At 39.4% G+C, this 121,896-nt stretch overlaps 3 protein-coding genes and 2 long non-coding RNA genes across 6 annotated transcripts in view; 2 read left to right on the top strand and 3 right to left on the bottom strand.

The window, feature by feature from the left end:
- Positions 1-20,007: 20,007 nt before the first annotated feature.
- On the bottom strand, positions 20,008-22,028 carry LOC129362036 (uncharacterized). The gene is made up of 3 exons (XM_055033343.1): positions 21,901-22,028; positions 21,472-21,764; positions 20,008-21,374 (listed from the first exon to the last, which is right to left on the bottom strand). Exons 2-3 carry the CDS (start codon positions 21,674-21,676, stop codon positions 21,139-21,141), a joined length of 441 nt encoding a protein of 146 aa, XP_054889318.1. The 5' UTR covers positions 21,677-21,764; positions 21,901-22,028; the 3' UTR covers positions 20,008-21,138.
- A 915-nt stretch (positions 22,029-22,943) lies between these two features.
- On the bottom strand, positions 22,944-27,085 carry LOC129362283 (uncharacterized). The gene is made up of 3 exons (XR_008606204.1): positions 26,608-27,085; positions 25,947-26,027; positions 22,944-23,699 (listed from the first exon to the last, which is right to left on the bottom strand). It is a non-coding gene; the product is annotated as an uncharacterized LOC129362283 (long non-coding RNA).
- A 1,414-nt stretch (positions 27,086-28,499) lies between these two features.
- On the top strand, positions 28,500-33,003 carry tm6sf2a (transmembrane 6 superfamily member 2a). Its single transcript, XM_055033882.1, has 11 exons — positions 28,500-28,867; positions 29,025-29,141; positions 29,679-29,782; positions 29,861-29,958; positions 30,041-30,141; positions 30,228-30,310; positions 30,406-30,530; positions 31,121-31,222; positions 31,304-31,396; positions 31,479-31,598; positions 32,143-33,003. Exons 2-11 carry the CDS (start codon positions 29,050-29,052, stop codon positions 32,350-32,352), a joined length of 1,128 nt encoding a protein of 375 aa, XP_054889857.1. The 5' UTR covers positions 28,500-28,867; positions 29,025-29,049; the 3' UTR covers positions 32,353-33,003.
- Positions 33,004-33,917: 914 nt separating this feature from the next.
- Positions 33,918-81,170, bottom strand: LOC129362031 (neurocan core protein-like). Its single transcript, XM_055033338.1, has 20 exons — positions 80,793-81,170; positions 65,052-65,131; positions 62,286-62,489; positions 60,592-60,774; positions 60,004-60,178; positions 58,144-58,271; positions 57,145-57,429; positions 56,517-56,654; positions 56,308-56,400; positions 54,387-54,544; positions 54,153-54,309; positions 49,863-50,990; positions 46,095-46,211; positions 43,111-43,224; positions 40,728-40,779; positions 40,470-40,576; positions 40,094-40,176; positions 37,562-37,706; positions 36,434-36,616; positions 33,918-35,257 (listed from the first exon to the last, which is right to left on the bottom strand). Exons 2-20 carry the CDS (start codon positions 65,122-65,124, stop codon positions 35,139-35,141), a joined length of 3,642 nt encoding a protein of 1,213 aa, XP_054889313.1. The 5' UTR covers positions 65,125-65,131; positions 80,793-81,170; the 3' UTR covers positions 33,918-35,138.
- A 30,160-nt stretch (positions 81,171-111,330) lies between these two features.
- The window catches only part of LOC129362083 (uncharacterized), a 13,506-nt gene continuing 2,940 nt past the window's right edge, over positions 111,331-121,896 (top strand). The window contains exons 1-2 of one of the 2 annotated variants that reach the window (XR_008606189.1): positions 111,331-111,493; positions 116,229-116,323. This is a non-coding gene — a long non-coding RNA (uncharacterized LOC129362083). Of the gene's footprint in view, positions 111,494-112,299; positions 112,472-116,228; positions 116,324-121,896 lie in introns of those variants that run through there. The other variant, XR_008606190.1, reaches the window with a different exon arrangement.

The following is a 121,896-nucleotide window of genomic DNA, read 5'->3' as shown; positions in this document are numbered from 1 at the left end:
CAGCGGCGGAGCACACCATGCGGGAGGAGCGGGGGGGTGAAGCGGCCCGGTGCAGCTCCGCTCCGACCTTCTCTCATAAATTATCACCGCAAATACCGCTTAGAATGGAAACTTAACCAATATCGCACCTTGATACATCGAATCTACATTTCTGAATGAAATAAAATGTGATGGTATTGCTTTGGAGGGAGAGAGGCGCTCCCCCGTCAGGAGTCTGTTTTTCGCTCCTGCCGTGTTGACTAATATCAGTGCGCCTGAGTACACAGGTGAAATGCTCAGCAATGGGAAATCAAGTGACCCGAAGAGCATAGGAGACGAAATCACAACGCTTTAGAGCCAGAAACAGTTTAAAAATAAAGAAACTGTCAGACGATTGTAGGTAGTTTAAATAAAACTGCAATGCAAGCTTGAAATACATAATAATAATGAAAAAATATTTGTAGTACCATCGACGTTTCAACTAAAACCTTATGTAATTATTTCAGCGAATTGATTAAGACGCTTAATGCTGGAAGGAAAAAATAAATTCCCCATCCACTGCAACAGGAACAAGAGTGCCAGCTAGTGTCCAACAAACAATGTCATAAAAAATTTAAAAAAATATATTCAGAATCTAATGTTTTTTTAAAGCATCGCTTAAACTCAATATGTATTCAAATCCTGTATAAATATTATAATATTTTTTATATTCCAAGTGGTATAGTTCATCATAGTAATCATGGCTCAGTGAATGACATTTCTGTCAATGTCATAGGAGGAATATGAAACAGTCACATTTTATAGATAGACAGATAGATAGATAGATAGATAGATAGATAGATAGATAGATAGATAGATAGATAGATAGATAGATAGATAGATAGATAGATAGATAGATAGATAGATAGATAGATAGATAGATAGATAGATAGATAGATAGATAGATAGATAGATAGATAGATAGATAGATAGATAGATAGATAGGTGAAGCTTACAGCACAGTGTCTGATTCTGATTCTCTACATTCCCTGTTTTCATGGCAACAGGAAGTATCATCAAACAAACAACTTGCATGTGATAATCAAACAATCATGGCTTTATTCTCTATGTCAGAGTCCCAGCTTATCCTCACAGTAACTAATTACCTCTAGCACAACATCCATTTACATTTCACCCTTTGTATAGACCCTCTGTGTTAGGTTGTAGAGCCCAAGTGTCTTGATATGTCTATCTTATTATGCTTGAGCGTTGCTTAATGAAGGCCATGACTGAAACTGAGGCACTTCCTCTAATTCAGATCTCTCTAGAAATGACAGCCACATTTGTGATGGATGTAAATGACACATTTTCCAGGTTGTATATGTAAAACTGCTATAATGATAAAAGTGTAGAGTTTTTATTCATTTCAAGCTGCCTTCTTTCTCCTCCCGGCATTCATATCTGTGATGTCTGGAGGGTCAATTAAGAAGAGCTCGCACGGCTGATGTCGGTGTGAGTCAACAACACAACTTGATATCAGTGTCGGGGTCCCTCAGCACTCAAAGGTCAACCTGACCTATCGACAGCCCAGCTGAAACCTGAGCCTTTAAACGGCCAACCAGGGATGTGCCTGCAGCACTCACGCAAATATGAAAGAGAGCACTTCATGGAAACATGGCGTGCGCACACACACACTCACACATGCACACCCAACCCCCCACACACACGCATACACACAGACACCATATGTCAGTGTCTTTCTTTGACAGAAAACCTGAATGCTGTCACTGTCTCTCCGTATGTAGAACAAAATAGGCAGACACAGAAGTGAGCAGTTTCTCACAAAACCATAAAATAGTTTTTATAGAAGCAAATTCTAATAAAAACTCTGTTTTCTACTTTATTTAAACTCTGCTTTACATGTGGGCAAAGTATTTCATTTAGAGGTTTGGGATGAGCTGTTTTCATCATCTGTTAGATTATTCAGAAAATTGTTAGTTTTCTAATGATTTTATAATTTATGATACACTAATATGTATTTGATTAACCCTTGGCCCCCTTTTCTTGTATAAATGTGCTCCTAATTTAATCAATAGCAATAACAAACCTCTGATTTACAAAATTGCTCCGGTTTGCTTTGTTTTCCTCACTACCTGTGTATTTTCTACTTTTACTGACAGAGTACGAACATCTGCAAATTTGACTTTTTCTTTTGACTGTGCGCTTATGTTTTTTTATTGGGCCTGAAATATTGCTTCTCTTTATGTTGTCTTGAAATAAAATTGCAAAATAGAATAGATCAGTTTTTATCAATTTGCCTTTCTGAACATCTTACCAGTTTTTTGGTGAAAAGTTAGCCCAAACATTAAATGTTTAAGAGCTGGCCTGTTGTATTTGCAGTGAGTCAATGAGTCTTTTGGTTTTCATCGAGTCATTCTTCGTAGCTAAGTTCAGTGTATTCCACCCTAAATACCAACCAGCCAGTTGGCACATATCATGTCTCTTTATCATATTTAAACTCTGCACCTTCCTATTTTTCACGTTGCTTACCATAAACCAAAACCTTGTTTATGTTTTCTCCAGGCTCAGAGATGCACATTTTCCTTTCATCTTGTTTGAGATTCAAACTGGAAACCTGTTTTGTGGGTCTATTTGCATCTTTCATTTTAAATCGATTTACAAGTAAAAGTGGATGCAGAGTCAGCCTTTGAATAGAAATCTGTCCGTGAGAGACACACCCAGCAACAAGAGACAAAGACTGGGACATTCAGATCACAACCAAATTCACTCAAGTCTTTATGGTGCCGAGATAAACGCATCTGAGTGGTAGTGATTTTGATTTTATAAGAATAAAGCCGGGTTTCTGTGCTAGGGAAGAGAATAGTGGTCAGGATTCGATTTGGTATGAGGATAGCTGTGCGTCCTTGAAGATGTCATCGCAGGAACGGCTTGTGAGGTAAATTAGATTCTGGCACTTTCTGTGATGAGATGAAGCCTGTGACACAATGCAGCACACACTGCAGGCTACATAAGAGCACACCTCTTTTATGCTTCGACGCTCCTTCCTGTTAGCTTTAGAGGACTGCAGATATTAATCAATAAACAGCAGAGTGGACACAGACAGGCTGCGGTTCAGCTCAGAAACGTTCTGTGGGACGTTTCTCTGTTTCACTCCTGGCGCTACGGACAACCGCTGCTTTCAGCTGCTGTGAAATGATGCCTTCGTATCTGACAATATCCTGCACTTGGAAATAGTTTTTGCATCGATTAATTCATGTTGGTTTTTGGGCAAAATAAGATTTAATTGAGAAAATAGTTCAAATATTGTATTTGTTTAACTTGCACAATTGGAAAAAATGTGTTGCAAAACAAAACAAAAACTAAAAATCAATAAAATAGGTTTATCTATTTTGTCCATGAGGAGGCAGTCTCTCCAAGAAAGTTTTCTTTGTACATGATTTATTTAAAAAGAAATTAGAAAGAAACACAATTTTGTTTTTCTATCCAAAGCTGGTGGAGCTGGGTTATTGCTACGTGGAACAGCTGGCAAAGATGTAAAATGTTTTAAATGAATTTCTGTTTTCTTGTAGCATAATCTCAAAGTAGACATTTAAGATAAATCTAACAGAGGTCACCTGGTTATCCCCTTTTTAACCATAAGGATAGAACTTGCCCTGGTTTTACAACATTTCATAAGTTCAGAGCAAAAAGAAACAGGCAGCTTTGACCACAAATGTCTTTAGTGGTGTTAAAGATTTTTGCCATGAAAGTCAAAAGTAACAGGTTGACAGCCACAAGAATCAAATTTGAGTAAACGTTGCTGAATGTTTATGGTGCTATTTGCTATTAAATTAAAGCAAAAGCAAAAAGTGTGATAAATAAACTAAACATACTCTGTGCTGTATTTAAAGTTTTCCTTTTTGAGAATATTTAAATTTGTTGGCTGGGGGGCTCAATTGGTATAATGTTTCAACCGAGTCAGTAGGCTGCGCAAAAATTATTCCAAGGGTTGAACTTTGGACAACCTCGCTTCAGGCAATCAAGAGTCCCAGATCCTCCGTTTTCTCTTTACTGTCTTGCTGCAAGACTAAATGATGATCTATTTTATGTTTAGCAGCAGAGCCCAGCAGATTATTTATTAAAAATCTGCTAGCTTTTTAAAAAGATGGCATTCACTCTAACAAGGATCCCAAGGCCTTCGGAAGAGAAACATGCAGCATCACAAGTCCTCCACTCTACATAATGATGGGCATAAGTTGCTTTTTCACACATTCATCCTTTGTTTCACACACAACTTTTATACTGTTTTATAGGCAACACTCATATTAATCTTTGCTTATACCAGAAATCAGTTTATGTTTGGAACTGTATGGGAAGAACAATACCAAGGCTAAATGATCCAGTGTTGTGACGAATCCCCAAACAAAACAAAACTAACCTGCATCTCCTGTTCGATGCGAAGCCTCTCTTGACTAAGCTCCTCCTGGTAAAACTGTCGACCAGAGAACAAATCATATTCCAATCCAAAACCTACACGGGTTTCTGATGGTGAGACATGTTTTTGTGAAGGAAAAACTGAATTTACCTCAACATCCTTGTCCTTCTGCAGCAGAGAAGAAGACAGCTCCTGAACTTGTTCCTCCAGCTCTCCAACCCTGTGTGTGAGCATCGTTTTCTCACCACACAGCTCCGTGATGAGAGCCTCCTTGGAGCGAAGTTCTTTAGTCAGTTCTTCTATAAACCTGAGAGACAGCAGAGAGGAGTCGTTAATGGTAAAGAGGGATTCATATGAGTACTTCTTTCTATGTCTTCTTTGGTGTTCTGTACCTGTCTTTGCTGGTGTTGGACGGGAACAGGATGCTTGGAGATCGCTCGTCCTCAGGGATGTCCTCCATGGTGGTGTCCAGGGAACCGAGGGATGCGTGAGAGTGTGATCCAGCCAGCGAGGCCATTCTCTCGGCCTCACTACGTGCTAGCTGGGCCTCCTAAAACACACACACATCTTAGATTCATCAAGAAGACGCTCATGCATGAGCTGTACACCGAGGGACAAGTCAAGCGGACCACACCAACCTCCTGCAGGAGTTGAATTTTCGTCTCAAGCACCTGCTGCATGTGGTCGATTTCCTGCTGTCTCTCTTGACAACGCCTCTGTAGCTCTGCCTCATTGTTGTTGGTCAAGCTCTCCGCTGTTGTGCTGCAAGAGTGAACAAAAAGGGAAATAGAGCCATCAATATACACAGGATTAATTTCTATTATCTTGTTTTCCAAAATGTTCTTCATTTGTCTGATTAAACTTGTTCTGAGTTTCCCTCATTCTGTAACAAAATGATTATAAATGAATGTTTGACAAAGCATCACATTTTGTCCTTTTCAGTGTTGCCAAAATGGTTAAGTTATCCATTTAATAAAATCCTCAGCTAATGTTTAGATGCAGAATCTAAAGAATAACATGGCGATTAAATGTCTTTCATTCTAGTTTCTCTGCACTCCATCCAGTATAGACTCATTCTTCTCAGGAGGCTCAATCACATCTCTTGGAGCTCATTTTCCCCACAGAGCTCTTTGTACTGAAGCTGCATGTTTACTTTTTGCTTCTGGAGTTTTCATGCAGTAAATGGTGGTGTTCAGTTTCTCCGCCCTCAAGCCAAATGTAACCAAAACGTCTAAATGACATGTCCATTTGGTTGAAAAATAAAAGATGAAAGACGCCTCTATTGATGTCTCTGTTTGCTTTACATTATCTGAACAGAATGCACTTAATGATACATTTTATAGGCCTTCATAAAATAAGTAACAGACATAATTGAAATTCCCAATATTAAAGGGTGTCCAGTTTTTGGAAGCAAAACTCTATTTTTATGTTGTTGTTTGTCCAGAAGTTTTACATTTTGAATCTTTAATCTAAAATATGTATAATCAGTGACTTTGCTGATGATGAAAGTATAAGGTCCTCACTGTTGAACAGTGCACACAAATATTGGAAGGGTCAGTTTTAGGACATGATGGAGACATCATGGAGGGCCAAGTGGAGACAATATGTCACCATGTTTCTGTCTGCTGCCGGCTGCTGGTGTATCCTTACAGAAGGCCACTTATAGCAGAGATAAAGTGAGTGTCACGGCCGTCGTGACAGCGGTTATCACTATTCCTGGTGATCGGGTAGTGGTGTGATCGCCATGAATATGAAACACTTTCATTGTTATTCTGAAGGTATTTGGAAATGTGGAATCTACTTCACCTCAAGACCATTTGTTACCATGATGAGTTCATGCTGTAATGCACAAACACTTATAGAACCTGCATCTGACTAAAACTTGACAGTTTTAGGTGGTGTAACATTTCTTGATAACATTACATCACTTTTGTCCCTCACTCCTCCAGTTGTCTGTATGACTTAGTTAACAACTGTATCCCAGAATGGCCCGCGCCTCGCTGTCGCCACGAACCCTGCCCCAGACGCTCTCTACGAACATTTTTAACTCCGTCTGCCACATGCAGCGGCTTCGATAACTGGGATATTTTGAACCCGTGTAAGCAGTTTAAGTGTGTGTGTCTTACAGACGACTGCCCTGGTGTGAAGTGAAGCCTCAGGTATGCTGCTTAAGTCATTTTGGCCCAGTAATTTTGACGGCTATAAATGATGGTGTGGAAATAAGTAGACCAAAAGTCTGGAAAGTGGCTGGATCACTTTAATCCTTTACTATTTGTAAAATGATAGTAATTTATAATATGACATAATTATGGAGGAGCTTGTGCCTGTCTCCAGTGGTCAATGGGCAAGAGGCGGGACACATCCTGGTCAGGAAGGGGCATTTTATTAAGAAACCCTGTGTGCCAAGCAGTCCCATTTCAAGTCTTGGTTGTTACAACAGTTGGGATACAAATATGTTGCAAATCATAGACAATAGTAAGCAGATTCCGGTTTCCAAAACATAATTATACATGAATCCTTATCTTTGGATAAAGTCCATGTTGACCTCAGCAACAACAATTGAATTTAATGAATTAATTCTAAAGCTATAGTTGTTCAGCCAGAACTAATATTGTGGAATATTTGCAAACTCACAGTGCTTTGTCCAGTAGTTCTTGTTTGTCCTGGAGCTCCTTCTTCAAGCTCTCTACTTCCACCTTCAGCTCGATGTTCTGCAACAGAAGAAAAGCAAGAAGCAGTGAAATAAATCTGACCATGTTTGTTCTAATGTCTGGAAATAAAGCTAAAGGCATCTGTACAACATTAATGATGGTAATAAAGTAAAAGTGATTCTATTTACTTTCTTTATGCCTTTACATATATCACCTTAGTATTTATTAGAATTGCCTTTCAGATGGACTAAGCATCTGCTTTCAGCTACTTCAAACCACTGGAGGTAATTTTGCCACTGAAAATCTGTGTTTTTTAGCCGGTGTGTCCCATAAAAGTTTATTTATTGAATCTAAAGTCAAGCTGGGTTGTGTCATTTTATAAACTTCAACAAATTTTCACCTGAATGTAGACATGAACTGATGTAAATATCTTGATGAATCGTCACATTTTACTTTTCAACCAAATTTGAACATCATCTTTTCCTACCTATTTTGCAGAGAGTTGGCAAAAACCTGTGATGAATTACAATTGGTCAAAATACAATTGGTTATCCACAGGGCCAAAACTCCTGTGGATAAAAATGTTTTATGCACAGTTACATAGAACAAAGTTCTCGAAGGTTATGCAGTTACACTCCACACCTCATGCATTTACCCAATTTTGTCTAAAACACACTCTTCATTGCTGAAACGTATACTTCGTTTTGTTCCTCTACAACACTCAACAGGAACTGAATTCTTTTCGTCAATGGCTGTTTTTTTTTTTGTTGTTTTAGTGCTTTGAATAGGTTTTCTCCTTCTTCTGACTGTTTTAGTATTGAATTGTACTGCAAAGTCCTTACTGGAAAACATCTGAATGGGGCATCTTTTTTTTTAAAAAAAACAACCTTTTTGTTTTAATAAGCGTAATATTATGTGTGACCTTATGAAGTTAAATATCATTCGCAATCCAGTTCTGTTTCCTCAGACTCTCCCGCTACGCCGTGACCTCTCTGCTGTGTACATCAGCACCGATGGGTGTTTTGTGTCATCGGTACAGCAGGACATCTGACTGTGCTGTCATGGCGTTTATATTTAGAGCTGGAGAATTCAGAGCAGCTCAGATATTCACTCATAGGGGCCAGAGGCCGAAGTCCGCAGTTTGTTTACCTGCCAGTGCCCAGCGGGGGCATTTAGGTGGTAATTACTTTGCTTACATGGGGATGGGGTAGAGAGGATTTAAAAAGAGGGGCATGGAGAAACTCATTCTTTCCATTCTGTCCACTCCTGCAGCCAAACTCTTAGAAAACTTTTACAGCGTCCCTCCACAACCATGAATATTTATTCTGGAGCCGTAGCCGATGTTGTTTAGAGTTGAGGATCAATGCGAAAGTTACATATCACTCATATCACAATCACTCCTACTGATCATGATTATATTGTTAATTCAATTGTACTCAGATTTTAAATAGCACTCTAGTAGCTTAGAAATACAAAAGTTTTACCATTTTCGGTTTTAGTAAGGTGCCGAAATCTTTATTTTTAATAGAGTTTAAAAAGAAAGACATACTTTCTTTATACACAGGTTCTTCTGTTGCTACAATAAGTAGTTAGACCGCTATTTTGCACTTGTGACATTTCAGAGTTTTGCCATTTTGTTCATTTTTGTGCACAATTTATAATGGTATAAAAATGGAATTCAAAGCAGAAATTTAAATTCATGTCAGTTTTGTGGATATTTAGTCAAACGGACAAAGACATAAAATGATTTATAGCTCAATGAGGCAGATATCTCTGAACATATTACAACAAAGTTTCTCTGTTTTCTCCTTTTGAGCTTCTATCTGTCCCTGAATGTACTGGATTTGGAAATGTTGGCAGTCTTTCAGTGATGTAAGTGAAAAGTTCCTTTGGAAATAAACACAGAGACTCTTGCTAACAATGCTAAACATGGTAAACATGGTAAGTCCTCAATTTAAGATTTTAAATATGATTTTAATCCCTGTTTTCATGGCGTGACATCACTTCTGGTCTTCCTGTGGACTAATGACCACTGACATCAGGAAGAATCAATTTTTATATAAGAAAGAAATATATGAGTTTGAACCCAGAGAAATTTCTGCTTTTGCTTTATTCTATCATGTTACTGTGATAAATGTCACTGTTGATTAGTGACAAAGGAGAAAAACACCCCTCATTCTCACTTCGTTATAACAAGTCATGGGCATGAGTTGTTTTCTTTCTCCCATGTCACTAGGCAGGTTATACTAATTATTTAAAAAAAACTGACCTGTTTGAGTTTGATTCCATAAATCAATTTAGCAATTCAAACAACACTAAATCTTTTGTTTTGAAAATAATTCTGACTTAAACACTCTGATTGGATTTTACCTAAAGATGTCAGTCTGACTAACATTTCTCCACGTTTCTCAGTCATCTTACAGGATGTTTGAATGACTTCATTATGACAGAAATAACAAAACCGCTTAAGCTGCTTCTTAGTCATGAGACCAAAACCAACCGGGACCCAGCAGAGGACTGAAAAACTTTTGACACACTCTTATCCTGTTGCTTGCTTATTTGATTGTACAAATGTTTTTTTTAATTCTCTAGCTAAATATAAAAATATTGTATAATAACATAAATATTGTCTGATCTATCTAAACTTAAAGGTCAATAGAAAACACAACATTTAGAAACTAATCTATTTGTGTCGTTAAATCAATCCACTTCGCTACAATCATCTTGATATTTTTGATTTGACGTTAATACATTTCGGTAAATCTTAGTAATAAATACATTTTAATAGTTGGTTGACATTTAACCAAGAGTCTTTAAATGTTAAGCCTAAATGACCTCTAGATTAAATCTATCCAAATGTAATGGATGCAAAGCGGTTCACTGATTCTATTGGTTGGACCCACAAAGTTTATCAGTGAGCATTAACATTTGGTCTTACAGGTACATGAATGAGCAGTATAACACAGATAAGAGCCGTCTCAGTGTCAATAACATGGTTTACCAGAAGACAGAGATCTTCCTATCATGAAGACAGATCTAAATACAGACACTCATCACTGTGCACCTGCTATTTACACTCTTCCTGACCTCAGGGCAGTCAGCAACAGCTCTGCTTTTAACTACGAGGAGAAAAAATGGCTGATTGCAGGGGTGCAATGAACACATAATATGCTAATGATCATTTATTAATTTGGTTCTATGAAACAGTACGACAGAATCTGATTAATTAAACTGCGATGTCATAACAACATATTTACATGAAAACAGGACACAACAATTTGCAGATTTTTAGCTGACAACATCTATTGTTTTCACAGCAAAGTGGATTTCTAATACATCTCACTCAAATACTAGAAATGTTAAAATACAATGTAATCTGTTTTTGAGTCATTCTGCTTAAGCCACATGTTGACATTCAGAGGTGATAAATGGCCTGATATGGTAGAGGGGGAGCTAATAGCACGTTTGGCTCGTGGACATTCATCAAGATACATGTGATAAATAAATCAGCGCACTGAAGCCTGATCTATAAATAGAGATTCTGGAGCGTGATGTACTCAGGACTCACACACCTCGCATGCACCGTGTTTCGCTGCCAAGTTTCACAGATAAGACAGACTCAGGTTGGGCAAAATCACAGCAAAATAAGATTTAGCTTTAAATAAACTGAATTGTCTCATTGACCTTTAGCCACAGAGATCGAGAGATTGCAAAATCCCATACCAGTGGAGCAGGAGTCCGTTATCTCAATCTACTGGTATGCTGTATCAGTGGAAGATAAGCAGCAGAAGGCTTAGGTCTTGTTTAGATGGATCTCACAGACTTTAAGTTGCTCTTATTGAAGAAGTACAGAGAATCAGGAAGGCTTTGCAATAAAGGAAACAAAAATATCTGAGCTTTAAATGCTGGCTCAATCAGCAAAACAACAGCTGGACCAGGTCACCTTACTGTAAATGCACATTTTACACACCCAGACAAACACGAGGACCAAATGCATTTAGAAACACAGCAACGCGTTCCATAGATGGATTTTTTTCACTGATACAGTCCTTTTTAGGTCAGTAATTGTGCAATCTCAAAAATATCCATTCCAAAGGTCAAAGCAGGAAGCAGGAGATATTCAAATCCACCCAAAAGCTGCATGAAAGCGACAGATTTAAAAAACAAAATAAGCAGAAATAAAAGAGCAAGCTGAGTGGGATTTGAAAGTATAAATGAAGCCGAAGAGCAGATTTTGTGCAATCCTCCAGGTATAGCTCTCACAAACACCCCCTGCTGTATGTCTGGTATTAAATTAAATCAGTCAGGAATAAACTACAGCCTGCAGCCTGAACACATTATGCACTCAGTCAACAATCAACAAACTCAGATTTTTTTAAATACACAGTCTGCCATGAATTGCAGTGAAGGTGGTGAGGAATTAAATTTATCAACGCTGTTGATAAATCTATCAACGCTGTTGATAAATTTAATGAAATCATCAGAAATACAAAGTCCAAAACCCAGGCAGCACAGAATGAGCGGAAGGCTAAAGCTCAAAATTGGTAGCAACTGGTCAACAAGCGACATCTGACAAAAGACGAGATGCAACAAGACAGCTTGACAAGACAAGACGAGGACCAGACAACCAACAAGGTGAGTTTAAATACACAGGCAACCAGGGGAAACAAGGAACAGGTGTAACTAATACTATTTTCAACTGTACCAATGCTAATTTGCAAAAATAGTAAAAGTTTAATCCAGCAGCCATAACATCATAAATTCAAATGACTTAAGTTGAAAAAAATAACAAACAAACAAAAAAAATCCCTAAATCTGAATAAGTGAATACCTAAAATTTTAATTAAAGACAGTCTCACAATCTGCTTTGGTGGCTCATCAATATTCCTCAATCTTTCACAATTGAAGATCATCGTATTGCCCATTCTGTTGGCACCTGACTAGTTATTAGCTTCAATCTCTTGGACCAAGCAATCTCGATTTATACTAAATGAAGACGTCAAATGCGTCAAAGGTACAATCATTTATTGTTTTTAATCCTATAACTCAAACTCTCTGAATTATTCCTTTAATATTGTCTTAATATTACGTAAAATGAAATGACAATTTGGGACATGTAGCAATTGTATAAATCATAGCACATTTTATTTACTTATATCATGATCCAACACCCAGACTTGTTAACACTGAAACTAAGAAACAAAACAAACACATTAATTATTATGTAATTTAAAGCTTGCCAAAGGTAGTTTTAAAAACAGTGGTAGCTAAACATAAGTAATGGATTATACTCCTTTAGCTTCCACTTCTTTGCAGGTCACATTTTCCAAATTAACACCAAACAGCTGAATTTGAAATTTAGTTCATATCCGAAAAGTTTAAGAGCTTTCATTCAACTAGCTGACTGGAGGTGTGCAGCAACAAGTGGAGGAGGGGCAGCACTGTGCTAGTCCACACTTCATACAGTCCAAGAAAACTCAGGTGGATACCAACTTTGATATTTTTACACTGTAACAACCCCATGTCCAAATACATTGAAGTACTATGAGAAATGAAGTGCAATTTGACACATTGACAAATCCTTCAGGATACCGGCAACGAAAAGCAAAACTGGTAAAACTACAAAAATTACATTAAGAAAATGTATGTAAGAATTTATTGCTTGAAAGTAAGTTAGTAAGTATTTCTGAGAAATTAGCCCCAGCTAAGCTACACGTGAATAACTGGTCAATAACTGGTCATTACAGTGGTCAGAAAACTGAAACAGGAACTTATTTTAACAGATGTATCTTACAAATATTAGTTTTCCACAGAGCAGCTTCAAGTCTGATCAACAAACACCAAACCCAAGTACATTAGTGTCACAGCTGTGCAAACAAACAGAGGAAATAAATCAACATCTGATCAGGATCACTAACTATGATTAAGGTGCAACTTCTTGATGATAAATTCCTCCTTAAAGCAAAAAAAAAAAAAAAGAAAAACGCCCTGGCAGCAGCTGTCCTACTCACCGTACGGTAGACATCCTCACTGCTCTCCTCGTACTTCTGCTGAATCCTCTCCTCCAGGAAGTAGATGCGGAGCTTGAGGCTGAAGTTCTCCTTCTTCAGGTCATTCAGGTGCTGCGATAAAGTACGGTAACCGTTAGACATGACCGTCAAAGCGCACCGACACTGTTCAACATGTCCGTTAAAGATCAGAAACAAATGGACGTCTCTGCATCACGGCAGAACAACGAGTCCATGTTAAAGGACAGCAACGGTCCCGGCTTGTCCTTTTGTGAATGTCCCGCCACAGACACATATGCTACCTCAATCTCCATGAGGGCATACTGTCAATAAGAGAAATACTAACAAAGTGGCATCCTGGCTTCTGACAGACCGTAAGGCCTGGCTGCTGTCTCCAAACCAGACACTCACTAAAACTGAAACACAAACACACAAACACTCAAACTCTTGACACCCGGCGGACGTTTTCAGGGCAGAGAGCTACTCTGCAGCACAGCTGTCAGAGATGCAGCCGCAGCAGCTCCATGGTGGGCTGTGGACTGCCTGGGGATGGGACAGGAGCTTATTTTACAGGAGGAGGCATCCCAGGAATCCCAGACTGCCAGGAGAGACGAGTGGAAGAAGGGGAGAGAGAAGAGGGGAGGAGGAAGCAGAGGGCTTACAGGGAGTTGTGACACAGTGAGAAATCTCATCCCTCTGCTAAAAAGGCGAGGTGAAAAATACAAACAGGCTGGATGAGGAAGACGGTCATAACAGAGTCACTGTTAAGCTTACAGTCATGTTTATCACAGCTAAATGAGTCAGAAGAAAATCTCATTGAAGTTATCAGTTTAATGATACTTTAACAGGTTCATCTGTTGTATTGAAATCAATGTAAATGTAATCATATCGACCTGGATGATTAGTTTAAGGTTTCAGTTTTACTTTGCAGAGAGAACATCCCACTTTTAGCAGAAGGTCGTCACTTATTCTTATATCGCTAAATATAATACTCACTGCCCTTCATGTCACATGGTAGCTTTAGAGCCAAATGGTATGACTTTTCTTGCTGCAATAAAAATACCTTGAAAGAGAGGATTTCATTAACAGCTCTATTTTTTAATTCCTCCATTCATAAACACAGCTAGAAAATGCTGATATTCTTCTCCTCAGGTCACTCTGTGGACTATGGGCTGTTTAAAGACCAGCAGGAAAATAAAATCCCTCCAGTAGGTTCTGGGTCTGTCCCAGAATCCCCTCCCGGTGGGAGATGCTCCAAAAACTGATTTCAGTCTGACTATATGTAGTTGGTATCACTCAATTTGACACTCTAACTTTTGATTTTTTCTCTGCCAGCAAGGCGACATTTAATATTCCAGAAATCCAGATGATCTTACTGAAAGTTAGCATCCTAGCAGCTTGGCTAACATCTTTCCCACCCCAGATGTTCTGTCTCTCAGGTGGTGAGCCCACGTAATGCTAAGAATAAAAAAAGGGGAAACAACATAGAAAGGTGCCATTCTAGGGAGGAACTACCATTAAATCATTTTCCACAATCCCCTGCTGATCTAAAACAAAGAAAATGGCTCTGACAAAGATGGATCAGCTAAGAGTTAAAGTTGGTGAAGCTGCTGGGACAGGGATAAACAGGTGAGTATAAAGACGCTGGAGAAGAAACAGGAGAACTGGGAGCTCTGAGCCAGGAGGCTATAAATAGGGAGGTGTCCTGAATCTCACAGAGCAGTGAATCCCGAACTGTCCCGCAGAGACACCAGTAACCCGAAGAGAGTAAAGAGCAAAAACAGAGCATGGATCTTCACGAAATGTGCCCCTTTTTTGTCTTTTACCAAGCGTCAGATCTCTAGAACCAAATAAAAGGGTTGCGATGAAAACAGATTAATTACCTCATTTCTAGTTCTGGCCATTAAAGCGTCACATTTCGTCCTTTTGCTAAATAATTCAGAACAGGCAAAGGCAAGGCGCCAAGATAAGTTCCCAAATGTCAGGAGGGATGACATCACGTGTGTGGGTCTAACTACTCACACATGATAACGTCGTCTTCTCTTCAACAACACACACACACATATGCTTTTTGATTGTGTGTGCTCAATCACTTTAAAGAGCGTGTGTCAGGAGGAAGAGCGACACATCTGTGGACTTCAGCCATGCAGAGACTCTCCTTTTTTAACACGGCTCAGCAGCTCCGTCTGCAGGTTTTTTGTCTTCATGTTCAATGTGTCTGAATCAAAAACCCTTTTTGAAACTAACGCTAAAGCGTATATTTTAAGGAAAGGAGTGAAAATTAAATCAAATCCTTTCTGAGCTTTGATAATTACAGAGCTCAGAAAGAGAACAACACATCAATAATCATACATGCCTGTGGTAGTGTGACGGTCTGGGGTTGTGGTCGATGGAAAGCTAACATTAGGCACCTCTGAGCAGCTCCAAACAGGAGCATAAGATGAACTATAGGGAGTGGCCTAATCAAAGTTTGGACCTAAATCTGATTGAAATGCTTTTAACATACCATAAATGCTTGGAACCTCTCCAGAAAAGAAGAGTGGGCCAAAATACCTTAACAACACTCACTGGCAGTCATTGCAAATGCTGGATGACAGTTGTGGCTCTCCAGGGTCGAACAAGCAGTTGTTAGCTTCAAGAAGCAATTGCTTTTCACACAGAGCAGGGCTAGTTTGGAAAGCATTTACTTTCATCAGATAAAATAGTGATTTGGAAACCTCCTTTTCCCTTTTTATTGTATGTATCCTTTAAGCAATAAACTGCTTAAAGAAGAGCCTTTCTGACAAACATTTGGCAAACTTTTCAAGAGCCACATATTTTCTAGTGTTTAAAATGTAATATGCTAGCCATGCTAGTATGCTCACCAAGGCATTTTATAATCCAAATTGTATTTTGACACCAAGAACTTCTGGGTACATGGAAGACTGAAAAACATCTTTAATATGTTCAGCTCATGGAAAAACTTTGTCATTGTAATGAAGAAATAGTATGAGTGTAGAGCAACTATTAGCCTAAAACAAAACATTCTCTTTCTATGTTTTGAATGTGCATTCTGCAAATTCCTCAAACTTTGCTTTTTTGTAACAGTTCACTCTTCCTGATGATTAGCTTAAGTGTATTTAATTGGCCCCACATGTTGCAAAGGGACTTTTTAATTATTTCACAAGCAACAAGAGAAAAATTTTCACTTTCTGCAATTAATGGAAGGTTTTGTGAAAGAGTGATGACGCAATGTCATTTGTTATTCATCTAGAATTGTATTTATAACATTTTAGAATATTATAAGGACATAAGTTTTATTTTCTTTTATTTTATACCTGAAATTAATGCATTTATCAAATATGACAAAACTAGAACATCTTTGTCCGAGAGCACCACAACCAAAAGTTAACATCATTTTAAATTGCCACATAAAATATTATTTATCTTTTTTTTTTTTTACTCATCTTCAGAACCCAACCGAAACAGCAAAACATACTAAAAGATAAGGTGAATTATAAACAATAGTTGGAGTCACACATTTTTTTAACTACTCAAAACCTGAAAAACACAAAATTAATAATTTTCTATATTTTCAAAATTTTTAATAAGCAAATAAAAAAACTTACATTGCTATTTTTACAATTTAAGAGAAATTGATGACTGTGTAAAATCTAATATTCCATGTATTACTATTTTATCTGCAAACTCCCAAAATGCGATTATCTTCAAAAATAAAGATTCAGAATGTAATGCTTTTAATGTAACAGGTTTGAAAGATGAGTTATAAACTTTAATGTATCTTGGTACTTTTTGGACTTACTGGAAAGTTCAACTCCAGAAAACAACAAAAAAAAGATCACAAACGTAATACAGTCAGTAAGTCTGTGAGTATTTATGAATAAAATGTGCCAGCTCGCTTCTTACTCATAGTAACATTATAATTACAATTACTGAAAACGATGTCCCTCTGAAAATATATTAAAAGGTAGTTGGGCATCGCACAGGCATGTTACAGACGACACTGGATTCTTAACTGAGTCCCCAAAAGAAGATTAAAATTGAGTTCTGGGTGTTTTCCATTCAACACTCAGAGCTTCTGCTGCTTTCTTTGTCTTTTCAGTCTGTCCTCTACTTGAATTTGTATTTGTGTTTTTATTTTTTGTAATAATTTCTGGCTAAACTAGGCCTAACCACACATTGCGTCCTTTTAGTAGCAAAGATGCCGCTCATCATGCTGGTACAACAGAGCACACTGATGTTTTGCAGAGCAATCAAACACAGTAAGGAAAAGAGTCTCACCTGCTCAAACTGCTTGAGTGTGTGAGGCTGAAGAGGAGGAGAGTTGTCTGCTTCATCACTACACAAATCTAAACAAGAGAAAGCAGTCAAATTAGAAAAAAATTACCAAAAAAACAACTAAAAAATAAAGTTATAAAGTTTATCTTTTTTTACATGCGGCTGATTAAATAAAGGTTTACCTGTCATGTGACCTGCGGGCTTAGATGATGAATTCCCCTCCCCAGTACTGTTAGAGGAAGAATGAATAGATAAGCAGAGAATGCACTGAAAAGTCACTCATGCACCTATCTATTAATCCACACTATTTTCTAAATTAAGCAAATTGCACAGGATAATTAACAGCTGACCATTCTGCATCCAGGAAGAATACATTTTGAATTAAAATGCAACAATTACTTTTCACTAAAACAGCAGGATGTCTTTTTTAAACTTAGGGTTGTAAAGCTCATTGGGGAGTCTCAGCGGGGGAGATATGTGGTGTTTGGGGAGGTTGGGGTCAGAGTTCAAATAATCCTAAATACCAACTGCTAAGCAACCAGAACAGAAAGTTCACATCAAGGCTATGTTCTGATCATAACCACAGTTAATAGGAGAAGCAGTGAATGATAAACACAGAGATAATAGTGCCTTGCAAAAGTCTTTTCAATGTATTATATGATATGACATAATTTATAAATTGTATCATTTTATATATATAATAATACTGGAAAGCAGAGAAAGCGATGCATGGTGTTTAAAATACCTTAAAGCAAAAAAAAATCTGAGAAGTGTGGTAAATATTTGCATAAAAGCATTAGCCTGAGTTAATACTTTCAGAAACATATTTTGATGCAGTTTGATGTGGGTTTTTCTAAAATTTTTACATAGCCAGAGATTTGCGTTTTTTCAGCCAGATAAGATGGAGGAACTGTAAATATTGATTCTCAAGCCTTTCCACAGATTCTTGTTTAGATTTAAGTCTGGACTTTGACTAGACCAGACAGACCTGATGAACCACCCCTGCCTCAAATGTTTTGAAGCTTTTTTTTTTTTCCTTTCAAGATGGCTTTGTGATTGCCTGCTTTCATCTTCCCATCAACTCTGGCAAACTTTTTTCTCCCCCTGGATGGAGGAGAGCATCCCAACAGCATGCTGCTGTCACCACCATGTGCACAGCGTCATGTGCAGTGTCGGTTTTTCTCCACCCAATTTGTGTATTTCTAAAAAACAAAACAAAACGAAACAAAAAAACAAAAACAAAAACAAAAAACAATCCTTTGTGTTGGTCTATTTAAAATCCCAATAAAAAGCATTTGTGTTTTTCACTGTGATGTGGTAAAAGTTCCACGGCTGTTAAAGCTTTTGCAAGGCTGTTGATGCACAGTTAATTAAACAGAACTACTAGCCGGACAGACGCATCACAACATGCAGCAGCAGAGGCACTTGTGCACACTAATTTGCAAAGACTTTGCTAAGGTCAGAGCTCCACACCGAGCCAATGCATGGTCAATTCTCCTGGCAGCTGCTGGGCCATAAAACATAAAGACAGCTGCTGCGTGGCAAAGATTTAAAGCTTCACCAAGAAGGAGTAGAAAGGGTCTAAATGTAGCTTAAGTGTTGTGGGCTGGGCACTGCACAACTGTTTTCTGAATAAAAATATCTGCGGGGAAGCCCAGTAGTTAGAGTCCTTATTTCAACATGCTTATACTTACTCATTTGATCCCCATCATTTGTTCTGCTTTACCATTACCTGAATGTACATCACGAAGAAATGTCATCCAACCAGCTGTGTTAAGTGCAGGCCAAAAGGAGAATTGGTCCACTTTCCCTTTTACATCCTAATGTATGTCCAGTATTGCAAACTAGGTCAAATTGTGCTGCATAACATTCAAATGTAGTCCCTGTTAAAGCGTAGGTTTTATTACATCGACTAATTGAGAAACACTAAAGACAATACCGCTGTTAATGTAAAACAGCGGCATCATCAACTGCATCTGATTTATAGAGCATGCAGTGATAGAGTCGGCCACACATTGTCAGCAGAAAAGGCCCTGCTGTGTGATGTTGGGCTGAGCCAAACATGGCTGGTAATGAATAAATAAATCAGCTCCATTCTGTTGCAAAGAGGCGCTCATATTAGCCTGATCCGCGGCGTGTCAGTTGCGTGTTGTATAAAAGGTGAAATAAAATAAATTGGCCAATGAGAACGCCTCCTGTAATGTCCCCCCCTCCAGTCTTTCTCTCTCGCCTCACACATTCCGCCTCACCTCTCTGAATTTCTCCAGATTTGCTCCGGCGACGTTGAGCTCCAATCCATAAAGGCTGCTCCTTCAGTCAGCGGACGTCCATGCCGCAGAGCCGCTACCTTCAAACCGAGTCGCTCATTGCTGCCGGTGGTCGGTCACAGAGGGGCAGGTTATCTGCAGCGGCGGCGCACAGCGCAGGATGGGAGGGGGCGTGGGCGCGCTTGTGCGTATGTGTGCGTGTGAGTGTGTGTGTGTGTGTGTGTGTGTGTGTGTGTGTGTGTGTGTGTGTGTGTGTGTGTGTGTGTGTGTGTGTGTGTGGGTGTGTGTGTGTGTGTGTGTGTGTGCGGGGGTGTGTGTGTGTGTGTGTGTGTGTGAGGATGCGCGTCCCCGACCGTGTGTGAAAAAGGAGGTTAGAAGACCCCCAAAAAGAAACAGAGCACACAGACCCCTGCAAGAAATAGTGGCTTTATTCCCAAATAAAGGGTTTAAATGTCCTTTAAATCCTCGCAAACATGTTGCAGCATGCTGTTCACATCACATGTTCTAATATCAATATGCCTGAATAGACAAAATATTTCTAGAGTTTTATTAAGGTGGCATCATGTAATTTTTAAACATTTTCTTGACAAAAGTCTTTGTGGCAACAGAGAGGGGATTAAGAAGTTAGAGTCAATGAGATTAAGTCAATATCTCCATATTTTAAACCAATTGTTTTTTCTTCATATTAAAAAAAGACATTATGTGAGCTGGTTATTCACAGACAATAAGATTCACTTTTTTGGCAGCACCATCCAAAAAACAAAAAAAAAAAAAAAAAAAACCTAATCTCAGAGAGCTCGTTTTCTTTTTTGTTAAATCTTCCGTACCACAGCGCCCTCTCTTGGACAGTTTCTGGCCAACGATTATTTCTGTTAATGCATTACTCAGACTAAAGTCATCAACACGAGAGCATGAGACGTTGCACTTCTCAAAAAATTACAATTTTATTTTAAGGTCAAATAATATGTTGCCTTCTTCAACCTTACAAAAAAAAAAAAAACAGGCTTTATCGCTTTTAATAACTAATAATTTTTTATCTACAGCAGCATTCATTGCTGCTGAAGTACATTCAATAACAATATTGTCCCACTTCATTAAATGAACGTCACTTAAATGGAAACAGTGATGCAGGACATCCACCCGAATTGATCAGTTCAATTTCCACCAGTACGAAACAGTAACATTAAACATTGAATTAAAATGTTTAATGTTACTGGTTGTTAATTCTTGGTTGTTAACTGATATCATCAATGTTTACACGTTTTTGTGAGAGTCTGATAACTAACGAGATATTTCCAGTTTTCTAGATTTTTTTGAACTTATACTAATTAACCAGTAGATGGCAGCGCTGCACCGAAGAACAACACTTACCAATAAGCCCGTTGATGGGCTTATTGGTTCATTATTCCACCTCTTAAACTACATCAAACCTGAATGTTTTCAGCAGGAAGATATATAGTTTTAGATTTACACATAAATAGCTAATGTCTCATAAATAATTAATGTCCCAACTCACATTTGTCATCATATCATTAACATGACTAAGATCTCTTCCCAAAAACAACACGAGGTCCTTTCTTGGTGCTCCGAGGTTCTGTGGAGATGATCCAAATTGCAGGTGCTTTCATGAAGTCCCTGTCCACCATCTTGTTCTCCTCTGCCCGAGCCATTGCCTCCAGTTCAGGTGAGGTTTCTGGGGACCAGTCCGCCATAAACTTATCTTTGGCCTCACAATAGTTCACCACCACTTCGTCAGGCTGCTTCCCAAACAGGCAGTCTGGAAACACAGAGTGAAATAAGGGGAGACGCAATTAAAAAAAATACAATTATCTATTGTCATCAATAAACTAATAACAGAAAATACAGTAACACACCTGCAAAGTCATGGATGAGGTCTTTGATGAGGTGGCCAATGATGGCATAAAGAACAGACACCACAATGAAGACGGCTATGAGAAGATAGATGACATAGGTGGGGAGATGGACTGCATCCCGAGAAGGAGGAACATAGGACTCATAAAGCACTGTGCCATCTTCGTCCCTGTAACGAATGTTTAGCCTCTGCAATGGTACATCCATTGTTGTGTTGTTGCCTGTTTCTAGTCAGTGAGTTCACTCAGTATCTCAAACCCATTGGTGCTCGAAGCCTCCAGCATGAGGATTCAACCTGCCAGTGTTTTCCATTAAAAAAGAAAGAGAAAAAGAAATCATCACCATCAAACCCTTAAAACACAAATCCTTGTGTGCGGCAGACCTGCATTTTGAAGACACCTGGAAAAAGCAAGCAGCATAAACGTTCTTACCTTAACAAGTTCTTTATTTCTGACGTTGCTACGGACAAACCATATTGCTGTCCATGGAAGCAGCACTCATAACAAGATAAGCTGCAGAGGCTTGAGGTACTTTGCTCCACGTCAGCAGAACGTCTCAGAGCTCATCCATCTATCTATCTATCTATCTATCTATCTATCTATCTATCTATCTATCTATCTATCTATCTATCTATCTATCTATCTATCTATCTATCTATCTATCTATCTATCTATCTATCTATCTATCTATCTATCTATCTATCTATCTATCTATCTATCTATCTATCTATCTATCTATCTATCTATCTATCTATCTATCTATCTATCTATCTATCTATCTATCTATCTATCTATCTATCTATTAATCAATCTATTAATCTATCCATCCATCCATCCATCCATCCATCCATCCATCCATCCATCCATCCATCCATCCATCCATCCATCCATCCATCCATCCATCCGTCTGTCTGTCATGTACAATAACTCCTGGTGTTTATGTATATGGCAACCAATAGCATGTTAGCTAGTTTACTAAATATTTTGTTAGTTTATTTAAAAATAACTTGTCTTTGGATTAATTTTTTTCACTTGTTTGAATGAATGATGGGAAGACATTGTTCATCTAGACTGAAAAGTATATAACATGGATGATATTGGCTGCACAGGGTTCACGGTCTACAGAAACAAGATCACCAGTGTCACAGCGACCTGTCTGTTACAGTTAGCTGTTTGTTTACCGAAAGATAACTTCAGTTCAACTTTCTGCTGTGATTTCAAAGTATTATGAAAGGACATAGTTTATCTGGGCATAATAATGGCCTTATTAATAATGTATTTTATTAATAAGGTTCTTGTAAAGCTAACTAGACAGCTAGCATTTAAAAAAATAAAATGAAATACAGTCGGTGGTCAATATGTAATGTGGACAGTACAGTAATCCCTGACCTTTATAAATAGGGCATCGGCTCTGACACAAGCAGGTATTAGAGGAAGATAAGATGGATTAATGAAAGAAGACAAGACACAACAAGTCATTTATATTACTAGTTTATTTACCGGAACAATGCTTAGTTCACCTGGACAAGGAAAGTGATCCCTTTGGTTTTCAGTAACATGTGATAAACATTTTTTTTTTAAATGCGTAGATTTTCATAATTTTCCTTTCTACTTTGTCAACAATTGCTTTTGAAACATTTGTGACGAACAAAGAACTTACATCTGAAATCAATCGATATTCACATAATAAACTATTATTTTACACTTCTTATATTACATAATGACATGGTGGATCTTGACTGAGCTTATGGATACAGGGTGCGTTAACCTACTTACTCTAATTAAAAATGAAAATAAAAGAGAGCAAGAAAGAGCACAAACTATCACTACACATATCTTATTTGGCTACAGCAAGGAAAGTACTGCAAACACACACTGCATTTGATTAAAAACTGATCTGAGCTGCTGCTGAGATGAACTGATGAAAACTCAGAGAGAGGTGACAGAAGGGGCAACGGGGCAGGCGAAGGTCACACTATGAGTTGACATCCTTTTCTCTCCAGGGTAAGATGAAGTGATGGCACTTCTCAGCGGAGGAGGGGGAGATGGGTAGTGGCAGCCCCCGTCTCCCTGGTAGAAGCCCGGTAGCAGGATCTCTCTTTCTTTCTCCATCCTCAGCTTATCTCCAAACTCCATCAGGTTACTAGAAATGCTGAGTCGCCGTTCCTCCTCTATTTCTGCCTCATCTCTCTCCGGATCCTCCTCCACTGGTTTAGGCCCAAATATCCAATCTGTCAATATAGAGCAATATGAAGTTAAAATTAAATACATTTTCTTATTTCTTATCTCTTTAAATTTTAAGGGGGCACTTAGGTGACATTAATGCTTGCTTTACTTACTCAGTCTGCAAGAAAAAGGTAAGATCACCTTGTTGCAGAAATCTAAAAAAGATGCTAATCTTGTATTTTCTCTTCAAAAATTTTGACATTCATTTGAGCAAATAATTTATATAGTATAGTACTTCAAAAGTGCCTCTTTAAGATCTCATTTCAGCAAATTACACAACTGTTAGGTTGTATCATTCACCTTAAAGGACAAGCAATCACATAGTGGTGGAGGATGGATGACCACTGCACACAAAACACAAGGTACATGTGAAGGAAGAATAACATGTTGAAGCCAAAGCTTGTGGGTGGAAATGATTTAACGTCACCACAAACACATAATTGGTGGGAAGGTAATCGGTTCACAATGTTCCCACAGTCGGGTTACCTGCCAGGTCATGCATGAGGTCTTTAATCAGGTGACCTACTATGGCGTAAGTGGCCACTACAATCAACACCGCCCCAACTAAGACGTAGACTACACTGCGAGGCAGGGTGATTGCGTCTCTTGCTGGGGGGATGTAGTCCACGAAATAGGCGTCTTCTTCCTCTTTCCGTCTGGAGAACTGGAGGAGATGTCGATGCTGGAACACCAGCTGTGTGAGGTTCAAAAGTTGACCTCTTCCTGAGTTCAGGGGCAAATATGGCAACGTGTACATGGCTTTTGACACTTTGCTAACAGGATTGTCAGATGAAAGAAAGTAGTGAGGCTTTAAGGCTGTTCCTTTTGGGGACGATGCGTTTCTTCTCTGCACTGTAAATATTCAGAAAGAGGTTGGAGGAAAACTGGACATCAGTGAAACTAAACATTTTCAGCAGCTGGGGCAAATAAACAATTTAGGAGGAGGGTCGCAGTGCTGAGGAGGCTTGTAAATAAACAAACGTCTTTTCGTGGTGAGAGTTCCCTGGATGTGAACGTTGTACCGGTTCTTATATTTTTCAGAGACATAAAATCTGGCATTGCTCTTCCTACTCACATGAGACTTTCTAGGTGCCCTAGGAGCATGAAACTGAGAAGCAGGGGGAATGTAGGACAGACAGAGTTAATAGGATTGAGTGAGTCATAGACCAATATCAGCTTTCCATCTGCAGGGATTAATGATATCTGCGAGTAGAGGTGGATAGTAATGCGGAAAAGAGGCTTATGGTCATAAGTGACCGGGCTGCACACAGAGATACTTACAGTGTCTTAGAAAAGGATTCATAACTTTTTAACTTTTACACATTTTTTTCACACAACTGTACATAAATTTCGATATATTTTGTTGGAATTTAAAACGAGTAAGTCATTGTAATGTAGGGAGCAAGTTGATTTTCTTATAAATAAAAATCTAAAAAAACTGGAAAAATTAAAAACAAAGACAGCCATAATTTCAGTTTATGACAGTAAACATGAGGAAGAAGGTGAGCTGATTAGATGACTTTAATTATTTGACCTGCATGCCGTGGGTGGTGGAAAAAAAGTAAACACATCAAACACAAAGTGAAACATGGCGGCGGCATCATCATGGTGTGGGATACTTCTCTTCATAGACACTGGAAAAACTGGTCAGGGTTAAAGGAATGATGCTCAGAGCAATATAGAGGACAACCATGAAGGAAAGTCGGTTGGAAGCTGCTAAAGAGTTTCCAGGGTGGAGGTCTGACTTCCAGCAGAGCAACCCTGAACCAAAGGTTTAATTCAAAAATACATTTTTTGTTACAATGACCCGGAGAGAGCAAAATCTAAGAATCTGGTAAAACTTGAAAATCTATTCAACCCTAAAGCTGGTAGAGGTTTCTCAAAAGACCTTCTGTCACATATAATCTTATTTGACAATGAAACACTTTGGATTTTTGTACCACCTAACATCCCAGTGTAATTTTCGTGACTTAAATGTAAAAACAGTTTGAGAAAAAGAAAATTTTCCCACAGCTTTAAATAAATAAATAATTGCCTTGTATTCATCTTGAATTCCTCTTAGACACAACAGGTCTGCCTCTGGTGTGTTGTGATAATTTGACATCATGTCAAATTATTTTAATATCACACAGTGATTCATAACTTCTTACAAAGCCCAATTCTGCCTCATGAAATGTTAGAAAAGAGCAAAAAAAAAGTCACCATGCTGTCCCACATGAAGAAAAATGAAAAAAAGAGATGGATGAACTTACCAGTGGTTAGAAGAAATCACCGCTGCTCATCTTTTTGCTTTGATCAGACTCCAAACTGGCTTAAACTCTATAGTGGTATCTCTGGAAGCAAAGACAGAAAGGACAGAAAACGGTGAAGGTCAGGTAAACAAGAGTTATCGTGGTGAAACTCTGACTATTTCTGCTTTTCCCCACAAGAAAAGCAGTAATTTCTTTTGTCCTCACAGATCTATGTGCCGGATCTCTAAGAAGAGGCTGGCGTCGTCTCGGGTTTAGACTCTCCCTCTTTTGGCAACTGCAAATTCTTGAAAAACTGGCGAGTGAGAAACTGCCACTCAATGACGGTGATGCTAACGTTAACGAAGAGAATGAACCAGGAGATTGGGTGCATGCCATAGTAAAAGACGGGAGCCATGAGCAGAGGTGAGGAGACGACAGGGAGGTCAGGCAGAACCAGCGGCCAGCAGGCTATTAGAGGCTATTAGAAGAGCAACGCTTTGTGAGTGCCTTTATCAAGGTGTTCTTCAGTAATCCTTGACAGGATTTGGTTGGCATAAACTCACAGTCACCAGCTCTTCGTTGAGTCATCAAATGACAGAATAGAGAGGTTCATTTCAGGCCACCCTAACAAACCACTACCAATATGAGAGACGATAAGGGAAGAAGACTTCATTAAAATTACCTGTTAGGAAGCTTTCTGGTGCATTTACTTGAAAAGACAACTTTCCCCAGGTACAAAAAAAAAAAAAAGAAGCTGAAATCAGAACTAATTCTTCTCCACAGAAAGCGCTACAAGCTGAACAGCCCTTACAGACTAGTCTTAAGCAAAAACAGCATCCAGTCACTCAGTCGGGCGCATCCATGCTGCGGCGCTCAGGCCGGGGTCACTATCTTCTTTGGCTTGTCCTCTGGCTCTACCATCCACTTTAGGTAAGCGTCACCCAGGATGAAGACCCAGTAAAAGACGGTCAGAGATGTGTTTACGGTCATGATGCCGATGATCAGAGGATGTATCATGGTGGCAGTCTGGGTAACACCTCCAAAAAAAACTGTGTCAAATCAGATGAAACAAAGTGTGTCTGGTGTGTGGGTACAGAGTTGACTGTGTTTAATCACCTCGCCGCCTGCTTCTACTCTCTTCCTGAACTCTCCACCCCTCTATACTCTCTCTAAGTTTCAGTGGAACAGCAGCCTAATCCTCTTCAGCAGCTTTGTTGCAGAAGATAAGGTTGCTTTGACTGCATCCTTGCAGTGTAAATGACATTCATTTGTCAGAAGGTGTTGCATAATGAATACGTATTCTTCACAATGAGCCCTTAAAGAGGATGGAAGCCAATATTTATTGAAGGAAAAGTGAGTGAATGTGCTTCAGATTACCATGCGACTGACACAAAGGAATAATCTTGGTTCTGGACATTATGTTCTCTGTCCGATATAATCCACAATTTAATCAAGACTGAAAACATCAGACGCAGGAGTTCTTAATCATGCACCAAGCAGGACAGATGGATCCTTGAATGAACCGCAGGGACCACCGGAGATGAGACAACATGTGCAGATCGACCTCCACATGTGCGCCTACAATCCACCAGCTGTGTGGCGTTAGAAAGCAAAACCGAAGAAATGGAGGTCAGCATATTAAAAGGAAAAACACACCAACAGATAGGCAATTCTCACAAACCTCAAAGTTCTGTGTTTAACCCCAATAAGTAACAATCTACTGGTGAGTGCAAAAATGAATTACGTTCCCTAATTGGTGTCTTTGTATTGGTTTTGTGTCTAGTTGGACATTAAATATGTCCCAAGTGTTTGCATGGTGCACCAATTATCCGACTTGTTTTCATTTTCTTCAGGTCACCGTCTTGATTAGTGACCCAGTAGCATCTTGTTGTTGAGACATCTATTTCTCACCTGATCTGAAAGAACTTTCTCACAAGCACCTAACCACGCAAGACTAAAAACCTTGTCTTATTATGAAAAACAATATATTATATGATCAGGATTTTATTCAAATTAACCCCCCAAACCAAACATATTAAATTATTTAATAAAAAAACAACAACAACAAAAAAACTTATCAAATTGGGTCAATTTAATAATTACAGAAGGGAGTCCAATTAAATAAATAAAGAACATTAAATGGAGTGATTTTCTGTACCACTGATTTTGTCTACTTACAAAAATATTGCTCATTTCAGTATGAATAGCACAGAAGAGGATTAGGACCAAATGATAGAAAAAAGTCAAAATTCTGACTTTTTTTTTTCTCAGAATTCTGAGATTAAAGTCAGAAATTTTTTTTCGGTGGCTCTAATCTTCTTATCTAGAATAGTGGTGCCATCTATTATGAGCTGCACTGAAGAGCCACAGCCGATAGGTGAATAGAGATTAACCAACAGGGGGCAGTGTGTGCAAACCTGACCTGCTGTGAAAATGACAATAATCTCTGTATCTGCATCTTCTGATGTCTGTACTAAAAAAAATGCGCTTTTATATAGGAAATTTTAGAGGTAAAAAAAATAATAAGTAGTCACTACAAGAACGAAACTGCATGGTTATTTGACCAAATAGAAAACATGCTGTTCTATTGTCATGCTCAAGGCAGACAATAGAAACGCTCCTCTCTCTGTTTTACATCTCGAGACGGTAAACAAGCCGGAGGATCCAGGCTAAATGATGAAATGCGGTAGCAACAATAAACCACAAGGTAATAGTTGGTTAGTTTCTGTTTAAAGAGGCATTTATATTTATATATATATATATATTCATCCCTGTGCTCTGAGGGAACCTGCGAGAGGCAGCAGCGCGCTGGGAGGCCTTTCTCTCTCTCTCTCCTGTCTGACAGGCGCCAGAGGAAGAGCAGTCCTCCGCTGAACTTTGAAACGTACAATCTGATAGCTGGCGTGTTGGAGCGACGCCGTTGCCTCATCGCAGACCGAAAGGTAACGAGTGACACTCCTTTAAAGCCTCTGCTTCCCATCTGCCGCACTGGAGAGAGCCCCGGGCCTTCGTCATGCCTCTTTATGCCGCCAGTGAGAAGCTTTAGGCTGGGAACGCTTCTGTCTGCAGCGTGTGTTTTGTTTTTTTGAAACACACCAGGAGCTTGAAGAACACGACCACAGAGATGAAGCCACCGGTGGAGGTCAGCGTCTTTCTGCTCTCTCTGTTGGGCCCTGGAGTTTTATTCACAATGAATCAGATCCCAGCGTTTCAGGAGTAAGTTCACCATTATTTATTTATCCCTGTCTCCACTCTACAGGTGGTTCTCTTTAATTTTAATTTTGTTTTTCTGAGCAATTTGGATCCCCCCCAAAAAAGAAGGGGGAAACACACAACAGAGAGATCGACGTATGTCGCTTGTTTATTTCTGATCTGATCATTTTTGATGAATGCGGCTCGCAGATATAATGAAATCCCCCAGAGAAAAGGTCAAGCTGTGACCACCACGAACTGCTGACTTGACAGTATAGCCCAGCAGTCAGGCGTTCAGACCAGCTGCAGTGAGGCTGATAGGAAAAGGGCAATTGAAAATGAAAGCATGACTAATATTAATGGAAAGTTAGGTGGAAGAAAGAAGGCTGAAAGCAACATAGATAACAGCAGATTTAGCATTTTTGGCTGCAGGCAACAACGAGCTAAACAATAAGCTGAGCACAACCCCACATTTTTTTTAATCATCAGACATTCATGCTTATTTGCTTGAACTTGGATAAATTGTGAACTTCATCAGATAAATCATTGTTCCCACCATAGACCTCTTCCTATCCTGGGAATGGGAATGTTTGTCCTGGGATCCGTTCTTCTTTTGCTCATCCTCACAGTGCGACACAAAACAAAAGTGGACCCATTGTTCTACGGTACAGACACATAGCTTAATGTTAATGTGCAGAATAATTAAGTTGTTCTATTATTTCATTGGTTTCCTCTATTTGTAGTATTTGCAGAGTTTACGTTTGGCGGCGTGGTGGGTTTGACCAACGCATTACAGCAGGACGGGTTCATCTCCGGCTTTATGGACTTCTACCTAAAGATGGTAAAGTAACCAAACTCAGATTTATGCAATTAATCTTTTCTTTTAAAAACATGCAAACACAATAAAACGGTATTTTGTGCAGGGTGAGCCTCATCTTAGCACCTCCTATGCTGTGATGATGTCTTATTGGGAGGTTGTTCACCTCGTCCTGTTGCTCGCAGTCATTCACCGCATGTTTTCAGGGTGAGCCGCTGCACCAGAACCATCCCAGGTGTTTCACTGTGTGTTTTCACCGTGGTCCCTGATGGAGTCTGTGGTTTCTTTCACAGGAAGTCCTACCGAAGCCTGGGTCTGTTGTGGGCTGGGTCCTCCATCGCCAATCAGACTGTCCTTATTCCAGGGGTGGTAGTTGGTGAGAAACCTTTAACTCCTCTGATTGGTCTGAATGTCTCTCTTTGCAGATTAAAAACATATTTATTTATTTATTTTGCTTCTTGGTTTTTGCAGGTAAATATGGGTCCAACATCCGGCTGGCCTTTTGGAGGAATGCCCCTTTCTTCTTGATGTCTTTTTGGGCAGCATCGCGGCTCTTCAGCAGACCCAGAGAGATGCCGATTGTCACAGCAGACCAGGTACAGTTCTGTCTCAACTCTAAGGATGGGATTGATTTGTTTTATTGATCTAGACATGCTTTCATTAGTCATAGGAAATATCTATTTTATGATTAAGAAGCTTGTCGTTTTTTTTCTTCCACATTTCAAAATTTTTCCTAAACCTTCAATTTATAAGTTATTCCACATTTTCAAAATGACTAGCCTGAAAATATTTGTGATTAAGTAGCTTAATATCTGTCATATGTAAGAATTTTTAAAAAAATAGAGATATTTTTGAAACAACTAGACAAATTGAGATATTTCAATAATCAAAGCTTTTTTAAACCATGTTGCAAAAAAGAACAAATAAGATTGATTATTAATGCAGAATTTGAGTAGCGGGAAGAACTTCAAATTTATTGTAGATTTATCTTCTTTAATTTTAATTTAATATTACAGAAAGTAAAAGGTTCCCGCTTAACTGATTAGACCTTCAAATAAGGTCATTAACGTTCAATCAAATTTTGATTTAAAAACACAAATTTATTGGAGTTCAATCACAGTGTTGGATTATTGCATGTATTCTATAATCAGTCGCTACATTAAGTTATGTTGTTTCTTCTGATCAGATCGCCGCAGAGCAGAAGAAAGGTCTGCTGTCTCGACCTGCCGACCTGCTCCTGTCGCTCCTCCTACTGGGAGCTGTGGCTTTCTTTGTGTTCAGAGGCTTTGTGAGTAACAGGCCTGACTCCTTCTACAGACTCATTAGGTCACAGGTTTGAATACTTGTCTGCCCTGCTGTTTTGCTCCAGGTGGTGTTGGACTGTCCTCTGGACGCCTGTTTTACCTACATCTACCAGTATGAGCCGTACCTCAAAGACCCAGTGGGCTTCTCCAGGGTTATGGTCAGTCCAGAAACTTAAAAATGATCCCATGGCTGAGATCAGAACATCCTGTTCACAAACTATCTCATCTCATTTATTGCAGATGCTGGTGTATTTTTTCTACGCCGCGCCCCTGGTGAGCGTTCTTCTCTACGGCCTGAACACACCTGGATGCAGCTGGATGTTGGACTGGACCATCTTCTTTGCTGGAGCCATGGCTCAGGTACAGAGCATTGCAAAACAATTTTTACTGGGATTTTATGTGACGGATCAAAGCAAAGCAGCGGACAGCTGTGAAATTAAAATGACAAATCTTGCTATTTGTTATGTAGGGGACACAATAAAATGCAGCTAGACCTCCTGTAACGTGTTGAATAATAGATGTTTATTAGAATGGTCCAGTCAAAGTTGAGACCTTAATCTAGCGGAGAAACTGTGGCAATAATGGTAATATATTTCTTACAGAAACTCTCCAACCTTTTCAATTGAACTAGAGCTTTTGTATAAGAAGAATGGGTTGAAAATTCATAGATAGCTGGTAGACATGTATCCTAGAAGATGTGCAACTGGGATTGTAGCAAAAGGTTTAGATGTCATTTTCCTTCCATGTCTCCATTATCCTTAGTTTAAAGATTCTGTGCCTTGAAAACAAATGGAGGAAATGGATACTTTTACTGTGTGTGGTGTAACTGTGTTTCTATTTTTGTTGTTACTGTTTCTCCGCCCCTTGATGACCTCTTCCTCCTCGCCTGCTGCTTCACCCCCAGACTCAGTGGTGTCATATCGGAGCATCTCTGCACTCCCGTACTCCCTTCACGTACCGAACGCCGGCAGACAAAAGATGGCCGGTTATCGCCCTCAATGTGCTGCTCGCCGTCGTGCCTGCTCTGCTGGCCCTCCGCTGCCGCACCAACCCGGCTTTTTTCATGAAACCTGTTCCCAAGGGACAGAGCAACGACGACAAGAAGAAAAACTAGGACCGCACACCTGCCACTGAATGACGAAGAATACGTCACGTGTTGAAAAGGCGAATGCTTTCAGGCGAGTGCACCAACTGAAAGAAACGGTCCTCTTTTTCTCCTCCTAATCTTAACCCAGAGGAGATTTAGAAACTTTGCTCTCTGGGTCAACTTTTTCAAATCGGCCATCTCACACGACACTCCCTCTGTGGACTGTTGGACCCTGATAAAGACGTGCCGCTGATGGAGGTGAGGGACTGCCATCAGATCAGCTTTCAGGCGGCTCATTCAGATACCTGGTCGCAAAATTTAGATTACGCATCTTGACCTGACAGTTCATTTACACGTGTCTGTGTAACCCAAATAAAATTCTATTTATTTCTGCTTCTTTTTTTTTTTCTTACTGTTGTGAAAATTTTATTTGACCATTTTTTAAAAACAAGTGTGTGAGACATTTATTGATTTTCCATCAAACACAAGTGTGTGTCCTCGTTTTCTCGTCTAAATAGTCCAAAATGATCTCACTGCGGGTCAGAGTTCACATTTTTGACCTTTTGCTTAGTAAGTTAAACAGTTCAAAAACCAGATTTATTACTTTCTGCTGTCCCTGTCGGTGCATCTCAGTGTTTCATGTTGTGGTTTATTTTGTACAAATAAAGAAAAAGTAACACAAAACTGTGAATATTTTTTGCACTGATGAGCAGGAACATTGATATTCTCCCCTTGTGCTCCTTGTTGTTTGTGCCTCTAGAAAATCATATTTAAAAACTTGAAATGACTCAGGCTTTTATAGATTTACCAATGCTGTTTCAGCACCTGTCAATATTGTTCCCAAGCAGAAACGTATTCAGCTGCGCTGCGCAGAGTGCACCTCTTATCAACCTGATAAGAGGTGAACCCTGTAAATGGGTGAGCTGTTGCATGTGGTTGTCACATTCACAAAAAAAAAAAAAAAAAAAAAAAAACACTGGGCAGGAGTCTTATAGGTTACAAGTGTTGAATTCAATGTGAAAATGGATTTAATTAATCAAATATGTGTCAAGCAAAGTGTGATTTTTTTTTTCTTGAAATATCTTGTTTGTAGAAATGCAAAAGGTTGAGGACTGATTTTTGTGGTTGAATCAAAAGTGCAATAGTTGAAACTAGAGACTGTTAAGCTGTTAAAACTATAGGCTGTGTCAAAGGTCATGGCTTCACAACACGACTGCCAGGATTTTTCATTCAACATTTATAGCTTCATTATGAAAGTCACTGGTTGTTTTCAGTTTCAGAGCTGTTTTTATTTTAGCCAACTTATGTGCTTTTTTTAAGACTAAGCACAAAAGAAAATAAACCGCATAAGATGACTGCAGAAGAATTTGATTATTCAATAGCATCAATTACTAGGGATCTTGTTCATCCCTCAACACCATTTTAAACCATTTTAAAACCGGCCTATTATTTTCCTTCTACTTCTTAGTGATGGTCTATTTTGTGTTGATTTATCAGATAAAATTCTAATAAAATTCAAATAAAGTTCGCACGATGCAGAAACTTATCCAACACCTATGTTGTTGGTCTCCATTTAAAGAAAAAGTATAAAGTTTTGCTTTTCCTTTTGTTCACTTTATTAAGAATGAAACACAACAGCAAGACGAAAAGTCATTGGAACACCAAAAAAGTAGATGACTGATCCAATATCAAAGGGACTAAAGAGACAAAATAGTGACATTCTACTCATCAGATACACAGCCGTGCAAATTTTCAAGATGTTTAGCAAATCCGATACAATCAAGTGTTTAGCTCAAGCTTTTTCCTTATCCCACCCACACAATCCGCTGTATGTCTATGGGACACGTCCATTAAATCATTCTGAAGGAGATGATTTGAACAAAGTCCAGCAATGGATCAGCTAATAACACAGAACATATTTACAAACCAGAGATTAGAGAAAAATCAAAGGATTTGCTACCAACTGGTATAGAAAAATGTTGTTACACAGACTTCTTGGAGTGTAAGTACAAAAAAAAAAGCTTCTTCACTAGCAGATCATCCGTAATAAATAGCAACATTACACAAACAGCACGTATTAGAAAAAGCATGTCAGTAAGAATAAAACAGAGCAGCTATTAAAAGAGCTTAATGAAGAGAAAAGAAAAAGCAACAGCTCACAGCAAAAACACAAACAGCTCAGGGTTACAAAAGAACGCACGCTAGCCTGCATCGTAGCCTTCTGGGGGAACAGAACACCAGGACGAGTTCATTTTTGTGTAGACCAGTGGTTTTCAACTCTAGTCCTCAAGAGACGGTGTCCTGCAGCTTTTATGTTGTCCCTCATCCAACACACCTAAAGCAAATGACCGAATCGCTTCCTCCGTATTCAGTCAACTCCTGCTAATTATTTGAAACAGAGACGCATCAAAAAGTTGCAGAACTTTACACGCGCTGAAGACCACTGATGTGGAACAAAAGATTGAGATTTGATTTTTTTAAAATTTGACATTTCTCTAATTTTCCATCTGACATGCATACAACTCACACACATTTACACACTGATGTCTATCTGACAGAAAGGGACAGGGTCATCGTTAATTAGGATGACAAGTTAGAAAGGTATTCGCAGCCCAATTAAAAGAAGCATCAAAACAACCAAACTCAGAGATCGGACAGTGGAGGTTAGCTGTATGTTAGAGACTGTATGTTATTTATCAAAAGTAGTAAAAGCTAAGCTGAGAGCAAGGGGAGAAGCAGGAACATGGGAACTACTCTCTTCCTGTACGGGCCATGGTTAGCACCTAGGCGTTGCGGATGTTGTATTATTTGGTTCAGTAGTAGCTTTGAGCGTCCTCTCTGGGTCTGTGGCCTTCTCCTCCGTGTCTCCTGTTCCTGCGATGTTCATGGTGCTGGTTGTGATGATGGCGTCTGTACCGGTGCGAATGTCGAGCTGGAGAGAAAACCGTCAATGTCAGTTTTCTTTGAACAAAATGTTTCAGTGTTGGACACCAAATGATCACAAGGAGAAATAAAGTTCTTTTTTTTTCATGCTATGAAACCACAAACTCAGACGTCACAGCACAGCAGCTAAGAAAAGAAGAGAAATTGTGTTACTTAACCTAGGATAAATAGCTACTTTATTTAAAACATAAAATAAAGGATAAAATGAAACAAAGAATGTGACAAAAAATAATATTCTGTAATTGTCTTTTAAATTGATCCCATGTGGTAGAGCAGTTCTTCTTCTGAGAGAATCTATGAGCTCTAGTGCGATTTGGGTTAAGAAGCAACACGACAAACAAACCTGACAACATCACATAGTGAATTATTTCCTCATATAAGAGAATATTTTTATCCTTTCATTGAATACCTGCACTGAAAAAAAAATAATTTCTTGTAATTTGATTATTTGGGATGGTTTCTAGCCGTACACAATTGGCTCAATTAGAACTTATTCAATTAATGGCAATTCCCCCAAACTTTTGGGAAAATAGATGATGTTTTAGGACAGGGGTGCATAAGTCCAGTCCTCATGATCTACCATCCTACAACTTTCAGATACATCCCTGCTCCAATTCATCCGCAGGCCCGTTGAGAGTAGGATGACTGCTGTTGAATTCAGCCTATTGAACCCAGTCTGCTGGACTTTCCATCTAAAAGTTGCAGGACGGTAGCTCTCAAGGACTGGACTTGAGTACCCCTGTTTTAGGAAGTACTTGGCTTTGGTTTTGGGATCATTTTATTGGAAGTGGCAGGATTCAGGAACCATATAAGCTCTGAAAAGTTCCAAAAAGCCCCTAGAAAATTTTCTAATATGTACTTGATAAGTTCCAGAAAATACCCAATAATTTCTAGAAAGTGCCATATATACCTTCCTGAAGGCAACTAATAATATCCCCCCAAAAAACAACCTTTCAGATCAAGGAAACAGACCATCCCTTTAGTTTAGGTTCCTGGAAAGTATCTGGGGAAAATAGCTGGTAAGCTGGTAAGGATGCAGGTGATAAGCTGGAGGAAAGTTTCACAGAGATTAATCTTCGAGTTCCTAGAAAGCTTTAGAAAGTTTCAACAATAACACAGTGTTCCCTCTAAGACCACTGGCACTGGACCACAGGGTCAAACTCACACTTTGTGCAGATGATCCTGGGACGCTCCCAGCTGCCGTCGGCCCGGCAGCGAGAAGTCGGGATGTGGCGTTGGTAGAAACCCTCAGAGCATTGGTAACGCACCACAGAGTGGATGTCGTAGTGTGACCTCCGCCGGCCAATCAAATGAGCGTTTTCCACTGCCGGCGGGGTCCCACATAACACTGTCAGAAATATTTCAAATCACATAAATTAACAGGAGACAGCTGAATAGATATTCTGTGTCCACTGTTTCTTTTTTAATGTAGGAGGAAAACATTTTAAAGTCACTCTAATGAGAGACAGTACACACACTGCCGCTAGGTGGCAGCCTTGTTGATGAATCAAGCTCAAGTAGAATCAAAGGGAGGTTTGAGTATGTCTCTGCAGAGGACTAATCTAAGAGATTACAGACAAACAAACACACACCTTGATCTCAAACACCCTGTCCTTGTGTTTCCTCACTCCTTTAGCACTTCATAACATTACTTCATGTCTTAAATGCACTTCCTTTGCTTTCTACAGGCTCTATCTGCATTCACAGTAAGCATGGTTCGGTCCCAAACTGTGAGGATGAACACAAAGGCAACCTGGTGAAAAACTGGCCAGAGGACATTTAGATGATATTTATGAACCTGGCAATAACCGCCAATAACTGCAACATCAGTTCTGGAGCTGGAGTGAGCATAAATGGGACCGAAGGCGCCGATGGGAGGAAGATTGAGATTAATATCACTTTCTCTCAAGAAATCAATATGGGTTTAGGCAGAATTGCAACTTCACTTAAGTGTGTGTTTGTCATCAATTTTTCTGGGTCTTTTAGGGGATGAGATAGTGTCAGTAAGGTGAAGCTTTAGACTTTGGGTCAAGCGAATGAGAATTTTTACCAAAGTAAAAAAGCAGGAACAACATGAACAGAGAACAAAAGCTGGTGATGAGCACTGAGGACTAAAAGGAGGCCAGCTGGTCACACACACAAACACCCATGTGGTGTTTTTCTTATGAATTATGCATTTTAGATAGTGAAAAAACTTTATTGATTTATTTCCTGTGAAATTATGAACATTGCTTTCTGAAGTTACAAAGACAGGGGAGGCTTTCCCAGGTGATGTGAGCAGATTGTTCCCTACCGGTGCCTTTCTTGCAGATGTAGGGCAGATTGTAGTTGCAGGGCACGTCGTTCCACTTGCCATCCTCATGGGCAATAGTCACCACACAGTCCTCACCGCCTGCGAAGAAATTATCTGGCTGGCTTTCCCTCCAGTTCTCATAGACCTGCACAACAACAAACAGCAACTGTCAATATTTGCTTTTATGTAAGTCCTGCAAGAATGGACCATTTAAAGATGTGGTTCGAGTGGGTTCAGTGAAAAGCAAAAAAGCAGTTTTCTTACTTGTAGTACATAAACCCTTCTGGAGACTTCATTTAGCATAAATACCAATTAGCTGGCTCCCCTAGGGCAAAGCTATTTGCTTGTTGGTGAAGGATGAAGGTGAAAGTAGATCTCTACTGCCTTAAAACAACAAAACAATCCCCAAAAGGTCGAGGGGTTTTTATGAGAATATTGTTTGATGAGCTTCTAAATAGCAGCTGCTACAACTAATCTGTATGTGTACAAAATGAAGATGCCAAGAGACTTTTTGATAAAACTAAGAAATAATAATCAACCAGAATCTCACTTCAGATTTCCTGAATTACCACTTTAAGGATGTTAATGATGTGATTTAGAAGAATAATTATGAGGTTTAGCAAACAAATGCGAACAAGTTGGTATTTTAATTCAATGTCAGAGTATGATACTCTGAAAAAGTGTTTCCACCTTTATTGTGCCATAAATCAGCTCTGATCAACCAAGTTGCTGTTTTTTTGAGAGATAAATCACCTAAACAGAGTCATGAAGTAGGCTTACAGTTTTAAAAAACTAAGAGATCGTAGTCTGGAAAGGTTTAGGAAGTCTAATGCTTTGTATGCTTTGAACTGTCCTTTGAGTGGCCAGCATATCTAAACTAAGGTCACAAAAAATGCCTGTGTTCCATAAATTAAATTCTTATTTAGAAAAACTTTTTCACTATTTATCCTGGTTATGTTTGTCTGATTTAAATTTGTAAATGTTTACATGACGGTCTGAAATATTTCACATTCTTTCTCACACTCCACCAGAACGTGCTTGCGTTAAACATTTATAGGTGAGGAAGAATGAGCGTGTGGCTTAATCATAGATGAAGGAAACCGAGAAGACGACGACACGAGGACTCAAAGGATTGTTCAGCCATCTGGTGCCTAGAAAAATTAAATTTAAAAGAAAAAAAAAGTAAAAATGAAACAGTAATACCACACATTTCAGAGGAAATGATTAGGGGAAGCTCTCCAATTAGCTATTTTAGAACATACTAACACAGGGATTAAGACAGGCTTAAAGGGATTTTTTTCCTACTTGTTTCTGAGAGTGTGAGGATCTGGTGTAAAGATCTTCATGAGAGACGGTGTGGGCTTTTTTTTTTTTGGTTGTGCTGATATTCATTCTGCTCATTGAGGACATTACATCTTTTACTTTATGAAATATTCAGCTTTTTGTGATTTTCTTGGACCCCATTAAAATGAAAAGAATTTCCCCTAATTTCTGAAAAATTTTGCAAAACTCTTTGCACTCTTTTACAGCTAACTACTTCCAAATACTTTCAGCTGGAAATGCCCTTCAAACATTCAAATATACTCATATCGTTCAACTACTTCCTTTTATTTCAGCTTTTTGATCATCATATTTTTGCTCACATTATACTCAGTCTTCAGAAAAAAAACATGGGTTGATCTGGTCGATAAAAAGATAAGCGACAATGGCTCACTCGCTCTGAAGGACCTCAAACCTGCTAACCCTACTTCTCATTGGACCTGATCTCCTTATGGGCCCAAATAGAGAGGACTTTGCTAGTTTTGGTCTAAGCCAGGCGAAGCACCAGGAGCCAAAGCTAGATCTTGTTGCTCTTCCTCAGCCTGACATCAGGACATTTCCAAGGTTCATCACATAATGTGGTGTCAGCTCATTGAGGTCCTTGGTCGGAGGCAGGGACAGTTTGATCTCCATCATTCAGAGTTCCGGTTCAAACTTGAGGTTTGAAAATTATTTTTGAAGGGGAGATTAAGGCAGAACCAGAACTTGGTTGAACTATAGCGGTTCTGATCTGGGAATGCCTTGGGAAACTCTCATGGCGTGTTCACACCAACCGCATCTTGAACATCAGGTGCGCCTGGTTTACATTCAAATCTATGTAGAGACTCATTTTGAGCATTTAGTGCGGCACAATTTGTACCGTTTGGAGCTTTTAACGCATCGAGCGTTTCCAACGCTCCACATAGACTTTGAATATAAACCAGATGCGTCTGACGCTCAAAACGCGTTTGGTGCGAACGCACCGAAAGTGCACTTGCATCAAACTTGAAGCGTCAGATGCGTTTTTGATGTGCGTAACGCGTTTGGTGTGAACACTCCATCAGAATGAGCTGGAGTATTTTGTAAGGCCAGTTTTTGTATGACACTAATAGATAGATGACCATATATTATCCAAATTTTCATCTCGGCATTGATATTTCCATCAAGTAGGAATTAGTGCTGCCCGCATCTTTTAAAGTCTGTTATTTGTGTAGTGTGTGTGTCGTAGCTGACCAGATCATTGCCGTCTGTCCACTGAAAGTCCTCCTCCACTGTGCGATCATTCAGACCGATCCAGGCGTTATCATGACCAAGACCTAAAAACAAGCAAGCAGTGAAAGGAAAAGCTTTGTTTAATCACCCCAGCTATCTGATTTTAACAGCTTTTTTTTTCAGTTTTATGGGATTTGCTTAGTTTCACTGCCTTTGTCTTTGTTTTCTCCTGCATTAGACTCTCAGAAAAGAATGTTTTTATATCCTGCTTCAATTTTCAGCACCTATTTGATTTATTTTAAGTTATTGTGGTTCTGACTCAAAAGTGCAGCAGTAATAATTTTTGACTCTCTCTCTCTCTCTCTCTTGTGTTACGTTTTTGTTGTGTCACACATACCGTTAATGAACTCCTGCTCAGCGACAGAAAGGACGCTGCTGAGATGGGCACTGTGTTCTCTGCAGTCCTTCTCTGCATCCTCCCAGGTGTGTCTGTGGCTGAAGTACCTGTGAGAAAATAGCGAATCTACATTTAGTACAAATTCTGGTTAAAATAGTTATTTGTAGGCAAATAATGGACAATGTGTGAACAAGTGAGGAATACAAATGAATGATATCAGCTTTTTCTTCAGCATCGTAACGTAATCTGCTCTCATACCTGTAGCAGTGGCCATGAAACTTCCTCCAGCCATGCTCGCAACCTTCAACATCTGAATAGAGCGAGAGAGAAATGAGAAGTAAAACTAATCTCCCCCTCAAATTACAGTTAAACGTAGAAGGCCAGAAAATCATTAGATGAAAAGCCTGTGGAGGATGCGAGGACGAAGGAGTGTCCTGTCTCATTTGGCAAATAAAGACTAAACTCTATGACTGTAGCATCTGGAGAAGTTAAATACTTGCACCATAATTGTATGTGCCTACTTTCCATTCACAGCACATGTGGCCCTCTATCTGCACTATTGGTATTCATTAATAACACCAAGGCCTGTGCATTCATTTATAACTGCAAAGTTCAAATATTCATTAATTCTCGTTAAGCTGGTGCAGACGCATGCGGAGAGGCTCTCACCTGGGGCTGGATGTGACTGGAACCAGTGAGGTGAGGAGTCATTACACCTGTATGTCAGAGTGTATTGTGATGAGTGTGAATTGTTTTGTTTTCTGCTGATGTCAGTCATTCTGGCTGATAGAACAATTAATCTTTAGCTTATTTTTGTCAACTTGTCAACTGAAACATGTGTCACGTTATCTAGCGTTGGTTTCTAGATTTTAATTCATTCTCCTGATATATACTTTTTAAAAAAATTTTTTACAATCTTTAAAATAAATACAAATATATATAAATTTTACATTTTAACATTTCTTGTTTTGAATTTTTTTAAAAACATTTCGTGTTGCAACCACAAACTTCAATGTATTTTATTTGTATTTTATAAGGTCGTGCTACATAAAATAGTGCACGATTGTAAACCAGGGGTAAATATTAGGTCTGATTTAGGTCTGACTGGTCCGTTCTGATATGTCATTATGTTTTGATCTAAACCATTCCATTTTTTGTTGATTTGGACTTGTCAGTTTCGGATAAACATTCAATCAGCGACTCTAATCTTACTCTTCCAAAGCATAACATTTTGTTGACAGAAACTCCTACCTGAGTTGTGGATTTCTGATTTCTTGGTTGTTTAACTCTTTCCTTTCACAGCCTGTCATTCTGGCTGGACGGCCATGTTTTGGTTGGCTGCTGCCACGCCAACCTCCATTTTCAGATAGTGGGCTGAACAGAGCTCTTAGGATGCCGTTTCATAGCCTCACCTTGCTTCATAAGTTTCCATCATTTTGTCTCTGACCTGTCTGCTGCGATGTTTGGTCTTCATGATGCTGTTTGTTCATTAATATTCTCTAACAAACAGCTGTCTCTACAGTGAGATTAAATTACACTCAGGGCCACTGTGCTGACTAATTGGGTCATACCTGAAGGCAATTGGTTGCACTGGATTTCATTAGGACTAAAATGGTTTGTTGAATACTAATAGATGTCACATTTTCCATGTATGTTGAAATTAAATAAAAGGATTTACTAAATCTTTCCAGTTTACAGTTTTAGGTTAAATTGTGTTGCGTTGTAATATAAAATCTCAGTAATACAGATTAAAGCTGGTTGTTGTTTGGTTTTTCCATCTAACCACACTTGGCTTTAACATATACAAATGATTTATATGCTGTATTTTTACTGGGGGATTGACCAGCTATTTATTTTCTTGTCATTTAGCTAGCTTTGCAGTGTAGCACACATATTACTTATTGCTCTTTCATCTGAAGCAAAATTGTCTCTTTTATGGCTAAGATTCTTTTTGCTCTTTTCATGACAGAAATATCTGCAGTAAAGGGTAAATGTTTAGTTACCTCTGCAATAATAACTCTAAAATATTCATGCAAATATTTTTTCCAACACCTAACACTATAATATATTCAACTACACTGCTGCTGGTGCATTAATCATAATGTATATAGTTGCTTTAAAAAAAAGCCAAACAGACTGGCATGCAGAGCTGCAAAGAAGTGATGAAATGCAGATTCCTGCTGCAAATTTTGCGATCGATTGAAATCTACGCTTGCTCCTTTTTCTGCTGACTGGAAAAAAAAGAGCAAAAAAATGTGCAAATCATACACCAGCCAGGCACAAGCGTTTGATCGCTGTTGAGATTTGAGTCAGTGTGCATCATCCTGCAGCTGTGTGACACGCAGACACCCTGTCAGAAAGGTGAGCTAAGACATGACTGGGCTTTGACACACAGCGACAACAGATGCTGCACATTGATTAGGATTATTTTCCTCCTGCAGAGCAAGCTTCAAGCCTTTCAAAGCCAACAATGGGGTGACTGGAAATCGTTGGAAAGAAAACTCGTCAGCGTGGTCGAAAGCAACAAATTAGTTGCCGCTCTGCTTTCTACCAACATTTCTTTTGAACAAGCAAACAAAAAAAAAAAGGGAAATCATCAGATTTCTCAATGTGTGCATGACTGCTGCACTCCCTCTCTCACCTTTCTCACATGTGTCTCCTCCGTAGCTTGGCAGGCAGAGGCAGAGGAATGAATCAATCTTGTCGACGCAAGTTCCTCCATTTTCACAAGGCTCGGACTGGCAGTCATCGACGTCTGTGTGGAGGGGAGAAAAAGAAAGCAGCAGACCAGATTCAGATTTCATTAGGGTTCAAATTAGACATAATGTATTCAGCTCATGTCTGGTTTACAGAGAGACCTGAAAAAAACAAACAGAAAAAAAAAAAACAACGTTGCAATTCAGATTCCGAAACAAAATGAGCTGGTGATTAGTTCTGCTTTAAATAGTAAAATGTGTCCATGTTGGTGAGTACATTATCATAATTCAAACAGGATGTGAGGGGAATACAAACAGGCTAATCTCCCCCCACTTTTATTGTTTGTGCTCATTCTCTAGTAGAGGCAGGCACTCTGAGAGGCTTTGAAGTGTTATTATGTTTGCAGAGCCTAATGCTGTCTTATGCATATTGTCTTTATCTACGAATAAAGGCATGAGAGCAACACGTCTATAGTTTATGTATGTTAATCAAAGACAATGCTATCATAAATCTTGTTGCATGACTCAGCAGCTCAGACTGTATCCAGCAGAGGGTCTGTGCTGAGCCCCCTTCATCCTGGCAGATGACCCCCTGCAGAGGCGGCTTTCAGAAACTCAAGGCAGCTGCTCTACAGTAGCCTGCACTCTGGGCAAAATCAAGGCCGGGGAAGACAGTATTTCTCCTTAGACATCAATAGAATATCACTTTATGATAGTGAATAGATGTCTTCTCCCTGGCACAGCACACAGTCACCAGGACTAAAGAAATACATTCAAATTCAAAGAAAAATAGAGCCATTTACTGGATCAAATTTACCTTCCTATATTCTAATGGTTTCTTGGTTTGAAGCAAAAAAAAAGGGCTAGGCAGGAAAAAGGTCAGCAGCTGTGAGAAGCTGAATGTGTTCGACAGATCAAACCAGATTGACCTTCAGCCTCATCCAAGACGTCCACATTTCATCATTAGACACTGAGCGCAGGCAGCGACAGGACATCAATATTCACACAGGATACTTTAGGCTCACACAGAGTAGGACGCACTGTTCTAATACAAAGGCAAGTGAAATTATTATGTAAAATAACATTTTAAGCCGTTTGTCTTTGTTGAGGTGTTTTAGTGTGGTGTCTGACTTTTATCTGACAGATTATACATTTGTGATCATTCGTCTGGTCTAGTTAAAGCTTTAACTTCTTAAATTTATATCCATTGGCACAGAAAATATTTGTGTTTCTGCTGTAAATAAAATGCAAATTCATTGGAGATTCTAGATTTATATATTGCTCATACAAGTTGTGGAAATTACAGTGTGATGCTAGTTAGAAACAGTGAATACTTAAGAAATAAAAAAAAGAAATCGCATCTCAATATGAAGGTTCTCTATTTATGCAGCTACTTCTCAAACAAAGAACAAGAAATAATTTTTTTTATGTTTCTAATGCAGCATGCTTCTTGAAAATTACTTCACTACACAGTTTTTATGTGCCATTAATCAATGATAGATGTGTTAATTTAGAGTCCATATATATATGTCAGGTTTCATGTGGATTCCTACATAACTTCAGCTGCATGCTTCTGATCTTTCTGATCTTTGGAAAATAAATGTTCTCCAAAGCTGTAGTTCTCTTGCAGATGGGAACAAATTGTCTTCCAGTATTTCCCCATATTTTGCCTGTAGCATAAAGAGCTGATTGCAGCTCTTAAAACCGCGATCACTCGAGACACGATCACTGAACGTCGGTTCATTTCACTCATTGTGAGTGAAATGGACGGCTGGACGGACCTCTGTTGATTAGGTCAGTCACTTTAAAGACGTGCAATATGTATATAATCACTTATTTTAGATGGAGTATTTTTATCAATTTGTCATTATTTTGTAGAAATCGGTTTCCACTTTCACAGGAGAGTTTTTGTTAACTTTTGTTGCTCATTACTGATATGGAAATGCAACAAAAAGAGTAAATCAAAGGTTGTGAATAGTTTTTATATCTTTGTGGTAACAGAGATTTTGCATAGAGATCCAATAAAAACTGTTGTTTTCTAAGCTGTTGAAACAGCCCTAGTTTTCTCTTTTATGTAGAAGCTCTTTGTCAGAGCGATTCATCGCGAATGTTCCACGACCTAAACAACAACAACAATGTTTTTCTAAGGATGATCATTTGCTGAGCTGAACATTTCTGAAAAGATCCACAACTCCAAAAAAAAAAAACAACTTTGAAAAACCTTCAGAAAAGCTGAAGAACTACAGATGAACACCTCTAATCTTAAAAGATTAGAGGTGAGACTGGCTGCTTTAAGGCTTACAACATAAAAATTAGAACTACTTTAAAGCTATATACATATTTCTCAAGAGACAATGTGTTGTTGACCTAAATGAATAATAAGACAGCAGCAAGTAAACCCTCTGGGTGTGGAATAATTGTCGAGGAATGCATTAGACGCAATTTAAATGTTTTCACAATAGAATCAAAATCGATTCTTTTCCATTTTTAATTATGATCATTAAAGGAGCTATTGTTTATTTCTCAAAGGGCAAAAGATCAATTCAACCTTAAATATTTAAGAAACTCTATTGAATTCTTTTGAGCGTGATGGCAAGTTATGGATTCAGAGAAGGCAGACATTTGAGCCAAACTGGGGCACGAATCAGAAAAAAAAACAACAGAAATCTTTATGTAAACTCTGAAATTTAAGTTTGAGGAATCCAAATGATTGTCCTACTCCGACAGTCTCGTAACCTTGGAGCCTCTCCTCCATTCCGGGAAGAAGCAGCGTGGCCTTTGACCTGCCAATCATCCGTTGGAGAGCCCTGTTTCATTATGTAAGGCCTGACGCGCTGACATCACGTCAAGCTGCGGGTTCGCTTGGAGTGCGCGTGTGTGTGCGTGGGTGCGGAGTGCGCGTGTGTGTGCGTGGGTGCGGCTCACCCACCGATCTCACAGTTCTCCCCAGCGTATCCTTGTGGGCAGTAGCAGCTGTAGCCGGTCCCCTGAGGAAGGCACTTTCCTCCGTGCAGACACGGGTTAGTCACGCAGGGCTCCACCTCGGCTGAACGAGACAGAAGAGCAGGAGAGACGGAGTTAATTAGTGAATCTGTGAATGCATGGGCAAATAGATCCAAGCCGGTCATTATTTCCGTGTTAATCTTGGACGATTAGGAGGATTTTGATGTCAGATCAGTTTATGAGCCTGAAACAACAACACCAAAAAAAAACAAAAAATAACCCCATCCCAAATAGTTTATCATCGGTGCCGTTCATCCCCCAAAAAACACATTCCCTCCCCACGTCTGATCAAACTGATCCAGATCGCATCAACCCCGCCATCCAATCACAGCCTCCGTTGTCATGGGTACCATATGGAAAGCGAGCCTCGGCTCGCTCCGCCAGGCGTAGTGGGCAGCGTGAGAACTTCAGACATTCGCCATCCTCAACAGAAAATGAGCAGACCTCCCGCTGAGTGCTTCATTCATCCCCTAAATGTCTGCGTGTGTGTGGTCGCCCCCTTCTCCCCATCTACAAACACTCATTTCCATATCAATGGGCCAGTCACCACGTGTTTCCCTCCCGATTCGCTCATTATTGCAACTTAGGGTCTTTGGAAAGCTGTGGCTCGTTCAGTCTGGGCATAAAAAGCTCAGCTGTGGGAGTCTTTGTTCTTCCAGCTCCATCTCCGACACTGAAGGCTGCTTTCCGGAGGAGAGGCCGGGGGCTTGCAGGCTTGTCTGTTTGGGTTTGGTGCGGGGTACAAAATACAAATAAAAACATCATTACTTTGGCTACGGTTTGCCCTGAAACAAAACCAAATTTAATGCATGGTACAGGAACTGATGTAATTGATTTAATAGAAGAAGCAAAATCAAATTCTTGTTTTCAAATTTGACTTAAGTTTGGGTAAAAGATGAAAGTATGTAAACTTCTCAGGGGCACTGAATCAAACTACATCATTGCTGCATAATTAATACATCCTACTACTCCTCTCTGCTGCCAGTTTGATTTCTGCTGAAGTCAGGAGCTGAAAAACATCTGTGCATTTCATTTCCTGTACGTCAGCCCTGGCCAACGCATCAGTCAAGGTCGTCTCCCATCCTGACAGACACATCAGCTGTTATAGCAGTAGAAGATTTATGAAAGAACTCGTGTGAGCGCTGGGTAAACCTTGCAGGATTTGGCCGTTCATTAAAGCGAGTGGTGCAGAAAAATCGATATTCTCTGGGAGGAGCTGACAGAGTGACCTGCACACCAGCAGCAGCCCAAGCAACGTCAACAATGAGCTAAAAATCCTGATGATAAGTTAATATATGATCTGCATTTGGAGAGTGATGAAAGTCTGAGCTATTATTTTTTCAGCAGGACAGCACACAGAAAAAGGCTGACAACAAAACGTATAAAAAAACCTTTGATGGAATATAAAGTTACGGAAAGAAGCTCAGGTCAGTGGAAAGTAATGTGAGAGTTGAGGAGCTGCCGAATGTCCTGCAATCCAACCTGAGGTTTCTGCTTTCAGTTCGCTCTCTGCGATTGAACCGACTGAGGAAGTGCTCCATCGTCCATTGAGCCGAACACATGCTGACCGTCCAAACTCTACAATGACAAGGACCTGAACAAGCGCTGAAGTTCGCGAAACAGAAGCAGAAGCTGGGGGTTGTTATTCAAGTCCAATCTGCTGCATCCATTCACTTCTGCTGCTGGTGTGGCAAAGACATCAGCCTGTGCGTGTTTATGGCCCTCTATGGCTCCAGGGTCTTTCAGTCAATCAATCAGCCCTCATACCGAGCCCCAGCAGCCCAGATGGTTGCCCTCGGCTCCCTTTGTCGATACAGTTTACAACTGTTCTCCATCTGCAGAGTCCTCTCTCTCCCCCGAGCGAGGGCTTCAAAACGCCTGCTGCAGACATGAGCCGCTTTCAGAGGCAACAAAAATATATCAGTGCGAAAATGTGAGATGGCATCATGCCCACGGGGGTTCTTTAAAACACCCAGAGATGGGATGTTTTGTGGATCTGCTCTCATTACCAAGCGAGTAATATGTAGTAAACCAGGTGGCCGGTTCGGTGCTTGACTGAGACGTCGTCGTGCCACCAGACTTAATCATGGAGGTTTTTTGTTTGGTGGCGTCGACTTGTAGAGGAAATAAAAGGCTTACACTGAAGAGGTGGGCCGGAGGAGCGGGGAGTATGCTGAATAAATCAGCCAATGGCAAGGTCACAGAAAATGGAAAACACAGACTTAAAGGAAGATTCTCCTTTTTTTAAAAATGATCATACCCTAGATTAATGTCTTTTTTATTTATGTTGTAATGGAGGGCTGTTTTCACTCAAAACAACGTGTCTCGCTGGGACATGTGTTGTCTGTTTCAATGGCATCATCACAATAAGCTAAAAAACAGAGATTATTATCAGACAATGGAGAGAAATTTTTATTTTTCCCATCTGAAATCCATTTGGCTGAGGTTATCCTTCCTCCTACCTTTCCCTGAATGCCTTGGCATTAAATTCATAAAATTCAATTTTATGAATTAAATTTCATAAAACTAAATTTATACATTAAGCACACTTGACCTTTTGCAGGCATGTTTTCTACAATCCTGCTGAGCATATTCTTACACATTATTTAAGCTTATTAAGTTGGAAACTAAATAAAGTCAAATGTAATCTAAAGATACATCTGAGAAATGTGATAGCATGTTGCAAGCGTCTAAAACATTAGACTATATTAAGTCTTCCTGATAAACTAGAATTTATTGATACTTCTGGGAGACTTGTTTCTAGATTTTTAGGTCATTTAAAAAAAAAGAAAGATGAACATGTTTCTGCTGACTAGAAGCAATTTGGGGTTAAGTGCCTTGCCCAGAGGCAAATCGACATGTGGCAGGAGAAAGCTGGAATCGAACCTCCAACCTTCCAATTATGAGACGACTACTCTGCCAGACAGCCACAGTCCAAACTATGGTTTTAGTGCACACTCATGTTGGGATGATTCATTTATGATTCATTTATGAATCAAATCACCTTCTCCTCTAGGGCAAAGGGAAGGGATGCCAGGGAGTCACTGGAGTTGTCCTTGATATTTGCCTGAAGTGAGGGAGCCAATCCTGTGGTGTGAGTCCTGTGGTTTGGGTTGGAAATTTGCAAAGGAAGAAAAAGATGGCGAAAGGTAAACAGACCACCACCTGAAGGGAGAACAGAGTGGATGACTCAGAGGTCAAAGGGCAGATGTTTTATCCAAGTTTTTGAGGACCAAAATCAGAGCTAAGAGACAAAAAACTCCCTCAATGTGTCAGAAAATCAACTTCCAAAAGAAGCCAATACGGCTCCCATGATCTAGATTTTACAAACAAGTTTTCAGAGTCGGGTACATTTATTTGGAAAACAACGTTTTTGTTTCTTTTTGGTTTTTGTTTATGTTTAAACTACTTTAAATAAAGTAAAAAAGAAACCCTATATTATCAAATAGGGACAGGAATTAGCCAAGTTGCCCAACATTGGATTAGTTGTTTGTGGTTTGATCTTTAAACACAAATGAACTTATAAAACTACAGCATCTCTGACTGTCAGCCTTTGTTTGGGAATGCATCGGACACATTCACTGCATGAGGTGAGGTCCACCACCATAATAGTGAAAGAAAAATTTCTTTGACTTGCTTTCAGAAAACTTATACTGCAGCCAAGATTAATGTCTAAAATTAGACTCATGCCTACCTGTTGGACTGACAGTTGTGGTGCTGATGTTGCCTCCTTCTCCCCGGGCACTGTCTTCATCCGACACACCAGGTAAGATGGTCCCTGATCCCACAGCGTGAGACCAAGCAGACTCCTCGTCATCCTGGGGCCCCAACAGAGACAGCGGATACTCCAGAGAGCCATTCACCTTCTCCTCTAGGACAAAGGGAAGGGATGCTAGGGAGTCATTGGAGTTGTCCTTGATATTTGCCTGAAGTGAGGGAGTCAATCCTGTGGTTTGAGTCTCAGTAGCAGAGTGGGAAGAGGTTGGTGGCAGTGATGGAGTCAGGGTCGGGATCTGGGAATAGGATGGAGAGGAGGAACTGCTTGGAGGTGAGAGGAAGGAGGTAGAGGCATGAGATGGGGAGGAGTGGGAAGGTTGAGACTCTAACAGGGTCTCTGGTGATGGAGAGGAGAATATGGATGGTGAGGGTGATGAAGTTGGAGATGGAGAAGATGACAGAGTTTGAATTAGTTCCTGTGGGGTAGACAGAGAGGAGTTTTCTGTGGCCGATAGCGTGGTCTGGTCTCTTGCTGTAGAGGAGTTACCCTCAGTCCCAGTTTTGGTCATCACTGTGGTCACCAGTGGACCGGTGGCTGTGGTTGTGGTGGACTGTCCTTTTCTATGACCCCTCTCTCTGGATCTTTCTCTGGATCTCTCTCTAGGTTTACTGTCAGCCGGTCGCCGGGAGACTTGAATCTCTCCTTTTGCCTCTGCACCGGTGATTTCACCACTCCCCTCCTCGTCTGCTTTCCCTCTCTCCTCTCCTCTCCTTTTGTCTTCTCCTCTGCTCCTATCCTCCCCTCGATGTTTCTTCCCCCTTCCTCTTCCTCCCCTGCCGCTGGCCCTGGAGGTCACGGTCTCCGCTCTCTTGTCTGCCTGCTTGGTCGTGGTCTCCATCTGGACAGTGATCCAGATGCTGGAGACTTCAGGTGAAGAGCTGGAGGGAATGAGGGTGTGGGTCTCCGAGCTTGTGAAGGTCTCTGTTGTCAGAGAGTCTCTGGAGGAAGTCAGAGTGGATGCTGGGTGTGTGGGAGAATCTTCTCTGGACGGTGCAGACGCTGCAGGGGGGCTGCTGAACCATGAGCTCCCCCAGGAAAATAGACCTGTGCAAAATCAGAAAATAATGACGACAGAGAGGCAAAAGACTTTTGTCTGTAAAAATATTCACATCACTCGAATGCTTCCAGATTTTGTCAGCCTACAACCACAAACTTTGTATGTTGGCATTTTATGCGAGGGGCCAATACGAAGCAGTGAAATATTAAGAATTGTGAGGAAAATAGTATGCCAATTACAAAACATTGTATGTAATTAAACACTAAAGGGGACATGTGGCAGCACTGGATAACTGAGATATAAACCCTCAAAAGAGCAGGCATAATTAATTTTAAATCAGGGCTCTTATTGATTTTCAATGTCCAAGAGGAAATTCTAACCTCAATTAATATTTCCAACTTTGAACTTGGAATTTCTGACTTTTAAGGACATATCAAACACACAAAAGACATATTTAAGTTTCCAAAGAGCTAAATCAGCAGTGCAAACCACCTCCATCTGGTGTCAAGAGACAGTAAACACCTCTTTTGGACTCCTGAAAAAATGTGGTAATATCTGTAAAAGGCTGCATTTCACTGCATCTCCAGAAATGACTCTGGAATCAAGCGTGAAGGAAACTTGAATTTGTCAAAGTAAGTCATAATTATAAGTGTTAAAGGACAACTATGTACTTTTCAAACTAATGACTGTGTCTGCCGTTGATGGTAGCTGTTAGGCCTGCCATCAATCACAGCTTGTTAAGACTCCTACAGAAGAGGCAGACTGAGCCGCACAGAAAGGTCAGCGTGACTTCAGTTTGTCGGCCCTCTTCAATCCTACAGCAGTTTGCGCTTTTCTTACACATGTACCTCCTCCGCTGTTCACACTGAACTCCTTTGCTGCTTTATGTACTGCAGTGATGCCTGCAAGCTTTTTGGCTTGCTTCACACCTTGTCTGGCACACACTGCATGCAGCATCTGAAAACGTATCCTTTGGATATTTCAGACCTATTTCGGCTGGAAACCACTCCAACGCCACAGTATCTACCTGCAGGCTCTGAGGTTGGAGAGGCTGCCATTTCTTTGAGGCGTGTTGAGAAACACGACCATGTAGAGTTGTACTCCAACTACACTATTTAATAAAGCAGGGGAGATAAAGAAAATAAAATAAAGATGTGGAAAAGAAGGTGAATAAATCTCCCAATTCTGATCTCACACAGGATGCATGGGACGAATCAGCATCTATTCAAAATCATATCAGTATCTTTTTTATATTTATAAATCTCAAGTTGATCAAAAGTATATTTGTCTGTGTGTCTGAAGACTAATTTATCTTTTTGAAATCAGAAAATACAATTGAAACCAGGAGTTTACATACATCAAATAAAAAGACAATATTTTTCCACACTGTCTGAAGTTAACATAAATCAGACTAAATTTTTCGTTTTAGGTTGACAAACCACAAAATTATTTCTATTTGCTAAGTGCCACAATACTGAGAGAAAGAATATGTCAAAGTATTTCTCAATGACATCAAAATCAGAAGTTTACATGAATTTCCACAGCATTTTGTAACACTGGCTTTAAACTGGATGATATGTATCAAACCTCTTAGGTTTTTTTTCACAAGCTATGAAATCGCCTCACTCTAACATGCCTTTTCAGGCCTGCCCATACATTCTCCGTAGGATCATAGTGGTGTGATGATTGCACTAAAACATGAACTTTGCTGCCCTTAAGCCTCTTTGTAATTACTTATCTTTATGCTTCGGGTTATTGTCCATTTGGGAGACCAATCTGTGTCCAAGCTTTAACTTCCTGGCTGACAACTTTAGATTTTGCTTTAATATTTCTACATAATGGCCTTTCCTCCTGATGCCATCTGTTTTATGAAGTGCACCAGTTCCTCCAGTTAGTTCCACAGCATATTTTGAAATCGGGGTGGTGGTTTTCTTCCAAATGTAACGATGATCGAATAGTTCCACTTTAGTTTCACCAGACCTTAGAACATGTCTCCAGATATGAAGGTCTTTGTCTCTTTGTGTGTGTTAAACTATTATTAATCATCCTGGTATAATTGATAATTAAGTAAGAACTTATAAACAAACTCTGAAAGAGTTGGAGACTGAATGTTATGGTTGTCTTCATTTGATAAGGATTTTATCAAATGGTCTCCCTCTGGAAAGGTAAACCCACTTTATGTACATAATTGGGATTTTTTTTTCAGCATTTAACCTGATCTGGTCGTTTCCACAAGTGTTCAATCTTTTGATGTCAAAGATTAAGGGATGATCCTAAAAATAATGCAACTGAATTGTTGCTTACATTCTAACACAGATAAAAGCCAACAACCTGATTTAGAAGTTAGTGGTTGTAAAGAAGAAATGCAAGTGAAATAAGGGACATAAATCTTTCCACAAGACAATGTATCATTTGTATGTTAGAGTAATCTGTTAAAATCCTCTTCTTCAACCTTATACCTGAAGTCAGAGTCATTCCCTAACCTTGGTGCTTGGGGCCACCCGCCCTGCATGTTTTAGATGTTCCCTCACTTTAACACAAGGTTTAATTGGACAAATTACTCTCTCAGCATGTCGTAAAGTTCAGAGGAAGCCTTTTAATGACTCCATCAAGTCTTGTGAAGCAGAGATGTGCAGAGTAGTGGATCTGAAGGACTATGATAAAAAAAACACACATTAGCTCATTTAAAAAAGAGAAGAGGAAACCAGTTTCTCCTCTCACATTCTAGTCCCTCTCCACAGGGATGCTATGAAGCATTAAGAAGAGATCCCAAGTAAAAATGTTACAGATATGACTAAGTTACATGAGTTAAATCTAAATATTACAATGCAAATTTTATTTTGTAAATGTTTTTTGCATCAGTGGGGAAATGTGTTTAGATCAGAAAAAAAACCTTCTCTGCTGACTTCCAGCTCCTTCTTTAACCTCCTCTGCTTTTGCACCTCCAGGTGCGTTCAGGGACAAAATTATCTTTTAGATTACAAGCAGAACGATGTTGGAAAGAGGGCATGAGGAGGCCCAGTTTAGGAAATGAGATGAGCCTGCTGTGGCCCTGTGAAAAGTAAACCCATTCATCCTTTACACAGCAGAGTCCACTTACAGGTTTCAGAAAAACTTGAACTGATTAAGATGTGCAGACAACCACACTGGTGTTTGTCTCAACAGGCTACAACTAGCTTGTGGTTTTAAAGTGTGACATTTGTATTTACCAGGAGAAACCAGGCTGGGATCTTTTTGCTCGTTGTGTGTCTGTTTCGTTGTAATCTCTTCATCATGTCCGCTTGGGGCTCTGGTTCCTTCCTCATCGTCTGTTCCCATCAAATAGTTCCAAGGTTTCCAAATTGACTTCACAATTTTTGTGATCGCCTGAAGAGGTGATATTGTGGTGAATATGCGTTGAAGCTTTTTCAAATGTTCTAAAATAATTAAAGATGATAACCCACCTTTTTCTCTGTGGGTGTTGGGTGAGCAGGAAGCTGCAGAAACTCCCCAGAATCGGGCCCAGGTTCTGGCAGCTCCCCCCAGTCAAAAGAGCTTTGTCCTGGGCTCAGCTGAAGGGTCACGAATGACTCTGAGGACTCAGAAGACCAGGGATCCAAAGCTACGAATAATCACACATGAAGTTACTCACAACTGGTTTCAATGTCAAAATCACACCTCCACAGCATTTAAGGCCCACATTTTTCATTGTTTCTGGTTTCTGCTGCTGATCTTCACCTGATTTCTATGTTGAATTTTTTTCATATCCTTCTGGAAGTTTGAAAAATTTCCACACTCCATCAAGAATCTGCTGATACCCCATTTATACAGTTTTGGTAAAAAATTAAGAGCTCATTGCACTGAATCCCATTGAAAACCTTCTGGTTATTCCACCAAATATTGATCTCTGAACTCTTCCGGAGTTATGAATTTGTTTTCTTTGCATTATTTGAAGTCTGAAAGCACTGAATCTTTGTTGTTATTTTGACCATTTTTCATTTTTTGCAAATACATTTTTGCTTGGAATTTTGCAGACTTGTTATCAGTAGCTCATAGAATAAAATAAATCAATGTTCATTTTACTCAAACTTATACAAAAAGAGTAAAATCGGAGACACTGATCATTTTAAGTGGTCTCTTAATTTTTTCCAGAGATGTATTTCTGTTCTCACCAGCCAAACATGACAGTTTAATGATAGTTTCTGTGACCATCCTCGTAGAATTTCTTATTTGAAAGTGAGAAAGCCATAGCAGAAGACATCCTGTCCATTTCCTCCTACTGTCGCCATATGCTTGCTCAGGATGAGGGATTGTTGCAAAGTCAAAGACCTGATGCAGTCAGCTGGCCTTATGTAAATCTCTTTTTGCCAACTGCCTTATGAAATGATTTTAAACGCTTTGATTTATATCAGAATCTGTTTATATGATATTTATTCGGCATTAGAGTAATATAATTAAGAACTTGCTGGATATGAATTGGATCTGACATAAAATGTCACATCAACTATGTAGTGTTACCATTATTTAAATAAAATAGATGAAAGACATTTAAGAAGTCCAAAATAGCATGGAAAAGTTAATTTACCAACAATCTGAGTTGTGCTGTTATTTCAATTATTTATTTTGAAATCATTATAATGAAATCATTGGCATGATTTTATTTCCATTAACACTGATGCTTGTAGATGGCAGCTAACAAACACAATACAGATATAGTGTCTTAGAAAAATTTAACAAAATTAAGTGGCATAATAAAAGGACAATAAAAGCTGTTTTCAACACAGGACAACAGGCCTGGACATTGCCTTCCTACTCAAATTCCCTTGAGGCTCATCTCCCTTCATCCTGGCATATCAGTGAAAGAAGGAGGAGTTATGAACAAATTATATTTATTTTTACAAATTATAGCCGTCCTGTATACGGTTGTAGCTTGGCCATGACAGCAGAGGAAGTACACAAATCTGTTCGGTCCATGTTGTTTATTTTATTGTGGGCAAGGATGTAGTGATCCCAGTCAAGCTTACAATTTCTGGTAACCTTCATAATTATACACTTGCTTTGTAAATATATGTACAATTTTAGTGTTTCTTTTATAAAGAAGATGTATATTATCCCCACTAAAACGCTCCAGTGTTTTATTAAAAAACGCTGGTGCATTTTTAAAAATGCACCAGCTCAAGCTCAAGCTGGTGCATTGTATACATCATAGTAAAACATTAATAATTGGGCAAAATCAGGTTAGCTGTAAGCAACATTAATCAGAAATACCATATATGATTGGAAAACATCACACTGCAACAAATTTGATTGATGAGTTTCAGTTTTTGAATTGGATGCAAGAGCAAATGATTGAATTCAAGCAGCAGTAGAAGTTCTCAAACTTACAGGTTTTGTTAGAGGACTCTTCTTCTTCAATGTCTACCAGTCCTGTCCAGTTGGTCAGGACTGGTCCAACTGGGCTGCTGCTTTCAGAGGAATCTATAGAAAAGCAAATGAAATCATCACTCAGTGCCAGTTTGTAGTTTGTTACCGCTGTGTCTGATAAGCTAAGTAATGGACTGATTCCAGACCCAAGTTGTCAATGAATGTGAAACCTGTGAGCGTGGCGGTTTGCTGTCTCGTCACATTGGAGCTTTCAGTCTCTGCAGAGTCAGCATCACCTGTGAAATAGCTCCAGGGCTTCCACGGGGATGTGTAAATCTCAGGGACGGAGCCTGTATCCTTCACTTTACCTGGGAAAGAAGTTAAAGAGCCGTTTCCTTACAACCATCCTCTAAATACCTAAAAGCTCTGCCTGTTTGGATTTAGCTAAAAGAGAAAAAAAAAAAAAGGCAGCATAATTCAAGGCAGATCGTCTCGACATCTTGGTATTTAAAACTTCCTATCCTCTGTCTCTTTCTCCCGTAGTGACTGTCAATCCAGTGGTTTCTTGGATGCACAAAGTGAGGATCAGAGATGTGTGTTGCCATAGTTACACAGATCAGCAATTACTTTTATAGTCATTTTTATTGCGTTAATAGCAGACGGGGCTTCAGTTAGAAGCGATATGGTCCTTTCAACCAAACACTCCCTTCTGTCGACATTTTGTGCAAAACTGATAGGAAGCAATATTTTCAACGAATATCCACATTCAAATGTAACAGTTGGATCTCCACACTGTATATTGTCACAACAGCTGGCGTTAATACAGCCAGCAGCTTTCTTTACATAATGAAACAATACCTCTGTAGCAGTAGGCATCATACAGCGCAGTGGTGTTGTCATCAGTGGCGTTGGGCGTGATGGTGTGGACTCCTGGCTGACTCCCGCCACATTCTGGGCGGGGCCAGGCGACAGGGTAGCGGACAGTGCCGTCAGAAAGCCAGCCCGGGGCGCAGCTGTCCAGTCCGGCCCTCCACGCCAGGTGAAGCTGCCCCACGGTGGCCAGCTGGCCCCCAAGGGACACGCAGCGGTCTGAGGCTGAGGACAGCGAGAACCGGCCTGGAACTGAGATGTGAAAGACTTCACCTGGTGGAGACAGAAATATGACATTGATAAATCAATACGATTTGACTTTTATGCGACTTAGTTCCAAACATTTAACAATTAATATCTGAGGCTATTTTGAAGCCGAGAAGTGGAGATATTTTAAGCTTTTTCTGCTTCTCTACTGTAAAAACATAACACCTGAGTAATAACTATCATAATTTAAAACACACCTCTAGTTTTGCCTCCAAGCCAGGTCCTGCAGGCTCATGTGGGGGTGTTGACAAAGGAGGAGCATCAAAGTTCAGTTTTTGGCTCATTGTGCAATGTCTAATTTTTTTTAAATTGTCCAAAGTTGATGTAAGCTTTGTCACATCAAAAGCGAAAATTTGATGGAAGACTGACATTAAAAGCTTTATCATCAAGTTGTTTAAGTTTTTGTTGTTTTTTTTTTCAAATACAACTAACTTATGCTTTGAACTGATGTTTGCTGTCTTCCAATTGACTTTTCACAACAAAGCAGATCTCTGACACTGGTGGAAATAACTCTTCACACAAAAGAAAACCAAAAACAAGCTTATTAATGTCTTTTCCTGAATTCAGTGAAGGTGAAAAGAAAAAAGGTTTTAGAAAACACTTTATCCCCACTGTGGTGTTCGGATGTTGCAACAGAATGTGATGCAAGCAACCATATAAAAGACAAAGGCTGTGTCAGGTTTTGATGTGTTTCATGTGTGTGTGCGTGTGTGTGTGTACCATCGAGTTCTTCTGCAAAACAGTACACATCAAACATCTCTTTCGGGTCTCTCTTCCCATAATTCCTCACTCCGGCAGAGTACTCCTTGTGTCCATGGCAACTCAGCTCAGGCAGCTGGACCGAATATCTGTGGACACGAACATGTAGGAGTCATGAATGGGTGTTAACCTTGTTATTTAGAGCTAATAATAGGAAAATAACAGCTTATCTGACTCATGAGCATTTTACTGCACACAGCTTTTCTCAGCCTACATGCTAAAGTTTTTTTTTTTTTTTTTTGCATTTTCAAATTGCGATTTTAAATGTCATTTAATAATTTCTTATCTGTATTCACATTTAAAGGGCACAGGATTTGTTTATATTCTGGAGTGATTACAAGTGAAGAAATGGCTAAAGATCACATGACAGCAATGGAGATGGAGGGTGAAAACAGAAAGTCAGAAAAATAATTGAACCACATGAGCAAAATAAAGATATTATATAACGGAATAAGACAGAAGTAAAGGTTGTTTTAAGGAATATGGGAAAGAGCTGATCTGGTTCTATAAAATGTGAAATAAAATCTTGAAACCAGATTTACAAATAAGCCTGTTTCAAGCAGGGAATGCTAGTTGCTCACACTGAAACTGAGATTCCCCCCTAATTCACACTTTTCACACTTTCTCATGCCACATATCCAGGTTTTACACAGTGAAAAACAAACTCACTGGCTTTCACGCTGTGGTGAAAAGCAAGAGCCTCACAAGCCAAATTTAGAGGCAAGATAGCTGCACTGCAAAGGAAAAGGTTTCATACCAATCAGGAGCAAGTGAGAAAATATCCACTGGGTTGTTCAGTAAAAGTCTTTCACCAAAGTTATCACCTCTAAATAACTTCCACAATCCCAATCAAATCATCTTTTCCAGCTGAAGTCAAAGCATTTCAACGCTGCTGTAAAATATCTGATTTTGTAGTCAGACCGGAGAACATTTAAGGTGTTTGTCTTCTACGTTTTATTGTCCACAAACTCTTAATGAAGCAGGAAATTTGCATTTATTCAAAAATGTAGTGGTGCACTGAATTATATGAAACCATAAGCTTTATACTCTAGCTTTGCATTTTGCTTTATTTGGAGACTAAAAATGGTTCTGGATCCAATCTAGTCATTTCAGGGATTCCCTTTTTCTACAAAAAACATACAGTTTATTTCCATAAAAACATTGCATGCTTAGTTTGTTGTTCAACATAAAAAAAGAATCTAAAAATTTATAAGAAGTTTGTTTTTGGTATTTTATTTTGAAATAAACTGATTAAAATATTTTTGCATATAACAAAAAACGTTTCACATGTTCCCCTTCTAAAATGCACCTGGATTGGCTCATTTGCCAGGCCTCTCTGGAGCAGGTTGACATGCTGAAGAGGTAATTTAGCTGCCTGAATGAGCTGAGTTGCAGCAGTAACTCATCTAAAACACACTGGATTCAAGCCCTTGAGAGATGGAAACCACTGAGGGTAAAAACATGTGGATATGACGTGGATATGAAATTGGGATAAAAATCTGTAAAGGACTGAAATGACCGAGAGACGAGAGTAATTATTGTTTCAGCCCTGGTTTAGCACATATTCAGGAGGAGGACAGCAAATTGTGTAGGTAATATTGTCTTTCTGATTTGCATGCATATTAACTGCATTGTCAACCCAGTCTCTCAAAATCTCCCTTAATTACAATATTTGGCTTTAATTTAATTTTCAGCCGTGGCTGTAATGCTCAGAAATAATCATCTATTTAATTAACAGATGCATCAGTAATAAAAGTAATCATTTGTTTATTATTCACAGGCATTATGGCGAGAGTGTAACTGTAACGGTCGTGTCCTCACCGGACAGTCTGATCAGCCAACCATCCAGCCGAACAGCTGGTCAAGCCGTCATGGTACGCCGCCCACAGCTGGGCCGGCGACGCCATCTGAGCCGAGTTTTCCTGGCAGGCTCGCTGGGCCTCGGTGAAGGAGAGGGCATAGCGAGCGTCCGGAGCCTGGTAGTGAAACACCACCCCTACGCACGGAGACAAGACACAGGTGGTACACTGACTCACTTCTCCTCTTTTGACAGATTCACCAGCTCAGGTTTTCAATCAATAAACACGTGGAATGAATCTGTGAGCACTTTCATGTGACTGCAAACAGATCAATCCAACATAATCTGCGTTTGAGGGGAAAATACGCAACATTATATGCATTCTGTGAAAATACTTAAATTAAATTATTCATTTTTCAGGCATGGAGAGCAGTAAGTTACATTAACTTAGGCACTTAGTATGAAACGAGTAACCTGTATTGATGATGTAATATCACAAATTAATACATTCAGAATAAATGAATTAGGTTGAAGTGGCCTGCTCTGTCTGTTGCATTTCTCCTCAGCTTCCTTTGTGGAGCCTGAAGCCAGAGAGTGGCTGCTTCCCTTACCGGAAACCAGTAGGGGTACAGCGTCCCTCTCATAGTCACCATCCACCACAACCTGACAGTGGTAAGTGCCTGAGTCTTTGGTACGGAGACTGGAGATCTCCATGGTAGCATTCAGCGGATTGGCAGAGTATCCTGGCAGTGTGACGCGGCCACTGAAAGCCTTATTCACCTTGACTACGTCACCTTTGGCGCACAGAGAGGGAGAGAGAGAGAGAAAGAGAGATAGAGAGAGAGAAAAGATTTCTTCATTACAGATGCTTACTGGTATTTTGTAGGTTTTAGAAGCAGAACAACTTTAAAAGTGTTGGGCATCAAATGAGAGTCTCGTCTTCTGTGTCTTGCAAAAATAATGAATATCCTATGGACATCTAACGATGTGATTATATGTTTTAGATCAACATAATGCAGTACATAATTATGACTTGGAAGAATTATAACACACAGTTTTAACTTGGCTTTTTAAACAAATCTATCAGCAGCTCAACTATTAATTGTTCTATTTACAACTATGCCCTGTTTAATGTTTGCTACAAGTCATGAGGATGAAAGTGATCTGCTCAGACGTGAACAAAATTAACTTTTTGACACGCTTGAAAAATGCAGTCTAAATAATAAAACTAATATTACTAATAAAAACGATCCATTTGGATTATTCAGTCTGAATACATTATGTGCATGTGTCTATTGCACAAAATGCAGGCTTTAAAGTATCGACTCAAAGAGAAGTGAAAACAAATACACCTGTTTTTTGCATTTACCCAGCAGTCATTGATTGAGAGTTGGGGCACTGGTCACCGGTCCATCAATGTGGACACAACTTGAAAATTTTTTTTTATCATTTTACCTTCATTCACAATTATACACTACTTTGTTTTGAATTATCTGAAAAAAGAACAATAAAATACATTGACACTAGGGATTGTGGCATGACAAATGGCATGATAAATATTTTTGTAAACCATGAGCCCAGTTTGCTTTATTGAGCAGAGAATTGACTGTTTATATGTGGTGATGTGTTTCTGAGTCAACACTGATCAGCAGTGAAAGCTGGGATGAGCTCTTAAGCTGTCGGTTTCCTCGAACCTAAATCGAAGGTAAAACTGAATCTCTTTAGATGTTATTTGCTCCCAGCTGTCAAGCTGTAAGCTAAGTCTCCCCCTTGTCAATATTCAGAAGGTTTTCACCAAAAAATCCTCTGCCAGTGCAGCTCTTGAAAGCTGTGAAACCGACTTAAATCCGTAAAACAACAACAAAAAAAACACCAAAAGATAGTGTCAAAGAAAACAGTGGATGTACTAAGACCTTTGATCTGTACACATTATCTGGTGTAAATATAAAACTGTTTGTTTCGTGGAGGATTTTTGAAATGTGGTTCTGTTGGGTTCATTTAAGCAGATCATATCTACAACAGACAACTGAGGGTTGGTCAAATATTGCACTGGCTAAGTGAAAACTATTTTTTCGACTTTTAAAAGGCTCATAATAATCTTTAATCATAATCAATTACAGTTATTTTAAGGAGGTAGATGTCCTCTTAGTTTTGAACTTAGTTTTTGATGAGCCATTATCTTCATTATATTGGTGTTTTTACATTGTTGGTAAAGACACCAAGAATGTTGTCTGTTATCTCTAAGACATTAACACCTCAAAAGCCACTAATAAAAATTTCAGATTTTAAAGAAAGCATTTATTACCTTTAGCTGAAAGTACTGTCTGCTCCAGTGGAGAGCCATGGCCTCCCGCCGGTGGCCTGGTGTGAGTCCACAGCAGGTGTGGAGGCTGGTGGGAGGAGCTGGTCCTGAGGCTGAAGACACATGGGAGGACAGCTTTGCCTGCAAGCATCTGTTGGACTGTAGGATGCGTAATCCTACGCATGTTAACTATGGAAGAGGCTGCACCTAAAGAAGTAAGCAAAAAGTAATTATTACTTTTATGGAGCATATCTGTGTAAAAGACATACCTTATGAAATTAAGTAAAATGTAAGTATTTGACTCTCGTAGTTTTTTTTTTTTTTTTTGGTAGTTTTATTTTTAGGAACAAAAAAAAAAAACACTGTTAATCAAAATAATAATTGATTTTATGTCATTCAGTGAAGTAAATCTTGGATTTTTTTTTTTACCCAGCCAATCAGTGAACAGGAGAAATTGTGAATGATGATTTTGAGTTTCTGTACTGTTTTAGCAATGACCTGACGATTTTTGCCAACCGCTAATAAATTTCAAGGAGAATAATTTTAGGAATGACTGCAGAGGAAGTGAACGAAGAGTCCATTCAGTCCATGTTGGTCACACTTCAAAATATTAAATTAAGATCAACAGCTTCTCAGTGTCGAACTGGCGCGTTACGTACGTAATAATTACCCAAATGTTAGCAATCGGGACAAATTTAAAACCTCAACAGGGCCACATCTCCATGAAGGAATCTTTTCTCAACAGCAGAGAGTCCATACTCTGTACGAAGCAAATTAGCGTAGATCAAAGGGCTTATTTTTAGTTTTGAGCCAATGTGGGATCAGATCATGACTCCAGGCGGACACCGGCATCCTCATGACTAAACAGATTTTAAAGTCATTCAGTCACACGTACCCCAGATGTCTGCGTGAAAGACTTTTATGAATGCACACTTTAAATTGCTGATTAAAGTTGCAATAAGAATGGGCACCTGACAATTTTTTTTCTTTTTTTTTTTTGGAGTAATTCTATGAAATTTGGCTCCTTTTTTCCGTCCCTGGTCCAACAATGTCATCTCCATTCAGTTCTAGAACTACAATCTACAGGAAACGTCTTGCAGAAGATATTTCATTATTCTTCACATTTTTCAAAATGTTACATTTTGTCTTTTATTGCGTCATGACAGCCAACTTAAACCAACTACTGAAGCAGCATAAAGAGCAATGTTATTAAAATAAAAGCTAACATGACTTTAAAAGCAGTCTTGCAGAAAATCACAGACAGAGAAACTGAATCCCACAGAGTTGTTTTCATCTGCATTTAGATTGGGGCTTTCACAAGCTGACCCCCCAGGGAGGCGCTCTGTCAGCAGACGACGCCCTGTTGCCTCCCTTTAAATCACATGTAATCATAACAATCTCAAAAGAAAAATACAGAGCCCGGGCGCAGTAACAAGCAGGAATGATGCAGGGAAAAAAACAATGCAGAAACCAAGACAGGTAGCATAACAAGCATTGCTTCGCATTGTGATAACAATTTGAGAGAGACCAATAGAAATCAAGGACAATCTTGTAATTTCTTTATTTTCTGTTGGAAACCAAATGATGACCTGAATCAACCTGCAGCACATTTTGCTCTTTTCTGTGTCTTAGTCCTTATAATTAAAAATAAATATGGATCAGCTAGGAAAAGCCAAACATGATGAACTAGATTTTGCCTTTAAATGAATAGCAGACTGTAGTAGATATTAGTCATATCTACTACAAATAAGATAGTAATCCTTGCAGGAGCCTGTACTGTAACCCAGTTGTGTCTATCAAGTGAAAGGTTGAGGATGAAGTCATTTCTTTTAATTTACACAAACATTTTCTTCAACTTTCTTTTGGCTCTTTTTACACTAAATCCTGTTATTCACCTGCTCTCAATTAATCCATTCAGCAACATGCTTCCCTAGATGTTTTTTTTTCTAAAATATTTATTACTCTTTCTTTTGTCAATACCAGATTTTTGAGACCAACAAACTTCAGATGAGTTAGAATTTGTCATGAAAATAATGCATTGAATTAAATAAATTTTTTGGTCAAATGTCATTTCCACGTGCTTTTTTTCCTTTTGGCCGTAATCAGTTCCTGCTGGAAATGTTAACACAAGTCCTGGTTGGAAATCCTGTTTTAATTTGCTGCATAAAACAATTGCCTGGTCCGTCCACTTTTGTCCTTCAACAGAAACAAACAGAACATGATTGAATGTGGAGAAGAGCCACTATCTGTCGAGGTAATGATTAAATTTAGCAAATCGAAGATGCAGGTGCAGTTCAATAACAATCCCAGGCTGAAGAGCACAATGCATGCCAATTTCAGAGAAAGTAATTAAAGCCAAGAACTTATCTGCGCCGCTCTCAGCCAGCGGGCTGCATGAGGTACAACAAACCTGTAATAATCCAGCTGCAACCTGCAGCTCTGAGATTTTCTGCCTTTTGTTTCATGATCAGAAATTTTCAAAGATAATTGTGATGGAGCAGATGTTTGGCTAAATGGCTTTGGAGGCGCTCCAACTTTATTCCTGCGAGCTTGTTCACCAACATCCTCTGCATGTCAGCTCTCGCAGCATTCATATTAATGCAAAATGTGTTTATTTTGTAGTGCAAAGAACTTGTTTTGTATTCCGATCCAGTTCTTCCACGTTTCCTCTTGGTATCACCACAAACAGCTGTGTGCAGACATAATGTTTACATCCAGCCCTGGCAATGAGGAAACTAGAATATGGAGGGGGAAAGACTGAGGACTCACCAGAGCCTGAAGAGAGCAGCAGCATGAGAGCAAAAAAGATCTGATGCCCAGCTGCAGTCCGACTTAACACCATCCTGGACCTGCCGAGAGAGAGAAGAAAAACAAGATGGATGGGAAGGAAAACTGAATCAGAGATGCTGCACGCAAAGACAAACTGCATGTATTGTTGTAACTCGCAAGAAAGATATTTATATTTATGCACACCACTAAAATTTGTTTTTATTTCAAGACCAATATGAGCTCTGGACAAATTGTGATGTCACAAAACATTTGGGTCTCAGCCTTGCCCAGAAATAGTTACATTTTCATTCAAAAGCAGGAAAAGATCATTTCAGTATGTAATGACATTTAACTTTGATTTTTTTTTTAAAGTCAATTATTAGTCATTTTACATAACTAAAATGACTAGTATCCTAATTTTTACATAAAAATATGTAATACTTATATAAAACATTAATACAAACATACATCTTTTATCATTTTGCAAAGTCAATCTACTCAAAATCACTGTGGAAATAAGTGAGATGCTGCACTGCATAAGATGTTTATTCATTCACAGAATATGACATCAGGATGTTTATACCACTCAACAATATTCATGTTATCAGGACAAATTTTGTGCTGAATCAGTCTGATGTCTGTGAATCCGAAACTCAAACTGTCCGTATAAATCCTAATTTTATATGTAAGCATGAAATGAAAGCATTTCAAATAAACATGCTAGTCTTACAGACTTTGTCTTGCTATTGTGGTTCTGGTGACCCAAAGCCTGTGAGATGGTTCTGCTTCCCTTTTCAGACAGATGGAAGTTAATGGGTCTCTTTCTCGTCTGCTGGGGTCATGGTGCTTTTTAAGACCTTTTAGTCTACTTCCCTTAGCCAGGCAAGTTGTAATTAAGTGATTCCCTGCTTCTACAAGTCTGACAGTAGAAGCAGACTTGTAGAAGCAACTAAAACTGGCTAAAAACCCGTGGTCATTCACGCTCAATTCATGATTTAACAAATCAAATTACATCTCCAATGAGGCTGATTGTCTCATCTTTTGGAAACTATATTTGTCGGGAAAATATTGTTTAATGTCTACCAATAAAACTATGATCTTGTTTCGAAAACATTTCACCTGTTTTGTGGGATTCCATCACAACTATTTACAGACAAATCACAAACAAGAAGCTCGAGCACTCAGGATGTTTCAGACAGCACACAGCAGCAATGTCTTGAGAAACCGTGAACAAAGGTTGTTTTCCTTTACTTATCCACTCAAAGAAATGGAAAGGGGTATTCTTCAAAGTTCTCTCTCATTTGCACTACAATGAAATCAAAATTACAAATATAAACTTTAGCATCTGAAGTACAATGCTGTTTAATCGTCTGCCATGTTTAAGAATTTGTTTACTTTTCTAATTAGTATGTACCTACAGGAAGGGCTTGCTGCAGTAAACAACGAGGCTGCTGCATCTCTTCTGCACAACACTAGGAAAATCCTGCCACACATCAAAAAATGAGTTGCTGACTTTGCCAGAGGATTTGGCTTGGTGCCTGAAGCTTTACAGTTCAATGAAGAGATGCCTGAGAGAGGGCTGGCATGAAATGGAGATGAAGTCGGGGGCTGAAGATCTGAAGAAGACGCAGTTCTGGTGTTAGTTTTAAGGTGAAATTAGAAAACACAAACAAATTTTAATTCTTAATTGACTTGCATTTGTACCTTCATATAATTGCACAGGCTGCAAGAAGAATCACACATTAGTTAGAGCCAAAATTAGGCATCCAGATTAGACGGTCTCAGTTTCACTTACATAAACTAAATAATTCATCCAAGACTGGCTCTTTGCATTCACCAAGGTAACAGCAACACATGCCAACAGCATCCCTCATGCTTTGAATGACGATTATGCAACAGCAGCTCAGCTCAGGAACGGCAAGAATAATGGTGGCTCTCTTTCCTGACCATGTGAAAGTTTAGTCAAACCTTCAAAACTAGAGCCAAAGTGTGTGAGTCAAAGGAGAGCGTTTCTCTGCCAAACTACACTTTCATTAAGCAACAATTTGTTGTGCAGGTGTTATTAGTGGGCAGCCGTTTCAGCCCTCTGAATGTGGGTAAGGCGCCACTCTGCGGGCATCCTGGTTCTGGGGACCTCATGATGACAGATTGGGGGTGAACCGTTGGACTCTGTGCATGTAGAAGACCTGAACCATTGGTAGATCCTGTTGGGTGGCTGACAAGTGATTTCTAAAAGCCTGGAGAGGGTCGCGACACCAAGGGGTTTACCCAGAGAGTATTGTATCAGAGGGGGCAAGGATTGGCCGGGACTCACCAGCAGTGACATTACTAAAGGTTTAGCTCTATGGATAACGTACAAAACTGTATACTCATAGACAGCAACCATTCAGAGATTTGCCAGTGGGCATTTGCAACGTACAGTCCACTGGAGATGCAATCACACACGCAGCATACTAAACCAGACTCATGCTTTGTTCAGGACGAGACATCAGATGTTGTGAACGCCTTCTTCTAAATGTCCCCCTTTCAGACTCTCAGGCACAGTTGTGACTCAGAGGGAAAAAAGAAGTTTCTAAAATGCTTCAGTGGACTTCAATGTGAATGTCCATCTGACACATTTTTGTCATGTTGTCTGAATGGGACGCATTCGAGACTCATTGTACGAGCGAGCGAGCAGAGTGACAAAGATGTAAAAAGAGCTAACAGGCGGTGCTGGCAGGCCTGCATTATGGCTGTCACTTTGTTAAAGCAGGACACCAAGTGGCCCCCGTGGTCATCGCAACGCAGGCGCCAGGAGCCCCTCGACCCACATCTCCTGTAAAGCTGCAGCCGGTGGGAAAACGTAGAAGGAAGGCTGCAGGAGTCTGGAGCGCTACAGTTAGCTACTCATAGAAACATTCATATAACCCTAACACAACAAAAATAAACATTGTGGTCAAACTTATTGACCACAATGTTTCTAGAGATTTAAACTCAACTTCCAATCAAGCCCATCTTGCTGATTCTTGCTCTCCAGGGACAGACTTGCCTCGTTTATTTGTTGTTCTGGATTCTGTCTTTTCCTCTATCTCTTTTAGCCTCTTTTAACTGCTCACACGCACACGCTGCAGCTTACATAAGCATGTTTATGTGTGATTGTCAGCAGTCACACATAAACAGATTGAAACTGATTAGACTATCCTTTAAGGAGGGTGCAGATTGCAGAGTAGAATAAAAGCTAAACTTGCGCCACAATCCTTGACTCACTTGATGTCATCCATAAGGTAAATGTGGCCCCTGGCTGGACGGTGAATGTAGCTCTTTATCAGATCCATTTATATGACATATGACATTTTTGGCATTAAAGCCTGCTTTTATATATAACCAAATCTCATTATTTTTCAAGCTAATTCACACTCGGGGGTTCTGGTCGGGTCCTAAAACTGATTAACGGACCTGGTGGAGCAGAGAGACAAAAATGAATGAACTCCAACACAGTTGACCAGCTCTTTCCATTTTCAGATCAGGCACAGAACCACGATGAGATGATGACAATTTATGTCTAACCTCAGGTAAAGAGACCTTTTATGAAATAAGTCCTGAAACCTTAAAGATCTGGAGGCCAAAATACCAGTGCAGCAACCCTTCCCATCAATTATAAAAAGGTTTTTATAGAGAATTTTATGTCAATATATGATTCTATTCAACGTGCCAAGTAAGGTAGAAAGCACTTTGTTGAACTTTTCAAAATCTTTCTTTGTTTAAAAAAAAAAAAAAAAACTTCTAAAGCCTTGTATTTTATCCTTCTACTTCTACTTTTTGTCGGTCTGTTGAACAAAATCACAAGTGAATACATTGACATATGTGGAATAGCTGAGATGTGAAAAATTTTGCAAGTGAAATACTGCAAAGAGTGCTACTGAGTTCACTTTGACCAGCTGGAGGTCCCTTTATTATCCCAATATTTTAAACTTTCTTCCTCTGGAAATATTTCCATTAAACTGAATAATCTTGAAAGCTCAACTTCATACTTATGGATTCATTACACGTAAGTAAATCTCAAATTGCAAAAGTCCTGGAGTCCTAAATGATTAACGCAATTTGACATCAGTAAAGCAACATGTCTGTCCCGCAAAAGCCTGTTGAGAGGAAGTGAACATGCAAATCAGTTTGTAAATACATACATCAGGAGCTGCTCCATCTGCTCCATCTGGGGGATTTTTCATTTCTCTATTTAACTCAGAAAACTTTGATGTTGGAGGCCTGAATGATACATGACTCAAGACACAATGTTTCTTCAATGGGTTTATTGTAGGGAGACCGTGTGAGTTATGGTGCTTTGAGAAGAGCACATCAGTCAGTGGATCATGCAGAGATGTAAATGCTGTGTGGCAAGAATCACTTTGTTTCCTGCAGTTTCATAAAACAGGCATGGAGGTTTCAGATGTTTGAAGAAAAAAAAAATCAAATTTGACAAAGAATGGGGAAAGAAGAATCTTGTGCACCCCCTCTGATTTTGGTGCTTCACTGAATAAAGCAACTTAAAGGAACATCAAACCAATGTGGTCCAGGGGAAACCTTAATATTAACCCATAAATAAGTCATGCTCCTAAAGATGGACCTGCTGGTGTGTTTTGGATCGTCCTGCTGCATAACTAAAGTTCATTTCATTGCAAAATCACAATCCTGAATCAGGATTTTTATGGTTGCACTTTAACACTTTATTTAACACTACACCTAATGCATAAATTAGCACATCAATCGCATTATTTGCATACAAAAAGTTTCTAACCATTAGTTAAATATTTATTGAGTCTGTTCACTACTAGCATGTAGCATTTTTTCCAAGTCTTGCACAGCTGCTCTTCTTATGTGACAGCTGATCATAAGAAGAAAAGAGTTGCAACTTGGAGCAAAAAGAATTTACGGTAAAGTGAAGAAAATGCTTGTGTGTAAAGCCAAGAGGTAACTGTGTGGTTAGCATTTTATTGTTACACCATGCAGCTGCTCTGTTTGCACTGATGAAAATTCCCTCACCTCCTGAATATTTAAATTTAGGCTCCAAGTGAAAGCAACCTGACCTACATCATGCACAAGCTGCATGATGTCTTGGGGTGATAAAAAAAAAAAAGTATCAAAATGTGATACCGAGTTACCTTTGAATATGTATTAAAAATGTATAAACTTTTACATGTAATTTACAAAAAACACACATAAAAGAATACATATTTTATTGTTGTACTGAAGTAGGCTGTTTGATAATGGGTGTGCTTATTTGTAGGTTATATTTGTGTTTGTGGGGCTCTGACAGCGACAGATGTGTGGCTGAAAAGTCACACTAAAACGCTGTAAGGACACTTTTCAATCTCACAGAAAGCCTCAACACTACCTAATAATTATTTTCTCTTAATAGTAAGGTCTGTGTCTTCACGTTGCTTTTTGTACACCATTGTATTTGCAGCAAGCATTTCAAATACTATAGAAATCCTACACCAAAGCATGTTTTCATGGAGAAAATTGCTTTTCCAAAGACCCTTGTTTCAGAGAGAGTGGAGGTAATTCTGCTCGAAGTTACTTTGGTGACCTATGCAAGCACACCTGAAAACAGGGTAGTGTACCAGCAACAACCAGTACTTTAAATTTGACATGTCGAATTGCCCTCTCTGAATAATTTCAGCCATCTTTGTTTTCGCCATTTAGAGCATTTTTCTTTGCACCAGAGCAATTCTAGGTACATGTTTTCCTTCTAATACTGTCGTTTATCTATTAAATAAAGAATCTCAGGTTTAAAAATACCAGAATATTCTTTTTTATGAAGTTATCTTTTCATCTTCTTGCTTCAGATTTGACAGAACATAAATTATCAAGACTCAGAACTCTGTTTTCCCTTAAGAGAAGTTTTAAAAATAGAGCAAATGCTGTGTTTTTCAAAGGAGGTGTTAATCCTTTCATGTAAGGAGCATGATGACAACACTAAAGACCAAGATTAATTTGAACAACTATTAAAAAGTTCTGGTAAAGCCTACCGGTAGAACAGGAACAGACACAAGATTTACAGGAAAGAGTCTTTTTTTTTATTCGCCTCCCTGTAGGGACCTGACAGGGGAAAAGCAATTCCTACACTCTCCTTCTTTAATCATATCTCACAAAACTATTACCTCCAGAGAGCAGCAGAGTGAGCAGCAGAATAGCAGCTCTAGATAAGTGACAGACAAAGTGCTGAGGGGAGAAGGATGAAGGAAGACGACTAAAAGGAAGGTCATCTTATCAACATTTTAAAAATAATAACGCTGCCATGATGAAAGCTTCTCAGAAAAGGCGCCTGCAGAAGCTGCATGAGTCTTATTAGTTTGCTTTTTGTTCGGGGACAAAATAGGCAGTCATGCATAATGACTGAAATTCATGTTTTTTGCTTTCACAGAAACATGTTTTGTCAACAAGTTCCAAGAATATGGAGGAAAATCCAGTCAGAGACCATGTAAACTACGGTCTGTTTTGTTCCACCTCAAAAAAATAAAACCGAGAACCAAAAGCAAGGTGAACCCGGCTGAATCAGGCATTCAGTGCATGAACACAGATCCACAGCTCATCTTTGTGTTCTGAACGCCAGCATGGTGACTAATCACTCTCAAAGCAGCTAATGACTCATGCAGGGTTCAGATCGAGGGAGAACTCTGACAAGATGCCAGTCCTCCCAGCTTAAGATTAAACATGAGTGGTTGTTCGACGGGCTGCAGGCAGGCCAGCGTAAACTCTGGTTTAATGTATGAGCAGTGAAACCAGGAGAAGGAGGCAATTTTGTGTCATCTTGAAGATTATTTGGCTGAAAGAGTCAAGAAGAGATAACGGGGAAAATTTCTTGCCTGCTGAGTAAAAGATGTAATTTCAACACAGCCTTGATTTACTTTGATTTCTACAAAGAAGCAAAGCAAAAACCTTTTGTCATGTTACAGCTGCAAACTTTAATGCTTTTCACTGGAATTTGATGTGTCATACTGTGTCTGTATTCAGGCTTATTGAGTCTATCTTGTGGAACCACTTTTCCTTGAAGTTGCAAATATTAGGTTTTTTTTGTCTCAACCAGTCAGATCAAAAATCCCAGCTTCCTCTGGACATTTTAGTTTGGAAGGAGCTGCATCATATGAAAAGTATCTTCATCTCTGTCCAAAGATTTATTGGTTCAGTGATAGTTCCAGCTGCTTTTAATCACTCTTTTGGTTAAAGGTCTACAAGATAGTTTTATTAGGAGTAACATTGAAATATGATTTTGCTTTTACAATTTGCAAAGTTGTTTGTGTAAATGAGAACAAATTCTCTGTGAGCTTACCTGGTTAAATAAAGTTAGTTAGTTGTCTTTGCGCAACAGCTCAAGCTCAGTCGAGAACGAGAACGTCTCTCAACATCCACTTTCAAGACTTCCTACCGGTTCTCAGTTAGATTTATGTCTGGACTTTGACTAGGCAATTCTAACACATTAATTGGTGTTTTCTCAAACCATTGGATTCTGGATTTGGCTGTGTATTTAGTAATGATCCTGTAGAAAGGTGAACTTTTTTCCTCAGTCTCAACTGGTCACAGCCTTGAAAGGGTTTTCCTGAATGTTGCTCCATCTACTCTCTGATCGGCTTCCACACATCATGATGCAGCCTCCACCATGTTCTAAGCTAAGATGCACAACACAACGACATAGATTCTGCAAAAACACAAGCAAGGACCAACAAAGCACCAGTCACTGATCAAAAAAACAAACAAAAAACAAACAGTTGTTTTTAAGCAAATTTTTAACCTGCCTATAAAATTTTAGGAGAGATTATCCTCATTTGTGAGTAATCATCAGAGTAACTCGACTGTTGTTCGCTAAATGTTCAGCTGGAAAACATGCAGGAGTAAAATATGTTTAATATATGTACGACAACACCTGAGTTAAACCACCAATCCTCACATTAGCCATCTGTTTGGGTCCATGTTGCATAGCTGCTAAACTGATTTGGAGCAGACTTGCAACAGATGACATCCAACACCTTCACTTTCTTCCTCCATCTCTTCATTTTTCACCCACTGCCTGATACCGGCCATTTGAGTGCAAGTTTGACTATTAAAGACTCTTCTTATGGTCGTTAGAGGGAGGGGAAAAAAATCAATCTAAATACATTTGGTTAGGAAACGTGGGTGTCACATTATTTAAATGTGTGCCTGTAAATGTGTGAGAAAGGAAAATTGTCACACAAGTTCCAAAGAAAATGGAAAGCGGTGGGCGCGATGGAGCCGTCTCCCTGGAATTAAGCAGAGCTTGTTTCTGTAACGCATAAATCCAAGAAACTTCAAACAATTTGTAACTGAAGACATTTTATAAATAGGACAAAAATATGTCAAAACATGGAAGGGATGAAAAAATCATTAAACTCTGATATCTAAATATCAATATAGATATATATAAACTGCGATATTGTCTTTAGAGTCAGGAATATTTAAGTGGGGTTTTTTAAGTGTTCCTGTCGATATAGGACCCTGTCTACTGTCTCCAATGAAAAATGACATTTTCTGGATTCAACAAATCCAGTGAAAGGACTTCTAATTAGCCTGTCTGCACAATGACAGGCATTCAGAACGGCAGCCAGTGGATTTGTTGGTCTAATATGATTGTTTAAAGAAAATCAATCTTGTACCTTTTTAAGAAGGTGGCAATATCAGACTGAAGATGACAATAGAGAATTGGGCTTTGTCTCAGAAAATAATTTAACAGAAAAATCCAACAAGGGAATGGGTCTGCAAATAAGCTGCAAGCTGGAAGGCATATTTGTAGGCCATGTGTTGTCCACTTGAATGAATGAATGAATGAATGAATGAATGAATGAATGAATGAATAAAAAGCTCAATTATGATTATTTATGGCTGATGTTGAAATTATTAACTTTAACCTCAAACAAAATTCATATAAAATATATTTTTTTCTAACTTCTTTGTGATTGTTTTCAAATAATCTAATTATTTGGTTAAAATTTCAATTGATTAAATGAAAACTAGTGTATCACATCCCACAGAGGGACTGGAAACTGCAGGAACAATTACTGTTCTTTCACTGTAAAAAAAAAGAGAGAGAGAGAGAGAGAGAAATCCGAGATTAGAGATCGTCTTGCATGTCATTGGAGATTCACAAGACTTTCCACTTTTCTCGATCAATAATATGTCTGTTCATGTCCTTGTTTATATCATCGTTTAGCACCAAAACTGCATCTGAATAATTGTACACCGCCACAGATCATTAATCATAGAGATTTATTTTCACTCAATGCTGCAGCTGGAGAAACCTCAGTGTGAATACATGAACTAGTGCATTTACAAAGTTTGTTTTTAAATACATTTTTGCTATTTTTGTTCTGATTTAATCACAGAAAATGTGTTTCATGTAGCTAATACAGCTAGGGGGGTCAAAGGTTAGAGTCCTGAGGAGACAATGTCAATGAGGGCTCAGGTGCAAGAAGCGCAGCTGACACTGAATACATTAACTCTGGGGGTTTACACCATCTATTGCTCTGCATCAAAAGAGATGTCCAAAGGGAGCTCACATTTCTGCCCCAAAGAAAACAGCGCATCAATAAAATAAAACAGAACGATGGAGACAAATGTGGACAGGACGGTGGGACATCGTCCAAGAGCTCCACATCCTTAATGACGGTCTAACTCTGCCAGAATACAAATGACGAATGCAAAGAAAAAGAAAACTCTGCCCTTCAAGTGTTTATCTCCAGAAGCTGGAGCATCTGCTCCTCCATACATCAGCACCCAACAATAACAGCTAAAACCTGCTGAAAGGAGTTGCTTCAAATCGGATGACATTAAAAAAACATAGAGGCAGTGGCGGCTGCTGAGCGTGCAGAAGGTGAGTCATTTTCCTAATCCCCGTGTTGCAGAGGCTGATTTGATGCAGCCTAGAGGAACTCTTTTCTTATCCAACTGTGAAGCCAAACATTTTTCTTCTCCCAGACCTTCAAGGAGAGCCGCAGCCAGGTCCAAAGACAAAAGGGGGGAATTTGGTCTTTGTGTGTTCAGATGTGGCCTCATCTATGCTTCTAATGATTGGCCTGGTGGCCCGCTCTGGCCCCTCCCCGTCTTAAGACTGAAGTTGACTGATGGATCGGTGCGTCCAATCCCCGGTGGGTTTTGGCGTGAGGGCACTCAGTCTGAGCGAGGGACTCACTCCTCCGCATGAGAGAGAGGCAGAGTGTGAGACTAAGTCTCCATCCGGCAGCTAGAACACACCAACTAATCACTTATTCCCCTGTTTCACAATGTTTGGCAGCTTGATTACAGAAATGTAATATTTGGGAGCTGTCCAGTGCTGAACCGGGGATCCTTTTGGCTCCACTGTCGGGAAAGGTATTGCCAGTTTAAAGCATATTTCAGTGAGCAAAGCACAAACTAAAAGCAGATGATAAAATCCCCGCATCAGTTCGGTCTGGTTCTCAGTCGGCTCTACAGTGAAAACAGTAAATCAGTGCACCAGATGAAATTAATTCCCCTTCAAGGTGGCATGCTTATATTGCATTGAGCATGCGGTTTGCTCAGAGGTGAAGCTTATTTTGATCAGAAGTTGGCCACTATAAGTGAGAGCTGGTGCTCATTTGCATTTATATAGCCTCATTCTATTAGCTATTACCACTGTATTAGGGCAGGAATTGAAGCTATAGTCACATAAGTGACATATTAGTGTGAGCACCTCCTTACCAGAGAGAATATCAAACTATAGCTGAGTATTACTTTTGGCTTGTAGAGAAAATACAACCTCAACAAAGTTCTTAATGTCGACAGCTGAATAATCTATTCATTTATGATCTACTTTGTAAAACTTTCTAGTTTTTTAATAAACTAAAAAGACTACTTTTATCTCCTTTGGTTATTTTTTTTTTACTTGGAAAAGAATGAATTATTTGAAATACTGAGTCAGCTCAAATTATTCTCCAGTTTACATTAGATGATCTCTACACTCAGTTGTTTGCAGCAGTGTCTTCAGAAAGTTTTTCAGTCAAACGGGAGCCACTATTAATCTTGGACAATCTCAGGATAACATGACATCAGTTCTACTGCTTACATGCTGTTGTCATGTGTCAGCTGGAGACAGGCAGCTGACACTGCTGTCTTTTAGAAATTCATACAGTAAGAGTAAACAAATGAGTACATGTACAGCTTATTCAGACATCTGCTATCCTGTCTTAGTTATATTTATTAAAAAAAAAACAAATACCTCCACCTATTGTGGATTCAGGATTCACCTGTTAGCAGATTTTTCTGCGGAAATTATTCTACAAAACCAATCTGTTCATAGATTTGTTTTTTTATAGAGCATATCTAAAATATTCAAAGGTAATGTAGCTTGGGAAGCTAAATTATGTAGGTGCAATGCTGCTTGACATGTTAATGGCTGGTTTTTACAGAGCAGCCAATCTAGGAGCTGCGTTTATTTTCCTGATTGGCTGGAGATGAGGAAGACCATATGACACTGTGCGTATTCATGCATATTAAGATGTATTTGTTGTTTGAACTGTTACAATAAGTAGTTACAATTGTTTTTAGAGGGATCCTTATTGGATTTTAGCTATTTGTGAGCAGATCTGGTCCATAGAGCCCATGAATAGCAAGGGTCCACTATAGTATGCCTCTTTGGCCTACTGGGCAAATTTATAATTGTGGTTTTCACCCCCACCTTGGTACATTTGCATATAAAATAGCAAAAATGCTTTTTCTCTCTGTTTATACTCTATGCAGCTTCCCCTTGTCAGCTCATCTTTGACCCTCATATCCCGTGTTTCAGTCACAATCCTAACTCTGTCTTCCAGTGATTTTGACGCAGCTTGTGTTTTGGACCTACTGTTTTTTGGATAACTCTGCTTGGATTGGATTTTTGTGAACTGACCTTGGACTGAATTAAAGGATTACTGATAATATGCCACTGTGTTGAGTTTTGAACAAACCTGAGTCCTCCATTGCTCTGCCTTACCACACCCACTTACAAAGATGTAACAAAGACTTTAAACTTGACTTAGAGGTATGCTTTGCTTCAATGCTGCACAGCTCAAAGTTATTTCCTCTGGTTTGCCATAGTGTATAAAATGATTGGTTGTCATAGTATCGCTCCGGCGCGCAGGTCATTAACCAGACCAGTAAGTAAATCACCGCTGTGAAAGAGATGCACACATGTTCCTGCAAAAAAGGTGTTTGATTTATTAGCCTGCAATGTTTCCAGTTCATTGGACAACAATAGTTCATAACAATCTGTTTCTGAACACTTTCAAAAATGACTTTAGGTTATTTCAACATTTTCAAAACCAAGCAAATTTAACATATTTATGAGATCTGTCTCTCTTGCTCTAGGGGCCATCATAAAGACACACATCAGAACACAGCACTTTCTTTTGCATTTACTTATAAAGTAAATGATTGACTCAATACGCCATACTTTATTCCTTGTTTTGTAATTTTATCAGCTACCTCAAATAATTTCTTGTTCAGACTTAACAAGGTTTTTAATTGCATGGTTTCTAAACAATCTTTGAAATCCTTTAATTCAAACTAAGAAAGAATCTAAAATTGTCCACCAGGGTAAACAAACGTCAACAATGGATTACAAATATTGCAGGTTCTTAGTGACAAAAGCCAATCCCCTTTAATTTCATTCAGAAAATCAATATTAGATGGTGTTATAAGTTATCTTTGAACATGAAAGTATGTTCATATATTCCCTTTTAATTTGCAAAATACATCACAATCAGCCTTTTTAAAAGCTGAGTTGAATATTCCAAAAAGATAAAGATGTTGAATGTTTTATGTGCTCAATTAGTAGAAAGATTTGAATTTCTAACCTGCAGCAATTATGAGTTTAGCAGAAAATGCATAAATGCATAATTTCAGGGAGCATCTCTCCCCTTTCTAGAGGAAAAAAATTAATATGTTTGATTTCAAAACCAATCAGCAAATTGGACAGCAAATGAAAGTAAAATTCTTTCCGTCTGCTTGAAAAATGATAAAAAGTAGACATTTCAGTTCCTTGTGATAAATAATTAACTAACAGGTCTGCAGTGTCTCAAAGGACTTGACGAACCTCTTCCACGTTCCACTCACTGCTCCAAACTGACTCCAGGCGGTGCAGAGTCAGACATGATGCAGTAAACCGAGGGTGAAAAGATGCAAAGTGAGCAGCAACATGACGCACGGCTGGAATAAGCAGGCACTCTATTGTAGAATCGGAGCTTTCTTTTTCCTTCTTAACTGTGCTGCTCCCATGCACTCATCTGCAAAGTTAGTTTATCACACATGCACACTGCTGCACCCGAGCCAGGTTCCATCAAAGCGAATTCTCTAATTGCTATACGCTCTCATTAACACACATGGACAGGAAGGAGATGCATTTTGGCCCTTCCTTGCCTTATGCCTGGATGTGGCCTCATCCCGGAGGCTCCACCTCCCCGTCAATGTGTCAACCTTTCACATGCATACATATCGCCTGAGCTCCAGCTCCTCTCCAATGTACCACTTCCTTGTTAACCTTGTCTCGCTTTGTGTCGCTGACACACCGCCAACGGTGGGCGTGCTAACAGGGGCAGGAGGAGGAAGACAACACTTGGACTTCTCCAGACTGAAGTGGTAAATGGAAACAGAATTGGCTTTTATTGGCCGACAGGAGGTCTATCATATTCACAGACAATACAGCTCATTTGTCAAGGTGACCTGATGTGTCCTTCTCCTCCGCCGGTGATTTGTACATGCCGGGGTTTGTTTACAGAGGGGCTCTTGTCAATGAGGAGGGATGAATGTCCTCTCTGCACCACAGAATCAGTCCTTTTTCTCCCTGTCGTTTGCTCGCTTTATGTGGCGTCCCTGCATTTCACGATTATCCAGCACTAATAAAAAGTTGGTTTGAGGAGACATGAGATAGTTTATAATCATCCAGAGTGGTTTTAGCTCTGAGGGTGGCTCGATGGGACATCTGATGTTCCTCTGCAACATGTTGTCTGTTGATTTAAACTACTACAGAGTCAGAAAACTCAGGGGCACAAAAAAGAGGGGTTCAGGAGTGCCTAGTGCCCCTCCTTACATAATTGATGTCCCCATTCCCTGGATAGACAGCACTTTATGAAAATATGTATTTTTAGGAACATAAGTTCAACAGGAAAACCAAAGAGTTGATATAAGTTCTAACATGTCTTTAGGCATTTAAAGATGACATTCTTTTGTCCTTTTTTGAAAAATTAAAATCTTCCTGTTCTCTAGAAGAACATTTATTTTAAAGAAAACTTGCTTACTTCCTTCTCCAGTAAATTTTATATCTAAATTCATGGATTTAAGTCGTTTATAGAGTTCAAATAGGCTACTGCAAGAGCAAGATTTAATTTTGGAGTATCAGAGTAAAATTGACTTTTTGGATCTTTAACTAAATGTAAACTGTGCATACTCTTTCTTTGTTTTCTTTCATTTCAATTTATATCTGGGTTCATGTTGCCATCTCATGCACACAAACCGTAATCTATCAATGAGGAGGGGCTGAGGGTGCAGCTTCAATCCCCAAGAGCCTGTGTGCTTCAGAGGTTAAAAACAGAGTCCTGCACAACCTGACGACATGCTGAGGAAGTAATTCAGTCATTTAAACCAGGTGCTGCAGCATGAAGATATCTAAAACATTGGCATAAATACTTTATTAAACAGTTTTACCCTCTAGTAATTCATTAAAATCAGTCTGGCCGATCAAATTTGAACTTTTTGTTGGAAATCCGATTGGTTGCCCCTTGGCAGTTTTCGCCTGAATTGCGCCTTGAGCAAGTCTCTCCTTCTGCCACCTTCCAAGCTACTGAAACTGAGAAATTGAAATTGATATTCTGCTACTCAAGATGTCAGCTCCCTGCTGACGGTACATGCCTAAAAGCAACAGAAAACCTGTTCAGTGCACAACTGACAGACCGATCATACATATTTTTTTATTTATTTTTTTTAAATCTGGTGCTTATGTATTCCTATCTTTTCCCTTACAAATGCTGCCATGTACAACTGCCCAAAATAGCCAACTTTCAAACCAAACTTCAACATCATTAGTGACCACCACCCTCTGGCCACTCCTTATGTATATAAAAATGATAATAATAATAATTACTTTCTGGTGTCGCCCTGAGAGGAACACCTGTTCAAGTGTTCAGATCTGCTTTTATAGCACAAACCAGAAGAAATCACCACTTTTGATCCCCCCTGTCATTAAAGAAGAGCTGCTGGTGGCTCACTGTTCTCTTGAGAGAGAGCAGAGTGAGGACGCGCTAACAAGGTAACTTGCTGGGTCGATGATTAATGCATGGAGCTACATAGGTCATAAATACAGTCCAATATTAAAAGCTTCGAGTTCTGAATAATTGAAGACATCCCGAACTGTGTGATTTGTGGGCGCGTGGAAAGCTCGCGCGGTGATTGCGCGATGTTGATTGTTGGGGGGGAAAAATACTTCTTTTATTAATTCGTTGAAATTTGTAGTTTTTGTTTCAACTCAACTGGCTCCAGAAGAGTGTCGTCCCCCCCCCCCCCAACACAAACACACACACATAACTATCTAAGAATGTCAAAACACTTGGAAAAAATAAAATAAATGAAATGCTGTGAAAGCGCGTGATGAGAGAGAGAGGCAGGCGCCTCCGGTCACTTGAAGGCTCGAGCAATGACACACTGACCAAATGACTTGATTTCAGAAATTTGCATGCGGGGGGAGAATACTGATCCCCAGGTTCTTACCGTGTGTGAGAGAGAAAAGATGCGATCCTCAGGAATGTCAGGAGGAAGCTCTGCGCCTCGGAGCAGGTGCTCTAACCAAAAGCCCCGAGCGGCGGCACAAAACCGACGAATTAGGCTCGAAACAGCACTTTGCAGCTGCAGAAAACAAAACAGCAAAAAAAAAAAAAAAAAAAAAAAAAAAAAACAGTGTGTGCACTGGGCGCTCCGGGAATTTTCTCCCCGCCACACAAACACACACACTCGCATACACAACACACACTTTTCACTCTTTTCTCATCGCGATTTCTTCCTTGCTGAGAAGATACACGCCGGTCATCCCAGCAGACGCTGTTATCTGCTAGATCAGATCCAGAGAAGGGAGAGAGAGAGAGAGAGAGAGAGAGAGAGAGAGAGAGAGAGAGAGAGAGAGAGAGAGGTGCTCAGTCCGTCCCCCTCCGCATCGGTAGGGAGAGAGGCAGAATCGGGCTGAACAAAGAGGCAAGCGGGGGCAGACAGACGCAGCGCCCCCTTTCCAAGAGGTGATGGAGAGGGAGAGGGAGAGAGTGGGGGTGGACTTTATGAGACCATAATCCGATTCCTACATAAACCCCAAACGCTGATCTCGTCTCTGAGCAAAGAAAGTAGAATTTACCCCCCATGAGATTACAGTGACCATCCCTTGAACCCCACTGATGTCTCTTCTTCATACAATTTTTATACACATCCACTAAGTGACACAGCTAATCTCATGTTTCTCCTTCGTTAATAAGACAGAAACCAAACATCATGTTGCATCTCTTTTTTTATTTCCGTCAGCTACAGTGCACAGAAGTAACTGTTTTCAATAACGCTGAGCAGATTTAAGTGTAACACATCTGTCACGGATGCATCTCCAAATCTGCCCAAATCTCAGAGCTGCAGCTGTGTTCATGCAGCATCATTCATGTTAACGCTGAGGACTCACTGTAAGGCTCCCTGACCACAGGTTGAGCCTCCAACACTGATGTCTGTCGGTGATAAAGTGAGGGAGAAGTGCAGAACAGTACTCCTCTTTGTTATTCATCAGGTCTGCAGTTTTTCCAGATGGCTTTAAATAATGCATCTTTCCCCTGTGAGACTGAGACAGGAGTTGGTTTCGGAACAAATTCTTAATAATCAGCAATCGCAGAAATGGTTTTCGTTGACGTATGTGACGTGTTTGTGATTTGCAGGAAAGGGAAATTCTTCTGTTACATGTTAAGTAGCTATTATTATTTGAAGCTGATTTTGACTCTGCTGACCTTCTGCTCCTTATCTTATTGAATGATCAGTCTGAATTGACAGTTTCTCTCCACTTGATAGTTTTAGAACATACCCAATAACATTTTATGGACAGTATTAAGATAAATCATATGAAGAGTTTTTTCATTTAGGTGGTGCAAGCCGAGGGAAGGTCCTGGTCCAGACATTTTATTGTCTGTGTGAAGAAATGCTTCTTCATTCTGACCTGATTCATTACAGTTCTGTCTGCTTGCGTGGGCTTGTTGTCTTGTGGGAAGGTGAATTTCAGACTTTGCAGAAACCTGACTGACTTTCAGCTGAGAAACAGTCACTATAAAATGCTCTACTTCTGTACTTTTGTTTAAAGCACCAACATCATCACTATACACTCATAGGTACACCTTGCTAGTACCGGCATGGATCCATCCTGCATTGTATCAATGGTTCAGGTTGGTGGTGGTGGTGCTCTGGTGTGGGGGATATTTTCCTGGCACAATTTGGGCCCATTAGTCCCATTAGCCATCTTCTGCTGGCTACTTACAGCAGGATAATGCTCCATGTCATAAAGCACAAATAATCTCAGACTGGTTTCCAGAACACGACAATGAGTTGATTGTGGTCGAATGTCCTCAACAGTCACCAGATCTCAGTGGATGTGATGGAATGGGAGATTGCTGCAGCCGACCAGTCTGCAGCAACTGCGTGATGCTATCATGTCAATATGGACAGACTCTCTGAGGAATGATTCCAGTACCTTGTTGAATCTATGCCACAAAGAATAAGGAAGTTCTAAAGGCAACGCTTTCATGTTGTTGACACCAAATTCTGACCCTACCCTCCGAATATTGCAGCAGAAATCGAGACTCATTGAACCAGACAACATTTTTACAATCTTCCAATGTCAAATTTTGGTGAGCCTGTGTGACTTGTTTCCCAGACTCCTGTTTAGCTGACAGGAGTCTGGTTCTCTGCTGTTGTAGCTCATCCGATTCAAGGTCAATGTGTTGTACGTTCAGAGATGCTCTGTAACAAGTGGTTAATTGAGCTATTGTTGCCGTTCCATCAGCTGGAACCGGCCTGGCCATTCTCTCCTGAACTCTGGCATCAATAAGGCATTTGTGCCCATAGAACTGCCGCTCACTGGACATTTTCTCTGTTTCGGACCATTCCCTGTAAACCCTGAAGATGGTTGTGCGTGAAACACTTAGTGGCCACGGTGTTCTGCTCATCACGCTAATATATGATGTCTGTGGACTCCACTTCTTATACTTGCTGCAAAATCTTCACTTCTTCACAGCTTTATTTCTGGCATCCCCGATGTCTTCACAGAACAGCTGAATTCATACCAAATAGTTGAACCAGACTTTATTTAGGAGCATCAGAGTAAAAGGAGGTGGATACAAATTCACATCACATTTTTTAGATTTTCTCTAAATGTAAACTGTGTATGAAAGTTATGTGCCACTTGTGTTGGTCTGTAGCTTAAAAACTCCCTAATGGCTGATCTGGTGGTGTTTGGATAATTTATGTAAGATTTTCTAATTGTTCATGGAAATGATCTGTAGTTCAGCATTGACTGGACGATAAATGAGATCAAACAGAGACAGTCATTATAATTCAGCTGGAAATTGATCTGGTGGAACTGAAACCAAGGCAGCAGCATCTTAAGCATGTAGGAGTTTCATGTAACAAGTATTGATTTCTCTTATCAAACAGTGCAGACTTACAGCTCAGAGCTCGCTGAGGTAAAATTATATAAGCATTGTCTTAATTTTCCTTTGTACGCTGACTAAAAGCTCAAGGTGAAAATGATGTGTGGATAATCGTCCATTTGGTTGCCTCTTTGTTGTCAGATGTGTAACAGAAAGCGTGCAGCAACAGATGATCGTTCACGCCAGCGAGCCGCAGCAGGCTTCAGCGACCTGGGGGCAAAGTCGTTCAACCATAGAAACATCGTTTCATATCTTTTGTTCTTTGCCTCCTGACAACCAAGCAGAATACAAATGCTTAAAAAAAATTAAAAACAATTTATTTTTTGCAACAATAATAATAATAATTATTATTATTATAATTGCTTTTTTTTTTCTCATATCAAGTTACGTCTTTTTTAATCCCTGAACAGGTTTTGCTTAAGAGGCAAAAATTAGTTCTGACCAAACGCCATGAAATGTTTTCTGTTGTATTTGTGAACAAGAGGAAGAGAAACACAAGAAGAGAAATACTTCTAATTACTTAAATACAGAAAATAAATCTTGCAGGCTGAACTTTTCCACATTTAGTCAAATTTACAACTACAAACCATCAAAATGTCTTATTTGACTTTTACGTTGCAGTCCAACACACATAAGTGCAGAGCTATTAAAAAGTATGACACAATGTTTTATAATCACGCTACAAGTGTAAGTGTAAGCTGTAATGTTCAGCCCCTTCTACTATGAGGGCCTCAAAGGAAAAACAGTGCAACCAGTTGCCGTCGCAGACAGAGTCTCTGTAAGTTAAAATCTGTATAGATAAGAGTTTTCTCTGGAGGCACCAGAGGTTTGTTACAGGACATTAATTAACAAACAGCATTGTGAAGAGGAAGAAACACAGCAGGTAGTTCAGGGAGAAAGCGTTGGAGGATTTTATATCATGATAACACATCCTGCTGGATGATAAATTGTCACAGAACTGATTGTGATAAAGGATAATGTTGTTTTGAGAACATTTTCAAGTAGCATAATAGTAATAATGGCGTAAAGATGCAAGCGCACGCTCTCAAAGATCAATAAACTTTTAATTCTAATTAACATTTAAACTCTGGAACTGGAAGAGATTTGGAAGATCCCAGATAAATAAAGAAAACAACAGAAACAACAAATAAAATAAATTATGAAGTCCCTGTAAACAACAACAAAACACCAGACTGATGGCTTTTATCAGTTTTTGGTAAAAAGAGAGAAAAAAGAGACAAATGATAAATCAATCAAATGAAAATTATTGAGTCTCTTTCAATTCAACATGCGATTGATGGATTTATTGCTTATTGTGACAGACATAGTCATTGTTTTTCTTGTCGTTCAAAAATGGAAAGATTACAGAACAAACCCCAAACCTCATGCCTGTGTACCTTCATGACGCAACAAGAGCGTCGTGAAGAAAAGCTGGAGGAGCTGCAGAGATCTGTCGCTCAGGTGGGAGAATCTGTCAGAAAGAGAGATTTTGATTGAGTGGTGCCTGCCTAAACTTTACGGAAACATGCTAAGAAAGCCATTGTAGTGAGGAAGCCATTAGGTTCCGTTCGTAGAAACGTGACTGTGCCGGCGTCATGCTTTTTTCACCTGGGATAAGAAATCTGCTTCCACATGTGGTCGAATCATTCCCCAAAGGGTTTCCAGCTATGATGCAGCAAAAGCATCAAATCTTTCACATCTTTATTTGTAAGAAGAAAAAAAATCTGTGTGCTGCTTTCCTTCCACTGGACATTTTGCACTTGTTTGTGCTAATCTGAGGATCCCAAGAAAACAGATTAAAGTTTTTCAACATAATGAGACATCATGTGTAGTGAACCCGTGGGGCTTGAATACTTTTACAGCATATTTTACAAGGCATCCACAGACAGGATTTTGTCGACACGGCTTATCGGTGCTCTGGAAGTGTTAGGGAAAAAGAGACAGGAGGAGGAGGGGTGGAAGAGGGCTCGTAAACCTCCTGCTGAATCTTAGATTGCCTCAAAAATAGACTGAGGCAGAAGGAGAAAGATTAACAGGAGCACTAAACTCTGCTCTAAGAGTCTAACAGCAAAGACTTCAGGGAGCCGCTCCCCGGAGCTATGAGCACACGAAACAGCACACAGGAACAAACAGCTTTGGAGTAAAAAATGTTTGCACCGTGCTGCTTCCTGTTTGCTCTGTGGCCTTACAGCTGCAGCACAGGAGATGCTGTTGGGACAGAATACACCGAATTACATTAATGTTATTTACAGTTTCCTGCAGAGGCCGAGAGCAAACATTTAGATCTGTAATGAGATTACGTATTGAATTACACAGTATGCAACTTGTAGCTCACAGACACACAAAACATCTTGTAAAGCACATTGTATTTTCTTTGTGTGAAAAGCACTGTGCAAATACATACCAGCTTACTTAAGTACTTGCTTGCTTGGTTGTTTACTTGTGTGAGCTGCGTTCACTCAGGCTTGATGTTGGTTGTGACTTTTGGAAATGTCATGCACCTCAGCAGCACACAGATAAACACTGCCAGTCGCTCCTCTGGTATGAAGCTGCTGTCCCTTCACAGAAAACTTATCAAGGGCAAAATTTAAAAGGCGACACAAGAACTATTTCTGGGAAGCTCTTCCAAGTTCTAACAGGAAGCGAAGTGATTCAGTTGGTGGAGCATGTGATTCAGTTGGTGGAGCATGTGCGACTCTCCAAAGGATTCGGGAGAGGATATAACGAGGCTCTGTGCAGCTTTTTTCCGCGCTGGTTGATGTGGTGTGTTCAAGCTCCTGAGTTGACTTGTTATTTACAGGGTATGGGGTTAATGTATAAAGATCAAAAGAGCCACATAAAACGAGAGGAAACAGGATATCTCCTGGTGGAGAGCGAGGTCCAAAGAGGATCTTTCATAAAGTCTGCTATCAAGTTTGCTGATGGGGCAGGTTTGGTGTTAGCCACCACGCTGCGTCTGAAACATTTCCAAGCCAAAGCAGAGCCCCACTTGCATGGAGGAAGTCACAGAGACGTGGTTAGCACGGCGCAATCTACATTTCTACATTTTTTATACAGTCAGGCCACATATTCACTGGATCCTCTTTGCTTGCACCTCCTTTTCTTGTGGTGGTTTCAGGGATTAAGGCTCGCCTGTTCCTTTTGGATGCATCTGTTTCTGAGACGGCAGCTTATTTTGGCGCTTCCTGTCAATCACTTCGGCTTTATTGCGCCACACCGTAAATCTGCTGAATGGTTTAAAGAATGTTGCAAAAGAATAAATAACCCTTGAACCGTTTCACATTCTTGTCAGATTTCCACAACGAACTTCAATGTATTTCACATGAAGATGAAGAATAAATGATACATTATTTCCTCTCACTCTTTTTTTTTTTTAAATATTGACTAGAAATCTGGTACATTTTGAATTTACCTCTACTGAAATATTTTGCTGCAAATCCTTACTACACATTGATGTTTTGTTTTTTTTAATCATGGTTTTTGGTGAAATATCTTAATTTCAATCAGGTTGGACAGAAAACACAAGCAAACTTCATTTCTCAATTGGGTTTAGGACAAAAGTACAACCTGACATGTTTGGATCCGAACCATTTCAACGCGGCTGAGCTGCAAGTTTGGGGCTGTTATCCAGAAGATTAATGTTTCTGGCATTAATCTCCATTAATGCCAGAAACATTAATAAAGATTTCCCCTTCCAAAATCTTTCCTGTCAGATTTGTCATGTCAGTGTTGAGCCTTCCTCGTGTCTTTACGATGCTGTTTGGAAGACCTTGTGTCATTCTCTTCTGTTTCACAATTTTGAACTGGATTATGTTGGTCTGCCAAATAAAATCCCAATGGAATACAATAAAACATGCGGCTTGTTTGGTGACAGGAAGTGAAAAAGGTGATGTTTCATCTCTGCAGATGAGTGATGATGCATCACGGCCTGCTGCTGCTCCTGCTCTCTGTAGAGGAAACATCACAGCTTTGACTCGACATGTGAGCCGTGTTGCTTTTGAAATGTAATTCTGTTGCTTAAGTTCATGTTTTTCTGCTGCTACCTCTGGTCACTACTCTCTCTGGTAGACGTATATATATGGCTCCATTTCTTTGTGTGCGAGTTAAAAAAATCCATCTTCGCAGAACAGGGGCACCGCAGCCGGTCTCAGCGTAACCTCTGGCTGTTCTTGCATTTCAGTCACAAAATCCATGACGACTCTTAAACGGTGTCAAATCACCAAAGATATCTCACAACGCTTCTGTTTTTTTTAAATCAAATAAGTTGAGCTGTATAATTTTATCAGACATTGAAGTTTGTTAATTTTAAACACGGTACTTTTGACTTCATTGGTAGGTAGTTTATTCAGTTGTCATGAAAACGTTTCAGCTCTCGTGGCTAACCTGAGTTAGTGGACAGCCGGGGGAAGATGAAGGGAGACGTTCAGATCAAAGATGACATTTTAATTTAAAAGGGGAATAAAGTATTTCCATGAATTTGAGATCAACTCATCTGAAATTCATACCTGCCCAAGAAGTTTACGCATGATTATCAACATAAAATGCTCTCAAGAATAAAGAGAGACGCCTGCCAGAAACATTCAGAATTTCCACAAAACTAAAAAAAAAAAAAAAAAAAAAAGCTACTTAAATAAAGATTTTGTGTTGCTACCGTTTTGTTTTAGGCAAAGACACTATATATGTCCCAGTTTCAGCTTGGATGCAAATAATGAGGAGGTCCTGGCAACCTGGAAATTAAAAGAACAAAAAAAAAATCATCACAAAGCAGAGTGGAAACAAACAAGGGAGCAGAGATAAGGAGGAGGAGGAGAGAACAAAAGGCGCTACAAACTCCAAAATCTGAAATAGATTCGTCTCACAGTGATAACACACGCTTGAGCTCCACGCTTCTGAGGCACACTGATACTATTTTCGGTTTTGCCTTCCTTTGAGTTTTTCCTTCCTTTCTTTTCTACTTTCTACCTTTCTTTCTTTTCTTTTTACTTTCTTTCTCTCTCTCGTTTCTTCAAATGTTCTGAGTGTCTTGTTTGGGTTTATTTATGGTTTTCCAAGTAATCCATCGTATGGACTTTAAAACCAGTTTGTAAAACCATTCACTTTCATCTGACACTTCTAGCTCCACAGACACATGCACACATTTTTCTAAAAAAAAAATTAATTAATTAATAAGTAAACATAAGTTTGTCGATATGTAAGCATTCGTTTACCTTAGCAGTCAAAATTCAGGTCATGTGTGATGGAGCAGCTGTGTGTGTGTGTGTGTGCGTGTGTGTGTGTGTGTGTGTGTGTGTGTGTGTGTGTGTGTGTGGGTGGGGGTGTGTGGGGGGGTGTGTGTGTGTGTGTGTGTGTGTGCTCTCACATGAGCCCGTTCTCTTGCATGATTGAACGTATGACTGGAACATGTGTGAGTGTGTGTCTCTAATGAGGTCTGCTGTGCAGCGTCTGTGGTCCGTGTCACAGTCGGCCTTCATCCTGCTCCTCATCCTCTGCTTTCTTTCATCCAGCTTTCATTACAACATAGAAAGTAAAAAAAAGAAGAAAAAGCTGCTCTGTAAAGGAACCTCTGCTGTCAAGGTTTTTAGATGCATTCACAGAAAAACACACAGATACATCCATAGTCTTGGGAAATAAAAGTACTTTGCTGTTGATAAATTTCTCCCTTATAAAAGATTGATATATTATATTCTCAGAAATAACTTACTAACATAATCATCTGTTCTCCCACTGAAACTTTATTTTTCCCAATTTATCAGAACAAACTGTTCTGCTCTGCTTTACTCCAAGCCACTATTTTCTTTTAAATCCAGTTTCCTCTTTTGTCTCTCGTTCTCCCCTGCAATGCTTTACTGCAACTCTATTATTGATTGTCTTTTTTTTTACACTGCTTTTAACAAAACCAATCTCCGGTAGAAGCATTTTATTTTACATAGCTACAAGTCACCATATATCAATTAAAAATGTTGTGATTTGTTTGAAATGTGAAACGTTAGATCAAGAGAGAGTTCACCCACAATTACATGTTGGCTGAAGTTCCACTGATATATTGTAGTGGCATAATTTCACTGAAAATGTATGAAAAATCAAACCTCTGATTCAATTACCTTTTGTTTCAAATAAAGTAAAATTTCACATAAAGAATTTAGTGTTATAATATCACCCCTTATTCCAATCCTTAACGATTCCTTTTACCTAAATATAATTAAATTATATTTGAACTTATACATTTTTCAGTTCTTTATGAAAGTTTCGTTAATAACCACTGGCTTCCTTTTTTCCCCTCAAGTATAAATATGATGTGTCTTTTAGAAACTCCTAAAAACACAAGCAAAGTAAGGCATGGTTACTTCTATTTTTTAAAGAACGATTAGTGTCAACCTTTAGAAAGATGACAACAAAGAAACTGAAACTTACCTGTGTTCAAAGATCAGAACAATAATTACATCGTTTAAAAGCGGTGTAGGTGATGCGGATTCCCCTCTGACTTCTTCTCCTGTTTCTCAATCAAAGTTTTGGCTGAATGTTTAGCACTCTGGGATCAGTAGAAGTAATATATAAAACCAGCAGAAAGAGACTAGCACCTTGTCTCTACATCCATCCATAACTTCACTCTTGATTGAATTATGAAATAGTGAAGTAGTAAAACAGACTGGACTTTCTGTCTTTGTGCGTCTGACAACGTAGTGTGTTTCAGTATTATTGTCTAACAACCATGTCTATTGCTGAAGCCCAAACCCAGTTTCTTTGCACTCATCTTCTGCTTCTTTTTGCCAGAGAACATGCTCCACTTCCTCTGCTCTTCGTCTGAACGTCTCTCACCGTGTTCAAGGACTGGAGTTCATGAGAGAGTAAACAGCTCACAGGAAGGCTTTCATCACGCCTGTCTGTCATCAACACTCTCTCTTCTGTCCGATGCTGAAACAGAAAAAACACGGTAAAAACCATTTACTGTCACTCAAAAAGACGGAGGCCTTTGTCCAAAACTTCATTTAATTTTCTCTGAGAATCACAATGATGTGATTTGGCTGACAAAATCTAGAAATATATCTACATGCCTGCAAAGATTGGCCTTGACAAGATAGTAAACTAAATCAAGCTGCATAGATAAATATGCCTCCATATTTATCTATGTAGACAGATACATAGATAAATATCAATGGTTGTTTTTTCTGCAGCCATTTGCTGTGATTCACGTGGCTGGAAATGTCCTGCTTATGGCTGTTTCACTGACTGAAGGACCAAAGGACCGGGTTTAAATCCTGACCTGGTGTCTTTCTGCAGCCACTTATTATGTTTTCCTCAGTGACAAACAATAGAACAAGTCTCCCCCTCTTGTATAAACTCCAGGCTTCTGTGAATAACTGGAGAGTTTAAAGGAAAGTTAAGTGGCAGAGGAAGCAACTCCAGGTGAGCCAGTGTTGACCCATCGGATCCCTAACCCCAGAACCGCTGATAAGGAGCTTTTGGCTCTGGAATCCAACTGCAGTGTCACTATTCTTTGGGAGACAAATTTGTGTCTCTGCAGGTGCAGTTTTCCTTCTTTTGTCTCTGAAACTTCACATGCGGAAAAAACTGAGAGACAGCTGCTCAGATAGGAGAGACAGGTTGGCTGGTTTCTCTCCAGCGACTTCCACTGGTTTCTGACTATTTAAAAAGTTATCTTGATAAATAACTTTTGTGTTATTCAGACATAAAGTGAAATGAACATTTTATCATGTTATAATGTTATTCCCTCCTTTAAAACGAACCAGGAGTGTTTCCTTGATTCATTCATGAATGGATGAGAAATGTTTAATCTCCTGTGGCAGCCATTCAGGGGGGCCTGAACACCTTCTCATACAAATAGATTTTTCCACGAAGCTCCTCCTTGGAGCTGCAGTCTTTAAGTTTCAGCCTCACAAAGGACCCATCCCTCACGCCCTCCACAAACAGCTCCTTCAGACTAGCGGCAGCAGCAATTAGCAAACATCTAGTGGAACTTTCTACTGAGCTCATGATACAAACTGCTTCTCAGTCTGACGCTTCTAAGACGATGCTAAAAGGCTGAATGGAGGAGCATGTTGTGATATGTGTCAGAAGAGCAGGAGCTTCTTAAAGAGACAGAGGCCCATTTCAAGGCATCAAATTACAGAGTTAAAATTTCTTTATGGAACTGAAGGTAACATAGTTACTTGATTCTGCAAATAAAATGGCACTATGAGCTTGAAAACAATGTAACGACACCATTTTAAAGCAATGTGCAAGACAAAATTAGAAAATCACATTTGTTTCATCTAGATGAATTCAACTGAAGTTTTTGTTTCAGGTTCTGTGTTTTCTTTTCTTCAGAGTTAGTACTATCATACGTACATTACACCTAGGCTAAAACAGAATTGGTTATTTTTTCACACTTAATTGTTTACATTTTCAGAGAAAAGAAATTCATAATATATTTCTGGCTAGAAGCAGAAGTTTAATAACAATAAATTATTGAAATTTATTCATTTTATTCATTGAACAGATAGAATAGGATGATTAATCTAAGCAGAATTGATGGGCATTTATTGACAAACACACAGATAAACAGTTAGCAAACAACACATTTCACACAGGTTGAAAAATTCAAGGATCTTTACCCTCATGATGAAATATAATTTTACTTTCATTTGATATCAAGAGGCCCAGCACATGAGTCTACGTTTGAATTTCTGTGCGTCTCTAACCCTACAGAGTTCAGAGCTATTGTGAGAGTAATCAACAGCTCAGCTCCGCTTAATATTCGGTTTGAGCTCATGGGAGTCCCGTTTATGTGCCTCAAAGAAATTCAGGAGAGCAGTGCCACAAACTGAGAAATAGATCTTTGCTGCAGACCAATGACATCTTTTCAGGAAAGAAAAGCCATCTGCCGGGATTCACGTGGCTGGAAATGTCCTGCTTATGGCTGTTTCACTGACTGAAGGACCCAGCAGTTTGTGGTCATCGATTAAGCTGTGAAATCAGCATCATATCAGCAGGAGCCAAGCTGTCTAAAGGTTGAAAATAAACCAGGGGCAGACCATTCAACCGGATAATAACCCACAGCACAATTGACTTTAATGAAATAGAAAGATCTTGAATTATTGATTAAAATTTTTTGTGTGAGTCATATTAAAGTTTGCCAGAGGCAGGATTTGAAACTGACACTCTGTACCTGAAAACTTTAATGGAGGAGTGGAAAAAATATACAAAACTTTAAAAATTAGATTTTTTTTAAATACTTCAAACTGCATATGAAATTTTTTTCTGCTGTTTCTTTTTGTGAAATGGGTAATTAAACCTGGTGGTCTTCTGCCTCCATTGTGAATTTTTGTCTTGACGTTTTCACGACTTCCCACATATTGTGTCTTGGTCTGGGTTTTGAATGAACCATTCCCAAATAAGTAATTAAGTTTAGATTGGTCACTTTGGCCAACTTTCAAATGGTTGCTGAAGAAAAGCATGTTAGTGCCACCACCGTGTTTCAAAAATAGAATAGAAATATCTTTTATTGTTGCTCACAATAAAGGCTATTAGCAGCAAAGTGATTAGCAAATGGAAGCATACTGATTCACATAAAGATACCTATAGTAATAAAAACTATATCTAGAGTCTGTGGGTGTGATCCGATTTGTGAAGTGCAACAGAAACACTTTTCCTCTTGAAAGATTATTTCTGTAGAGCCAGTGCAGCTTTACTTTATTTTACTTTAATTTAACCTTCCAGACAGTTTCTGTGATTAATGCTCTCTTTGCTCGGCCAGGTTAGCAGGACGGCCATGTCTTGCAGGTCTACTCTCTCTAAGTTCACACAGTTTGGAATATTGTTTTATAATCTGAACATCTCTACAACTTTAGCTCTGGCCTCTCACCTCTCCTGTCTGTTCCTTGGTCTTTAAGATACTGATGTTCTCAGATCCAGGAGGCTTTCACACAACAGCATTTTGAGATTCAGGTAAGTCAATGCAGACTCTACACCAGTCTACACTGCTCCAAATCTAGCTTTTTAATCTGGAATCTAGACTGCAGGTTTCACCAATAAATCCCTCCATTTTTTCACAAATTTGCAAAAATTCACACAAAAGCAGCAAATCTCTACATTTTTTTTTCCTGATTTTGCTTCAGATTTTTTGAAAATTGGTCAAAAACATTGAATTTAAGTGACTACCTCTTCAGATTTAATTGATATTAGGTAATGGTTTGTAAGTGTTAAATGTGACTTTTTGTTAAATGTAACAAAAAGTCACATAATGTAACAAAAAGTCACATTTAACATCATACATTTGTGCAAATATTGTAAAAAAAAATTGCCTTACAAATATTTCTAAATTAGCGTTGCAAAATCTGGAATTTGGATTGCAAAGAAAACACGAAAGCAATCACAAAATCCTTGTGGAAAAGTTATTTATTGATATTTAAACAGATGAATTGGTATTGTCTATATATTATGGCACAAACGGTCCTTTAAGAATATTCAGATTTCTATATTTATATTAGAAAATTAAAATGAGTTTGACACCCCTTCTCTACACATCAATTTAAACACAAATAATAATCCTCTGTTGGCTTCAGATAAAAACTGGTTACTTTGGGTTTTATTTAGGGGAATCAGTAAAAAGTCTAATTACAAAAACATATCATACTTGTCAGACTATTCATGGAAAAATGCCCTGTTTATGATCTATCTCTTCATATTTCTGATGAATAATGAGTGATTTGAAAAAAAAATTGTCACTCAAATATTTCTCCTTTATCTGGACACACTGTTACAAACAGGAATGATCAAATGCTTTCTTATTCTAATATGTTGACAAAGTCAGACACTGTGATTGGCTCTACTTTCTCTTTAACATGGCCGCTGCACTCTCTCCTTTTCACAGACTCCCACGTCAATCGCCTCTAATGAAAACGCCCATCTGTTGGTTTCTCCTAATTACAACACATTTGGCTTGTCTGAACATTAACTCAGCAGGAGTCCAACATATTTTTCTGAAAGAACTCCACGGGAGCCTGTGTGCATGGTGAAGGTGCATGTTTGTTCAAATGAAAGCCAACATTAAGAAGCATCCAGAACCTCAGATAAAGTCTGCATGTGTGATCTGATAGATGACTTCTTAGTATGTTGGTTGACTTTCACTTGGCAGCAGGAACAAGGTGTGAAAATAAGACTGAGTAATCTCACACACATCACAGCTGATGTGTGTGTGCAAACTGATAACATGGGAACATTAGTTTTCATTCTGAGCTGTGGCTCTGGCCATCTTTTACAGCCCTGTTTGTTTACATTCAAGACTTGATGGAAATGCATGTTCCGGACCTCGGCGTAAACAGTTTTAACAATTTGCAGACAGCATGCATTAAGAAAATCTTGTCATAAAGAGAAGTAATGTAATTTCTTGTCCTCTCGTTCACTGAAACTGTCAAACTGAGCTTCCTTTGTGTTAAACTTTCCTGCCAGGGATTTGCTGTGGTCACCAGAGAGATTCGTCCTTCATCTGTCCACCAAACCTTGGAACATCTTTCTGCTTTGTGTCTTTTTGTGCTCTTGTTCTGGGTTTAGTGCGGTGAGATAAGTGGAGGGGAGGATACAGTTCGAGGATTTTACAGACGCACTTTAGCAGAAAGCTCCATGAGACAAAAACAATCAGAAGCATTTAGGATCGCTGGTATCTTCCATGAGACTGTGTGCTGCGTTAAAGCACACCTTCCCTCCTCCCAACATGTCAATGATCCCTGAGCATGAAGCTCATACATCTCAATGCAAAGAGGCACTCTTACACACCTGTCCAGCAGCCTAACAACCCCACTGATTAATGCATTGGACTCTGTGGGGCAAACGGGGCAATCTCATTAAAGTGCCACAGGGTTCAGGAAGCTGAACTGGATCTTGCCCCCTCCCACTGCCCTCTCGTCCATTTTTTTTTTTTTTTTTGGCAACGCTGTGACAACATCTGCCACTCTTCTCCCCCTGCTGTCACTTCTTTGCTCACGAACATCAGGAGGGACATTCTTGAAGGATGCTGAGTGGTTGTCCTCAGAAACAAAGCTCCAGAGATTCATCATCACAACATCAGTTTGATTAAGTTGAAGGACAGAGGAGAAAGGACTTGTTTTTCACTCTGTGTTTTCTCTGAAACACTAAAGGGATTGAAATAAAATACAAAAATTTGATTTTTTTTCCCCCAGTAAACCTTGATAGGGCAGAAAAACATAAAAAGTTTTAGTCTATTTCATCAATTACCACAAATTCAATGTTCAGAATAAGGAGAGAGAAGAATTAGGACTAGCAGGACTCATGGTCCATTAAGAGTGGTGCTTTAGGGCCACCTGGTGGGCATAGTGGATATCACAAGCAAACGAAGCAAAACCCAAAGAAGGGAAATTAGTTTAGTTAAAAAAGACAATAAAATTGACTTAAGTGTTTACTTGTTACATCTTTCTGACGTTTTTGTGTTATTTTCATGTCCATAAAGTTTTTAAAATTAATTTGATTTCATTAGACTTTTTGTTTTCTCCCCAAAGATAAACAATAATTAAACTAAATAATTATTACCGCTTTGTTTTTGCTTCTTTTCTAGAATCAGTTTTGCTGTGTTTTTGTATGAATGCATGCGAAAAACCAAAAAAAAAAAAAAAAACTCCATTAAACACGTCATGGAATCCACAGAAAGCATATGGACATGTTGAGATACCGAAACAAAGACAAACTCAAATGTGGATGTGGAAGGGAGTTGATGCCTGTCGAGCACCACAAGCATCAGCAGGCAGAGTGGACAGCGAGAGTAACCCCAAAGGAGGAACCAGCCAGGCATAAGCATGCTACGATCTGGATTAGCGCATTAGCCACACCTGCACAGAGGAGGGGAGACACACAAGCACCTGCAAAGCCAAGCCTTGATCTAGGTTAAGTTGGCCAGAGACACACTCATGGACTAGGATGAAGGTGGTTCTCAAACTGACATTTAAGTTAATTTTGTTTTGTCATCAGCCCAAAGTTGGTCTGTCAAGTGTCGAGTCATTTTTCATCACTGTATCCTGCAAGTAATTCCACTAAAGCCATTCTTGGCATAATTTCAATTACATGGCCAATAATAGTTTTGAATCTCAAGCCAACTAAAAACGTACGCTGGAAACTAAACAAAAATAATTACAGAATGTATAAATTGCCTGGCAACTGCTGTACAAGTATACTGAAATCTGGTTGATGAACTATTTGATATTCAGGTCCATGCACCAACGCAGTCAAACTGTCGCAAAAGCACAAGAGATGTGAGAAAATTATAATTATTTGCTGTTTATGGCAAATTCATTTAAAATCTGATGTCTTTTTTGTCTCGACATACTAAAAGTTATTGATTAATTTGATTAATTTGTTTGTTTGCATAATGATGAAAACATGACCTCAAATATTAAAGCAAAACAGGAACCAATCCAACACCTGCACCTAGCTGCTGCTGTTCCCGTTGTGTCCAGTAGGAGTCACCCTCCTTCCTTCTGGGTCCCCGTCACGACCTCTCAGATGGATCCGCAGCCCACTTCCCATTAATCAGTCTATCTTTATTCATACTGACAACAAAAAAAAATCATCAAATAGGGAGGAGTGGGACACTGCAACAATGCCTTTTGGAGAAATGGCACTGGGTAATATATGCAAAGTGGGAATAAAGGGAGTTTATGGAGTCATGGAGTTCAAATGTCCCTTCTGATTTTATATCCCAAACTTACTGGTCTGATATAATATTATAACATAAACCATCATAATTAACAGAACTCAGTGAATTCAGTTACTGAAATAAACCAACTTTTCAAGAATATTCAGATTAGTAAATCTGACTGTATATATTGTTTTTACACATTCTTGCCATGTTGCAATAAAATTCTTCTTGCTTTTGTTCTTAGGCATTTTTTTATTATTATTATTTTTTTTTTTCTGTCTCACCGGATCCAAAACCCACAGTCCACAAAATGAACCTGAAACAATCCGTCTCTCTCCCGGCTGGCTGCTCGCTGTTTCCCACCCAAATCAAAAGGGGTGAGTCGTATCGAGGTGGGTCGCGTCTGGCCTCCTCTCAGGAGAATAACGGGGTCTCTGTCTGCGGTTCCCCACTGTCCCTATGGAAACCGCCCAGGACCCTGGAAGGCCCCCAGACTGGAACATCCAAACAGATGCCCATAATTAACGTGGCTATATGGAGGTGTCAGTGCTGCCAGTCTGCCTTACGGGGAGGCAGACCCTCTCCCAGACCTGTCAGAGGTCCATAGGGCTGAGTAAAAAATGACTGTCCTCTGCTGTGTGTGTGTGTGTGGGGGGGGGTGCTATGTCTGGGATGGGAACTTTCTGCCTCTCTACTCCACACAAACCCTGATTTTTTTTTTTTTTTTTTTTTTTGTCTTTATAAATAATATCTAATGTACACCATGTTTAAATCCCCCCTGTGTATGAAACATGCTTAGTGGTCACTGCCGTGTTTCTTTGTTTACGTGAGAGAGACGTGAGCCTGACAACTCGTCCATGCTCTGTCTCGCTGACACGGCTGGGTGACCGTCAAATTACGTCTCATCTTCCCAAGCACCAGACCTTGTTAAAACATTTAGAAATCCAGAACTTTGCTTACAGCTATCGACTGTTGGAGCAACCTTTGTAGACATGTGTCGGAAAAGACTTGATGAGTTTTATTTGGATTTTAAGTGAACAAAAAACAGAGCACTGTTTTGGAGTGGAAGGAAACAAATACATTGTTCTCACTTTTCCTTTTTGCAAATAAAAGTCTGATAAAATGTGGTCTGCATTTTGTTTTTATTTGTCAAGTTTTTCAGAGTTGGTCTCTAACGGCTTCCCGATGTTTTGAGGAGTGAAATAGCTCAAGCTCAGACAGATTGAACAGAGACTCTGCTAAAATCAAATGTCAAGACTAGACGTTCATTCTCTTTTTGATTTAGGTTTGGACTGGACCATTCTAATACATCCATATGCTTTCATCTAAACTTTTAGAACTCATGTGCATTTTGTCCTGATGGACTGAAAACTTCCACATCAGTCTCAACAGTTTTGGAGCCTTAAAAAAGTTTTCTTCCCATATTGTTCTGCATGTTTTCGAGCTCAATTCCTTTCGTGTACTGATGGAAAGTATTGCCCCACAGTAATACCACATAGTTTTCCAAGGCTATAACCTATTCACAGTGATGTGTCTTGAAAGGTTTTATACAGATATGAAAAATTATAATTTTGGTTTTATCTGACCAGAGCATCTACGTTCACATGCCTACTCTATCCCTACATGGTGCAACAAACTATGAATGGAAGTTCTCATGGTTTTCTTTTTGCCACCCTTCCATGAAGTCTATATAATGAATAATTGCACCGTCAAAGTCTGAGGTGAATATCTGCATCAGAGATGCCATTACCTCCTGGCTGCACGTCTAAATGCAACCTCCTAACTCAGTCTTAAGTTTCAGTTGTGCTATGTTCCTGTCATTTTCAAGCAAATTGAATTAATTACACTTCATACAATAATTAAAATCTCGGGTTAGTGTTTAATAACACTAACTATAAAAGTTCCAGCAGTTTTCTTCCTGACCTGTCTGCTGTGTTGATCAGCCTTTATGATGCTGGTTAGTGTTCGCCGACAAACCTCGGCTGGATCTGCACTGGGACGAAATTATTCCCAACTTGACTCAGTTTTAATGTGCTTTCTGGAAGCACTGCTTTTTATTTAGGGGCAACATAAAGGGGACTCAACACAACACAAAGCACACTATTTTCCATGTCCTGTTTGTATTTCCTTATTGTGACATTTCTGGTTGTCGTGAGACAAAATAAGACATTTTTTAAATTTACTCTTTATTGTTGCAATAAAGAAACTTTTTTTCACATATTTATTGGGAAAACTGGCAACAACAAATGCATTTCAAATTTGTGACTTTTAGACGCTGGTCTCATGTTTAATAGATGCAGATGGTAGTTTTGTCAATAATTAAGCATACATGTTCATCTTCCTGAGACGATTTTTAGCACAAAAATCCTGTGATCCTGTTAAATAGCTTCACCGTCACTGTTCTGTGACCTTCACAGAGTGACTGATCTGATTCCTTAACATGTTAAAGATGCATCCATCTGCTAACTCCAAAGGTCACAGAATGCAGTGTCCACTTGTTTACGAGTTCATCAACACCCCAGTGGTCAGCGGCACACTCCGCCGCTCGGGCAGGGGTCAAAGGATTGAGTTCACCTTTGACCTGGCCAGCCCCCTGTAATAAAATGTTCCCCTCACACTTATCAATTGGTTCCTTTCAGGAGGACCTCAGAGACACGAACATAAAACGTCTTAATGAGGTTGTCCAAACCCAACTTTAGGTGCCCGTTAAAAGCAGGCCAGTGAAAGGCCAGAAGCTTGTAAATCCAGGATAATCCAAATACCAGTTATTAGATTCTGATCCGAAGAGGTGACCTGCAGATGTGAATGTTAATTTCTGATACACTGTTGTGACAGCAGACTAGAAATTCCCAGACAGAAAGAGTGAGCAGAATTTGAAGTTTGTAGTTTCAAAATAACATTTTCTTTGGGTAAAACTCTTCTCTTCAGAGACAGAAGTAAATAAACTAAATTACGAGTGAACAATGTATTCCCTAGAGGGGATCAGCGAGCCAGACAGTTATATGGGACCTCATGTCCAGAACCTTGGGGAGGTGGGACAGAGGCTGTCTGGGACGGAGTCAGCCAATTATACTCTGGCTAGACACTCGTACATGCCATGCATGTGGGAACCCAACTCCCAGGTCCTGCCCATTATTATGCAGAAAAAGAGAGGAAAAAGGAAATGAAAACTGAAAATGTTCTTTTAATTTTAAAAAATGTGTGACTTTGTTACTTTGTTCTAGATACTCAGTAATATTATCTATATTTGTGTATAAATTATGTAATTTCCATATACTCTTATTCTTCTTCCAATAGTTTATCTATGTTATTTAGGATTTTCTATCATAATTTTGTATGTGTTTTTACATTTTCTTTTAAAAGATATTGAGTTTATTATTATCATATAAAATGCCCACTGACTTTTTCACATGCATATTAAAGCGTCAGTTTTTATCCAAGGTATTCAGCTGCATAAAACAATTGCAGAGACACATAGCAGAATAGATGGAAGTTGAAATATGCAAACCTTGTAAATAAATCATTTTAATCAAAATATAATAATGACATAAGAATGTCCCAATGACTAGGTTATTTTATTTTAATTAACATTTGTTTTTCTGAAAAGAAAAAAAAATACACAAGGATATGCAATCAATGGTTCAATATTTTTCAATATCTCAGTGAAAAACTGAATGTTCGTTTATTGTTCCTCTTTTTTATATGTGCTGCATTTTAAAGTTATCTAATTCAGGTCTCAAGTATTCTGAACTAAATATGATTGAATGTTGTTAAGGTGTATTAAAAAGAGTGAAATATGTCTTATTTTAACACAGATCCATAAAACAAACTGACTCCAGCATCAATAACTTCCTCCATGACAGTGTAAAAAAAAAACACACATTACCATCGTAAGGTGGTGGAAAATGTCGTCCTCATTGGTTGAACATGTGTTGGAGGCTGAACAATAGAAAACTGGTTCAAGTTGCTGCTGATGTCTTTTTGCAGCAGTTTATATCAAACTCCATTCATTCCCAACGTTAGGAAGCCAAAGTCCTCCATCTATTGAAACGTTATTTCACATTCACTTTATAATATGATTATCATTCACAAAATGCATTTTAAACATCAAATTTGGTGTTAGTTGTTTTTTTATATATATATATATATATATATATATATATATATATATATATATATATATATATATATATATATATTGATTACAAGAAAGCCTATGACTCAATGCCGCATACTTGGATCATTGAATGCTTAGAGATGTATAACATCAACTGGACTCTGAGAGCCTTCATTGCAAACTCGATGAGGCTGTGGAAAACCACCCTTGAAGCCAACTGCAAACCACTTGCACAAGTCCATCAAATGTGGCATATACCAAGGAGATGCTCTGTCCGCTACTGTTCTGCATAGGCCTGAACCCCCTCAGCCAAGTTATAACAAGACTGGCTACGGATACAGACTCAAAAATGGGGCCAATATCAGTCACCTACTCTACATGGATGACATCAAGCTGTACGCCAAGTGTGAGCGAGACATCGACTCACTGATCCACACCACCAGGATCTACAGCACGGACATTGGGATGTCATTCGGACTAGAGAAATGTGGTCGGCTGGTCACAAAGAGGGGGAAGGTCATCCACACAGAAGGGGTCTCACTCCCAGAAGGAACAATAGCAGACATAGAGGACAGTTACAAGTACCTAGGTATACCACAAGCAAATGGCAACCTCGATGAGGTCACAAGGAAAGGAGCCACAGCTAAATACCTCCAACGAATAAGGCAAGTCCTGAGAAGCCAGCTCAATGGCAAACAAAATCCGTGCGATAAACAGCTATGCCTTGCCAGTAATCAGATACCCTGCTGGAATAATTAGCTGGCCAAAGGAGGAGATAAAAGCCACAGATATTAAGACCAGAAAGCTACTAACAATGCATGGAGGGTTCCATCCCAAATCCAGCACGCTGAGACTGTACACGAGCCGCAAGGAAGGAGGCAGAGGACTAGTGAGTGTGAGAACCACTGTCCAGGACGAAACAACTAAGATCCATAAATACATCAGGGACAAAGCCTCAACAGACAATGCTCAGTGAATGTCTCAGACAACAGGGAACGGAGGTTGAGGTGCCAGAGATACCATCATGGGAGGACAAACCCCTACATGGGATGTACCACCAGCAAATAACCCAAGTGGCTGATATCAGTAAATCCTACCAATGGCTGGAAAAAGCTGGACTCAAGGACAGCACAGAGGCCCTCATCCTGGCAGCCCAGGAACAGGCCCTAAACACCAGAGCAATAGAGGCCCAGATCTACCACACCAGACAAGACCCAAGGTGTAGGTTGTGCAAGGAGGCCCCTGAGACAGTCCAGCACATCACAGCAGGGTGCAAGATACTGGCAGGGAAAGCGTACATGGAGCGACATAATCAAGTGGCAGGCATAGTGTACAGAAACATCTGTGCAGAATATGGACTGGAACCCCCAGATCAAAGTGGGAAACACCCCCAAAGGTGGTGGAGAACGCCAGAGCTAAGATCCTGTGGGACTTCCAGATCCAGACAGACAAAATGGTAATGGCGAACCAACCAGACATTGTCGTAGTGGATAAACATCAGAGGAAGCCGTTGTGGTAGATGTAGCAATACCAAGTGATTGCAACATCAGGAAAAAGGAGCACGAGAAACTAGAGAAATACCAGAGCCTCAGGGAAGAACTGGAGAGGGCCTGGAAGGTGAAGACCACAGTGGTGCCTGTGGTCATCGGGGCCCTCGGGGCAGTAACCCCCAACTGGAGCAGTGGCTACAACAGATCCCAGGAACAACATCAGACATCTCAGTCCAGAAATGTGCAGTCCTTGGCACAGCCAAGATACTGCGCAGAACCCTCAAGCTCCCAGGCCTCTGGTAGAGGACCCGAGCTCAGAGGATAAGAACCACCCGCGGTGGGTGAGAAGGGAATTTATATATATATATATATATATATATATATATATATATATAAGTGTTCCAGATCCATTAGTCCAGGCTTTTATAATGAGATAAGATTTAAATGCTTAATGCGTGCAAAAGAAACAAAATATATAAGGATATAAGGATTTATCCCAGAAACCTCTTTGTGCTTTTTCTCATTAAAATTATAATTTTAAACATTTCCTGTTGTTAATGTTAAGTTTTACTTTTATTCCGTGAGTTTATTACATTTTTACAGTAATTTAATCCTCTTGTTCCTTTTGTTCCTTATTGAGGTGTAAATAATTTCATATTGTGCATGAATGTGTTTCACAAGTAACAAGCCTTACTTTGAGTTAATTTGACTCCATGAACTTAGAGGAAAGCTAAATGATTGAGTGAACTTTGGGGGTGCAGGATAAAGCAGAGCAGAGCACTTTTCATCTGGAATGGAGACATGATGAAGGAGCTCCGCTACATGGCGACTGATAAAGTTATTGGAAGAAATTATGCTTTACTTTGCTGCAAGCAGGCATGACATTTTCTTTGCAACCATCTGTTGGCTCAGCAGAAGCAGAGTGAGTGAGACTCAAATACTCACTGAAAGTAACAAAAAAAAAAAAAAACACACACACACAATTTATAGCTGATTAAAGATATTAGAATGACTCCAACTTCTGAACACAGGGACCAAGTCTGCACATCTCATATCCAACACACTGGATAATGAGGACCTAAAGGGAGGATTATTCAACGTCATGCTACAGCTGCTGCTACAGGAAGTCATTCCAACAAGCTGCAATTAGCTTTTACAATGATTCTTGCAAATTGAAAATGAAATGCACAGTGAAACTCTCTTTTTATTTCCGCCCTTTTCATTGTATGAGTTTAATTTTCATTTCAGGCTGACAATGTATGATTTGACTGGATTCAAATTGAAAAAGCACTGATGCAACTTTGCTAATGATTCCTTCCTGTATCTGTTTTCTCTTTCTACATAGGAAAAAAAGCTTTCGATATTTGTGGCAGTAGTAGGCTTAACTATTTTTGAGCATGTTCATTTCTCAACTTTACTGTATAAATATGACAATAGCAATTTAGCATGGCTGACAAAAACTGCTCATCCTCTCTGCAAAGCCTTAAATATTTGTTTCTATTCAGAAAAAAGATATAATTGCTACATCTGTGACTGTATTTGCTTTTTTTTTCTTCTTTCCTCAAAATATCAGCATGAGCCAAAAGGCTGGAAAATGTCAACATAAATATATTGATTTTAAATAGATCACCTTTTTTTGTTGTCTATAGCAAAATCGTATTTTTGTTTACATCTCTGAAACCACCGATGTCAAACTTTATTTCAAACTTAATGTCAAAGTTATCTGTGTCTGCTTACCTTGAACTGACTCTTTGAGGAAACAAATGACATTTCACCAGTTCCTGTGCATCTCTGCCTAGTAAATATGATAGAAATTACATGGAAAAATTAGAAGGTGAAACATATTTTTCTTATATTATTCATAGTGATTATTATTCACTGTCTCATCTCTTATTCTGCCAACAATAAGTGCATTTCTTCACAGATTAGACCTGTACTACTGCTGTCAACAAAGTGCTTTCAACCCCAATTTTGTCTAAAATCTTTAAAAATCGTCAAGAAAAAATATATATATTTGACACAACCCAGACAGAAAATAATTATGTTTATATTTTTCTCTGTGTTGAAAATGTAAAGTTAAATTGCTCAGAGATGTTTCATGTGGGAGACAGTGGCTATCACATGTATGTATGTGTGTGTGTGTGTGTGTGTGTGTGTGTGTGTGTGTGTGTGTGTGTGTGTGTGTGTGTGTGTGGGTGGGTGGGTGGGGGGGGGTGGGGGGGGTGTTTTTGCGTGCGTGCGTGTGAGCTAACTTGAGCCTGAATAAAATGTGATGGAAAACCTTAATGGCTTCATCACCTAAATCACTTCCTTCTAAAGTGTTATTCTTAACATTAAGAACTATTTTTTATCACTGCATTTACTTTTGTTCTGTTTGGAGAAAATGAAGTTATTAAAACATGTTTTTTTTTTTTTTTTCTATTTATTTGTTTACTCTTGAAGTGAAAACTGAAGCCCAACAGAAGCCTCTTTTCTCTGTTTGTCAGCTCAGAGAGCCGCTGACAGCCTCACACTGGGCCTGTGTGTTTCTTTTCTGCCTCTGAATGCGAGGTGGCGAACTCTCCCACGGCGGGGAGCGCGCGCGCCTTTTCGGAATTAGCCACGCGGCACGCCTTGCGCTTTGAGCTTGAACTTGACCAGAGGAATGCGGCTCGTGGGAACGTCGGCTCGAGGCTGCCCTCCTCCATTCGGGGCGCGCGGGCCGGTATCAGCCGCGATTAGCGAAAAAGCCCAACCCGCCTCAAATTGAGGCACGAGGACTCGGGCTCGCGGTCCCCCTTTTCACACCAGGCAGAGGAGGAATTAACGGGTCTCTGTGTGCGCGAGCCTGCCGCGGTAAGGGCTTCATTATTCACAACTTTTACAAAGCCCACACACACACACACACACACACACACACACACACACACACACACACACACACACACACACACACATGGTTTGTGACTTAGCCTAGTTTTTTAAACAATTATTATTTTTTTAACTAACTTTTAGCATTACTACTTCTTGTTGCTTTTGTTTTGTTTTTCTTTTTTTTTTAATCCAGATTATTTTTGAACTACTTTGATCAAATAATTGAACTGAAATTTAATGCAAATATTTGTTTCTGTTTCTATTTCTCATAATTGGATATGTAAAGATACAAAACAAACCTTTTAGGTGAGATTAATTTTTTTATTTGTTTATTTACATTAAGTTGACTTAGATTAAATGACTCATAAATACACTTATGTTTAGTATAAAAGTGTTGCATGTGGACATTAATCTGTTTCTCAACCTTTCACATTCTTGCATGAACTCTGGTTTGTATTCGAATTAATCACATGGATTAGAGGAGCATTATTTTTATTTTGAAATAGCTTTAAGTGTCTTTGCTCTACTTCTCTTACATGAAGAACATAATTCCTGTCCAAGCAAAAGCTTTAAAACATTAAAACTCTCAATCCCCCAAAAAGTAACAACAGTTATTTTCTTTGCTATTAGTTTATAGTCATTTTACTCCACCTAGAAAGTTGTCTGAGGTTGTCTTGACCTGTTTATTAGTTCTGTTTTCTTTTGTGTCTAATACAACCAATGCAAAGATATAACACTGCACCATTCTGCTTTTATAAAACAGACTTAAGTGGTAGCATAAACATTTGACACGAAAGGACATTTTTCTCACTCAGCTTAGACTGATCAGAAATCTAATTCATTCAGAATTGACAAACAGTAAAACACTCATGGGAGAATCATTTTGTGGCGTTAAATCTTATGATTGACGTTCATTTAAGCAGCAGTAGATCACAAGATAAAACAATGTCGTTTCATGTGGAAGAGAACGCTTCAGTCATCCCTAAAAGCTGTTTCCAAAACACAGTCATATTTGACTGTGATTTCTAAATTATTCAAAATTGAAAAGCACCAATACAATAACGTGTCATCAGAAAACAAAGATTAAATGTTTATGTGTTATTTCAGTCACTACAGGACTGCTTGCAGCTTTTAGACAACTGTTGAATGCACAATGTTAAATGAGTTGCTCAAAGAAATTCAGAAAATATATCATTCTGACCCAGGGGTTGCCTTTCAGGTGTTTGTTCAAATAAAAGAGTCGTTATAATTATTAGTAGGTGGTGGTAGTAATTGGAGATCAATTCTCAAGTACTGTTCTGCCAACATTACAAAGAAATATTCTCCAAAATGCAGTTTTCACAACAAAATTCCAATATTGTTGTAATAGTACAGCTTGTAAAAGAATCAAAAACTGAGTGTAAAGTAAAATGAAACCAATCCTAACACTTGACAATATAAATAAGAGAAAGAATCAAGAATGCCAGGCCAAAATTATAGAAATAAATGGATTCAGTTCAAGGCAAATAATGTAGTATTAAACCTGCAGACTCTATGCAGTCAGAGGACAGGAAAGATGAAATCCACAGTCTTTTTTTCCTGTAAATAATGAAAACGACGCATTCCACCAATAAACATCTATTTTAATTAGTTGGAAATAGTTTTAGAATTGATCACAAGAACAGCAGAACCAATGAAGATAATAATAATAATAATAATAATAATAATAATAATAATAATAATAATAATACTTTTCTTACTTTCACTATTAATATCAGGTTCAACAGGTCCAGCTCTCAAGCAAAGAATAAAACAATGCTACAATATGTTTTTCTCGATTAAAAACAATTCTATGCAGTTTAGTAATAATTGTGGATTTAATTTTTTTCTTTACATCAGTGAACATTTATTTTCCATGCTCCTATTGCTGCCTTTTGTTGTTTTGTCTTTCCACTGAAACACAGTGTGTATATAAATATATTGTTTTTGTGGTTATTTTTATTTGCCTCTGGGAAGTTTGGTGGCTTAATTCTCGGTGACTCTGACATTCAGAAGCCGCCGACGCGTGGCGCTGTTTCACACCGTGGAGTTTTCTTCTTTTACTGTACGCTGCTCTTCTCTAGTTAAGATGTGCTGCTCTTTTAAAAACACACGTGCTGTTCTTATTTTAATCATTTTTCAAACTAAGCCCTGAATGTATATATTTTACTTAAACTAGTATCAGACACATTTTGTCACAGTGCCTAAAACAGATAATAATAATAATAATAATAATAATAATAATAATAATAATAATAATAATAATAATAATAATAATAATAATAAAATATGTGTATAAATATTTATTCTGTATATTAAGTCAAATAAAATGCCCGTTGCCTTTCCTTAATGATGTTTTGCAGTTTGCAGTCTTCCACTCAGTTTCAGTGAATTACATAGGCCTAATTATTATTTTTTTTGACAGCAGAAATACAAAAGCAGAAGCTGAATTGAATGCAGCCTCACTGTGACCTGCCTCTTTCTGTCTGATTAGATGAATGTAAATTCAGTAAGTTTGTGACACTGGTTTAAGGATTACGATACATATAGTGCTTCTTCGTGACTCACTCGTTTATTGTATTTATTTATTTTTTCACATCACATTCTTCACCACGTCGTCGCTTTATTTCAAAATAAAACCCTCAAACTGTGGATTTTTGCTTTGAGCCTCTTTACGTCCGTAGAAATGATTAATCCTCCTCTGTGACACATTTGATAGGCCACGCGCCGTCTGTGCGCCCTCCTCCTTCCTCTGCGCTCATCATCATCTTCATCATCATCACCCTTCCCGGCTCCTTCCCATCTTTCTCTCTGTTTCTCTGCTGTCTTCAGCCGCAGCTCCTCTCTGACCCGCTCCGTCTATCCGGTAAGAAATTATGCATTTCTTTTCCTCTCCTGATGATAATCATTTTCGTGGCTTTTGTAGATTTTGTGTCATGAGGGTTCCGGTTGTTGCTGAGCAGTTCTGCTTCTTTTAAAGGAGCAGGATTGACAGGGAAAATATGACGTGAACTCAGCTGTAAAGCCAGCAAAAATAAATAAATAAAAGAAAATAAAATGGCTCAATTATAAGCTTTTCTCACATTTTAAATGGCTGGGGGAAAAAATGCTGGACGTATTGGCATTTATTCCCAAGTTTTGCAGGTCTGAATTTTTGAGAAACACAATTAAATATGTTGAACTGCTAAAATCATTCACCAGCTGATCTTGTTTTCTTGAGCCGCACGTGCATTATTTTTTTCCATTAGTTTTTTTTTTTTCCATTTACCTGCCAATTAGTTCTAAACAAACCGCGACGTGTAATGAGGGCCTCCACTGCCATGTGCTGATGTGAGCTGTGTGAGAGGGAGGAAGAGGAGGAGGATGAGGAGGAGGATGAGGAGGCCCCAGGCATCGCTGCAGTGCAGAGTTCAGCAGGGAGATATTGTTGTGAGCCTGGGAAAGTGTAGCGGGGCTGACGCCAGACTCTGTAGAGCTGAGACGAGGGGGGGGGGGGAACCTGGAAGATCCCAGACCGGATTGTCATGTTAATGTCCCCTCGGCGCGTTGTTGAACTTGATGTTGACTTCTTTCTTTTCTCTCGCTCGCTCGCTCTTTCCCCCCCTACTGAAAGCGGGTGGTTGGAGAGAGGGTGGATGGGGGGATCTCTCTGTCACTTATTTGTGGGAAAGTTCATCTCCTCACACACACATACACACACCCATGCTTTCTCTCTCTCTCCCTCTCTCTCACACACACACACACACACCCACACACACACACCTATGTATACACACCACATGTGTGTATACATATCTACTACAAGTTTTTTTATTTTATTTTACTAACTGTAGGTTTAAAGAAATTAATTTAAAGTATAATTTTCCAATAAGATAAAGTTTCTTCCAAAAACCAAAACATTTCTGTATTTATTTCAGCTCTCAAAAAAGGTGATTATAGATCACAAAGAGCAGATCCTGCGTCCAGCCAAGTTTGTTGCTTTAATTGTCGATGGGCCAAAAAAAAAATTATATAGGCCTATATATATATATATATGTTAAATAAGTGTTAAATGAGATGCATGATGAGGATGCAAGTGCATGCAGTCGTTTTGCCCAGTGCTGAGCATGCTGTGCCAGTAATACACAATTTAGGAAAAGAAAAATAAGCGCCAGATTAATTTGCTTCTCTGTTTTACGCTTGCCCACAGTGTGGTAATGGGAAGATCTGCAGCGTGACAGCAGCAGCAACGCTATATGGAGGAGTAGTTCGGCATGTGTATGTGCTGGCTCCAGGATGCCAATAGATTGATCAGGCGCAAAAATCAGATTTGTAGCGTCTGCTATATTTGATGCGGTTGGAACTGAGATTGCAGCCCTGGTGTTTTTGGTGCAAATCACGTGCACACAAAACCCCCCAAAAATTAAAAAATGAAATAAAAATAAAACTTGCTTGCCAGATGCAGAGACTCAAAAGCCATCACTGTAATCGCTGCTCAACATCTTTTCTCTTCAGCCGCAAGTATCAGTCACGTCAGAAGCCCGAATATCATCCAACCAATTTGGCCATGAATACAGCGAGACTAAATGCTTTAAGAGCAACAGAAAGCCCTTGTTTCTCAGGCAAGCAATTGAGCAGTCAGGTTATGTAATATTAAAATTGAAAATTGGCGCTTTGCCTTACAGGATCTCGGATAATGCATGTGTTTTATATTTATGGAAACGATGGCGAAATAATGTCTCAGCAAACATCACGAACGATAGGCCACCAGTCACTGCTAGTTCTAATATGTGTAGGATGCAATTACATATGGAGAAACTAAGAAAAAATACTGACTAACTCTCAGTATCTTATATATATATATATATATATATATATATATATATATATATATATATATATATATATATATATATATATATATATATATATATATATATATATATATATATATATATGGGTTGCACCATATATATATATATATATATATATATATATATATATATATATATATATATATATATATATATATATATATATATATATATATAGCAACATGTAATGGTCATTTTAATATTTCCATATGGCTCCAGGTCAGTCTGAACTGTTACAGATTGAAAAGGAAATGATAGCCGAATATTCTCTCTGAACTTTATTCAATAATTCAGCTTTCCAAAAAGGGGCATCATTTTTTTTTTTTTAGCACGTATGTAATTACAGAATCAGATTTGATTCGTTCCCATCTGCGCCGGTGCTAATTGGCTGCGGGTAATAATCCACGCAGCCGTGCGCGGGTATAGAGCCCCAATAATGAGGATAATTGGGACAATCGGCTCCCTGATTGACAGACACCTGCATTCATGTTCACGTTGGCTTTGATAATCCGTGCTTCCCGCCTCTCTCTCTCTCTCTCTCTCTCTCTGAGGCGGAGTTTATCCCCTCAGCTTTCCGTGTGCGCTCTCAGTTAGTTGCAGCCTGCCAGTGTGAGGGACAGGATGCGGCTCAGTCCGCTCTAATATAGGGGACACTTTCTTGCATTAATAATCGGCGAGCTCAGCGGAGGTATTACGGCTGCCGTTGTCATTTAGATCACATTTCCAGAGGAGGACCTGGAGAGCATAAATGCATGGAGTTTGCCCAATGAGCAAGTGAGTAGGATACCAGCTTATTAACAAGTTTTGTGTTTCTAACATGCTCGAGTAGCTTTTCAGCATCAGCTGTGCGTTTGAGTTATAACAAAGCTGCGCTATAGTATTTGTAAAGCCAGTCTAGGTCATATATTTGATGCTGAAATTTGGACAAAAAAAAAAACTCCAAAAGCTGCCACATAACCGTGTATAGGTGGGTTGCACCATGCTCAGAGGGGTTTCCAGACCTTTATGTAACATTAACTGCAGGTCTGACTAGAACATCTGACCTGAGAAGACTTCTTTTTTTAAGTGCATGCTGTTGTAGAGTGGAGTTGATCTGCAAGTGAAAGTGTTGATGGTGCGTTTGGCTGCCTCAACCTGGACATGCGGAACTTTGTTTCAACTGCATGTAGCGATAAACCGTAAAAGAGAGTGAACGTGTTTGATTATGGTGAGAATCCCGTTCGAGCTATGTGTGTGTGAGGGAATATGTGTGTGTGTGTGTGTGTGTGTGTGTGTGTGTGTGTGTGTGTGTGTGTGTGTGTGTGTGTGTGTGTGTGTGTGTGTGTGTGTGTGTGTGTGTGTTTGAGAGCGACAGAGAGAAAGGGAGAAGGAGGGTGAAGGGGAGTCGGTGCAGAAGGACCACAGGAAGGCTCTCTCTCTCTATTTCTCTCTCTCTCCATCTATCCCTCCTCTGTATGCATTTCCTCCGCGGGGCGTCCCCTTTAGGAGACAGCGGGTCAGATTGTGTCTTTGGTTATCTAGCTGTATGAGTTTTAATTTCATAAAGCTAGAGAACCGAAAGTACGAACTGACGCCGAGCACTTCGGAGCTGACGGTCGACTCTCCGCTCGGCACGAAGGAGGATGATGATGATGAGGAGGAGGATGCCGGGGCGGGCAGCAGCGAGGAGGAATCGGCGGGGACGGATGCTGAGCGCCGCCGCAGCTGGAGCAGCAGCAGCAGCAGGATGAGGAGTGATGGAAGGAGCTGGAGGTGAAACTACCTCCAGGATGATTTGCATCCTCGTTGCCGACGGCGCTTACAGGAAGCCACCTGCGTGCGTGTGTGTGTGAGGGCGTGATTGAGCCTGCTGGACTCGTTGATAGCTCGGCCTGTTTTATGTCCAACAAATCTGTCCAACTTTGGGACATACGGGCTTGCTGCGTGTTGGGAACAACCCTGGCCGCCCTTACAGCGGGACGCTTGTAGTTCTCATAACTATGTGGGTGTTACACCAGTAATATCTTGAGGGAGCGACAGAAATAGTTAAAGGCTCCATGTGATTGGTCGATCCACGCCTCACGTGACGGTGTTGGCAGCAGCAGAATCAGTCAAGGGCTTTCTGTGATGTGTCACGTGTGTTGTTGGGGATACATATTTGTCGAAAAGTGCATGCTGACTTCATTGAATGTCTGGATGCATTCTTCCTTTTAAACGCTAATATCCAAGACACTGATACTCAAACATTTGGCCAGCATTTCCATATGGACCACATGTAGGTAAAGGGCCTCAATGGGGATTATCTGCAGGTTACACACTTTATTAAAAGCATGTGAATTGGTTATAGAATAAGACTGATCACTCTGGGTAAAATGTGGGTCCCATATAGGTCTTATAAGTAGCTAATCTAGAATGGTCCAAAATACTAATTCGGGAATTTAAACACTGTTGCAGCATTTTTGGCTTTTGGGCTAAATAACATTGCTTGATCTACTACATTCTTAGTTTAATCCTATGAAGGACACAAAAAAAATCTACCAAATGTCAGTGGACTACAAGGGCAGCTTTGTACAGCTTTCATGCAAATACTACGTTGCAATATTGTTGCAGGTTTGCCAAAAGTGTGGGACGTCAGCACATCTTGATCCAGACTAGATTGTTCTTATCAACCACTTTAGCCCCAGCTGAGACGTCCATGCAGCTCCTTGCTTGTTTTGCTGACATGGTTTGTATTTAAAGCCGTAGCATATGTAGCTGGGAACTTGTTTCTGTGTTGTTGTTTTTTACTATTTTTGGATAAGTCACTCGGCAATAGTTTTCATTACAGCCTCATAAGGGATGAAAGTGTGTTTGTACTCTTGTCTACCCAGAAGTGGAGAAAGGAAAAAAAATATTTTCTCCAGGATGTTTTTTTTTTTCAGTTTTCATTGACTTATTGTTCCTGAAGGTAAAATGACTCAAATCACAAACATTGTTTTATTCTGGTAATTGTGAACTCACTGCATTTTCTGTGTGTACTGTATGTATAGCACCACCCTTTGTATGGCAGCATCATTGTTTTCTAGTGTGCACCACATTCACTGAAGTCACAAAAATCTGGCCAGCACACAGAAGTTTTCAGTAACTCTGTAGTGAGTAGGTACATTTGACAAAATTTACAGTACTATGGCTTTGCAACTGAGCGGACTGTAGAGCAAACCTTGAGGTATGAATTAGGCCTTAGTCAGCTTATGTGGGCCCACTCAGTGGTCTCCCACCCACACGGGGCCCACACACCCACACACACACTAACTGAGAGGTACTATCTCACTAAACACTAATGTTTTTTCACTACTGGCCAAACCTGAAAGATTTCTCTAAACTATGATTCTACAGGACTTGTAATATTTCAGTTTGTCGTATCATGTCATAAAAAATATAACAAGCAAAAACATATCCTTGTCTATTGCACTTGTATGATTGGTTGAAGATTACGAGTTATGCATGTCCAGTTTTGAAACTGGAACTAAAAAATTACTAAAAGCTGGCTTGACGTCAAAACTACAAGAGTGATAGTTCCTTTCAAACCAGCTAACTTTCCAGTTTAAAATGGCTGCCTTGTGTATAAAATTTGTAAAAAGCAATTTATCTGCGTTCCTTTCAGTCTTTCACACAACCTTTTGTGAATAGGCGCTACCATGTTAAAACCACCATTGTATGAGATTATGTTAAGTTATCCTAACCACAGAGCACATCTGCAACCAACTCCAACTGCTTTTCAAGCCTTTAACTAAAACATTTAAGATGGATTAGATGTAAGCTAAGTTCTTAACATTTTCTTATTGCTTCTCTGTAGGGATGGTTCTGCGGATGCAATGATCAATATGGTGAAAGAACACATCAGTTTGTCTTTTGGTGCTATTCAGTTCTACACCGCAGCTGATGTAGAACTGAACGTACTCAACAGTTAACATTTTATGTCGTTTTCTACGAACCAACCCAACTGCCACTAGTTGTCCCCATTGAACCATGTTGCCAGTGGCTTTAACTAAGCTGACATTGAGAGAATGATGCCCACAGAATCACGAGTGCTTGATAAATCTCAGTAAAACACAGTGAGAAAGAATTGAACCCAACGAGTATTCCTATTGATTAGGAGAGCCGTAGTTTTTATTCTTTGATAGAAGTATATCAAAATAGACCTGTTAGTCTCTGACATGGGTGCATTTCTAACTGGGCTGGTTTAAGAGGATTTGTGGGACTGGAGAGAGGCCTGGTGTCCGAATCACACTCTATTAGGCATGCAGGTGTGGATAGATTTGATTTTTGAGAGGTTCATATCAACTTCTAGGTTTTTAAGCCCTGTCCATATGAAAATATGTTTTCCAAAACAACCTTTGCTTCACGTAGCATCATCTGTAGATATCCTAATTTTTGTGAAATAAGACCATATGTTATTGTAACTAAGCTATGTGTCTGTGTGCTGATGCAAGTCAGGCACTAAAATTGACCAAAACCAAAGAAGTCATGGGTCATGTGCTCAAAGCTTTATTTTGTGCAGAGTGAATTGGACTGATAATTAGCTCAGCGATGGAGCTGCATCATTCATTTCATCTCACTGCTTAATAAACATCAAACATAAAAAAAAAGAAAAACTTTACTTTGGAAGTGTTGAAAATGTGCTCACCAAGCACCCATTCATTTGAAAGATAAATAAAAATGCATATTTTGTGAATCTGAAACCAAAAACCTTGGCTACAGTCTGGTCCATTGCACACCAAAGGCCTTGCTCACCTGTTTTTTTTTGTTTGTTTTGTTTTGGGTTTTTTTTCTTTTACAAGCTTTCAGTCATAGTTGAACATGGAAGATGCATTCAAATTTGTTTCACTATAAGTAAATTGTTTTTCCATGCGCCTGCTTGGTAATAACTAAATAGGACATCGGCTGTAGAGTTTGATCTATTCTTGGCGTAGAATTGGAAAGCCTCAAAGATGACTGAATATCCCTGAAGTCCCAGCATGCTCCATTTAGACCATGACTGACAGTATTTGATGTGCACTGTTGAACAAGCGTGCTGAAATCTTTTTGTGTGTGTGTGCATACGTACCTCTGGTTTTAATGTCTGGCAGAGCTAATATAAACTGGTGAAAGGTTAAATTATGCTGAGGTTTTGCAATTTGTATGTTATGCTCAATTTAAGATCAGAGTGGGTTTTTTTGTTTATTTTTTTCATAATCATTGTATTCATACACTGTCACACATTTTATTATACTGCCTAGTAAAATATTATTTAGTCCACCATCATTTTGGATTTTGTAACTTCCAATTTTTTTATTACATTTCTTTGGCAATTAAGCAAGATTTATTTTATGGATAATATCCTATTTAGTGAAGTAGACAATTAAGAGAAGCCAGAAAAATATAGAACACGCTCAACAGACTGCCATTGTGGCAAGGTCAACACAAATGCATTAATTTCTTTGTGAAAATAATCAATACTCTTTCTCATATACAGTGCTTGAATAATGAGTGTTTTATTTTGTATTTGTAGGAAAATGTTGTCAGTGCTGCACCAGAAGGTTGTATTAGCCAGCGTTGAAGAAAATCTGCCAGTAAACAGGATGAGGAGCGACTGTCAGCCTGCAGGTAAATATTCAAAATGGCAGAACTTATATCGAGTGCAGATGTGCAGGAGGTTGTATGTCCGCTGCAAAAAAAAAACAAAAAACAAAAAAACAAATCGGGAGATGATGGAAGCTTGAAGACAATTTTATTTAGAGTTGTTAGTTTGCTGCAGAGCTTTGTAGGTGGCAGATTGTTATCCATATTATTGTGTTTAGTTATATAAAGGTGAAAAAGACAAACTAAGAAAGCATGAATTGAAAAAGTCTCTGGTTCAATTCACCTTGTTGATAATTCACACCACAAATATGTACTCGCATACCCTCCCACAATTAAACCATTTCCTATGTGCTTAAACCTTTAAATATCAGTTTCTTTTTTTTCTTTGGAAATATTTTTTATTAATTATGGCGGTAAATAGTCATGAAAACTCTTAAACATTTAGTGTATTGTGTCCTACATTCTTAAAAAGGTTCTTATTCTCAGTTGATTCTTATGAAATAGGAAAGATTATGACTGCTGATCAGACCAATACAAGTATAAGGAATCTCCTCCTCCTGGTGGTCAATATTTATTGGACTCGCAGAACAATATTTCTCAAAGAACTGACAATCAGTAACATAAAAAATGACTTTATTGTTGGTTGTCACCAGTGGCAGTTTCTCATTGGGAAATATGTCTCACTGCTTAAGATGGCATGGCTAATAACTAAAGTCAAAAATGTAGTATGTCCCTGAACAATGTCCAGTAAATGGAGCGTGAGTGAGTCTTGTTTTGTGCATAGTGCACTGTTACTTATTTTATTTTTTTAATGGTTAAACAGTATGTAGTGAATCATGCTGAAGTTGGTGTCTGATTTGAATCTGTAAATTAAATGCTACCGGTGCTTCTTTGTGCACTGCATTTTTCTGTTCAATATATGAAAACCTGCATTCATAAAATGTGGGGAATTTTTGCTTTTCACAGAAATAGTTTAAGCAATTTAGAGATGAGTTAAACATTTATTCTATTTTTGAAAACCTAAAAAGGAAGACTGACTCACCTAGGACACCATTTCACGATGAGGCATGACAAGTTACTAAAGGTGGCATCAAAAATCCTCCAATTGTATCAGTTTAATATATTTAGTGACAAAGTGGCCAACATTACACAAGTGTAAAATAACCTGTGAACAAAAGGAACATCTTTATTATAAAGATGTACCAATCAGTTGGTGATGAGTCGGACAATTTGTCCTTAATCAGATATGACTGGAGATAAACAGTTCAAATGCAGCTAAAATCACAATTTCCTTTATATTTCATACAGCTAAATTCCCATTGTTTTTCAGACAAATGTTGGGAAGAATGTTTTGACGCAAAATGGAAATAATTTTGTTATTCCTCGATTTTCTGTTGGATTCAAAACTATTACACAAAGAATTTTCTCTTTCACATCTTTAAAACTTTAGGACAAAGAATATTTAAATCATTTAAACCTCATAGAAAACATAAACCATTTGCAAAGAAAATCCTGTTCTGTGCATTTACTATGTCATGATCCCCACAAAACAAGTTTTAATCAATTCAAAACCATCCTTTAAGACATATGCTCTTATTTTTAGCATAAGAGCTAAATGTCAAATGAATAACATTTGTATACACTCAGGAAACACACAGTGTGTGTGACGGCGTTAGGCTGCATTAGGCTGCATGCTGCAGTGTAAACGTCCTGATCTGAGAGAATGAACCAGGGCCTCCATGTAGAATTCCATCATTACTCTCTACTTTGAAGTATTTGCATTTTTTTTTCACGCCGTGCATCACGCCCCTCACCTTCCTCACTCTCAGACACACGCAGCTTTGTGTTTCCTTCTCTTGCATTCAGCTGTTTTATCCCTTTGACCACCGTGATCCCATTTGTCAGGTAGAGTGTGCCGTAGGTGCCGGAGAGGTGGCCGTGTAATCTTTGCTGCAGTTCTTTATCCCGTTAGGAGCATGGAGGCTTTCCTAGGGTTTGGACCTGCTCATGTGGAAAGAGTGTTTGGGTGGCTCTGTCTGTTTCTACCCTAATGCCTCGACAAGCCTCCTCCCCTTATCTAAAGTCGTGTGATTAGCATGGGCACAATTTGCAAGAGCAACATTCGTATTTTAGCCAAGTGTGCAAATATTTTGAGTCCAAAATTGCACACTGTGTTCAATGTTTTTGCCCTTTCAGATTTCAGAAACGCATGAATGAAATAAAAATATAATTTTTTCAATCTTAAAATGGTAACTCTCAGGATTTTTCCAGGAGGAGCTGAGCAATTAGGAATTGGACGGTAACCGCATATTGTCAAGCAAGGTCACATGTTTGTGGTAGCACAACCTTGGAGCCTCAATAGAAACCCCAGTTATTCAAATTTGCTGTGGAGCCCTTTAAGTCACCAAGATTTTCCCAAGCTTTACATTAGCATATGCAAGGAGGAGCCTGTCCTGCTGTTTTCTAAAGTGGATGTAAATTATAACCACAGTATTATACAGGCTGATGGGAGATAAATCTCTGCAGTAATGCAATGCAGCCAGTTGCAATCATAAGGGTAGGAGGGGGAGGATTTTGTGTGTGTGTGTGTGTGAAGGAGGGGTACTGTACAAAAGCAAGTGACAGATGGAATACAGACCAGCGAAGCTCTTGCTATCAGTCATGCTAAACTCTCCTTTCATCAGCTTTCGCTTTGCAGATTCTTTGCTTCATTTGTGAGAAAACTTAAAAGTTGGTCCCAGAACAGGCATTAGGTACAGCTCTGTCGTCGGTGAGACAGTTTAGAAAGTGTGCACTTGGCTTTTTAAAACAAATATTAACATGGGAGGGGGAGATTAGTAAATCGAAACTTACACTTGTGCGGTTCGAAAAGGCTGAGGGTCTTCAGGCCTCATGAGCCGAGTGGAGATCTCTTTGGAATCACTATGCAAACTAGGGCTTGAATAATGAGATGTATTTATGAAGGGCTGGGAAGGGGGTCCTGCTTTTGAAACAGCATGCTGGAGTCTGAATGGAACAGAAAAAAGAAGAGGAGGAGGTGGGTGGGGGTTCTTGGACAAGAGAGAAAGGGGGTGCATGGACAGAAAAGTGGGGTTATAAAGGAGAGCCCCCAAGCAGTCTAGGCCTCAGCCAGGCAGCTGTGAAAAGGGGTCCCGTCTTTTTCCCACGCCCAGCAAGACGCGAAACACTGCCGCGGCTCGCTAGGGTCAAGTCCCATCGCTAATATATACACACATATACATAGGCACATGCACACGCATAGAAAGCAGAGACGGTGCAGCATAAAAGTTGTGCAAATTAACAAGCTGTCTGGGAGGTGACACGGAGGAGGGGGGTGCAGTCGCCTGCTACTACCTCCCGAATGCGTTGCACTCCCATCAGGGGTCAGCGGGCTTCACGAGACAACAGTTGGGTCATAACTTCAACTTGAACTTAAAATTTAGACTGAAACAGAAAAGAACTTGATTTACCTAGAATTCCTCTTTGTTTTTGCCCATTTTTGAGAATATTTTTAATATTTCTCTCCTAAAAACAATACATACAGATTACTAAAGAATACAAAACTCTTTTTGAAAATAGAATAGGGAAGAAATGTAAAAATTGAAAGACTTTCTTGCACATAACACAGTTGTGTAGATTTATTAATTGTATTGCATTAACTCAAAGTTTCTATCTAAAATCCAAACATTTTAAATAATTTTAGCATCATTCCCATTATTTTTGCAGAATTTGCTGCTTCTATTCACTCAGTTAAACTTTGTTTCATGTTTCCCCTCAAATTCACTCTCGTAGTTACGTTTGCGTGACCACAGTGGAACTTGCATTCATTTTCTGAAAATTTAAGCAAACCCAAATCCTCGTATCACCTAAAGACTTCCACATTTACATTTTAGGGGTTTTGTTTTTGTCCTAAAACATGCCTCATAATTTCATTATCAAATTTGCCTCGTTTATGTCAGTAATATGAGTTCACACACATATTTTAAACATCACAAAGATCTACTTTTTGTTTTGTTTATTTGGCTTGGTCCCTCCCATGCATCCCTTCTATCCCTCTCTGGATGAGGCATGGCACACCAAACAAAATGGTGCAGCGTTCACTTCCCTCCCGGCTCACTTCCATCGCTGCATCAGGGATTCGCAGAGCGGTGTCACACTTATTCAGGTCCCCCTGCCTCCTGGAGTCCTTCGCTTTAATTCTAGTCTGAGGGGGGGAAAAAAGAAAAATGTACCATCTATCCTTGTGAATAGAAGAACAGGCGTCCTAGCTTCACTCTCGCTCTCTGTTCCTGCCTGACTCTCCCTCAGTCTCTAACTCATCTTGCTCTCCTCATTATCATGTCTATTCTCTTTTCAGCTTATATAGCCTTTCTAATTAGCTCTGTAAAGATGCTTTGTTGTGGTCAGTGCGGCCGCCAGTGTGTGTATTGAAAGGAAGATGTGTGACAGCTAGTGTTGGCATTGAGAAAGTGTGTATAGGGCCCTTAATGAGGTTTGTTAGCGGAGTGCGCATCCCGCTGTTTGAACGCATTTACGGCTGCCTTTGAAGGAACAGAGATGAAGAGAGCGAAGGAGTCTTTCAGTGTGGTGTGGCAGATTGCAGGATGCAGATGATGCATTATGCTCAGCCGGTTGCCATCCGAATGGCAAACGCGAGGTGGATTGTGCTTTACATGCAGACTGTTGGGGATAGCTGTGGGAAATTTACTCCAGTCGCAATTCCTGTCAGAAATGGGCTCAAATATTCACTGAGTTATCCCGGAGAAAACATACCCAAGAGGCTGCTGTATTGTTTAACAAAATAAAAGCTTGCATCTCTGCTTAAAACGTGATATTAAAAAAAGAGAGAAATGAGAGAGGGATTTTTACAATAGAGAGTTAAAGTGTGGTTGCATCAGAAAAACAGCAGTGACTATAGACGGCTGAAACCAGATAAAGGTGGAGGAAAAGGGGAAAAAATAGGTTAGGAAATGAGGGATTTTGTAGAGCCACCCCGCCAGCCTGCTGGGCCTGCCTGCTGCCTCAGAGATTGTAAACTGTCACTCAGGATGCAGACACAGAGGCAAGACAGAAATCATTTGCCCATATTACCCTCCAATACAGGAGCCGCCGTTAACATGTCCCCTTGTTCCCTATCTCCCCCTCCATCTGCAGCTGGTATTTTTCTGTGCCTCTGCCCGTGCACATGCATGTATATGAACGCGCTGCCCCTCCGAGAGGTTTTTCTCCTCTCTTGATAAAATGAGTCAGCTTGCAGCATGCTCTCCCCCTCATTGTTCGATGGTTCGTTGCCTCTCTGTAGGAGGCAGGCAGAGAGTGTTTGGGCTCTTTTGCCCCTGTTTTACTAGTTTACCAGTGTAATCCTTTACACTGGCACAATGAGCTTTCACTCCAGCCACAGGATTCTATTAGTCTCCCAGAGAGGCACGGGATCTCCATAAACATCTTTGAGCTTCTCTTGCAACTCCCTCCTAACCACCTATTCAGCCTTATGGCATCAAACATACGGCCTGGGAGTTTCTCCTGGTTTAATTGACAACCTCCTCCCTTCATTATGACTAAGACTTACCTGCAGAGTAAAAGCAAATGCACTTACC

This window comes from Poeciliopsis prolifica, unplaced genomic scaffold (assembly GCF_027474105.1).
Source record: "Poeciliopsis prolifica strain line A6 unplaced genomic scaffold, Auburn_PproV2 SCAFFOLD008, whole genome shotgun sequence".
Classification (NCBI taxonomy): domain Eukaryota; kingdom Metazoa; phylum Chordata; class Actinopteri; order Cyprinodontiformes; family Poeciliidae; genus Poeciliopsis; species Poeciliopsis prolifica.
This window is presented reverse-complemented; position numbering and strand designations above follow the sequence as displayed.

Coding starts and splice junctions, on each gene's coding strand:
- tm6sf2a (XM_055033882.1), top strand. CDS start 29,050: ATGAAGCCACCGGTGGAGGTCAGCGTCTTTCTGCTCTCTCTGTTGGGC. Junction 29,959..30,040: donor TGGACTTCTACCTAAAGATG/GTAAAGTAACCA, acceptor TATTTTGTGCAG/GGTGAGCCTCATCTTAGCAC. Junction 31,223..31,303: donor TCTTTGTGTTCAGAGGCTTT/GTGAGTAACAGG, acceptor GTTTTGCTCCAG/GTGGTGTTGGACTGTCCTCT.
- LOC129362031 (XM_055033338.1), bottom strand. CDS start 65,124: ATGGTGTTAAGTCGGACTGCAGCTGGGCATCAGATCTTTTTTGCTCTC. Junction 62,490..65,051: donor GCTGCTCTCTTCAGGCTCTG/GTGAGTCCTCAG, acceptor TTACTTCTTTAG/GTGCAGCCTCTTCCATAGTT. Junction 54,545..56,307: donor AGAGTCCTCTAACAAAACCT/GTAAGTTTGAGA, acceptor GATTATTCGTAG/CTTTGGATCCCTGGTCTTCT.
- LOC129362036 (XM_055033343.1), bottom strand. CDS start 21,676: ATGGATGTACCATTGCAGAGGCTAAACATTCGTTACAGGGACGAAGAT. Junction 21,375..21,471: donor CCTCATCCATGACTTTGCAG/GTGTGTTACTGT, acceptor CTGTGTTTCCAG/ACTGCCTGTTTGGGAAGCAG.